The sequence below is a fragment of the Aptenodytes patagonicus genome, chromosome 2 (assembly GCF_965638725.1).
Source record: "Aptenodytes patagonicus chromosome 2, bAptPat1.pri.cur, whole genome shotgun sequence".
Taxonomy (NCBI): domain Eukaryota; kingdom Metazoa; phylum Chordata; class Aves; order Sphenisciformes; family Spheniscidae; genus Aptenodytes; species Aptenodytes patagonicus.
Window position 1 is genome coordinate 149,251,808 of NC_134950.1, and position 143,808 is coordinate 149,395,615.

At 39.8% G+C, this 143,808-nt stretch overlaps 2 protein-coding genes across 4 annotated transcripts; both read left to right on the forward strand.

The window, feature by feature from the left end:
- Positions 1-20,670: 20,670 nt before the first annotated feature.
- On the forward strand, positions 20,671-87,405 carry LOC143157115 (macrophage mannose receptor 1-like). 3 transcript variants are annotated; one of them, XM_076331640.1, is made up of 30 exons: positions 20,671-20,791; positions 24,718-25,119; positions 26,601-26,774; positions 30,291-30,455; positions 33,592-33,705; positions 36,087-36,233; positions 43,087-43,269; positions 47,140-47,297; positions 53,696-53,809; positions 55,149-55,264; positions 56,618-56,766; positions 58,334-58,533; positions 59,034-59,158; positions 60,339-60,426; positions 61,351-61,495; positions 63,080-63,121; positions 63,243-63,406; positions 64,551-64,618; positions 66,587-66,687; positions 67,228-67,370; positions 68,117-68,231; positions 70,136-70,305; positions 72,069-72,171; positions 73,052-73,281; positions 74,369-74,534; positions 75,459-75,611; positions 79,871-79,987; positions 81,935-82,102; positions 85,565-85,618; positions 86,001-87,405. In XM_076331640.1, the coding sequence occupies exons 1-30, from the start codon at positions 20,731-20,733 to the stop codon at positions 86,249-86,251; spliced, it is 4,386 nt and encodes a 1,461-aa protein (XP_076187755.1). In that variant the 5' UTR covers positions 20,671-20,730; the 3' UTR covers positions 86,252-87,405. The 3 variants fall into 3 exon arrangements, with proteins under 3 accessions (XP_076187755.1, XP_076187756.1, XP_076187757.1); XM_076331642.1 differs by lacking the exon at positions 20,671-20,791 and having other exon boundaries at positions 24,776-24,832; positions 24,936-25,119; XM_076331641.1 differs by lacking the exon at positions 85,565-85,618.
- A 4,718-nt stretch (positions 87,406-92,123) lies between these two features.
- Positions 92,124-125,301, forward strand: LOC143157116 (macrophage mannose receptor 1-like). Its single transcript, XM_076331643.1, has 30 exons — positions 92,124-92,245; positions 93,965-94,363; positions 95,601-95,774; positions 96,757-96,921; positions 97,232-97,348; positions 98,273-98,416; positions 99,785-99,967; positions 100,151-100,305; positions 101,175-101,288; positions 102,010-102,125; positions 102,917-103,065; positions 103,490-103,686; positions 104,074-104,195; positions 104,950-105,037; positions 105,740-105,884; positions 106,357-106,392; positions 106,481-106,650; positions 107,501-107,568; positions 109,270-109,370; positions 110,644-110,786; positions 112,320-112,434; positions 113,644-113,792; positions 115,378-115,480; positions 116,318-116,550; positions 118,722-118,887; positions 119,910-120,062; positions 120,316-120,432; positions 121,751-121,918; positions 123,842-123,883; positions 124,314-125,301. Exons 1-30 carry the CDS (start codon positions 92,185-92,187, stop codon positions 124,556-124,558), a joined length of 4,338 nt encoding a protein of 1,445 aa, XP_076187758.1. The 5' UTR covers positions 92,124-92,184; the 3' UTR covers positions 124,559-125,301.
- The last annotated feature ends 18,507 nt before the right edge of the window (positions 125,302-143,808 follow it).

The window sequence follows — 143,808 nt, forward strand, 5'->3', positions numbered from 1 at the left end:
CAGATGTAGACTGAGAGCATCTTTCGAGTACAATCTCTTGAGTTGATATAAAATATAAGGAATGTAGTGATTGCAGCACTTACATTTTGCTTTGACTTTGCTTAACGCTGTTAAGCATGAGTTTTGAGTCCTTAGGCACGCGCCTTTGATTTCCAAAATCAGTGCAGGTTGGTGTTTATGCCCCATGTTCCCGAGATTGGTGACATCCACTACCTTAGCAGTTGTACTTCGGACCCTTCTCACAGAGGTGCTGAATCCAGCAGGAACGTGTTGTGTGGTTGGTAAAGCCTCTCACCAGTGCGACGCTGTTCACTGTAGAAACTCATTTGACTGGTCAGTGTCTCTATTTACCACTTTTTGGCTATAGGAAGCACACGTATCAAGAAATGGAACCCTTTAGTGTATCCGTGCCTCGGCCACTTAATTTTATACAGTATATTCTATAGCAGTTTTCTAAGCTTGATTTACTAAGCAAAACAGTCTGCCCTGACTGCTGCTGAAATCACACTGGAATCTATTTCTAGCCAGTTGTGATGGCTCGCCCCTGTTGACTCGCGCATCCTCAGGTATTTGTGGATTATGCAAACGTGTTTACTTTCGCAAACTATGTGTCAGACTGTCCCAATTTACTGTGCTTCACAAAGGAGTGAGAACACTTAGATCCCTTGGTTTTAATGTCTTTTAGAGTTGTGAAAATTTCCCCAAATTAGTTTTTTTTCTTTGTTCCCCTGGTGACATACTCTTGCAGCTGATGCTGAAGAATTGTGCCAGAGTTCATTCAACCCTGCAGCAAAAAACATGTGGCCTGAGGAATATAGGTAATATGATGATTTACCTAAAAAAGTTTTTTACATGAGAAAAAACATGTCTTTTATGTAAGAACAAATGGAAGTCTCAGCTTGGCCAAGGACAGAGAAGTCATGGTTCTCTGGAACTGTGTAAGAACACAGGGTCAGTATGAACTACCTCACTGAAATGTGCTATTGAAACATTCAAGTAGGTGTTTTTCAGAGAAACTGTAGGTGTTGTCTAAAAGACTTTTGTTAGGGGTGTGTTTGTTCAGAGGGCTCCCTTTTCTCCTGGTGCGGTGAGGAAAAACAAATAGCGAAGAATTTTTTGCTTTGACAGAGTCCACAGTCTCACTTTGTAACAAATTTCTTGCAGCTTCCGTGGAATCGTGATTTATATTACCTGACACTCGAGTAGGATTCAGCATTAGTAATTTTTAAAACTCCTCCTGCTCACTTAACTGAAAAGTAGATAACTGTAAAGTAGATAATTTTAATTTAGTAATTTATCTTAGTAAGCGCTTTCTCTCTCAAAACAGACATGCTTTCTACTCTTGAGCACTTCTTATCTTCCGGATAATCAAGGCTTCCTGTAAATGTTGGCTGTTCCTTCCAAGGTTTCAGAGTCCCACTGATCACTTCAGGGGGCAGCTATTTGCCTTGGTTGCTCTAATTTTGTCCCTAATTTTGCCTCCTCCAAGAACTCAACACCCTTGAATTTGTCTATCCATGAGGCTCAAATTGACACCAGATTTGTTGCTCAGGTTTCTTTATTCAGGACAGACAGTAGGTAGTAAGCAATTAATTGCGTATCTGTAAACAGCACTGAGCTGAGCAGCATCCAGCGGGATCCTGTAATTCAGCAGCAGCAATGCAAAGAATCCAAATCCCAGCTCTCCTCTGTGTGTGTGTGTGTGTGTGTATATATTCAATCAGTTCTATATACTATATGTGTGTCCTAATGGTTTCCTATCTCTTTCTTTCATATGCTTTCTCATACTTGATCCTTATAGTAAGCATGCCCACAAATACTAATGGTTAGTAAATCATACATTTAATTAATTTTGTATATACATATACGTATTTCTATATTTGGATGTTTCCAACTCTGCAGATTGTCCTTCCACAATAATACAGGTGTCTTGTGGAGCCTTTAAGTTGTTTTCTGAAATGCAGACAATCTCTGAAGTACTATCCCTTTCTCTCATCACTGGTTCACTCACACAACTGCTATAATTGGGCTTTGTATTTTTCAAGTCTCTGTAATGTCGCTTTGGCCTACAGCGTGTTCTTCACATAGCACCTTGCCATTAACTTTGGATCCTCATATCCTGATTCCCTTTATTTTTTGTTCATCAGCGGTACAGTTTCACAAGGGGAACTGGCCAGATTTCAACCCAGGAAAAGAGCACCTCTGTCCTTGGGGACTGAAGTTTAGTTCCAAATGGTTTAACGATACAAGCTGATAGTTGCACCCTATTTGCTATTTTTATCCGTTACAGGGTTCAGAAAGGCAATTACTTTAGTATGTGTGGCAAGTCCATCATAAACTTTTATGAGTGCTTTGCCATACATTGTGTGTTGCTTTTGAGAATCTGATTGTGCTTATACAATCCGAGAGATGATGTCAGCTTTCATTCCAACTAGACCATGCACCTAACAGCTTTTGCAGTCTTGTTTGTCTCTGCTGGAGACTTTGTACATTCTTTGAACTCTAGTTTGTCACTTAGGACTTCATGTGATGGATGGATGGGGGGGAATGTAGGAGAAAGTTGATTGTTAATAGTGTCAGAGCAGTCTATTCCAACCCTGCATTTATCAAAGTTTGTGTCTAGATTTTTCAGGTGTTAATTTATGTCTTACAAAGTGAAAGCATGTCCTTCAAGAGCACAGGTTGTTTCTGCAACTTCCTGAAAAAAAAAAAGTTTCTAAATCTGTGACAAATAGGGGTGTACTTCCAGAACACCATGGATTGCTTTGAAAATAAAGTATTTTCTTTATTCTACAGTGAATTAATGTGAGCACACAAATTCCAAGTAGTTAGAAATGATAACTTTTTAAGCATTACTGAATGGCTGCAATTTTTACCACACAGGTAGATGAAGACTCTAAGCTTTTCCAAGAATTAGTCAGTCGGTCAGCGCTGCTGGGACTGTTCTCTTTGACATATCCTGGCCTCATCTTTGAAAATAAACTGCTAGAAAAATATTCTGTTACGGAACAGTTCTAAAGATAACAACGAAAATCTCATAATCAGCTCTTCATTTCTTTCTCATACTTTACTCAGGAGGAGGCTATTCTAATTATTTTAATTGTACCATTTAGGTAGAGCAAATAGAATAGATTTAAGTGTTTAAAAGTAAATGCTTTCCTTTGGAAGTCGTTGTTTTTAAAGTGTCGTACTGTGCTGAACACAATATTCTGACGGAAGTGTCTGTCTGCCTAATTAGCCGACCCTATTAAGAAACGGAATTTGTAATAGATCTTGTAAGAGTTTCCACTTAAGCATAATCCAGTATGTTTCTGTATTTTTATCATGGTGTTTGTGTTATCAATCTGTTCCCTCCTCATATTTTTCTATTATTACTTTGGGTAATTTTAATGATTTTTTTTTTTTTTAATAGGTTTACATAAAGGCAACTCCCAGCTAAAAGAGAATCACGTTCATAAAATATGGAGTCAGCAATGGGTCCAAGTGCAGCACATTTGTAATCATGTTGGGAGTGCCCATCCTGGTCTTCAAAATACTCTATTTAACAAGCCGCTTTCACCAATCCTTTTTTGTTTTCTTTATTTATTTTAGTATTAGGTGGAAAAAGCGAGTCTTTTCCCTCTCCCATTTGTATTGGCTCTTTTTCAAATAAATCAGTAACTCTATTGCACACAAAACCACGGTGATCTTGACATTTTTCTCCTATTTTGTGTCTTACCTCCTATTCCTCCCTATGTTTGCATTTTCCTTTCAGTTTTATCCTAACAAACCTCAACTTTACTGGTCTCAATTCCCAGCAAGTCTTTCAGGCTGCAGCCAGCTGTGTGATGCACAGCTCTCCTCGGTATTTGGAAATAACGGTTCACTATCAAAGATTTGCTGCAAAATCCGCCTGTGGTCTGCCAGGAATCTTGTTGCCATTGTTGCAGTTTATGGTCACTTGATATGTTTCTGGCTGTTTTCTTTACTAAGTTCGATTGTTAAAATGCTTCGGAACACTAATGGGTACTTTGCAGTTCCCCCACCTCCAAGTTCAAAGAGAATTATCTTGCTTAAACAGTTTGAGCATGTGCTGAATCAGAGCGCGTCTTGACAGTGATAACGTCTCCATTATCTATTGGAATTTTGTATAATGTCGGTTTAGCCTCTTACAGCCTCTTGTCCTACCTATATAACGCCGGAGCTGACTATATTCAGTTTATGATCTTGGAACTCCTCCCTCCTTTTTTTTTTTCCTGGAAGACATTTGAGTCAGAGATTTAACCAAATAAGTAGCAGCTCTGATCAGAACTACTTTCAGTTCATATTTTTGACAAAAAGCAGGATAAGCACCACACATTTCCTGGATGTTTTCCAAGAAACCCAGATCCAAATACCCATGCTCACGGGGACCTCCATATCCTGGGGTACTGGTATGCAAAGGGAAGACACCAGAGGCGTGACTCCACATCAGTATTTTGAAAGAGTGCTCCACACTAAATGCGACACTTGCTTGTCCTAAACAAGGGACTGGCAGGTCTTAGGTGCTGGATGGTGGATGCCTGTGGAGTTAATTTTCTGTATCCTTACTAATAGCAAAGGTGTTATTATTGCAGTTGCAATACAGTTTCACGTATAGGCAGCAGTCAGAAAAAATAGTGTTGACCTCTTACATACGCAATTTTATTTTTTGAAGGTTCCACTGCCCTATTAAGGAATATGACCTCCTGGTTCATTACTGCCAGACTGGTTTTTATCAGCAGCCCTACTGCATGTTCCACACCAGTAAATCCTGTTTAAGGTTTAATAATCTTTCTTATCAACATAGTCTGCAAAAAAATCTCTCTTACATGAGTCCCTCCTAAGCCTTGGGATCCTACAGGACAGCTGTAGCACTGTCTACATATTCACGGGATATTTAAGCCCACCTTGTGCACTGAGTTTACTGGAATATCAAGATCACCTGTTTTTTCTATTTCCATTGAGGGCACAAAGTTTTAAATTGTCCCTTGGGAAAAAAAAAAAAAAAGACTTGGCCACTGAGGTACAATAGTCTTGTGTTAATTTATTTTAAGAATAAAAATCAATCCTGCATAAGATCAGTATCAGCACTGCAAACCTAAAGAGTTTGTGTTTCATTTGATAAGGTTGGTAAGGGAGGATCTTTAGCTTTTTTTGATAGGAGGATGCTGTATTCAGGTATTGATAAAGATGTCATTTCTAGCATATGCTTTGCATGGATAGTAATCTTTGCTTCACTGATTCTTAGATCTTTCATTGATTGTGACTCCCAGTGCAAAACTGTAAAGGATGTTGTGCCGTAAAATGGAACTTGACTGCAGATCTAGTGTGTCATAATTACCCAGAAATACTTATTTTGTCTAAATTCCTCAGCTAAATCAGATTTGTTATCCATAGCCCACTGCAGGTATTTGGGCTATTTTATTTTTTATTTTTAATACTTGTTTGTCTCGCAGACCAGAAGGGGCAGATGTTGAAGGTATCTGTGGTAAAACATGGAGTATAGTAGTCAAGCTTTTTGGGTAATGTTGTACTTTGGAATAGCAATGACAAGCAAGAGACTGTGATGAAATGGATTTAATCTCTTAGTACTTCACTGCCAAATTTGTCAAGCCTTGGCTTCACTCAAATTGGGTATGACATGTGGGGTAGGGTCTCAAGGACTTAAGAGTGGTGGAGAGAATGAAGGAAAAAAAGCAAATTAGCACTTGAGGTGGATGATGCAATCAGGAGAGACAAAGAAGGAAGAAGACTCTGTGCAAATAAATGAGTCTTTATTATTAAAGCTTTGTTCCTAGAAGGACGCACATGCTTCATATAGAGAGTGTTCATTCATAGAAACCCTCAAATGTCTGTAAACCAAGCAGTATTTTAAGTCTGTCTAAAAAGTAACCTCTTTGTGTTATAAAAGATGTGAAGTAAGCCAGGGCTGTGAGTGAAATCAGAATTACAGCATGTTCTGTAATGTCAAGAGACTTCCAGAATTTTCCTGCTTTGGGTGCAGTAGTTAAGTACCTCACATAGGAGAATTATTAAAATGAACACAAATTAAGGATATATAGGCAAGTCTTTTTGGACAGTATTCCGACTCCTATGACACACAATATCCTGAGCACTTCAGTGTTCATCTTCAATTACTTACATTTGCACTGACTAGTTTGTAGGGAAAATCTGGTTTTATGTTTTATGAAGCACTTCAGCTTTCTTCCCCCCTGTACCTACGTTTGCTGTTCGCCACTTGGCTCTCAGCTTTAAGAGCATAAAGGAAGCACGGGATGTATATATGGAGCGTGGTTTACTATATCCTGCTTCGCTGCCTGTGTGACATTTGCTGATTTGGTTTCCTTTAAAAACTGACACATCAGCTCACTTCTGGTCAGATAACAGGCAGGAAGAGCTGCCAGGACTCCCAAGAAGAGTAGTCCGTATAAACCCTCCATGCAGCAGAGAGCTGAAGTGAGTATTTTTATTTCAGGAAGAAAAAGCAAACGACATGTTTTGATACCGCAGAAGGAAGCTGTTCTCAGAAAATACAGATATTTTAAGTTGTTCATGATATCGGACCCATTGCTCTACAGAATGCCTGGGCAAGATGAAAATGTCAGTATGAAATTAAATAAGAGAGAAACGAAGTTGTCATGTTGGTGCTGTCTTGATTGCTTGGCAGGCTGCCATAATGGGTCTGCCTGAGCAGTTTACACACTGTACTGGTTGAAATGGAAGACAACTTCCTGACACAGCTGGTAAGTGAGCCTACCAGGGGAGGTGCCTCGCTCGACCTGCTGTTTACAAACAGAGAAGGACTGGTGGGAGATGTGGTGGTCGGAGGCCGTCTTGGGCTTAGCGACCATGAAATGATAGAATTCTCGCTTCTTGGTGAAGTAAGGAGGGGGGGCAGCAAAACCGCAACCATGGACTTCCAGAGGGCGGACTTTGGCCTGTTCAGGACGCTGGTTGAGAGAGTCCCCTGGGAGACGGTCCTGAAGGGCAAAGGGGTCCAGGAAGGCTGGACGATCTTCAAGAAGGAAGTCTTAAAGGCGCAGGAGCAGGCTGTCCCCGTACGCCGTTAAGAAGAACGGGCGGGGAAGACGACCGGCCTGGCTGAACGGAGAACTCTTGCTGGGACTCAGGAAAAAAAGGAGAGTTTACTGCTTGTGGAAGAAGGGGCAGGAGACTCAAGAAGAGTACAGGGATCTCGTTAGGTCGTGCAGAGCAGAAATGAGAAAGGCAAAAGCCCAGCTAGAACACAATCTGGCCGCTGTCGTTAAAGACAACAAAAAAAGTTTTTACAAATATATTAATGACAAGAAGAGAGCCAAGGAGAATCTCCATCCTTTATTGGATGCGGGGGGGAACATTGTCACCGAGGATGAGGAAAAGGCTGAGGTACTCAATGCCTTCTTTGCCTCAGTCTTTAACAGGCAGACCAGTTATCCTCAGGGTACTCAGCCCCCCGAGCTGGAAGACAGGGACGGCGAGCAGGATGAACCCCCCGTAATCCAAGAGGAAGCAGTCAATGACCTGCTATGCTACCTGGATGCTCACAAGTCTATGGGGCCGGATGGGATCCACCCGAGAGTGCTGAGGGAGCTGGCGGAGGTGCTCGCCAAGCCGCTTTCCATCATTTATCAGCGGTTCTGGTTAATGGGGGAGGTCCCGGAAGACTGGAGGCTTGCCAATGTGACACCCATCCACAAGAAGGGCCAGAAGGAGGATCCGGGGAACTACAGGCCTGTCAGCCTGACCTCGGTGCCGGGGAAGATTATGGAGCGGTTCATCTTGAGGGTGCTCACAAGGCATGAGCAGGACAACCAGGGGATCCGGCCTAGCCAGCACGGATTCATGAGAGGCAGATCCTGCCTGACCAACCTAATCTCCTTCTGTGACCAGGTGACCCACCTAGTGGATGAGGGAAAGGCTGTGGATGTGGTCTACCTGGACTTCAGCAAGGCCTTTGACACCGTCTCCCACAGCATTCTCCTAGAGAAGCTGGCGGCTCACGGCTTAGACAGGGGTACTCTGCGCTGGGTCAAAAACTGGCTGGACGGCCGGGCCCAGAGAGTTGTGGTGAATGGAGTCAAATCCAGTTGGCGGCCGGTCACGAGCGGTGCTCCCCAGGGCTCAGTACTGGGGCCGGTCTTGTTTAATATCTTTATCGATGATCTGGATGAGGGGATCGAGTGCACCCTCAGTAAGTTTGCAGACGACACCAAGTTGGGCGGGAGCGTTGATCTGCTCGAGGGTAGGAAGGCTCTGCAGAGGGACCTGGACAGGCTGGATCGATGGGCCCAGGCCAATTGTATGAGATTCAACAAGGCCAAGTGCTGGGTCCTGCACTTCGGCCACAACAACCCCATGCAGGGCTACAGGCTTGGGGAAGAGTGGCTGGAAAGCTGCCTGGCGGAAAAGGACCTGGGGGTGTTGGTCGACAGCCTGCTGAACATGAGCCGGCAGTGTGCCCAGGTGGCCAAGAAGGCCAATGGCATCCTGGCCTGTATCAGCAATAGTGTGGCCAGCAGGAGTAGGGAAGTGATCGTGCCCCTGTACTCGGCCCTGGTGAGGCCGCACCTCGAATACCATGTTCAGTTTTGGGCCCCTCACGACAAGAAGGATGTTGAGGTGCTGGAGCGTGTTCAGAGAAGGGCAACGAGGCTGGTGAGGGCTCTGGAGAACAAGTCTTAGGAGGAGCGGCTGAGGGAACTGGGTTGTTTAGCCTGGAGAAAAGGAGGCTGAGGGGAGACCTCATCGCTCTCTACAACTCCCTGAAAGGAGGTTGTAGCGAGGTGGGTGTCGGTCTCTTCTCCCAAGTAACAAGCGATAGGACGAGAGGAAATGGCCTCAAGTTGCGCCAGGGGAGGTTTAGATGGGATGTGAGGAAAAATTTCTTTACTGAAAGAGTGGTTAAACATTGGGACAGGCTGCCCAGGGAAGTGGTTGAGTCCCCATCCCTGGAAGTATTTAAAAGACGAGTAGATGAGGCACTTAGGGACATGGTTTAGTGGACATGGTGGTGTTGGGTTGACGGTTGGACTCGATGATCTTAGAGGTCTTTTCCAACCTCAATGATTCTATGATTCTATGAAATAACAAGTGGCACTGTTGCTGTTGTACCTTCAGAAACAGACGGCAAGGATCTCTTGTACTGAACGGAATGCTGCAGATATCTAATTTCTGGGATTGCTAGTGGAGGTAATCTAATTTGGGTTTAAATGCAGATAGCACAGCCAACTATAACTCAATGAAAAATCTATGATATATCTACAGACTCTCACAGTACTTGAAATGACAAAAGCACTTTGAAATATTAAGAAGTTTCTTTCTGAAACCTCTGGGCTTGAACATCTTCCGTGAAATGGAGGAGATGGCAAATTATAGAAAAGACATTGGTCTTGACAAAGAGTGTCCAAAAAAAAAAAAACGGAAAAACCTAACCTATCACGAAACTATTCTTAACCGATCAGAGCAATTGTTTCCATTTGAATTTTTCTGATTTAACTGCCATTTAATCAGTTTTGAGACTTCACATTTAGGATTAAACTAAAACACATTTTCAAAGTCATTTTGATGCCTAACTCCCACTGAAATGAGGCATCAAAATAATCCAGCCACAACTGTGGCTGATCTCTGGCTTCTAGCCAAGGCACCAGGAAAGGAAAGTAACTAATCCCAAACCTTGCCTGGTTTGGGATTATTATGCCTTTCCTCTAGGCACTTTTTACCTTTTACTGGATGTTCTTTCCCATGTGTGGTTTGGGGTTTTTGTTTTGTTTTGTTTTTTACTTTGACTTACATAAGAAATGTCTTGTCCATCTATGGAAATACCTACAAAAGTTGGAGTCCAGGTCACCCATAAACAACCTGTACCTGTATGAAAATGCTGTTTGGCCAGGGAGGAGGTAAAGGACTATTTTGTAGGAGAGAAAGGGAGAGTGTATGAGGCTCCTCAGCCCTACAGCGCTGTTGATGTCCACATCTGTGAGGGCAGACCCCCACTGCTGGTGCAAAAAAGGAGATAGTAGTCACAGAAAATAGTACGGTACTCTGAGGTGTTTTGCGGAGCAGGACATTTTTTGGTTAGGGCCCAGACTGGGTGCTGTTGCCTAGTGTTTTGGCCTTTTACGTGGTTTTCAGAAGCACGTTTGAATTTGGCTCTCTGCTGTTCTGAGGAAAGCTTTCATGATTGTACTTTACTGCTCACTCTGCAAACAAGTTTTATCATGAGGAACATTACAATCTCACCTACGAGTGGTCATCATCTTACAAGTACTGATTGACCTACGCAGTCCACTACATCAGCATGCCTTAAACTGGAGAAATGTGGCGTGGGGTGACTGCGCCGTGTGCCATGAACATGCAGAAAACCGGTAGCTGAGGTTAAATTCCAGGAGCTCTGGATTCTAGTCCTGTTTGCACATCATGAGAGTGCTGTTTCCCTGGATTCAAAATCTCTTGGCATAGCTCCCAGGAATCTGGACTACTTCCCTTTCAGATTTTACAAAGTTAATATTCATAAATATTCTTAAGGAAATGCCTGTTGAGTCTGTTACACAGTGGTACATGACATTTCACTTAAATCTCAACATTTTAAAATATTTCTTGTAATGGGAAACCAGTTGAACAAGTAACAGTGAAATTGGCTGTTTTACTTACGTATACAACAGGTACAGCTTGGCTTTGAGGCAGTGTGAGATTTTTCTGACTCCTCATAACGCTTCCCGGTAGGAGAGAGAAAGGTGATTCAGTCCCTCTGCTTTTTCATGCCAGGGCATTTCTGCTGAAAATGCTACCCAGTGAAGAGCTGAAGTGATGGCTTACGCTAGGATGCTTCTGGCCCGAGTCAATCATTTCACTACTGGTTCACTGAGCCGTTTTCAGATGGCAGGTTCTTTGGGGCAGTGTAGTGCTGTTCATGTATTTAACATGTTGCTACATTTCTTAGTAACTTTGGAGCTCTTGCCAAACTTCTCAAAATTCAAGGCAAGGCTGTTGAATTTCCCATAAATGATGATTTACAGACTTAGACTCACCCCTCATATGTCATCAAAACTTTCTAAGAGGAGGGGAGCGGTTTAAAATTCTGTCTTCTCTTTATCTTTCTCTGACGAAGACCTAGCACAGGAGACACTGTGGTAAGGTGTTTATCTCCTGGAGTGGAGAAAAAAGTGAGAAGGCTTGTTACTGCAACTCCAGCAGCCTCCTGAGATCCAGGTAAGGATTAAGCCCCAAGGTGTCTTTTATACCAGTCCCAGCCTCCTGTTTCAGTATGTGCCTTCTCACAGCAGCACTCGGCACCATCCCAGCCCCTCCTCATCCCCTGGCAGGTCTGCTCCCTCCATCAGAGCTACTCCTACACACCAGGTAGTACCAGCCTCCCTCCCTCTACCCCTGTCTCGCAGGTCATCCTCCTTCACGCATACCTCCTCAGACCACAATCTACAAAATTGTTACACGGCTTTTATTTCATTTGAAATAGACTGGAGGGTAGAATAGCTTTGAGACTGTCTCAGCCACTTTTTGGCTCATAAATTTCACTGTATTCAATACTCAATATACACATCACTATATTTGCTCCTCTAATAAGTTGAGGAAGATAGTAACTATCTCATTTGAAGAGTAAGGAAGTGAGGGCAGGAATAAAGTGAAACACAGGATCACTAAGTTAGGTACTTAGGACTGGCTCTATGGAGAACTGTGTGTTTGTCAGGACTGGCAATGTTCCTGGGTGACACTGCAGCGACAGGACACGTGCTGTGCAGATGTGAAATCCGCTGCGGGAGACATCCGTTGCCGTACACGTGCCCAGATCTAATGCACCCTGCTGTGGTCTAATGAGTCATCCCGTCTTGGGAATCCAGCATGACAATCACTTCTCAAACAAACTTGGTGAACTGCGTCTGAATGCATAAACAGTTTTGGACTAATCAAAATGACATTATTTGGTGACTAAACAATGTCAAATAAAAACGTCGTTATCAATCTCGGTCATTCTCAGGAGAGACAAACCTAGCACAGTTATGAGCAAAACACAGGGTGAGCTGTGGTGGGGCAGAGGGCCATCTCGCGGTTCTGGTGCTGGCCTAAAGGGAAGTCGCTGGGAGGGACGCTTGGTCTATTCTATCACAGACAGAAATGAGGCGTGGAAATTTTATTCTGTTCTGCAGGAAATATTACCAAAAGAAAAATCCTGTTGTTGAAATTAGAATGAAATGTAACAATGTTCTGCGAAATAAAATTTCATTTTTCCCCCTACTATATTGAAAATGCAATAATATGTACTCAGTGACTGTTTAGTTTACATAATACTTCATAATATTTCAGTTTTACCGAGTTCATTTTCTGATGAAAAAAGATTTTTAAATCCTGCAAAAATGGTGAAAAAAATTCCAAACGGCACAGGCTTAAGGAGTTCATTGAATAAGACAGGAGGTTTGAACATTAAATCATAAATGTAACTGCAATTTTCAGTGTCTTTAGTGAAATTAGGTACATTTCCTCCCAAAAATCTAATATTCTGCCCATGGATAAACCCTATACTATGGGTAACACTTCATAAACTTGAGGTTAGCATATGTTTAAACTTCTGCAACAATAATCTGACTAATATTAGGAATAGTATCAATTTTTTAAAATATATGTGCCTTTTTTTTACTCATTATTGTTTAATTTCATAGTTCTTTGGGAAATTGCACTGAAACATGTTTCCTTTTTTCAAGTAAAACTCCTCTGTCACATGTGTGCAGTACTTTGCTACTGTAACCATCATGAAATAATATTCATGATGGCGTAGACTTACTGGCGTACTGATCATGGATGTAGACTTTTATTTATAATAAAGAATATTGAAATGTTGCTCAACTACTACCCAACAAAATAGTTGCCAAAAGAATGATTTAAAGATCACTCAGGTATCCTCTTAATACTTATAGGAATGCCATAGTATTTCTATTCCAGTGAGACAGGATCAAATCTGTGGTTAAGGAGTGTGGCCTATGATTTAATCCAAAATTAGATTATTTGAAGTAAAGTTAAAACAAACAAAGAAACCCCAAAATAACCCTCTTGTCTGCAAACAAAGGCAACCCAGACTCTCCACCTGATAGTTACCTATCGATCCCATAACCTGCTCAGAAGAAGTTTCTTCTTAAATACTCTCCTACTGATTTATTTCTGTCCTAAAGGATGATAGTTCTTGAAGGACGTCTGACAGCTCATGTCTATGAGTTGATAGTGACAATGGATATGAAGCCTGTTGTTTTTGAATTAAACTGGATTTTTTTGTGCTTGTACCATGATATGGCAAATAGAAAGGACTGACAAACCAGCTCTGTACCGCTTATCCTTTTAGCTTTCTCTCTCGTGTCCCAACTTTTGCCTTTCATTTCTAAAAAACCCTATTTCCTGGTAAGAAAATCTCTTCATCCTTTATTAAACACTGTTTCATCTGTGAACTGCCACATTTCTGCCCTGTCTCTTTTTAACCACGATAAGTAACTAGAACTGGGTGTACAGCTCAAAGGTAGTAACTGTTATCAGCACGTTATGGCGTTACATTAATTTCAAGGTGTGCTCTGCTCGACTCCCACTGAGTTCCAAATTTTGCTGACCTTTGACTCTGCAATAATATCCACACAGTTGGATATTATTATGCATGAATAAAACTTAGAGACCACTGGTGTACTTGTAAAGTTATGAGGGAGATTAAAGATGTGTATTCATTTTGTTAATTGAGAAGTAGTCTTATCAAAAGACTTACGGCACCTAGATAAATGAGAAATGGCAGTCTGGAGCTTTATAATTGTCTCCTGTGCAGATAACAGCGCCGTGGGTCCCACTACTCTGGTTGTGTACAGCTCTTTGCCATGCAGAGCACTGTAATTAAAACAAAATTCCCAGTTATATCACTAAGGAGTGCTTTATTATTACAGAATGGGAGAGAAAACGGAATAGACTGTGAAGAGCAACCAATGCTTACTACAGCGGCATTCCCTTTCTGCCTCCTGGCTGGGAGGGGATTTGTAGTATGGATTTCATGTTTGAGAGCAATTCTGTTCTGGGAGTGAACTAAGGTACTTTACCTCCCAAAACAGTGGTGAGCTATTTTCTTCCTGTACAACAGATACCTGCCATAGCTTGTCGGCAGATGATAGAGAAAGGAAGTTAATCCCATTTGCTTTATGCTGGACAACCGCAAGGTAAAAAAGGTAATTAAAAGAAGGTTTTTTTTAAAAAAAGAAAAGCATGTAGGGCTTCACAATAAAGGCCTGAGGTGTTGCCTTGAGAAAACCAAAATGGTTATTCTGATTTAATATTTATTCTATTGCTCTACTTAGCACACCGATGTATGTATCCTGTTCAGGAATGCAGGCCCAGGCTCAAGTTAGGTAAGGCGGGACATCTGAGGTGTTCACGGAAGGGTACGAGATCCAAACTGCTCCTCTCTTTCTCTCCACTGACAGCAAAGGGAGGTTAGGATGATTGTACTGCTGTCTTAGGAGTTGTGTAGGTGGGCTGAACACATTTGGGTATTTAGAGGAGATTTTTTTGTGGGATTTAAAGTAATTACAGAACAATGAGTCTACTTTCTTGGTAGTGCTTTACTTTTTTTTTTTCCTCACCAGTGGTCAAAATTTCTTGTTGAGAGAACAGTATTGTAAAACCAGTGCTGAGCTGGATCCTACTTACACACTGTTTTGTTCACTGTTCCTATTAGCGGTCTCATTTCTACGTGCTTGCAGAACTCTACAGGATGAGCTAAAGCCTTGCAAAGCAAGAGATGAGATGAAAAAGTGCTGAAAGCTTTCATAACCCTTCTTTCTAGTAGCTCCTGTATGGAGGAAAGGTGCCTGATTCAGCCTTAGCTACGTTTGAAATCAGCTCTGGTGACTTGATCAGCATCCAGAAGTTTGTGTCTTGGCTCTTTTAGTTCATATGCAACAGTGCTATAATTTTTTCTCAATTTGATAGTTATATTTAGTTTGTCTGTCATTGAAAATTCTTAGAGAAAATTCAAGATTTCTGTCCATTTTCTGTGATTTTCCTCTTAGCTTTTAACTCCTTTTGACCCCTGAAAGATTCTGGTTTAAATAAAGCTAAATTCTCTGACTCCTATATACTAACTAGAATGTATAGAATAGTAAACTTCTTGAAATGATCTTCATAAATAATGTTTTAGTCTGTGTCTGTTGTGGTTTAACCCCAGCTGGCAGCTAAGCCCCATGCAGCCGCTCGCTCGTTCCCCTGCAGCGGGATGGGGGAGAGAATCAGAAGGGTAAAAGTGAGAAAACTTATGGGCTGAGATAAAGACAGTTTAATAGGTAAAGCAAAAAGCTGCATGCGCAAGCAAAGCTAAATAAGGAATTCATTCACCACTTCCCATCGGCAGGCAGGTGTTCAGCTACTTCCCAAGGAAAGCAGGGCCTTGGGAAGACAGATGCCGTTAACTCCGAATGTCCCCCTTCCTCCTCCTCCCTTCCCCAGCTTTTATTGCTGAGCATGACATCATACACTGTGGAATATCCCTTTGGTCAGTTGGGGTCAGCTGTCCTGGCTGTGTCCCCTCCCAACTTCTTGCCCACTCCCAGCCTACTCAGTGACGGAGCAGTGTGAGAAGCAGAAAAGGTCTTGAGGCTGCGTAAGCACTGCTCAGCAATAACTAAAACATCCCTGTGTTATCAACACTGTTTTGGTCATAAATCCAAAACATAGCCCCATACTAGCCACTATGAAGAAAATTAACTCCATCCCAGCCAAAACCAGTACAGTGTCTAACTTTAATTAGCTCTTTACAACAATACAATCTTCTAGAAAGCTAACTCTCCAAAATCATTCAGTAGTGTGAGAATGTTGTTTAAATACTCTAGGACAACTAATGAAACGCTGAAATGTTTATAGGCTTCCATTACGGGTAACCCATTGTAGCATCAAAAAAACCTTGCTTGGTTGCATATAAACTACCTCACTGTTCACAGAATAAGAGCATAATGTCTGTATCAAGAAAGAAACCATTTACAACTTGATATCTCACAAGAAATTTGTGACATCAAGCATTTAAGAAAAAAACACTGAGAAGAATTAAGCTAGGGAGAAGTCATCAGCATCTTCCACTGCAGAACTTCCAAACATCAGTGTCTTAATGCTGGAAGGCTTCATGATGCCCATGGAAGAAATCTTTCAATACAAAAATCTTTGGTATCTTTGGATTCTGTTTAAACTAGGTGGTTTTTCTTGGTGGGTGGATAGAAGTGGCCCAGTTTATGGCTACATTCCTCCCCGTCAGAGGAACGTTCCTATACATTCCTAAGCAGAATCTCTTTACTTTCCAGGTTATTCTCTGAAATGTATATAGCTTACAAAGTTTCTGGTTTTGAGATAAAAAATCATGTATATGCTAAACTGGTGGCTTGTCTAAGGACAATTCCTTTCATTAAAAGAAAGTAAATCTCAGCTGCATTCACCAAGTAGCCCCTAACATAATATGCTAATTTTAAGATGTGAACACCTTGTAACCAAAGACCTCTTATCTGTATTTCATACAAAACAGTCCCCACCCCACAATCCAATATCTAGCTCTATTTCTGAAACATGACATAGTAGAATATAATGGAAAAATCAAATTAGAACTGATAAAAGGCACATGACAGGATCTATGTAGGCACACTGGGTGTTCTACAGCCATGGATCTTCTCTCCTTTGCCACTCGAGACTCCTCTATGACGACAGAAAGCAGAAACCTCCTAGAATTTCTTTACTTGGCCTAAGCATCTGAAAACTTTGGGCTGTATTTACTATGGCTTTTAACTATGCAGGTGACACTCATTTGTAGCTGTAAGCAACTAGAAATGCAAGGGCGTGGACATTTCTCTTTATTTTCATAGTATGGGTCAAGCATAAACTGAACTTGAAATGTTAGAAATCATGAGAGTATATGTACATTCCCAATAGCCATGTATATTTATGAAGCAATTAAAGTATATGCAAGGAACAAGGACATTCTTGCTTTGCAGTGAAGGCAGAATGTTGGAATTTTTAATGTTTTTTAAATTTAAAGCACAGATAGAAGATTGCATTAGTTGAATTTAAAGTGAATATTGTACATGCTATTAATAGTATCCTCAAGGAACTTTTACTAGGTAAAGGTTCTCTGGTGGCAGATATTAAAGCCTTGATTGTTCTCCTTCCTAAAACATTTTATTATATTTTATTTTTAGAAATCAGAAACCTCAAAATCAATTTTTGATTAACATTTCAGAGGAATCTGATTTGCATAAAAAGGAAATATTAACTTTGCCAATTCCTATTTTTTTCCCTGCTCAATATCTTATCTATATAGCTTCTTAATATACTATAGGTATTGTGATAATAGTGAGGATACAAACAATGCGCATTTTGTTCTTGAGTATGTGTTTGTTATATATGACAATGCAAACATTAGAAATGTATAGAAAACTACTGAATGCCATCTGAGAGATACAGGTTCCCACATGAAACATCAAAAAACGTCTTGGACGCAAATGTGAAAGAATGCAAATAATCCAGTTGTTTTGCTTCAACACAAACAAAATAGGCATATTATGCTTCAGGTCTGGATATGATTTCTTTTAGACTGAACTTTCCATCTTCCTATTGACTATCAAAGTCAAGGGCCACTGTGACTTCAGGATTTCAGGGTATTTTGCCAGGAGGAGTCACCAGTTGCAAGTACTGGATGTGCCAGAAGCAGAAAGGGTCCGACCTGTTTTAGAGGAATTTAGGCCTTTCTGTTCCAAATGTAAATGGCAGCTGGCTTGCTACCCACGGAGGGAGATGAAAACATATGTCTATCTAGGGCATGTATCCTGTCATTAGTTATTTAGCAGATTGGACTTCTGGTAACTATTTGCCTACAAATCACTATAGCCTGAGACTTTGATGAATCCTTTTGTCTCAAAAGAGAGAAAATCTTTCCCTTGGACTCTATCAGATCAGAATATACGATACGATTCATGTATTTGCATGATGATTCCCAAAGAGCAAGCCAGATCCAGATGTAATTGTTGAGGAGTATGCTGCAGATGAGACATGGCTACATGAATAAGCTCATTGAGACCTCTGCTGCTCTAGACAGGGTATCTCTCTCTCTCTCTCTCCCCCTCTCTCCCCCACACACACTCAAAATGGCTTTGAAGTGGCAGTATCTCCAGTGTGTACAAGGGACAATGAGAAAAAGGCAGTTTTCAGATCAGGAAGGGAGCTAATTTGGTGAAGCACAGATCCCAAGAAATGCTGGAATACTTGTCTTGGAAGTAGCTATTCTGATGTCTCATTTTGGTTGGAAGGGACCTCTGGAAGTCATCTAGCATGACCCCCTCCCCAAAGCAGGGCTAACTTGAAATTTAGATCAGGTTGCTCAGCTCCTTGTCCAGTTCAGTTTTGAGAATCTCCAAGAATGGCCCAATACAGTTCCTTCTGTCACTTCAGAGTATAGCTCATTCCTGGTACAGCCACTGACTGCTGAATAGGTATAACTACTCATCTACTTACTTCCATTTTTCTGCCTATTTGTGTGACACACATATGCACTTAAGTAATGTGCAGTCCCCTTTGTTACTTGAATCATCTGGGTTTAACCTAAAGACTTTTGTGGCAGTTGTACTCACTTACATTGAGACTGAACTTCACACAATCTCCCTTCTCTGTTTATCTTGGGCCAAAAGAATACCACGAATTCCAAAACTTTCAATGACGGTCTTACAAATAACAGTATTCTGTTGGGGCAGCAGCATTATTCTCCATCTTCTGACCTGTTCCTTCTAGCACTAGATGCTTTCCTGGGCTTCCAGGTGTTGCTAACTGCTAGTAAAATAAATATGTAAACAAATATTAAGGTGACTTAGGAAAATATTTTTTCTTCTACCTCTAAAAACACTTTTCATGCATGCTTTGAATGCCTGAATCTTTTGAAGGTGGTAGTGCTAGAATATGGAGGAATTATTAATTTCTGAATTGTACTATGATTATTTGAGTTAGCTATAATCTCCTCAGTGCAAGCACTCGGATCTTTTAGTTGCTCAGCATAAAGGCCATTGCAAATAGTTAGCAAATAATAAATATCTGCCATATACTGCAGCAAGAGAAGTTGTTTCCCAGATGAGAATTCATCAACATAACAATACAGAACATTGCCGATTATGGCTGAAATACTTCCCACCTCCTGTCCCTGAGCCAGGCTGTTCCTGACCTTTACGTGGGTCCACTGATGTCAAGAGAAATTATGAAGCACTTCCTCTTCACTCCCTGCACGTAGTTCCCAGGAGGGCCCAGCACAGCTGAAGCGCCTGGCTGGAATCCCTTCCAATGTTAACAGGAGTTTCATCATTGACTTCAAATGAGCTTGGACTTCATCTCCCTTGTTTCTTCTCCTCCAATAATATTGTCGAAGTACCTTCTCACTCTGCCCTGTCTCCTTCCATACTAATGTCACATTGGCGTTTCCCTGGACGTGCTCTACTTTTCCATCCAGAACTTCCAGCAAGGAGGTTTTCAAAGATTTTCAATACTTACTGGAGATTTCCAAGTGCATGACAGTACAGGGAGAGCTGCTGTACAACGTGCTTCACACACGGTAGGTTTGATGCTTTTCAAATTTGTGTATGCAGTATCACAAAGCTCAGTAAGTCTGATATGTTACAAAAGTCTCTGTCTGTAAAACAGCAGTAAGACTGTTGTATTCCATCCATTTGGGACCCTTCAGACCATGTATTGATAATGGTCTCTAAGGAGTAACATGCTACTCCCCACAAAAAAGCACACAGGGAGGTCTCCTACCCAGCACAGCAAGAAGCCATAAAAACCTCAAGGCAGATTGTATTCTAAAGGCACCTTTTCAGAAAGTTTATTTAATTCCACGTAGGTGCTTCAGCTTGTGAAAACTCAGCTAGCAAGCAAGGTTTTGTTCCTCTCACACTCTGATTCACGAGCAAGATTTGAATCCTGTTAACAGCAGATACAGCCACCACAGTCAGAGGAATAAATAAATAAACAAATAGGTTGAATTTCATTTATTGGCGCTCAGAAAATGCCTCGTTAGAGTTTTTAAGCCCGTGCGACCCCGCCGGCTCTTCCTTTCCACCCCCGAGCACAGGCCGCGCCTCCCGCCGCTCCCCGGCCCCGGCCCCGGCCGCCTCCCGGCGTTCCGCTCCCCGGCGCCCGCTGGAGCAACCTGCTCGCACGTGGGCGAGGAGTGACGGGGGACGGGGGGGCAACCCAAATCCCGGTTTCCCAAAAGTAGGTCTGTGCTACTTCTGCAGTCCTCGCTCTCAGGAGCAGGGGGTTTTGTTCGAGACTTGGGTCCACCTCAGAAAGAGAGGAGGGGGATGTCCCGGTCCCTCGGCGCGGGTTTGGGTAATTTTCTTGGAAAACAAACCGCTGACCCACATGCAACACTGACAGGGTCGCAAGAGGATATAAAAAAACCTCCAACCCTCCTCTCAGCTATCACCACTTTATCACCTGCATGTGCCTGGAAGGAGGCTCTTCCCTCCACTGAGGGGAAAAAAAAAATCAGCTTAGGAAAGCAAAGTTTGAACAGCGAATTCCTGTTATTTCAAAACGCCCCATGTGACAGGATATTTCCTTATCATTTCGAGCCCAGAGCTTTCCCCTGATCCACCAGCCCTTCACAAGTGCGGAGGACCTGCCCGGCGGGAAGCCCTCTCCTCACAGCGTCGGGGCGCCACGGGCGAAGCCGCGGAGATGGCTCGCTCCCTGCTCCTGCTTCTCCTCGCACTTCTCCCCCGGGTTTTTCCGCTGCTGGGTAAGTGCCCGCAGGGGCTGTGCAGGATGAGACGTGCCGGGAAAAGAGCGGAGTCGCGGCGGGCACCGGGATGAGACGTGCCAGGAAAAGAGCGCGGTCGCAGCGGGCACCGAGCCCAGCCTGACCTGGGGCTTTGGGGGGGGGGAAACGGCCGCGCAGGTGGAGAAGCCCGCGGCCATTTTAACCCCCTCGGTGCTGCCTGAAGGGAGCCTCGATGCGGCGGGGCGGGCGGCTGAGGGAGGGCAGCCTACCCTCGGGCCCTCCCTCAGCCGCCCACACCAACTGTCTCCCCCTCGTCGCCTGCACCCTGAGGTGCCCGGCGACCAAAGCTGCCCGACGAGGCAGCCCTTTGGGTGCCTGTGGTGTTGTGGGCTCCAAACAGGGCTGTCACCAGCAGCGCCTCAGTTTTCCCCACTGCCTAAGGGGCTCAGCCCCTGATTGATTTAATGCCGTCACCCAGCTTTCCCTCAGCCACCTCCTCGCCACTGAGGTCTGCTGAAGGGCCTGGTGTTGGCACTCAGCCTTTCCTCCAGTCCTCTGGTCTTCGATGGTCCTGGGGACCTGCTTTTGGCAGACGGCTTTCGTGGGGGGATGTTAAGGTAGCTGAGGTATTGGCACAGAATAGAGCTGTGAAAACAGATGAAAGCTGTGTTTCTTGGTGAAAGCTAGAGCTTGCACCCTCTCGCTCTGAGAATTACTGTGATTTCCAGCACACTGCTATTTTTTGCTGAAAGTTTTGCATCTGCCCTTCCTGAAAGCCTCTCAGCATCCTTGGCTCTCCAGTTTGAGGTCTACTGAAGCACAACTTTATAACACTGCCTTGTAACCTTTCTTGCTTTGTGTAATTAGCAGCAATCATTGTACGCTATCTGGTAAGTGAGAGTCTGCATGAAGAAGGTAGTCATGCTACCTGCTTGCTGCCTTATTGCTCCCCCATCTCTCACTTCTGGCTTTTGGTCTGCTCTTCTGGTGCTCTCCATTACGGTTTAACACTGGTAGCGCTTCACCGGCTTCAGGAGTTACTTCTTGATTTACACTTGCATAATCTGTGATAGTTTGCAAATGTTGCAGAGTGTAAAGCTATGTTGGCATACTGGAAATCTCTACTGTGGAAAAGATACTCGGCCAGTGAGATTTTACAGTACCTGGTACAATTCTTTGGATATAAGCTGGGGCCAGAGATAGGCAAATAGTCACAGTGTGGTGGGTGAAGAAAAACGAAAGCCTGTGAGAAAAATTCTATTGGGATCTACTTGGGACAGTTGAGGGAAAAGATGCTAGATCTCCCTGGATGGGTTATAACGGTGAGGTAGTGAGTTCCTATGCCTGACACGTTCCTATGCATTTTAAAGAACCTCCTTCCAGGAGTAATTTTCAAAATATGGATTAGTCTGTTAGAAATTGGTGTAATTCGAAGTACCAAGACTGTGGTACTCGTGATCACGCTGTGGTGGACCTTTAAGTGTACCACCTACAGCACCCTGTTATGGGAGCTCTGTAACAAATGTTGCTACAGAACACTGAAACACAGTTAATGGTTATATGAGTAATTCTGCTCAGCCCATTTTACAGATACAACTCATCATGTTGACAGGAGCGGTAGCAACAGGGAAGAGTTGGCGGGGCATAGAAAGTGTTGCACAAATACCTGGCTTGTTTCATATTCTTCTGGACTATCTAATAACTCACATGGAAAGTGTTGTATGGGAATCCTTTTTGGTGTCCAAGCAGGCAGAACAAACACAGAAATAAAGCTGTAAACTAGAGCAACACAGGACCATGCTACACGTCTGCTGTATGGTCATGGATGAGACAGGAGCAACTCTTAGGGGAAGGAAATCCTGCAACTACGGTCTCAGCCACAGTTGCTCCTGCATCCTGCTACCTCCTGTTCTGTCCTCCTGTTTTGATGCCAACTTACTTTCAGTGCCTGCTTGGCTGTGTTGGCCCTTTAGCTGCTTACCTATGTATTATTCCCTGTCAGAGCGCTGTGTGTGTTGGGGCCCTTGTATAAGCAGCTGTGTTGCATTTACATACTGCTAACACTTTGTAAAGGTGCAGTCAGAAAAGCAGAGGACCAAAGATTTGTCTTTTTTTTTTTTTTCCCCCTCCACTGGCCAGACCTCTTTGTTCAGCTTTCTAACCTTGTTTCTGAAGCCAAAACTCTGCACCCTTTCAGGCTTGGGTTCAGCAATCCAGGTTTTTGACTCTGGGATGCCTTTTTCACATGCATAGCATCCTGGCTTTAATACCATAAGCTGCATAAAATAAGCAATGTTATTTTAGGCCACAAATACGACTTTAACAGTTTGAAAGATCAGGCAGTGTTTTCCACACATGTGAAAATGTCTGACATCTCTTTTACCCAGAAACTTTAAATAAGATTTCAGGGAAAGGAGAGTTGCAAGCATTGCATATATCAGTTTACAATAACATTGTGCTAAATGCTAGTAGAAAAGCAGAATAAAAAAAGTCATCACCAGCAGTGATAATTATACATTTCCTTGTATTGTCTGTGAGTAAAACAGATTGGCAAAAGGCAACGATTTCTGTCTCCAGTGCTCATCAGTTTTACACTACTTCCCAGTGAGTTGGAAGCCAAAGGACAGGAGAAGGAAATTGAACCATGGATGAGATAAGTCTAGGTCAGCTTTTTCTCTGAGAGAGCGGTTATTTGTTCCCAGGTTGTTCTTCTGCAGAAAAGTATGATCATTTCCATACTGGAGCCTCAGCAGAGAAAGGAAAATTTTCTGTCGTTAACCTGTTTTCCCCTTAAATATTTCTCCATTATAGAATTTGTTTAATTTGGTAATCATACACTAAAATAAATAATGTTTTAATTAGCTTCAATCCCCAGAGTCACATAAATTAGTATTTCTCTTTCCTAGCTTGTAGCCCAGTTAAAATACAGTTTTAAGACATTGTGCATCCTGTTACATTATGCAATCCAATATCAGAGAGAACTATTAAGTTACCATGCTAAAACATATCTCAAGGGGATCAGAGAGGAGAAATTCTCAGTCTTTGGGCAAGACCAGCTCAGAAATGTTGCACTCCATAGTACACCCAAGTGTAAGAGATGCTAAAAACTTTTCTAGTGGTTACAATTTTGAAATAAACCTTGAACACAGGAAGAATGCATGCTGTGAAGCACTATTTACTTAGAGGGGGAAATAACTTTGGGAGCTATGAAGAGCCTTGTAGATTTGCATAAGTCATTAAGAGGCATACCTGATGATGGCAAATCCCACTGTTGTCAGTATTTCATTCATAATGGAGAAATGTGAGAAAGGAGAAAGAAATCACTGGTTACTGCAGTTGAGTGAAAAATGAATATGCTGTTCTAGCCCTACAAGTAGGTTGTGTATAAAGCTTAAAAAAATATCCTTCCCCTCAGTTAAGACTTTAAGGATTTTAGCAGACCTTAAGGGAACAGAACTCCCTACTGTGGGGAAACGGAGCCTGAACAACTTAATGGTTGTTGTCATGATCTCACGCCTGGGAGCCAGGATCAAGGAGCCAGTGCTGCTGCAGTGCTCAGTGTCAGGATCTGCAGCATACGGTGTGCGTGCTCCCTTGTTTCAGTAACTTCCATGAGTGCAGCTTGGAATAATACCATGAACTTGTTTTTTCTTTTCAGTTTAACCCATGCTTTAAAGCTACAGGAGACACTAGATCTGCATCTCTGCTGCCTTGCACTTTTAAGTGTAGATGCTTTCACTGATGCAAAGTAGTTGAAATGTCCTCACATCTGAACTAGTTGCATTCTACAGTCACTTCAGCAGGTGTAGGCCACCGGAGTACTGCACTTTCTTTTGCTGAACAGATGATGAGATTTTAACCCCAAGAGTGGTGTCCAGATTCGTATTTCGTTTAAATAGTAAGATACTTCAAACCAAATGATTCCAGTGTTTTTTGTCTTACAGATACTAGCATCTTCTTAATATATAATGAAGATCACAAGCGCTGTGTACTGGCTCAAAGTTCTAATTCAGTGACTACTGCTCCTTGTGTTCAAGAAAATGAGTCACAAAAATTCAGGTGGGTCTCAGATCACCAGCTTATGAGCATAGCATTCAAATTGTGCTTGGGAGTGCCTTCGAAGAAAGACTGGGTTCCGATCACTCTGTATCCTTGTGACAAGGCTAGTGAACTTCAGCGATGGGAATGCAGAAATGAGACTCTCTTTGCAATCCAAGGGGAAGATTTGTTTTTCAACTATGGAAACAGACAGGAAAGGAATATTATGCTGTACAAGGGATCTGGTTTATGGAGTAGGTGGAAAGTCTACGGAACCACAGACGATCTGTGTTCTCGAGGCTATGAAGGTAAAGTTCTGTAAATTAATTTCTGTATTTCAAACTCATTTCTATGTGTATCATTAAAATATTTAGAAGTGTAGGAGAATTTGCTTCATCTCACTAATGATCAGTGAGTGTGACTTCTGGTGAAATCAGCAATACCTGAGTGTGTGTTTTATGTTTTTTGAAGGGTTCGTTTTGCTTTTTTATCACTGTTGTCAATGTTCTGATAGATAATTAACCATGCATGGTAGTGATTCATTTGGAGAGGGGAAAAAAAGTCTCTGGTTATTCAGAACGCGTGTATAACTACTACACAACAGTTAATGATAGCTTTTACTATTTACAAGTGTACAGAAAGATGTAGTGTGAGTGTATAGTCTGTTGGTTATGTTTGTTTGTGGGTTGTTTTTTTTTTTGCCTTGGGGTGCAAATATGAATTATGCTGTAAAAATTTAATTAACTTTTGATATCTTCAGCTCCAGCATATTGAAGATGCCTTCCTAGGTGTTTGAAGTGAGTCTCAGAGATGCTGCAGTGTTAGACAAAGAAATAAGATAATTTAAACAGTTAAATTTGAAAAAGTTATGTATGATACATACATACCTATATACATATATTTATGATAAGTGTCTGGGAATACATTTGGCTTCCCATTTAGTATTCTTTGATAAACAGAAATGGGCACAGAGGGAGGTAAGGACGCATTTTCTAGGGTTTACACAAAGGCTGATTACAGTACTAGTCCTTGGTCTAGAGCCAGAATAAAAGAACTGTAGCAAAGCAAATTATGTGAAAGGAGGCAGGGGGGAAGATGGAGTGATGGCCCACCATTCCTTCGTCCTTTGTTTTCTAGCAGCTCTGTGAGACAGTGACCTTGGTATGTCATCTCTTTAGCAGTCCCTGTCAAGTAGTGTTCCTCTGTATGTCCTCCCATCAATGCATGTACATTGTATGTGCACACACAGAAAACTGCTTTAGTTACTTTGATAACTTTCATTGACTCAGGTTTCTGATGAAACAAAAATTATCTTTAGATGCCAATGGAAATTTGATTTGGGCATAGTATATTGGAGACACTCTGTGGCATATATATCTTTCAATTTTCTATGTACGTGCTCTTCCCTGTATAAAATGGTCAGCAATTGAGTGGATTATTGACAGAAGAATCAGCAGCTGTTTGTGCTTAAAAAGAAAATTGCTTAACTATGTGGATTTTATAGTTTTGATTGTTATGCATGTAAAATTTAGCATGGGAATGTACTTGTCTTGGCTCAGTTCCAGTCAGTGGTCTCCTTAAGCAATAAAAATTTGTCTCATTGTGGACGTGGGTAACAGCTTAGACCTAGAGAGTAAGATTATCAATGTCCCGTTTCTCGTACAGTTTGTATATTAGGCTAGCAAGCTCTGCTTGCTATAATATGCTATAATATGATCATAAAACTGAACTGGTATATATCCCATGCTTATTACTGCTTATACATTTTTAAATTGTTGTGTCTCCTTAGATACCTACACAGTGAAAGGAAATGCCAATGGAGCACCTTGTGTATTCCCTTTTAAGTTTGGTGATAAATGGTATGCTGACTGCACAGATGCTGGCAGATCAGATGGCTGGTTCTGGTGTGGAACCACGTCAAACTTTGATGTTGACAAGATGTATGGATTTTGCCCATTGAAATGTAAGTTTTGTATGTTCAAGATTCTGCTGTGCTGTTATTCAGCTGCCTGGAAATACTGGTGTCCGTGTCATGTGCTTTACTGTAGAAAATACAGTTTGAAACGGTGCATTTTTCTGTCTCCATGCAGCCTGCTATCCTTTTAGGAACTACTTAAATATGCGAATATAGGACTCAGCATAAAAAAAAAATTGACCAACTACATCCAGGTGAAAGTGTGTTAATCACATGCTGGAATCTGTAATTACACCATTTACTTAAATAGAAAGTTAATTAGATGTAAAGGTGTTACATTAATATATGCAAAAGGCCATGTAGAAGTTTATGCAGCAGAATTGGAAGCTAGAATACAGCTTAACTGAAAATTAAGACTACTTTGTAGAATGAGTTCCCTTTTAAACATGAAGAAACTTACATGAACTTTTTACTAAATCCCAGTATTTCCCAAATCTGTGTGCTACATTGTGGTTCTGTGTTTAAAATCGATGAGAAGTATTTATATTCTAAATTCCCTGGTTTGAGTATAGAGTTTCAACTGTAGTGTTATGAATATGCAGAACTTTATTTAGAAATGTTGATATTACTTTAAGTAAATTGGAGTAATATGCCCATATGTATTTGAATTTGAATAAAGTTTCTCTGAACAACTGTAAAATATGTACTAAGCATTTTGTCTGCAAGCTGCTGCTTCTTCTGTCATGCTGAAAGAGGTAGCACTTCTCCCTCCCTTCTTCTTTATTATTGTGTTTTGCCGTAAAGCTCCAACTGACCACAGTCAGAGCTAAGGAGAAAAACATGTCTTTCCTTTGATGTGAAGAAAGCAGTGTGGGTTGATCTTAACTGTTTTGATGACAAAGTATTAGTGTCCTTGCCTGATTTCCATGAATGTTGCATTCATTATTTCAGACAAATAAAAATGGCATGGTTTTTTTTTTCTATGCCAGTGTTATTTTCAAGATATTAAAAACACGTTGGGAATACCAATCCCATTAATACAGCACATGCAAGATCAACTTAAGAATGCTACCTGTCTAGTGTTCTTTGAGTATAGCAAATAGGAGGCATCATTAACATTTTGTTTAATTCTTTGGCATAATTCAAGGAAATCCATTCAGATGGCTGTGATTGTTTTTGGAAAAAGCTGCTTTATGCTGATTGCCTGCATGTTTCCTTCCTGATTCTTCAGCACTGGCTATAAAATATTCACGTTTGGGTCATATATTTTAATGAGAGGCAGGCTGTAGTAGCAGAAGTTTTAGTCAGCCCTATGAAAGAGGAATGCACTACATGAGAGAGTGATAAGTTAATAAGCTCCAACAGCACCTTTAAACATAGAATGTTTAAGTCTTTGTATGTTAAAGTTTATTTAATAAGATTAAAGTGTTTGTTGTTTCTTAAACAGTCTGGGGGAGCAAAAGTGTCGATATGAAAATATGTGATGCAAACTATTACAGCTATTCATACTGGGGCCTGGACATACACTGACATTATCATCATTAAACCAGTCACTTTTTTTCATTGTGAGCAAAACCAGCTCAAATGTTCTCCAAAATGAAGAGAGCATAAGACTGTACTTATAACAGTTATTATACTCAATAGAGGTGTAGAAATTTGACCAGTGGAGGTAACATAATTGTGAGTATGACCCTTTATGTGGTGCTTTAAAAAGAGATGCTGCTACAGTGGCAGTAGAAACTTAAATCCCGCAGGAAGAAACTGAGAAGTGTTGCTGCATCAGACAATTTTTAGTAGGCTAGGAAATACTGGTTCTTTACAGGTTACACTGTGTCTTTTTGAGCTCTACATTGCACTGCAAGGTAAAAGTAGGTGTTGTGGAAGAAAACTGGTTGCACAGTGTAAGACCATCAGGAGAGTAAGTCATGAGGTGTGCCTATAGCTATATTCAAGTAGGCAAAAGTCCATTGAGGCCCCTTTCTTGACAGATGAAAGAGCTAGAATTTCTGTGAAGAATTTAGAAAGCCTTATAGATGATGCATAAAACTTGCAGCTGACTAGGAAGGAAACAAAAAGTGCAGAGAATGAGGAAATATTTAAATAGTCTTGTTTACCTCTTCCTCTGTAATAACTGTACAAGACTTATAAAACCCTTTCTATCAAGTCAGAACCAGTTTTCTTTATTGAAATATAGATTTTAATATTTTTGCAATATCTTTTATCCCAGGCTTGTGCTTATGCACAGGAATTTACGGTCTTGTAGAACATAGTATAGCGAATAAATTTTGCCTTCTGATACTCATAAAATATTTTGGACAGAAGTTGGTTTGTGGATAATGATAATCAGATGAAAGTTCCCATTTTTAGTCAAATGTCCATCTTATAGTAGGTTATGTCTGATTTTTGTTTTCTAAGGCTAATATGAAAAGAAGCATTTCATATTATCTATAGACTATCAGGTATAATACAGGAAAAAGTGGAACTGGTTACTGACCTGCTGACATTTAACATGTATCGCCCTTTGTCCTGAGTTTTGTTTATTGTACTGTTTTCCTCTTATTTGCACACTTAGGTTTTCTGAGCTCTCTGAATTCGGAAAAGGAAAAGACCTCTTTCTCTCAAATTTTTTCACAGCTTGCAACTTGAGAAACTCTGATACAGGCTGCAGGAATTTCAGTCATTTTCCCATTGTCAGCAGACATACAGTGACCTCTGCTATATTCTGCTTTTGTCATGCAACTTTAATCTCTTTATGGAGTGATATTTAGCTCAGTGTTAGGGCCTCCTTTTTTGGCAGAGCAAGATCACACTGTTTGTTGCTTGTTGTGGGGATTCAACTGAGACAAGCCAGGAGAGGCTGCAGCAATGTAAGAGTGTGGTACCTTCTGGGGCCGCTTCTAATGTTGGGTCCTGCTGGATGATGTTTTCACTGGTTTGGCATTGCCTAAAATTAGTGCCAAGTTCAGGTATTGGAGGAGATCACAATAAGGTCATGTGGCAGAGAAGAAAGCATGGTGGTATGTCAGATACATGCACAACGCAAATCAGGAATAGCAGGAAAGGGTGAGATGGATGCTGATAAATGTAAGTTTTGTGTTCAGTGCTTGGGTCTGATTACCTCTATCACAGTAAGAAAATCCATAGACACTTTACATAGTACCCAAAATTTGTAAAAAAAATTGGGGTTTCTTATCTCAGAAAAGTGATCAGCTTGATGTACGCCTTAGCTAGCATGAGTCTGGAAGTTTTTAGTCTTTTTCTCCACAGTGAGAAATCAACTCTTTTAGCATGACTTTAGCCACTCATCTTCTATCTTAAACAGCAGCTTTGTTATACCAGAGAAAATGGTGACATTGTTTCATTACCTGTGTCCTGCCCAACACGGCTGTCATGGTTTAGCTCTGCCCTGGATTTACTAACACATTAGAGAGCCTCAAGACTCCTTTCAAACCAGTTCTCTAATGCAATGGTTAAGTTTGTGTATTTTTGCTAAGCGATTTATTCTATATTTTTTTCTGGTTCTGTCTTCATGATCAGTTACAGCATTTCTTTTTCTCCCTATAGTTAATAGTATTGATTTGTTGTGGCATACTGATCCTTTAACAAATGTCCGGTACCAGATAAACTCTGAGGCAGCTCTGAAGTGGCACCAGGCAAGAAAAAGCTGTCAACAACAGAAGGCAGAGTTATTAAGCATCACAGAGTTGCATGAACAAACATACCTGACAGGTAGGGTAATATTATCCATCAGTTTTTTTAAAAAGTGCATTATTGTAGCAGTGACACTTGCATAGCATGTTCCATCTTGAAAATGGATATTTGTTCAGTTCTGGTAATTAGTAGATTTAAACTGTTAGCTTGAATGATTCAGCTGGAAGAATCGGGTAGATAATGATTATTTTATCCTGATTTAATATTGCCAGAAATTTACAGTAACATAAAAAATACAGCAACTAAGTAATGCAAGCAATAAGGAATGAATGTTGGAATGCAGGAAAATGCAAAATAGTTTGTAAACCAAAGATGCAGATACCAAGACTGCATCCTTTTTGTGCTCTACTTGTTGTGTGTACTAGTCAGTCTTTTTGGCCTATCTCTTTAAAGCTGTCGTATCATCAGTATGTGCTAAAATATGAAAAGGAAGAAAAAGAACTAATAAACAAAAGGGCTTACAAATAGCTTGTTTTATTTTCAATCTCCTTTAATGTTTTTTTGAAGTAATTTCCAAACTTCTCTGAAAAAATTCAGTCCTGAATTTGTGCTTGAATACATTTATATTCCACAATGAGACTGTCTCCTTTTTATTACCTTCTTAGCCTGTGTACGCACATGAAGTAGTCCACTAATTCATCTATTAGATTAGAAGATATTTTGAATATGTTACATCTGTTGGAAGATAAACTTTTCTATGCCATATGTTGTACTATGTAAGTTCATAGAATCAGAGAATGGTTTGGGTTGGAATGGACATTTAAAGATAATCCAGTCCACTCCCCCTCTTATGGGCAGAGACATCTTGCACTAGATCAGGTTGCTCAAAGCCCCATCTAACCTGACCTTGAACACTTCTAATGATGGGGATCCACAACTTCTCTGGGCAACCTGTGCCAGTGTCTCACCACCTTCATCGTAAAGAATTTCTTCAATATGTCTGATCTAAATCTACCCCCTTTCATTTTAAAACCATTGCCCCTTGTCCTGTCACTACAGGGCCTGGTAAAAAGTCTCTCTCCATCTTTCTTATAAGCCCCTTTTATATACTGAAAGGCTGTGACAAGGTCTTCCTGGAGCCTTCTCTTCTCCAGGCTGAACAACCCCAACTCTCTCAGCCATTTTTCACAGGAGGGTTGTTCCAGCCCTCTGATAATTTTCATGGCCCTCTTCTGGACCCGCTCCAAGAGGTCCGTGTCTTTCTTGTACTGGGGACCTGAGAACTGGATGCAGTACTCCAGGTGGGGTCTCACGAGAGTGGACTGGAGGGGGAGAATCGCCTCCCTCGACCTGCTGGCCACACTTCTTTTTATGCAGCCCAGGATATGGTTGGCTTTCTGGGCTGCAAGAGCACATTGCCGGCTCATACCCAATTTTTCATTCACCAGTATCCCCAAGTCCTTCTCCAGATGGCTGCTCTCAATTCATTCATCCCCCAGCCTGTGTTGATATTGGGGGTTGTCCCGACCCAGGCGCAGGACCCTGCACTTGTTCTTGTTGGACTTCATGAGGTTCACACGGGCCCACTCCTCAAGCCTGTCAAGGACCCACTGGATGCCATCCCTTCTCAGGATCATCCCCACTCAGCTTCGTGTCATCTGCAAACTTGCTGAGGGTGTACTCTATCCCACTGTCTATTTCATCGATGAAGTAATTTAATAATATCAGTCCCAATACAGACGCTAGAGGAACACCACTTGTTACTGGTTTCTATTTGGACATTGAGCCATTGACTGTAACTCTTTGGATGCAGCCATCCAGCCAATTCCTTATCCATCTAATAGTCCATCCATCAAATCCTTATTTCTCCAATTTAGAGGAATGATAAATGTATTTTTAATGCTACGAACAGTCTGTTCTGTCTAAACGTTTGTTTTCAATTTAAGGATTTGGTCAAAACCTGGGTCTTTTTTTTACTGAGTGTGATGAAACTATTGTTGAAATTAATGCTCAAGGGAGCGATCTGGCACTGACATATAGAAGTGAGTTATTAGTAGGTATGTTTTAATTGCAAACTAGTAGATATTGCTGCCAAATGTATGTGAAAATCAGTTTTTCATTCTGCAGCTCTCCTGGCAGAACCAGGATTTCCTGTCATGCTCAGTTCTTGATTGTCTTAATAACAACTTGTTTGTATAGAAGTAGTACTGGAACACATTAATATGTTGGTGCCAAATCAGGCTCTGGTATGACATTCCAGTCCTTTCCAGTGCTTAACTACCCCTCTTTTTAACCTTGCCATGCTTCAAGTGCTACCCATAATCATGGTATCAAAGACAGTTAAAATATATAGAGCAAAATTACATACTGGCATGATGCCATCAGTACAAGCAGCAATAAATAATATCTGTTGTGCAATGATTTTCTGTGAGCTATGCAGAAATACATTTAATTAAAAAAAAATCAGCAGTCATCCAACTGGGCTTCCATGTCTGATACGAAAGGCAGAGATAGACAACTGATTAATAATGACTATAAATAATGCTAGAGAATTCAGGCAGGACCATATTAAGCATGATATTTTTAGGTGCTTTTCAGAACTGGAGGATTAATTTAGAACTGGTTTTAGAAGCCTGACTTATCATTGGCTACAGTGAAATCAGATGAGTCTGAAAAATGTAGATGTGCTGTTAAAAAGATGATGTTTGGAATGATCGTATTTTAATGTAGTTTGATAAAATGCAAACAGTTTTTTTACTTTACAGCATTTTGTAAATTTGAAACTCACATTTGTTAATTTTATTGGAAGAGAAAACACACGATAGGAAACTATTCACATTTCACTTTGGAAAAATGATTTTTGGTTTTGTGACCTTTTGTGCAACTTAATATTTTATAATTCTGGAAAAATTTTTTTTCATATTTATGATTATCAGTTTACAAAGAGCATGCAGAAGTGTTGTTTTGTTTTCTACTGTAATAAAATTCTCCACACCTAAAAATGTGAAAACTCTAAAACTAAAGTGACCCATGTAAGATGACATGTTTTGCAGGTTTAGCATAGCCACCTTAACTAAAAGGTTAAAAGTTGTTAAAACTTGTACTGGGAAAAAGGAGAAGCAGACGGTTTAGCTAGAATTCAGCTCTCAAGTTTTGAGAAAGTGTTTGCTCTTGCTGTGCACTTCCAGTATCTCTCTTTGTCTCTGTTACCTAGGTTTGACTGGCAGACTGAGTTCTGCTCTCTGGTTTGGTCTTAACAGTTTGAATTTCAACAGCGGATGGCAATGGGTTGGTGGTGCTCCTTTCCGATACTTAAATTGGGTTCCAGGTAAGGTTAAATATGTTGCTACTCAGTTTAAAAGGCAAAAATTTGATCATCGTGTAACATACTTCCTTTCTAGTACTCTATTCTCTTGCAATTATTGAGCTTGTTTTGATGTTGAAAGATTCTGACTGTGGCTATAAACACTGTGAGTAACAGCCCTTATGCTAGGGATACACACTGAGCTTAATTTATTATTTGCAATGGAGATGGTAGCTTCAAAATCCAGAGGAAAGTTTTAAAAGTCATCTATTTACACTTCATTTGTATATCTTCTTAATTTACTTTATTTCTATATGAATACAGAATAAATCTGATGCTATAGGTGTCTTCATTTGTGAGATTAGACAGGTCAGTGTATGGGTTTTGGTGGTGGTTTTTTTTTTTTTTTTTAATTTCCTTTCCTTTCCAATTTGTTTCAGTTACTTGCTTAAAGATTGGATTTTCATTTTCGTTTGGGATTAACCTACCCATGGCAGTAGCACGTATCAAACTGAACATGTCAGGCTAGTCTAAAGCAAACCCAGCTACTTCACGCCTGTAGTTGCGATGTTGAGCTCTAGTGCCATTATTAAAAAGCTAGTCTCCTATGCCATCTGTGTACGCACTGAAGAAGAGGTACTTTTCCGGTTTACTATTCAGAGTGCCTATGTTAAGGTGTCTTTTTGCAGGACCCTTGTTTCCTTGCACTGGCTATTCAGGAAGCCTTTGGACACTAATTTAAAGTAGATGTCTGAAGTTATGCAGTATAAATACTCTTCTTTATCTTCACTGAGCATGTCACATGTATTTAATCTGCAATAACTATAAATGCCCACTCCATCGTGTCATCCAGTGGCTTCCTTGTGTAGACAAGGCCAAAAGCACATTTTATGTGGACAAACTTCTTGAGTAGGTAAGCTTTGAAGAGTGAATTGAACTACTTTATAAATAGCTCTCCAATGGAGTGAGCACACAAGGCAAACAGATGGGCTGAACTGTAAGTTGCTGTGAAGGTATTTATAGGTCTGTCATCCAAGTGTACTGATGAGGATGTGCATGTAATGAAGAGTGGGGGAAAACTGATTGTGAGGTGGAACCAAAGTGGCAAGGGCAGCTGCTCGTCGTTGTTAAAACTGCAGACAACTCTCAGTTGTCCTGGAAAGAATTAGATGGGTTTTGGTGTAACCAAAATGGGCTTCATTTATCTTTAACTCCTTATGTTTCTTAATTTCATTCAAAGGTAATACTCTTAAGCCCATATAACCTATTCTATATTTGTGCTATCTCCTTCATGACGTTGCTTTGGTCAGCCTACCTCTATTTCATCCCCATTACCCTGGATGTTCAAGAGCTGGCTGTTCTTCCACTAGTATACTTTAAAAGAACTTGTGGAAGCTTCATATTGTTTCATTTCACTAGCCCTAAATAAATAACAGAAAAAAATGGGAACTAAGTTATCAACGTTTAAACTAAGATTATGCTGGTTAGGCATTTAGGAGAGCTAACTGCCAACAGCCGAACTTTTTTTGTACATTCAAACAATTTAAATTTGTATTTTTTGAAGTAAGCATATCTTTTTCTCCTATGGAAAGAAGATATAACATGACTGCAAATATAAGACTAACTGAAATCTAAGGTAATGAAATCATAATGATGTAAGAAAATTTTCAGTGAACAATCCTGCACACTAAAAAATATTGTTTTGCTGTGTTTATTGCTGAGCAGTACTGACACTTGCTTGTTATGTAGTGTAGTGGCATGGGTTCAGAAGTGAAAGAAAATCCACGTTAAGTTTAATCACATTAGACCAGATCTTGAAAAGTTCATCTGGTTTATTGCAGAAATTTGTTCTGTTCTACAGGTTCTACTTTTCTTCTAGATGTTCCTGTTAGTGCTAATCAACTGAAAATATCCAAATATCCTACTATTGTCGTATTGTTTAGACAAGTGGACAAGAAGTTCACATTAGCGAAATAATTACCTATTATTTTTCTGTCTTTACTGTTTTACTAAGTACAGAATTTGACTAGCTTACTGAACAGTTTTTTCACCTAAAGATTGTGCTCTGGACTTTAGACATTCTTTGTTTAGAAAGGGAAATAACCCAAACGAAACAGGTACACTGTAATACCTTCCATCAAGACTTTGAACCTGTGAGGAGGCTGTTAAATTGTGAACTGGATAAATATCTCAACTTGTGGTTGCTGTGAAAACATCTCTCTTAAGGGAATGAACTGCCCTGTTCAGTCTAAAGGACTGTGGAGAATCACAATTGTCTATATGTTAATGTATCTTATAATTAAAGCATGGAACAGATTAGAATGTGAGAGTAATTGGGAGGGTAACCATGATGTGCTTATACTTTGTTGTTGTTTTTGAGGTTTTGTTTTGTTTCTTTTTTAAAGGACATCCTTCTCCAGAACCTGGAAAAATCTGTGCAGCATTAAATCCTGCCAAAGGTGCTAAGTGGGAGAATTGGGAATGCGATCAGAAACTTGGCTATATTTGTAAACGAGGAAATGCTACTTTAGAATCTTTCATTATTCCTACAGGTAGGCTTGGTAATAAACCCTCAACAAATTATTGATGACCCGTGTTTTTTATCTGTAATTATAACAGGTATTTGTTATTGCACATGGTAAAACCAAGCAAAGATCTCTGCAGACTGTGGCTTGACCAAGATTCCCTGTAAAAGTGAACAGCGTGTGCTTTCTTTTTGTTCTGGCCTCCCTACTTCCCATATAGTAATCTTTCTTCAGTAGCTTTGATTTCTAAATGGCAGAAATGGTGGAGTTCTTTTTCCAAAAACAAGCAGAACTGTCAGATTTTGTTAATAAAATAAAAAGAGAGATAATTTAATGTTTAAAAACAATGATGTAATTATCTAAAGCCCCATGTACTCAATGAAACTAATCTGTTTCTTCTTGCTGTCATTTTTACTACTTACGAAATAGAGTAAGTTTGCCAGTGCAAGTTGGTAGTGGACTAGAGGAATTTTAAAAAATTCTTTTGAGAGTTAAATACTTTTTATATATCTACATATTTTATAACTAGATATATATTTATATATAGATATATAAAATTATTTGTGTATATATATAAAACTATTTATAAAATTATTTAAATTATGTATATATAGACACTTTTTCAGAAGAAATGGAAATCTGGCACTTGCCAATGTACATAAGAAAGACAACACAGGGATAAGTTTTCATAGCTTTATTTAGACCTGTTTCCTTATTATCTCTCTGTGTACTATAAAAACCTTGTAACTTATTCTCTTATTCCATCACTCCTCTTTCTGTTCTTTCCAAATTTCTTTCTCTTTCCAGGACATAGCGGTATCTCCTAAATCCACTGACATTATTTTGTATAGGTTTTAGAAGTGAAAAGTTAAACCATTACTGGATTTCCAGTCCATTTATTAATATGCGTTATTGGCAAACCAGATGTTTTGGAAACTCAGTGTTTGACATTTGGCTTAAAAACCATGTGTTTTAATGTTTTTATTGCTTTTGCCAATATATAACCAGGCCAGTCAAAACCACTTAGGACAGAGACTTCTGCCTAATTTGTTTTGCTTTATTACTAAGAGAAAAAAAACACAAGAACGAGCTAGTGTCTCATTAATTAAATATTGAAATCAATATTTAATACTTAATTAAATTAATACTTCAGTATTGAAATCAAGCATATTTGTTGCCTTAGCTGAGAAGGACTTTAGTGCACATTTTAATTCTTTTCTAAATTAAGATGTAAAGTTTTGTTAGTATTTGTATACAGCTGATAACCAGATAGTTTAATTTACATAGGTTGTCTTACATTGTTCAGTTGGCTACTGCTCAGCTTTTCAGGTTTCATACATCAGTTCTTAAGCACTGATGCCTATAAATATACTATCAATGCAATACTGGCTGCTATCTTATTTAGATTTAATTTCAGTTTAGGGGGGTCTAATGGCTATTTCTTTCTTATGCGTTAGGCTTTTGATTCTCCCCCTGCCCCAGTTTACCAGTAATTTGGAGGAAGAACAGAAATGAGACAAAAAGTTTTCAATTGTACAGAAATTGCTGAGTAAACATGGTGACAGATTAACCAGAGTTTGGCAGTGATTCATTTCATAAAATATTTTCCAAAATGTCCTGTGGGGGGAAGCCATAAAAGGAATAAGCATGTGATCATGCAAGGTGTTAACTGCCCTCAGCTTTTAATGATGTAAAGGAAAACTCGTGGCAGATAATGTTTTCCTGACTAGGGCTCCTGAGTCAAGAAATAAATTAATCGCAAATTCACACAGGCACTTAGTTGTGCGCTTAACATTAAACACAGGGGCAATCCTTTGAAATTTTAACCCTAGAAGTTACAATTGGGTCTAACAAGGCACTATGCGAGGACTGTGGGACAGAAGAACACTTTACAACAGAATATAATCATGCTTGTATCCAAAACAAAGTAGAGAAAAATCTTTACAGAATATTTATTTTTGTTGCAGATGAAGATTTTCATGAAGCCAACAGCTGTAGGTTTTTTTGTAGCAAAATTGCTTTTTCCAGCAGGGGTCCATATCATTGTATACATCTAAGTGATGTAGAATCTTAGGGTTTCAAAGCATTTGCCCTTTAATACAGGAAAGTGGATTTATAGGAACCTGTTATTTTCCCCTGCAAAACTTGCTTATTTTTTGACTTAATTTTCTAAGGAAAGGCTGGCTGGCTGTCTACCTCCACCAAGTGACTGCCAAAATAGATTTCATCCCAATCCAACAAGGTGTAGTGATCTTAAAGTATTAAGTTTCCAAATGTTTCATAAAACATTCGATTAGAGGAAATAAATGCTCTTAGTGTCACTGTTGTGAGTGCTGTGTGAGTTCTCTCTTATCAGACCACAGAGAATGGGTGTGAGAGAGAGAAATTTGAATGCCTGAATAACGAGACAAACTTCAGCTAGCGCTTTCAGCCTTTTAGACACCCAAGTCAATCACTGTGAGATCATCAAACTTCAGGAAGCCAAGATTATCGTTTACAAAAGTATTTGCTCTCTGTTTGAGGAATAACCATTCTATGCTTACAAACTTCACTTCTGTATCTTGATCTATTCCACAGTAAATTCATCAGCTTGATATTTGGGATAACATTTTTTACACGTTAATGTGATCTTCTTTGTTACATCTTACTTGTTTTAATTTGCATGGCTCTTTTGCTTAAGTCAAATGAAGTTCAGGGAATAGTACTTGTTTCCATTAGGATGAAAAGTAGATTGTATGGCTTTGTGTTGTCATGTATTTTCTTTAAAAGGAGGATAGGGAAGCACAGAGTTCATTTTTGCTGAGTACTGGAAATGAAGAACTGAAGACTTTCTCTTACTGAGAAATCCCCATTCAATAAGACTTGCACCGAAGAAACTAGACTGTCAACTTCTTTTCTTGTTTTGCGGCCTGCAACAAATTCCCTGGTGTTACTGGATTTACAAGCAAAAGAGCCTCCCACCCTGCCATAGCTGCTTTAGTGTTTACAGTAATAGTCTCACAGTTTCCTTTGGTCTGAAAAAAGAGACTCTCACACTCACTGGGGAATAAATACCTTTGTGACTGTCTTTGTAGCCATGTCTGAACTGCTGATGTCTGTTCTATTCAGTGTTTACAGTTTGCACTAAGTATGTTGGAGGTGCATATAAGCCTAGATTTTTTTTTCATATAATAGAATCATAGAATCATTTAGGTTGGAAAAGACCTCTAAGATCATCGAGTCCAACCATAAACCTAACACTGCCAAGTCCACCACTAAACCATGTCCCTAAGCACCACATCTACACGTCTTTTAAATACTTCCAGGGATGGTGACTCAGCCACTTCCCTGGGCAGCCTGTTCCAATGCTTGACAACCCTTTCGGTGAAGAAATTTTTCCTAATATCCAATCTAAACCTCCCCTGGCGCAGCTTGAGGCCATTTCCTCTTGTCCTATCGCTAGTTACTTGGGAGAAGAGACCGACACCCACCTCGCTACAACCTCCTTTCAGGTAGCTGTAGAGAGCGATAAGGTCTCCCCTGAGCCTCCTTTTCTCCAGGCTAAACAACCCAGTTCCCTCAGCCGCTCCTCATCAGACTTGTTCTCCAGACCCCTCACCAGCCTCGTTGCCCTTCTCTGGACACGCTCCAGCACCTCGACATCCTTCTTGTAGTGAGGGGCCCAAAACTGAACACAGTACTCGAGGTGTGGCCTCAGCAGTGCCGAGTACAGGGGCACGATCACTTCCCTACTCCTGCTGGCCACACTATTTCTGATACAAGCCAGGATGCTGTTGGCTGCCTTGGCCACCTGGGCACCCTGCTGGCTCATGTTCAGCCGGCTGTCGACCAGCACCCCCATGTCCTTTTCCGACAGGCAGCTTTCCAGCCACTCTTCCCCAAGCCTGTAGCGTTGCATGGGGTTGTTGTGACCCAAGTGCAGGACCCAGCACTTAGCCTTGTTGAACCTCATACAATTGGCCTGGGCCCATCGATCCAGCCTGTCCAGATCCCTCTCTACGTAGAGCCTTCCTACCCTCGAGTAGATCAACACTCCCTCTCAGCTTGGAGTCATCTGCAAACTGGGGCACTGCAAACTCATCTCAGGGGGCACTCAATCCCCTTTTCCAGATCGTTGATAAAGATATTAAACAGAACTGGCCCCAATACTGAGCCCTGGGGAACACCACTTGTGACCAGCCGCCAACTGGATTTAACTCCATTCACCACAACTCTTTGGGCCCGCGATCCAGCCAGTTTTTTACCCAACGAAGAGTACGCCCATCAAAGCCATGGGCAGCCAGTTTTTCCAGGAGAATGCTGTGGGAAATGGTGTCAAAGGCTTTACTAAAGTCCAGGTAAACAACATTCACAGCCTTTTCCCTCATCCACTAAGCAGGTCACCTTGTCATAGAAGATCAGGTTAGTCAAGCAGGATGTGCCCTTCATAAACCCATGCTGACTGGGCCTGATCACCTGGTTGTCCTGTACGTGCTGTGTGACGGTGCTCAAGATGCTCCTTAACCTTCCCTGGCACTGAGGTCAGACTGACAGGCCTGTAGTTCCCCAGATCCTCCTTCTTGTAGATGGGCGTCACGTCTGCTAACCTCCAGTCAACTGGGACCTCCCCAGTTAGCCAGGACTGCTGATAAATGATGGAAAGTAGCTTGGTGAGCACTTCTGCCAGCTCCCTCAGTACCCCTGGGTGGATCCCATCCGGCCCCATAGACTTGTGTGTGTCTAAGTGGTGGAGCAGGTTGCTAACCGTTTCCCCTTGGGTTATGGGAGCTTCATTCTGCTCCCCATCCCTGTCTTCCAGCTTAAGGGGCTGGGTACCCAGATGACAACTGGTCTTACTGTTAAAGACTGAAACAAAGAAGGCATTAAGTACCTCAGCCTTTTCCTCATTCTTTGTCACTATGTTTCCCCCCACATCCAATAAAGGATGGAGATTATCCTTAACCCTCCTTTTGTTGCTAATGTATTTACAGAAACATTTTTTATTGTCTTTTACGGCAGTAGCCACATTAAGTTCTAGTTGGGTTTTGGCCCTTCTAATTTTCTCCCTGCATAACCTCATGACATCCTTGTAGTCCTCTTGAGTTGCCTGCCCCTTCTTCCAAAGGTCATAAACTCTCCTTTTTCTCCTGAGTTCCAGCCAAAACTCTCTGTTCAGCCAGGCCGGTCTTCCCTCCGGCTTGTCTTTCGGCACATGGGGACGGCCTGCTCCTGCACCTTTAAGATTTCCTTCTTGAAGAATGTCCAGCCTTCCTGGACTCCTTTGCCCTTCAGGACTGACTCCCAAGGGACTCTGTCAACCAGTCTCCTGAACAGGCCAAAGTCTGCCCTCCGGAAGTCCAAGGTGGCAGTTCTGCCAACCCCCCTCCTTACTTCAAGAATTGAAAACTCTATCATTTCATGATTGCTATGCCCAAGATGGCCTCCAACCATCACATCACCCGCAAGTCCTTCTCTGTTCACAAACAAGTTCGCAAACAATTTCAAAGCAATTCTCTGCCTGTTACAGCAAAGCACTGTAAAATGCATATGTTCAGAGCTGAGACCAGACATAGGACAAATTAGGTAGCTGTCTGAAGCATCAGACTAACCTCTACAACAGCATTTGCCACCTCTGTCCTCTCTCATTTCTCCCAACACGACCACGTACATTCAGTTTGTTTTTCTGGGGTTTCCTCACTCTCTATTCCAGTTCTTCCTCTCCTGTGGCAGGATCAACAGGGCTCTGACCAAGCACTGAGCCCCTTGTCCTGGGGTGACAAAATTCATTTTTACTTAAACTTTGTGAGAACATGCTAGTACTTTTTTGAGGCAGGTCTGCAAACAGCAGACTATGTTTATAGCTGTGCTAGAAATCTGTGTTGTGACACTAAGTACCTACTAATCATCAGCGTATTCCAGTTGAAACAGGATATGTGCTTGCAACCTGGGCCTCACTGATCATGACCTTGGATGCCTACTTAAATATTTCCACAGAATATACCCCACAGTCATACACAAACACGTTGCTTCTCCCTCCCTGACATACACAAGGTTTTTTTGCCAACAGAATTTCTGCAAACCTGCTGTCTCTATATACTCTATATATTGGTGTTTGCTAAGCCCATCTGCTGATTATAAATAAAGTGCTGCAAGAATTGTAATTTGTTTCTACAACAGCAATATTCTGTTTATTATATATTCGGGTGGCACTGCTCCCAAGGCTGAATTGTTTGCTGAACAGCAATGTGGTTGTTGGCAGTACTCTGATACTGTTCTGTTGAACTTTTAAAAGCAAGTTTTAAGCATAGATCATTTACTTTGACAGCATAATTTTCTCAATGAAGCTTTTAAAAAGGATTCCTAAAAGCAGTATTCTTATTGGGGTTCTCTCGTGATCCTGTAGAACCAGTTATTTTTTCTTTGCTAGTCTAGCAAATGGGGCTAATCCATAAAATACCTAAGGTTTGGGGAAAAAAAATTACTCTCATAAATATGTTTTGTAAGCCCAGGTTCTTAACATATAGCTATACATGATGGAGGAGGAAGAGAAATGCTGACATGAGTGTAGAAAAATGATAAAGCACAGCTCTGCAGACCTTACCTTTTAGTATGTATGTATGCATATAAAAGTCAAAACTGTGTTTTATGGTAGTTTTTAATTCTGTCTTTTCACAAGATGCAAGCACTTGTTTGCAACTGTAGTGTTCTTTAAAAAAAATCTGGAAGTTTCAACTTTTAATCATGCATGCAGATTATTATCCTTGTACATATTTTTCAGCTCTGCTGTTCTTCATGAAGAAAATACATAATTAATTTGTTTGTTAAATCTTTCCTTATGTGATTTTCAGTCTTTAGTTAAGAATAGAATTCTGAAACTCTTCATGGTAATTTTTCTTTTCAGAGACTAATGTGCCTATTAGATGTCCTGATCAATGGATATCATATGCTGGTCACTGTTACATAATTCACAGGGACCCCAAAATATGGAAAGATGCCTTAACATCTTGCAGGAAAGAGGATGGGGATCTGGCGAGCATCCATAATGTTGAAGAGTACAGCTTTGTTATTTCTCAGCTTGGGTACCGTGAGTATTTTTTTATAATAACTTATATATATTTATAGTAAGAAAATAAAGAGTTTTGTATATGTCTTACCTGTTAATAAAAGGAGAGACTGTTTAAAAAAAAAAATTGTCCTGATCACAGGGTGCAGAAGGAGTTAAATTTTAAATTTAAAAAAACTTTGGAAGAAGAAAAACACAGTAAGAGCACGAAAACCAAACGAACTGTACTGTCACAGAAAAGCTGTGGTCAATGTGAATTGCATCAACCCCAAACTCTTATTTCTTTGTGTCTGCTTCTACCTCCTTTTATACAGATTAAAACAATTTTCAACCTTTTCAGAAGCTGGAAGGATTTTTACTATTGGTCTGCAAAGATAGATGAGGGGAAGCAAAGTCCGTTGGTCAAAGACAGTTTGGGAAGATCTGGGTCCTATTACCAGCACTGCCATGTCCTTACTTTTCAAGTCATGCTGCTTGTGTTTCTGCTGAAAAACGAAGCTGTCTGTCCCAGTATGTGATTCAGATGTGCCCCAAATCAAATATGGTACTTAGGTGCTCGGTTTCTGAGCACACACTTGAGTTGTTGCAAGGCAAGTTAGGCTACAGATGCTGTGTGTTCATTAGGGGAGACGCAACGATGCTGACGCTGAGGCAATTTTGTGGTTGCTATTGCTTTACGTGAACCTGATTTTGCATGTAAGATCTGTTAACTGCTTTTTGATGGGAGGAGCAAGTTCACACCTATGTATGCTTCTTCACAGTAACCAATCCTATGTGTGCTTTTAGTGCCAGGTAAGTGTGAGTTAGCTTATCCTTCACTGAAAGTGCAGTAAGCTGCCTTGAGCTGCAGTGTAACAGCAATCTTGGAGTGGCAATCATAAAATAGCTGATATGCTTTAGTTTGTATCCTAGCCAACTCCATGGCAAGTTGTGCTTGTCCTCACAGTCCTGAAAGAGTGATTTGTTGTTCTTTCATGAACAACGTGAAACTTTTACTCTTTCCAAGGAGATTATTAGGAAAGGTGGAACCTCTTGATGAGACACTAAGACATTTGAAAGAAGTTAGGCTCTAAAGGAAATTAGTTGTATTTTCACCTTACTCCTTGGAAGTAGATTATTTCATAGTTTAGTGCCTTCTCCAAAGACCTTTCCTGAACTGACTGTGCTGCACTGTTTTTGTAAAAGTGAATGTTTCTGAAAGGCAAATAGTCCTGAAGGAAACCAGGCTTCTCACATGTGGCACACTCACTGTAACAGACTATTTTGAAAGCATTCTCTTCAGAGGAGTAAAATTGGAACAACTAAAGAAGCCTTTTAAGGCAGTTTATGACAGTATCCGATTACCCTTGTTCACCACTAAGATGAGAACACCATGTATTGCAGTGCCTAGAGAATCTTGTCTGCTTCAGAACTCTGTTGCAATAAGTGCTGTACAGAAAGAACAAAAGTTTATCTTTGTGCCAAACAATTCACAGTCCCATGATAAAACGAAGGAAGGGGTACAATGAGATGAATATTGTCATAGTAACTGAGCTTTTGTTGGCATCACCCACAAAGGAGAACTTCAGAGAGGAACATGAAGAAGAATAAAGAAGTGCATTCTGCATGTTTACACAGGAGTCCAGCATGTGATATGGCACAAACATGTCCCAGTGCATGTCTGAGAGAGTGGGAAACAGCTTATTTACAAGTGGCTGGGAAAAAAAAATCTTGGTACTTAGTCACCCAGATTTAGAGATGATTGCAAAACCCTATGACAGTATTTCTTCTTCAGAGGAGAAAATGTTATGTAGGAATGGCTCTTGGCCATTTCTGATTTGCATGGCTTATTTAGATGACTTTGCTGTAATCGTTTTGTTGAAGAATGCTGTTTATTGTTCGTATTACCATGGTGTGAGCCCACCATAGTTGGAGCTCTGGCCATGGATGAGGCCTCTGCTGTGCTAGGTGCTCAATAAACACAGACAGAAAGATTTTACCAGATAACTAAACAAGAAAGAAATTAGATAGCATGGATGGCAGTAGCTAAGGAGGGAATGAGAGCACGATGGGCAGCGGAATTGGAACAGGTTTCAATTTTGGTAGCATTGGAGAGTTTAAAGGAGGGTACTGAGATGTGATGTTGGGGGACTTCTGAACATGAAGAGCAGTCTGGAAGAAGAGGTAAAGGTGCCTCTCAAACTCAAAGGTTTGAAAATGGAGCCTGATGTCCTGTGAATCTGAGCCCTTCTTATTGGGGGAGAGATTGTAAGGACAGTATGGATGAGCTATGAGGGCTGACCATACTTAAGTATAATAAAGATGGGAGAGACAAGGGAGGGAAAGAGAAAGGAGAGAGAGTTGATTCCATTGAAGTGACAGGGTGGGAGGGTGATTTTTGCAGCAGCTTGGTTGGTCAAAATGGGAAGCCTCCATCTTCCTTTAACTAGCAGATGGGAGAAATGTCACAGGAGAGTTTTAAGTTGTAGGGGTATCTAGGAAAACCTCCATCTGGAGTGTGTTAATCAGAAAGGATTGCTTTGGGGGCAATGACTTTTAACTGTTTTACAGGCACTTCTGTTGCTAGTGACAGCAGCAACGGAAAAGAAACAGTTCCAGTTCCATTGAGAGACCCACTCCCGCAGCTGATGTCTTTCTGGGTGGGCTCACAATCCCATTTTTAATTTCCATGGGTGATTTCATTGTCAGGTTGACTGTGGTCAGTCTGGATGGAGGATGGTAAAGGAAGACTTATGGAAGAAGGCAAGAACTATGATAACAAACTGAACAGGAAAAACCTCTGAGTGCTATAGATAGGCTGTAGAAATGCAAGGTCATAAGTGGTGGCAAAAAGTGTTAAAAAGTAGTCTCCCTGTCATTCGTGAAAAATACTCATAATGAGTAAGTTCTAGCAACCAAGTAGTTCATACTCTGCTTGGAAAGACTGCTATCTAAGGAAAGGACTGTGCATGTAGTTGGTCAGTGTGATCTGAGTCATAGTGCTGTGGACAAAAGGATACACCTGCTGCCTTTAGCATCCGCTGGATGACAGACTATAAATAAATAAATAAATAAATACTAATTACAAAAATTCCCATTGCACTGAACAGAGTCATAAAATCAGTTCTAGAGAGGAATACCCTTTGGTGATGATGGAGTTCAGACTGATTATAAATGCCCAAAATTTTATTCCTCCTTATTCAAATAGTTTATTCAGAACAAAACTAGGTAGGAACTTTATAGTAGCAATGTGTTAGAGTGGAGTATTTTAAGCACAGATGAATAAACCTCTAAGAAACTGCTGTAAAGTAACATCCTTGATCAGCCCTGCACTTTCCTTCCAGCCAAAAACTAGCAGTTAACTCCATTAACTGTAAACTGAAAGAAGTCCAACAACTACACGAATTTCATTTTGCTCTGAAATAAAACAAAATATAGGAACACATGTAATGGGAAAACTTGCAAGTACTCTGGTTGTCAGCTCTAAAAGACAACACTGGGTGTCTGAGCATTAGAAAAGAGGCACTTCTGTCTTCACTATACTAAAGGTAGAAGGAAAAGGGGAGGTAGCATTTTACTTAGGTGTTTATTCATATCTTGTTACAAGAGTTTTGAGCTGGAAAAAAAGAATGAACCTGGTTGTGTTGCAACATAATTCAACAAAGAGAGTGTTTTGGCTGTTTTATACAAAGTTAAACACTCTTATTGTATTGCCGCTAGAGTGAGTGGCCTTTCCTGATGACTGGAGTGGATATATGAGGAACAGTCTGCCCTCTTTATGAAACAGGGAGCCTTAATTTCCTGTGACTGCCTTTTAAACTTCCTGACAATAAATTATTTTGTGTTCCACAAAGATAAAACTTCACATCATATAAAAGGACTGTTATCAACCTTGTTAATCGTATGTTTTAGAGCCAGCTGATGAGCTGTGGATTGGGTTGAATGACCTCAAGGTTCAGATGTATTTTGAATGGAGTGATGGGACACCTGTCACCTACACCAAGTGGCTTCGTGGAGAACCTACTCATGCAAACAACAGGCAAGAGGACTGTGTTGTTATGAAAGGAAAGGTAAAGTCATGTAGCTATTAACATAATTATCTTATCATTTCATTTATCATTTGGGCTTTTTTCTATGCAAGAGCACAAAAGTAAGGGGTATTACTGTTTGAAGCAGCCTATTTTAGAGTCTTATAGGTGTTACTTTTTTGAGGAAGGATTCCTGTTCAAGGTTGCCAGAAAGTTGTTTTTGTTATCTTCCCTGAGAAGCAGGCAAGTGGTGGCTTTCCTTGAAGGCAACTGACCCCCAAGATCCATATTTCTGGATTTCAGTTTGTGCATGTGGGCTTTTTTGAAGAAACTTTTAATTACACTATGGAGCACATGAACATGTAAATGCTTTTCTTCAGGAAGCTACGAAGACATTTTCAATATGTTTGGATTTTTTCTGCTTTGACTGAATATGGGATATACAGCTACCTTAAAAAATTGCACTAGCAATTTTTAATGATGTTAGAAATACTATCTTTAAAAGAAAATAAAAGCCTTCATTTTCTTTTTCTAGGCAAAGTTATAAATCTCGAGTCTAGGTGGATTAGATATTATGCTTGTATCTGCACTGCACATGAAGAGCTGTGAGAAAAGTGGTTAGCAATGGCATTAGTGGAAGCCTTTACTGAGTGACTGTATATCTACAATTAAAAGGCCGCTTTGAAAAGGTTGCCTTTTGGAATGTGGCAATGATTGATGACCTAGGTGTACTACAGGAACTGAGATAATACCTGGTATAAAAGTCAGTCTGCATGTGATGTTGCAAAATAGTATTTTTCCTCTTTGTGATAATTAAAAATATTAAACTTATCACCTCCTTTAGGGTTTACCTGTTTTATCAGGAGGGAAAAAAGTATTTACCCATACCAAAGGCATTTTCTTATTTTGCAGAATTCAAACTTGAGGGTTGTACTTTTGGTGAGCACACTTATAAATTGAAGAGGAGAACTAAAATTTTTTTCCCAATTGGCCTGAACACTATACAGAGCTTGCCTCATAGGGCAAGCCCGCACTCAAGCCCCAATAGGCCTAGTTTTCTAACTTGCTTCACTTAGGTGCGATCATCAACAGCAACAGTGGCATGTATGCACACAGCTGGTTCATGTGTTGCCATCATTCTGGTGCACAAACACTTAAGTTCAGAAATTGAGACTGAGTGCAGCAGGAGAGGGCTGAGCCAGCTCTGCAGCAGGAGGAAGATGTAGGGGACATAGAGGAGTTAGCAGGTGCGGCACTAGAAGAAGGTGAAAAAGGGACCACATCATAATTTCTAGGAAGGAATGAGGAAGAGAACTAAAACAGCATCCTTGGGAGAGCAAAACCACAGTAGTATCCATGGAAAAGGAAAGCCTGTGTAGGGTTTAGCATATTAACCTCCCAAAACTGAGCAGAGCTATGTGCATTTGTGGAGGTGTTCTCTGGCTGGGCCATAGTTCAGTTCTACAGTTTCATTGCTGTGTGAATTCAGCAGGGAGAAGGAACTTCATGGGCAGTCAGATGTGTCCGGAAGGTTAGAATTTGATGTGTGTTTTAGTGAAGAATTTTGCACTGGTCAGAAGCATGGGTAAGATTATAATTTTTAAAAAATTCTTCTCCATTGTATTAGTGGACATGCTCTGGTGAGAAGAGTGTAAATGTGTATTTCTTCCATAGCAACCAGGCCATGGTGCATATGGTAATTGAACAAATGGATTTTTAAGGGCCTGAGGATTTTTGTGCTCCATTGTCTGTGCAGCGGTTATGCCAATGCTGGTTGAGGATGTAGTAGACATTTTGTCTAACTTACAGAATTATAGGGTCAGACAGTGGAAGGAAGCTGAATGCTTAAATGTGAGGGTCAGTCAATTGAGGTTGTAAATGACAGTTGCTTCAAGAACTTTTATACTGGTCAAGGCTGGAGAACTTGCTCAGGAACAGGAGGTTTAACTACCCTCATCTGTTGGTGGGAACTTTGGGGTTTTAAGGTATTGTACATGGAAGTATTGGTGCAGAAAGTATTAGAGGAGGTTAGGGGCTGACAAGCATCTCATAATTTGACTAGTACTTTAAAAAAAGTACTAAGATTGCTCTTGATATTCATAGTTCCTTGATGCAATCTTTTTTTTTATTTATCTTTTTTTTTACAGTTTTTTTGAACATATAGGGCAGCTTAAATGCATTGGTAAAGCCATGATTTTTATAAGAATGACTTGACTGCCTTCAAACCAAGAGTTTCAAGAAAAACTTGAAAGGGGCAGAATTTGTTTTGTGTGTCTCTGAGGATCTGGATGGCATTTTCTGGCCAAGTGTTACAGAATTTTGGGGAACTTGAATTCAGGTTAAAAATCCCTATTTGTGTACAGAAGCTGAGATCCACTAGATTCTAATTTTCTGCAAGCCTAAGCAAATCACTTTTTGTGATAGTTTGAATTCTAGCACCTCTTGCATTTCTCTAGGAAAGAGACAGCTTCCTCAGTTTCTGTTGCAAGATTAGAGGAAAGACACATCTGGTTAATTCCATAAGACTTTAGGAGAAAGGCGAGGCAGGGAGAGATTACAACTAGACCTAGCAGTATCCTCTGGTGTAGGGCAGGAACAGCAAGGTCTGGAGTAAATTCATGCCACTCCGCAATGCCAAGCCCTGAACGAACCACTGCCAGTCTACCTAATGCTTTTCCCCCCTCCGTGTGGCCATTCATTGAAGCGTACTGGATAAGGAAATGGATGGAAAAATAGGAGTCATTCCTATTTATGCCCTCACCCTCACTTTGTATGGTCAGTAAAGTCCTGAAGTATATGCCCAGACTGAACCACTGGAACACACAAGCAGTTCAATTACAAGGAGGCAAGAATAGTTACAGATATATGCAGTGGCATGTGATTGCTTGTACGTGTCTAGGCAGCTCTGTTGATAGAAGATGACCTAAGATTATAAAAGGGATCTAACATTTGGTTGGGTATTAAAATAAAATTAATTCAATGGCCAGGGTCTTAAAGCATTAAGATTTGGACTCACTGGTCATGTCATGTGTGCCATGCTAAAAGTGGCAGCATTCAGTGCAGCCAGATAACCCATGATCATTGTTCAGAAGTAGAGTTTCTGATGGTAGGCTGGCACGCTTAATACTATGGTCAAGAACCAGCTGAAAATACCGTTTCAGGCTGCTGGGCCTTGACTTTGGGAAGGGAGGAAGCAGAAGACTCCGTCCTCTGGTAGACCAAGTCTTCTCTTTCTTCACCTAACACAGTGTCTGACAGTACAGAAGGATCTTGGGGCCCTCCGGCACTGAATATGTATTAAATGAGACTTGTATCTAAGCCCCAGAGGCCCTTTTAATTCCAACAGTAATAGATAGATATGTTTATGGCTGTAGTTATAAATAAAAGTAGTAGCCTGCTGTTCCATTCTGCTGCTTTAGAAGAGCTGTCATCCTGTCACTTGTATCAGTGCTCAAAAGCAATATGGAAAGCATGATGTAGGTTTTGGCTGAAGAAATAAAGGGCGTTTTGATTTGTAAAAGAGAAATCTGAAAAAAAGCAAAAGTCTTCAAGTGTACACAGCTTGTTACAGAGGTTGCAATCAATTCTTCCAATTATTTATTTAGTAAAAAAGCAGAATGGGCTACTTATGGTGGGTTTTTTTGTGTGTTTAAGAGCAGGTTTGCTGTAAACCAGCAGGGATATTTGAAATAAATTACTTCCTCTCTCACTTTGAGGGATTGAAATAGAGGATGTTTTGAGGTCTTCCAACTAAATATTTCTTTGGTTCTCAGAGAGTGTGAACTGTTATAAAAGTGTTCCATACCCATTGCTTTATGTGGCTGGTCTCTCTGCTGCTCATATATGTAGCAGCAGATAATTAGCCTTCAAGGATAATGAAAAAAAAGGAAGCACCAGGGATCAACAAGGATCACCTCCTTCCTAACAGGTGGGGAGCCACAAGCCAAGCGTAATAGCCCAGCTTGCAGGGACAGAGCCCATCCAGCCAGAGCCTGTCCCACTGTCCCCAGCAAGGGAGCAGGGCAGGTGGGGTAGGCAGCTGATGGCAGACCAGAGCCCATGTCCGGGATGATGAGGTGGATCCAAAGTCAAGCCAAGTAGCTGAGTCAGGATCAGGTCTGGAGAGAGTAACCAGGGTCAGAGACAATCCAGTGGTTGCAGGGCAAGTCCATAGTGACAAAGCAAGTCCAAGATCAAGCCAGAAAGACAGTCCAAAGGTCAGGGTCTGCATCAACAAGGCCCATAGCCAGGTACAGATGTTGCTGGAGGTGGAGACAAGCACTTCTGTTACGGCACAAGACAGGAATTGAAGGCCCAGGTCTGAGCTTAAGTGGACCCGCAGGGCCCATGGGCAGGCAGGTGGGTGGAGGCCCCAAGTGAAGATGGTCGGGGCCATTTAGGTCTATTGGTGCCCTCAGGCCACTAATGGAAAGTTAGAAACAAATTACGACAGTAAGGCATGCAACAATGCCATCAAAAAGGACTTCTGTTTATAACATGCTGGTTCATTGTGTTATGATTTTTGCCTATTTTTCATTGAATTTGGTGGTCATAGATGCAGTTTTATTTGAGCTCCTCCTTCATTACATTGTTTTTACTTTTAATTTTAATTTGACTCTGTACCTTTTGGACAGTGATGCAAATTAATGTGATACAAATTTGCTACAATTCAAAGAAGCTACCATTTGTCCAGTTTAACATTTTGAAAGGGTAGCTGTTGACATATGCTATGCTTTAGTTTTTCTACCATTCTTTTTGATGGGAATACTCTTTTGCTTTCTATACCAAGTAGTAAGGCAGACTAGTAATTATTTCTTTCAAGGCTAAATTTTAAGTGCTTGATGCTTGCCATCAGACCAGGTTTTCCCTTGGGTTCAAAAGTCAGTAATTTCTATTGTGAGAGTTATAGATTAAAAAAAACAGAACACATTTTAGCTATATACAGGCTTTTCATATATGTGGCTTTTGTGTAGAAAGCTAATTTTATTGTGGGTTCTGCTAAACTCTTTCAAAATACTTATCTATTAAATAGTTGATCATAGTAGGAGAAGTAACTTCAGATTCCATGGAAGTTGCACTAGCCAGTATCTCTTGGGATCAGCCATCAACTGACCAAAGCATAATTATAATTTGACTTTCCCTGGTTTTTGTTGAGGTTTGTCTACCTATGTAGACAGATATGGTTCCATGTATGGGCAGATTATTTTGGGTTGTTCACTCCTTGGCTGAAGTCATCTGAATCCATCATTTATTTTTATGGAATAAAATCTGCCCTTGTCTATGATACCTTGGTTTTAGTTAATGAGGAAGTAGGAGAACAGAGATATATTTGCAAAAGGCAGCTCATAAGACATGGTAAGAAGTCCCTAGAAATTACTGCATGAATTTCCCAGTGAAGACACAGTTGTGGGAAGACAGCAAAGGATCTTCCTGCAACTGGAGAGCCAAAGCTTCAGAGTAAGTTTTCCTGTGTTGAAGAAGTCTAAAGGTTATGCAAATGGTGCTGATTTCTTCCAAGCTGAGAAGGTCAGAGTTGTCGGTGGTTATCTGAAGTGCCTACCAGCCTAGTGAGACTGAGAAAGTAATGGTAGGAGATGATGAGACAGCCACCAATGGACTTGCCTTGCAGTCAGCATAGGCCAGAGAAGAAGACACAAGCACCAGCTGAACATCCTATGGTTCTTCATTGTTGTAGGCAGTAGTGTTGAGCTTTGGGTTTGTTGAGGCTCTTGGTGACTTTGCATACTGTGGCACAAGGGACTGTGTATTACCATGATGGTTATTTTACATTTCGGGGAGGGGGGGGGAGGGGAGGGGAAAAAAAAAGGAAAAAAAAAAAAAGAAGAAAGAAATTGCCACTAACTGCTATGATTTTCCTTTTACAAAAGTGGAGTCTTTAAGCCACAGGTGAGGGAATGCTTTGCACAGGGGTTTCTCTTCCGCAATTTCTTACTTTCAGTACAGCTCCCACTGAATGTCATTGTTTCTTCTGACAATGTGTAGTATGAGGAGTAACAATGTTAATGCTAACTTTGACAAGGAACTTTTTGCATCTTCAAAGTTTTATATAAGTATTAACTAAGGAATGTAGTCTTCTGGTTTTTTTTTTCTATTGCAACTGGATTTCTGAGGGGAGAGATGACATCTCCCTTTCCTCCTGCATGCTTATTAAATCAGTAGTCTTTGTAAAGATGGTGTATTGCTATCACCTCCAAGGGTTTGCTTTTCAGAGTGGTAAATAATCAAAGAAGGTGTAAGTCAATGGTGAATCAGCCCCAGTAGAAGTGAGGTTGGAATGAGGTTGGAATGAAGTACTGAAGTTAGGTGTAGGTTTTGCTTCTTTTAAAGCTAGAAAAAAATAATTAAATACTTAAAAGCATAAAGCACCTTTTTTGAAGACTAAATCCCACTTGACTGTTATGTTCTGTTCTTATGTTCAGGATGGATTTTGGGCAGACCATTCTTGTGAAAAGAAAATTGGCTACATCTGTAAAAGGAAACCCATGTCAGAAGCTCCTACAGAAGAGGAAACTATTGACATGGGCTGCCAGAGAGTAAGTGAAGAAAAAGGTGTCTGATCTGAATAGGCTGCTAGGAATGATTAAGAGGAGAAAATCCCACCTAGGTGACAGATGAAACAGGAAAAATGGGTTCTGTGTTATCATCAGAACAGTTGGCCTTCTCATTGCTATGGCAGATGGGATAGGTGATATGAATAAATCTAGGTTCTGACTGTCATTTGGCTTTTGATGCTCCCTTTCTTTTTCCAGAACTTAAACCAAAACTCAAACCTGTAGTCCCTGCAGCAGGCCATTTTTCCTTAATTGGCATTCAAGCCTTCCTAAGGCTGCCTGTAGCAGCAGTTGCTCTTCAGCTCTGCCTACAATTTTCTTCAAAATTATTCATAGCAGGAAGGGTGTGCTTGTCTACATACTATTCTCAAGGCTTTGCTGTGGTCTCTGGCAGTGCTCTCTACTTTGAAGAATTTGTTAGGAGTGCCTGAGCAAAATGAATCCATTGTGCTCCTTCTGAACTGCCAGCGGATCTATTGTTTATTTGGTAATGCTCGCCTTCTGGTAACATAACACTCAGTAATGCCAAAAAACCTACTGTAATTTGTTATGTCATAGGGAATTTTACTGGGTTTTTGTCTTCCATGAAGAAATCGCCTTTTCTCCCAAGTCTGCTTTACACAGCTGCAGAGGAAGTCTTTGATGTTTTTTCCCAGTATTTGTAAAAGAGTACCTGGGAACCTTACAAATATTCAACTGTTGGAGAAGATAAAGGGATCCTAATGCTTATGGGTGTTATCCTTGCCTAGAGAACTAAGTGCATGCTCGTAGAAAAAAGTCTCTCATAGGTGAGAAATTGAAAACCATCAGAAGAAAAGTGGTGTGAATTGTGGCTGGTCACAGCAAACTCTTCCTCTGTAAGCATATTCCTGAGTTAATGACATTTGAATGAGAAAACATTAGAAGAGAGTGTTAATGTTAGTTAATAATAAACAAACTTGTTTGAGATGTCATTCCCTTTCTGAAAAGCCAAGCTGAAATTTGCTTCTCAAGACCATTCTCATGATTGCACAATGCATATGTGCTAGTTATAATCCTACACCGAGCGCTAAAGGTGCACAGCAAAGCCTCTCATGCCTTCATAAGTGGAATGCACTGATTAAAAATGCATTGTATGTGAAAAATTGTTTTATGAAAGAAAATTTTAAAAAGCTTTGATCCTGCCTGTTTCCAGTCTGGCTTTTTCAGTTCAGTTGTTCCTTTGTCTAATGGTTAGCTGACAGTGGTATAAATCAGTTTTGTTTTGTTTGTTTTTTTTTTTTTTTTAAAAATGTTTAGAAAAGCTGCAACATATGCGATCACTTAATGTTTATTTTAACAGGGTTGGAAAAGACATGGTTTTTATTGTTACTTCATTGGAAATACATTTGTATCATTTTCTCAAGCAAATCAAACCTGTGGAAGGCATCAGGCCTTTTTAGCAACTATTGAAGACAGGTATGTAAAACTCTATTTGCATGAGGGGATCACATGAGGATTTAACATCTAGCATCATCTGAATATCAAAATAAAGATTCTGATCTGGACAAAAATCTTGCTTGAGAGGACAGCTATCTGTAGATACAGAACTTCTCACAGTTTTTGCATGCGTATTCAAATCCAGGAATTCAGCTTATAGTAAAAATAGGTGATGGCTATGAAATCACTATTGATATAGATGGTTATGTCAAGGAAAAAAATAGAATTATATTTTCTATTTCCTTAATTGCAGTGGCTTGAGTGAGGGATGCAGAATCCAATTTTGATTATTAAATAAAGAGGTATGGCTCTGAATTCCTTTCAAAAGGTAGTTCAGATGAGCAAGAGGATATAATTTTCACCTCTCTGGTCTTCTCGGAATTGAGCTACTTTTAAAAGATTTAAATAAGAAACCAAATTATGATAGAAGTGTTTGGTACCTGAAAATCCATCACAATTCAGCCAGGGTTCAGTGTGTGCTAAATTTCTGAACAACTGGTGCACATTATTGATTGTGGAATATTGGGAAAATGAAAGTTAGGGTTAAGAAACAAAGCTTATTTCACTTGCAGTTGACTCGATGCTTTATACTTTCTCTTATTTGTTTCTATATAATCTAAATAGATATGTTCTAGTGTGAAAGCTCTAGCTGTCACGGACAGTAGCTCTCTAAATGTAGGTAGCACTGCAGCTGTCATAAAAATGGTTTAACATTAATGTGGTCTTCAGACTATACCTTGTTAAGGGGAGACTTCTTTTATTTGCTTTGATTTCTTAAGAGCTGTTTGTTTAAATACCATAATGAACTATGACAGGCTTTACCGCTACATAGGTTTGTTTCCCAAACATAGCTTTTCCTTCATGATCATTGGATCTAATTTGCAGTGTTCCTTAGTTTGATAATTTAGTATCATACTACTCTAGCCTCTACTTCTGTATATTTCTCCAATAATGCTGAGATTCCTTTTCCAGTTTTGGATTTGCCTGAAACAAAAAGTCATTAAAATACAAAGGTACTAGAAACTCTCAAAAAATACAGTGGTATAACACATAAGTCATGTCAGGTTTCTTCTTTCCCACCAATTTCATGTCAGTCCGTGACTATGTCTCTTTCTTTACTGGACATCCAAAGAGAAGGCAGAATACTCTGGTATTCAAGCTTGCAAAATAGTCTATTATGTAATGTTTTGTTATGTGCTTTGTTCAAGTAAATCCATCCAAGCTACACTTTCAGGAAGGTACAGCAGTAATTTTGAGAAAATAACAAGCCTTTTACAGCTTTTTAAAATAAATTTAACAGTATTAATTTAACTGTTGTGTTCTTTTGAACAGGTACGAACAAGCCTATCTGACTAGCCTGATTGGGCTGAGAACAGAAAGATACTTTTGGATTGGACTTTCAGATGTAGAAGAAAAGGGAACGTTCAAGTGGGCTAATGGCGAATCTGTCTTATTTACGCACTGGAATTCTGAAATGCCTGGTAGGTATGGCTCTATACTGCTTAATGAGTCCAGTGCCCAAAATACATTGCTCACTACTTGAATTTTTTTACTTCATTCCTTAGCCCTTGCTTGATGGTATAATGACTAGTTGCTCTCAAATATATCTGGCTGCTTTCTCAAGCATGCAGTGCTGTTGCTAACTTCCTGCTTAGTGCTGAAATGAGTTTTTAACATGAGTTTGGGAAGAAACTTTAAATTGAGATCCAGTTTTTGATTTGTGTCTGTTCTGGGAAAGTCTGTGTCTGTACTACTCTGGAAGAGCAATCTCTGCAGGCATACTGCGCCCTGCTTGCAAGTCCTTGTTCAGTCATATCTCATAGTACACTTGCTCACTGCATGTTCTGAGGTGTGTGAGATCACAGCATGCATGAAGCATCTCTGGTCTTAGAGAAAATGGGATTGTAGGAAAAGACAAGAGGGCCAAGGGAAGATTTGTGTTTAATCTTTTTTTACTTAATATCTTTGCTAGATTAATTGTGATTTCCTTATTTACTAAGTTTTGTTGATGAAAACATTGCTATTTTTTTCTGTTCTAATAAAATTGTGGGAGTGGGAGGTCATTTAGTCTCTGACGTGATCATATTAGAAAGGGGATGGTCGTCAGCCTTCAAGGTTCTGGTGTGTTGCATTTGCCTTTCAGGAGATCCTCTGATTCTCTTTAACTTCAGTGTCTAAATGCTGATTTGAATGTGTCGGGTGGAGTGGTAAGGCTATGCAGACCATGAAGCCAATACTGGGCCTATATATAGCAAGTTCATTTTTGAAAATCTTAGTCAAATTCGACAAATCTGAGAAACTGGCTCTAACCACATCTTCAGTTTTAGGGGAGAATTTGTTGGATCGCAGGTTACGATGTTGCTAGAGTCAGCCACTGGAGGTGATTTGATGTGAGGCCCAAATCAGTATCTCAGATATGGATGAACCACAGATTTTCTTGCCTTTTTTTTCTTCATGAATTAGAATCATGGAATCACAGAATGGTTTGGGTCAGAAGGGACATTTAAAGACCATCTAGTGTCCCCCCTGCCATGGGCAGGGACATCTTGCACTAGATCAGGTGGCTCAAAGCCCCGTTCAACCTGACCTTGAACATTTCCAATGATGAGGCATCCACAACTTCTCTGGGCAACCTGTTGCAGTGTTTCACCACCCTCATCGTAAAAAAATTTTCTTCTTTATGTCCAGTCTAAACCTACGCTCTTTCATTTTAAAATCATTGCCCCTTGTCCTGTCACTACAGGACCTGGTAAAAAGTCTCTCCATCTTTCTTATAAGCCTCCTTTATATATTGAAAGGCTGTGATAAGGTCTTCCTGGAGCCTTCTCTTCTCCAGGCTGAACAACTGCAACTGTCTCAGCCCTTCTTCGTAGGAGAGGTGTTCCAGCCCTCTGATGATTTTTGTGGCCCTCCTCTGGACCTGATCTAACATTAGAAACATTTTTGACTCTGTACAAAGACTTACTTTCCGTCAGGATAGAATATGAAGATTTCTAAATTCTCATGACCCCCTAACTGTTGCCTTTGTGCATTCCTGTTTACAACTAGGAAGAAAGCCAGGCTGTGTTGCCATGAGGACTGGAATTGCAGGTGGATTATGGGATGTAATAAAATGTGAAGAAAAGGCAAAGTTCCTATGCAAAGTGTGGGCAGAGGGAGTGACACCTCCACCTGTTCCTACAACAACTCCTATTCCCCGGTGTCCAGAAGGTTGGGACTCAAACAATCGTATTAGTTTCTGTTTCAAAGTAAGTATGTTGCTTATTTCTGCATTAAGGTAGTTTCTATTTGCTGCACATATATGCAATAAAAATTGGTATACATATGTCTTACTGTTTCATAAGCTTATTTACAGATTATATGTAGAGGTCTTGTTCCCTTCTATTGAAATGCTCATGGTTTTGTTTATTCCGATAAAGTCTGATCTTCATGTCTGATCTTCTGATCATAATTTCCTGTTCTTTTAAGACTGAATTTCCCATTCTTTTAAGATTAAAAGTGCCTTTCTCCTAGTTGTTGTCTTGCAGCAGATGCTCCTGTCAGCAATGCAGTTTGCTAGCTTGGCTTAAAGACACTCATACTAAGCCTGTGTTTCACAGCGGTGAACACTCATAAAACTTATATTCAAAGTTCCTGTAATCCCCACAAAACAAGTTAATTGTAAGTGAATTGCTTTTGGGTAGATGATGTTTCTTGATCTTGTGATCTATATGGTCTATTTCATCTGATTGCAAAATGTTCTCTTTAGCCTTTTTCAAGAGGAGAGCAAAAGAAAACATGGCTTGAATCTCAAGAGTTTTGTCGAGCTATAGGAGGAGATCTGGCCTCCATTAATGGTAAAGAAGAACAGTATGTGATATGGCGTTCTATCGCGTGAGTATCTGTGGTGTGGTCATCCATTCACTTTAATTAACCTTTTGATCTTTCTGAAATACTTCATTTTAGGTGTATGTTTTTACTTCAGTATAAGCCAGTCTGGATTCATTATCTGCATCTGTATCAAACACATAGCAAAAAAGCACAGCTGATGACATAGCAGGAGTTGTATGACTAGTGGCAATCACCCCAGAAGCTAATGCTAGAATGAGATTGGCAAGATATTTAGTTGAGGCAACATTTATCATCTGATGTAAAAATATTTACTGTGGATTTGGGGATATTATAAAATTACCACAGATACCAGTTGTTTTCATATAAGCAAGTGTACAAATAGGGTAGCATTTGTGATATAAATCTGGTCAAGGTGTTGATTGTTTGTCATTTTTATGAACTAATCAGAAAGCAGAAGCAACTTCAGGTTCATTTTTTCCTACACAGGGAATGTGAAAAAGGTTAGTAGGTCCCTGAATTGTAAAAAAGCAGGTGTGAGATTTCTGAATGAGATCAAATACTCTTAAAAAGGTAACACTTGCAATATGACCTGAATAGACTGGGCTCAATGAACTTGTACGTACCTGTCTAACTAGGAAGCAAGACTGAAACATGACAGCCTTGCAAAATGCTAAAACCGTACTAGAATCTGAGCTATGTACTTACAGTAAGGAAGAAGTCTCAGATGCTGCATTACAACAAATTGACTCAATCAATTCAGATATAAATAGTAAAGTGTGTCTACTTGCAGACAATAATTAGCTTAAGGTGCTATTTTTTAAATGCGATTCAACTGCAAGTTGTAACTTTGTATTTGGAAACTGTTAAGTGCCTTTACAGAGAAAATGGAGAGTTGATAAATGGAGCACTGGTAGCTATTGGACCATTACACAAAAGTATTAAGCCACCTTATTTTCGGGAGTTGGATTGGATCTGGACATTTTCTTGATCAGTATTTCAATCTGTCTGAGTTAATGAATAGTGATAACAGCTAGAAGTGGTTGCATTTTAATTAATTTCCACCCTGGTGGAAATCAGCTTTAAGGATTATTTTTAGAGAAGCTTATTAATTGTTGTGCATGATAGATTATTAAAAATATTGTAATGTCCTTATTAGTTTTGGTTTTATGTTTAAACTTCTTATAAACGGGACATTTATTGTTTTGTTTTGTTTTGTTTTTAGGAACAATGGCTATTACCACCAGCATTTCTGGATGGGCTTATATTACTTGAATCCTGATGATGGCTTTGTTTGGAGTGATGGATCTCCAGTGAGTGATTTAATTTTCCACAGCTGTTATTTTGCATTCCCTGTGCTTCTCAAGTGTGTGTGGTGTATGTGTTTCTGTGTAATTTTATGCTTAATCATAACCCTCTACTGTGTCATGATCTCTTTAGGAAAGCTTATGAATAGCAATTTCATGGCTTGATTTTTTTGGCTAAAACATACTGATTTTTGATAAGAAAATGTGCCTTGAATCAACAAGAAAATTAAATTCATGTAGACTAAAAGGATGTTCTTATAAATGCAAGGATTTTTTTGAGTAAAAGAGTCTATCTTTAGTATTTCTCTTCTTTACTAATCGTATCTTTATCTGAATTGGCCTACATTCCATGGAGCTGAAGGAAGTTGTTTTATGCTGGTGACTGTACTTTAGGCTAAGATATAAAACTGTAGAAACAAAAGTGGTTTTGGAGATGTCAGTGTCTTTCATGCAAGGTTGGTCAAAATATATTGATGGAAGTTTACCGTACAGAAAACTGAAACGAATTTATACAGGAAAATTAGACTAGCAGTAATATTTTTCTGAGAAAAATGCCAATATTTTCGTTATGTCTCAATAATGTCCTACTATTTTACTCATACAGGATATTGACTTAATTTAATATCAACAAGTAGCATGCCCCATCATTGTTATTAGATGAATTTTACAGAATTTAGGTCCTATAAAAATGTCAATATTCTTCCAAATGTGATTGGAAACAACTGTTATCTAAGCTGCAGTCCACTTGCAATCTGAAAAAAAGTTTGAAATGTCAGCATTTGCAGGGGGAGTTTCTGGTTTCCTCTTATCTAAGTTTTTAAACTGACAGTAGGAACAAATTGTAGGCCTGTGATTTGATGCTGTCTCCTCCCTCTCTCCATTATTTTCTTTCTATATAACAGAATCTTCACAAAACTTTTTCTGTCATAGGTGAGGTATGAAAACTGGGGCTTTGGAGAACCCAATAATTATCAAGGAATTGAACTTTGTGCAGAGATCAGTGGTGATTCCAGCATGCTTTGGAATGACAGGCACTGTGATTATCTATATGGATGGATTTGCCAGATAAGAAAAGGTATCGCTTACTCCTGTGTATTAGTATAATAAGAAAAGATTCTTAGTTTATTTTTTCCTTAACTTTAAGAAATAAAAAATTTCAAAAACCTGTTTATCAGAATGGTTCCCTGTGAAATATGAAATATCAAAGTGGTATAAGGATTTCCATGTCTTCAATGCATTTAAAGATACAGAGCCTTTGGTGCCCTGCTGGGATTTCTCACTGTTCTTTCTCTCTGATTTCAGAAGGGGAAATGTGATACTTGAAAAATAGGAAATGTTACTTTGAATATTCACATTCACTTTTGACTTTTCATTTAGAGAACTTCATGCCTTCTCCAACAAATCCTATTTTGGAATTTTTTTTCTGAGTTGAGTTTCAAGTTATTAGAAAATAGTTTGCAAATCAGTTCACATACTTGAATTTTTATGTGTGAAAACTCCCTCCTTTACTTGGCTCAGGTACAATTGTCACCTAACTGAATCTGTAATTGCAAGATGGAGCCTGGTTTCGAGATGATACTTTATTTTGCTTTGACTGGGTTTTATATTCATATGTTGGTTTCCTGCTAAATTCTCTTGAGATCTGAGTTAGGATGCTTTTTATTTTCTGAAGACATCAAGACAAAATTTATAATTTAGGGAACTCTTGAGTTCCAGAAGCAGTGCATCTACCTAAGTTTGAGTATTTTAGAACGCGCTCATTTAAACATTTTACCACATTCTTATACTGGGAGGGAGGGGAGCCAAATAAAAATGCTGCATTAGATTATTGTCAATAAAGTACCCAGCTCTGCTTTATATTAGTAAAAGAATTTTTTAGGCAGAGGATTTTTTATTAAATGCCAGTATCTGTGAAATTAAATATATTTTAGCACAAAATAAATTGGTAAACCTATAAAGACAGAGATCTCCTGTATTAGAAATTGTTTTCTTGAGGTGCTAATGATGCCATCCAGGATGCCATCTCCATGATGCCATAGCGAAAACAAACATGGGAGTTCTTTAGCCTGAAGTCTTCTTTTCAGAAAGGAGCAGTTAATTTCTTGGGATCTTTTCCAATGAGATTTTATCTAGGGAAATTTTTAAGATCCAGATAGAAGTTCTTCTGAACCAGAGACAGACGGAAAAAAACTCACTCTGTAGTAGCTAGGGCACCATGGAAGAAGATAACCCAGCCTGCATTCCTGCTGCCTCTGGTTTAAGCCAGAATTCATGTATATGTGACCTGGGGAAAGGAGGGAGAGGGACATACAGAACTGTCTTAATAGAGTTAATGCTTTGGGACATAAGGTTTTCTGCATCCAGTGAATACCAAAAATAATTACTTAATTCAGGTAAATTTCAAGGTATTTTATAATACCTTGCACATTAGGAATAGCTCATATTTAGAGCCTCAGGGAACAAGAATATGTATTTAAAATTGAATAGTGTACCAAAAATAAGAGATTTAAGCTATTTAGTTCCTTCTAGTTTTTGGTGTTAGATCCATTACTAACCGTAAAATTTAATGTCAATAGAAAAACATGCCTATCAATCATAGTAAATATTTTCTCTTACAGCAGAAAGTGTACAATCATAATAAATATTTTTTTTCTTACAGGTGCAAGTATAAAACCTGAACCAACAGAATCTCCTGCACCCAGTAAGTGTTATTGCTATTACTATTTGTGTGTGTGTAAGTCTAAAAGCATTTTTAAAATTTTACTAATAAGAATGTCTTGTATCTCAGGAACAATATAGTTAGCTTACCATTTATCTTACAGAATACAAGACTACTGAGGATGGATGGATTATACATGAAGACAAACAATATTATTTCAGCACGGAGAGTGTTCCTATGGAAAAAGGTCGAGAGTTCTGCAAAAGGAACTTTGGAGACCTTGCCGTCATTCAGAGTGAAAGTGAAAGAAAGTTCCTCTGGCGATATGTAAGAAAAATCATTAATAGTATGGAATAAATCATCCAAAACAAGTGAGCATGGGCACAAATCCTTTTCACCCTGGTGTTCTCCCTACAAGTTTTATGATAGTGAAATTACAGTAGCATTAAGCCAGATTAATATGGAGAAAAAACTCAAGTCTTTTTGTAGATTGTTTCATAGCTGAGACAAGGACAATTTTGGTTTGGTATTTTGTATAGAAATAAGCACAGTAAGCATTAAACAGATCATTACCTGTGTTTTCTATTCCGTGTGGCAGTTACACCACATTATATCTATCTGCAACTGGTAATGTGCTAAGGTAAATCTTAATGCTTACTTTTAATTGATCTGTGGCTTCATTTTAGCAAGAAGTATTATACTTGTGAGCTACGATTCTGTAAGGCAGGTGAGTTAACTGATAGTAATGTTTATCAAAAGATAAACTCAAGGTATCTTAAGTGGTGGATCAAAACAGATATTGGCTTACATGCAACACTCAGAACATTGGCTTTTGATCTTGTCAGTGTATCTGGGATGTAGTCTACCTAGCAGCCTCTTTTTGGTCCTCAGGTTTGCCCCTTTGCCTCCTTCTCCTTGTGGGGAAAATATAATTATGTAGGAAGAACAACTTGAGGCATGGATTATGCCATGAGAAAAAGCTTTTAAATGATATTTCCTAGGTGGCTGGGGTTGGTTGCCTGTTTATACTGTCTTGAGGCCAACTTCTTTTAATCAAGAATGTGCTGAAAAGTCAGATTTGAACTACATAAAGCTTTTCCTGAGCTGGCTGAAGAGTGGCAGTGAGATGACACAAGGGCCTATATCAATTTATATCCAAATTGTAAGAAGGCTTGTCCCTTGCAAGAAATTTGTCAGATGATGTCCACTGCAGAAACTGTGCAAGAGGTGCTGATTTCAGTGACTTTCAAGTAAGACTGTGAGAATTGTTGATACAGTGACCACACTTTTGGCCAATGGTGAAGTTTGACTGTGGACTGTCACTTGTGAGCTGCTTTAACTTAAGTGTTGTAGCTAGAGAATATAGTAATTCATATCCTCTGTCAGTCAGATGTATATTACTAATTATTAACATAATAGATTTTGATGATAAAAAGAGGATATTTATACAATTTTAATCTTTACATTCTAGATCTTGAAAAATGGCAAAGAGGATTCATATTTCATTGGGTTACAACTGAGTGTTGACCAACGGACAAGGTAGGCCAACTAAAACCATCAAGCTTGCATTGTGCTTTAAAATAAAGAAATCTACTGAGCAGAGCAAAAATAATGAAGTGCTTGAATGAAATTGTGGCCTGTCAAAGCAAATGAGAATGTTTATCTTCTGAATTCTGTGGGATTTTCATACTTAGTGTTTTTTGATTATGAAGGTTGTAAAAATGTATTGTGTAGTAAATATACTACAATGTGCCATTATATTTAATCCACTTTTTTAAAAATCCCATTTCTGTTGTTAGGCATTCTCACTATACTAATACTACTGTTATTCTATATTTGATTATAGCAGGAAAAAAGCTTGATCTGAATTTTGCCCTCAGCTGTTGTCTGCCTTGTCCATACTCCAATAAAATATAGCTAATATAAGGAATTTTAAAAAAGTATTTCCTGTTGATACTGGTGAAATTTTTTCTTCGTAGAAGAACAATTCCTTTTCAAGTAAATGGAATTTCTCTTTGACACCACTGGAAGCTAGAGTAGATCCATAAATCCTAAAATTTGACTTATTCTTTAACAATATAAAAGCATTAACTTTGTTTTTACAAGTTTACATCAGGTCTATTAGATTTGGAAAGTTCTGCTTTACTGTTTGTTTTAAGATTTTGTAGTCTGTAGGACCAAACAAATTAACTCAATAGGGCATGGATTTTCAAAGGACATAGCTAGTTTTGAGTCTTAATTTAAACATGGTTGTATTCTCAAGTGGTTTAATTCCTTATTAGTTTAGCTCCAGATTATCCAGGAGAAATACTGCATGTTTCCTAAATAGAATTCACCCAAAGCTAGCAGAAAAATTGCACTGCAGATAATGTATTTTGAATTTTTATTCAGGAATTCTAGTTTCCTTTATTCCATGATTTATATTGAAAATATAAATAGATGCCCCAACTCAAAATATATAAGATTTTTGGTAAGTAAAAACATTCTTTTTCCCCTCCTTAACTGTTGGGAACAGACTGTAATAAAGGGAAAAATGCAACCTATTTTCTTTTTGTAGAACAAAGATAGCTGTTGCCATTATATAACTTCAGATTTTCTGCAAGCTTTTCTGAATGTCAGCATGCAGCACCATATTGATTTTTACATGTGATGCTAATTTAGGCCTGGATTCAGTTCAGTCTGGGTCTTGAAGTGCCTAGAGAGATGCCTGGTAGTTCTTCGTTCTCCTTATAGTCCACAGTGACAATGAAGACCCTCCAGAGGATAATTAGGATGTTAGGTGGGCCAGGTCACCTTCTGAAAATGAGGTGTGTCTGCCATTCCATTGTGTTTGCAGGGACCCTAAGATGAATATACTCTTAAGTGAAGTACCTTGTGTATGTGCCTGAAGGGTGAACCTGGGCACCTCTGTCACTTGCAGTCCAATAGGAATATGTCTCCTAATAAGTGTTTGGTTGCCTGGTTATGATTTTGTTCTTTACTGTTTAATCTACATGGATGTACAACTTTTTCGATGTTTGTATTTTACCTTATGGTAAGGCACATTGTCACAGGAATTTCTTTGTAAGTGGTTTGTCATACCCTTTTCCTCTGCATGGGGGAAAGATCAAGCATTTTACCAGTGTTAAATAAAATCTTTTATCTCTGTGATAGGCACAGGGAATGTATGTCTTGGGGGAAATGGTGAGCATCTGTGCGCTCTCATGCTGAAATGATGTCTGGCTTTCATGTTGGCTTGAATGATTATTTTGAGTATTGTCCTATCAGTTGCAAAAGTGTCAGCATATTGCTTAAATGCAGAGTAAACACAACTTCGACACATACCCTATGTCTTTGCGCAGAGAGTAAGTTTAGTGCAATTAGCAAAGAGGCAAACTGGTCAAAAAACCTTGTACACCTTAAACCATGAACGGCTATATTAAACATATTGCAAAATTACTTTTTGTAACATGGAAGCAATTCTATTTGTATGTTAAAGAAGTGTTTTGTTGGATTGTTTTTCTTAAGCTGGATGGATGGCACTCCAGTGAATTATTTGGCATGGGCACCACATGAACCTAACTTTGCAAATAATGATGAAAACTGTGTAGTTATGTATAAGAATTTAGGTGAGTTTTGTATGTTTGTTCCTGAATTTCATTATTTGTGTGTTTGTGTCACAATATTTTTTTTCTTCTGAGGCACCCCTTCCCCTCTTTTATTTGTTCTTTTGCACAATTTTGTTGTGCAAAAAAGTTGCTTCCTTTTAGAAGGAGACCGTAGTATTATATTCAGGACTTAATAGTTTTGTGCTCTTGTGTTTACCTTAACCTTCCCCCTAGCATGGGAAAGCTCTGATCAGGTCTGTGGTTGTGTTTGCTATACAACTGCTTTATATTTTTTATTAAAATTGGCCTAATGTGCCACTATAAATTTGGTATTTCTAGTACCTGGTTCTACACTGCTTTTAACATTCTGTAATTACAGTGTGTATAAAGTGACATATTTATCCTAGATGCTGATATAGAATGATAATAAACTGACAGACTCTGAGGATTTGATCTTATCGTTCAACTAAAAGCACTTTCTGTAAGAAAGAGTGAAATTGATTTCCATGTAAGCAGCTCTGGATGTGGTGTCATGCAGTTCCCCATTTATCTTACATTCAGGATTTTGGAATGATATAAACTGTGGTTATCCAAATCCCTACATATGTGAAAGGCACAACAGTTCCATTAATTCAACTGTTCCTCCAACAACATTTTCAACTCCAAGAGGATGTCATCCAACTTGGCTTTCCTTTCATAATAAGGTACCATAACAAATACAGTGCATGTTGGATGTTTGGCAAAGCATTAAATAGAAAACAAGGGAATTATTTAGTAACATTGTTTCTTATTAAAGTAAAATATTATTTTTTTTTGCAGAGAGCTGGTTGATGCCTGCATGCTTTTCTTTGTTTGCCCATCCACTGTTTTGCAGTAAAGGTGCTTTTTTGATGCTTCTAATGAAGTGGCAGATGAGCATATTCAGTTGCAGTTGGCAAAAGTCATTCTGTAGTCATCTCTTCAAACCTTTTGATATGCATTTCCTAAAGAGTTTAGACAGAGTTCCTGAAGTATTGATGCTTTGATCTTGATGTTTTTTAACAAAACCATAATGCTTTTTCAGTACTGAATACATTTTGTCTTCCTTAACTTTACTAATGTGGTATGCTTTGTAGAGTCAAATAAACAAACAGGCAGACTAATATCAGTCATGTATAACTTACCACTGTTAGCTGACTGTCTAGAAAAAGTCAGGTTTTGCTTATTTTCTAGGGATTTTGGATCAAATCTAGTATGTGTCTTGTTGAACAAAACACTTTCTTGAGACCTTCAATTTCATATAGAACAAGGACTAGCACAAAAACCTCATTTTAAGCTGAATGTGGTTGTTTCAGATAAATGCATTATTTTACTGCCTTTTCTCCATCCTGCTTTGCTTAAAGCAGTGGTTTTCAATCTGTGAGGGATATTGGAGTAAAGATAATATATAGAGAATTTGTTCATGTTTTAGTGTTACAAAATATTTGGATCTACAGAAGATGAACGTGTCACTTGGCATGCTGCACGAACAGCTTGCATGAATTTAGGAGGAAACCTGGCCACTATCGCTAATGAACAAGTGCAAGGTACTGTGTATAGTTTTGTAGCAACTAGATGAGATGACATTTAGTCTTTACAGGATGGCTGTTGTATTTGTGTGAATATGGACAGGATTTGAATAATGACTGCACATCTGATTTTTGTTCCAAAACATACAATTTTTTGAAATTTACAATGAAGTCTTCACCTGAATCTACCAAATTTTAATGTTGGCTTAGATATATATATACATATATATTGTCCTGGCAGCCAAAGTAGTGCTTTTTCTGCTTACACATGATGCCAGCTGGACCCAGCAAGTTCAATTCCAAATGATGTCGTTTCACTAGGTGGCATTAACTCACTGCATGGCTTTCCTATTAACTCAAGCAGAACACCTTTAGGATCAGAACTTGCTGTCTCTGGGCAGCTTGGGGCAGAGGTTTGACTGCTTATATACCTACCCACAACTCACCACATAGGTGTACCATTCTTTTCACTAGAGGAGCTTATTTTAATGAACCTAAGAGCTGCATCCCTGACTGGGGAGATGAGCAGAGGGAAATTACCTCATGCTTGAATAAACATGGCACACATTCAAATTAAAAATTGGGGAAAATTTTGATAGATGTTAGTAACACCGTCTTTTTAGAAATATTGTTTTATACCACAGTGATGAGAAACAGATGTTGCACAACACATACTGTTTGTGAACTCAAAAGAGCATACTGAAAAATCAACCATTCTAAAACAAGTCTGTGTTGTAGTCTGAGCAATTAAACAGTTTAAATTTAGACTGCTGACATGAACTTAGTACTACTTATGTTTTCCACATGTGAAGAGATGGAGACTCAAAGTTTCACTTTTCAAACATAGTTAAATTCTTATCCAACATAATTTCTGCAGTACAGATTTCAGGTGGTTCATGCACAGGGCTTGAATTCTAGGTAAAAGAGAAATGAGCAATAAGGCTATTAGTACAAAACTGTTGTTATTGCTGGCAGTGTAGGCATAAAGGCTTGAGTTCCTGTTACAGTTTCTGGCAGAACAGCAATGCTAACATTTGGCAAAGAAATCTACAGGTTTCATTTCTGGAAGTGTAAGTTGCGTTCATTTTAAAAGACTAAAGAAAGGTGAACGGTTGATAGACCAGACAGAAATTTATCTATTGTTTGCAGAGAAAAGTAAGCTCATAACAATGACTGTAGCAGTTGGCAAAAGCCATGATATGTTCATTTTATCACAGCATTTGATGTATTGTGGATTAGCGGGTTGATGAATGCCAGCTGACCTAGCCTGCTCTATTTGTGAGCTAGCCACGCTAGCTAAGACACACAGGTACCTTCCTGGACTGCACAAAGCTGTGGTAATTGATTTGCTTGTGATGAATAGTTCTGTTGAGACTCATTTTAAGCACGTCGCTTGTGCATTCTGCTCCCTGCTAAGACAGTGCAGGCTATAGCCCAGGTGTTCCAGGGAGAGAAGAAACACTCTCACAGTTCTTTAACAGCACTACTTGTGCAGATGCACATCGTAGGTGCTCAATGGTGCTGTCTGTATGATGCCATTGGGGGGTAACCACTCTGGTGGGATTATCAAAAATGTATATGATCTACATGGCTGTATATTTCTAAGTCAATTGTGAGACTAGGATTCAAAAATGTCTTGAGACGTTATAAAAAGCATTTCTGTCATGCTTTTGGGATTCACTCCAGTACCAGGTTAGATACTTAGCTGAAGTATTTTGCCCAAAGCCACAGTTATTTATCTGGTTCCCGGTTCATTAAACTCAAAAGTCACCTTCTTTTCATCTTACCTGCTTGTGTTGTCAGAATGAAGTGTTCTGTATTTCAGAAAAAATATTTAATATCACCAATCTCAGTGAGGCCAGACATTTCAATTGTCCTTCATTAAAAGTATTTCTCTTTTTCTTTGCCTTTTTTTACTCTAGCTTTCCTCACCTTCCATATGAAAGATTTTGTTACTGATACATGGATTGGATTAAATGATATAAATCATGAACTGAGGTTCCTGTGGACAGATGGATCAGGAGTTTACTTTACAAACTGGGCCAAAGGCTTCCCGTCAGGACATATGGATTTATACTCATATGATGGTCAGGTAAGTAGCAATCACAAATTGTTCACTGAAATTTGATTTTAGATTGCATTCACGCATTGTTGGGATTTGAGACATGTTACTGCTTGACTTACTACTTTCATACTTTTATACATGTCAGATATAAATCCAAATAAAGTAGAATGGTTTTGAGCCCTTGGGAAGTTGCTGTATTAGCTGGTGACAGGATCTGTGGAGTGCTCATACAAAGGCTGGTTTCAGATTTCAGTTCTCTGTGTCCGTGAAGGCTATGTTGCTTCTGTGTTCACCTCGTGTTCTCTCATAGGCTCTGGTAAAGAGGACACTGGGATTCCTGCCTCATGGCATTTGCCCGAAAAGCACACTGAATGAGCACATCCTCCTAGTCCTCTGACCGCAGTTGTGCCTGAACTTAGCAGGTTTCTCAGTTGGCATGTAGCTTGCAAGGGGCACTTAGAAACATTCCCCTCAAACAGGGGAATGCTGTTTGAGCATTCTTCTTACATAGAAGCAAATTCTGTCACATTTGTGGAAAGGACATGCTTCTATAAAAAGACAGCCATTCAGTTTTTAAAAAAAAAAAAAAAGAAAATCACTTCCCCTATTTCTCTGTCATACAAACTGATCTGATAGGTCATAGAGTTCCTCTCTCTGATCTTATGTGTTTAGATTGTTCTGTGCTATGGAACTACAGCACATTATAGTACTAGCTCTGTTTCTCTTGAATGCCATTTTTAATGTAGAAATCTTATTTTTATGTATAAAGTCCTTTTTCCTGTTTTTGAAAGTAGCACCTCTGAGCTTCTTATCTCTAATGGAGGGAGAAAATTTGGGAGAATTTGGAGTTCAAAAGAGAAAGCATCTTTAAAATGTTACTTCTGGGAGGAAGAATATATATTTTTCTCCTTTTATGAAAAGTAGTAGGATTTCTATGAAGCCTTCTGTGAAAACTTACAAAATCCCTATTTTGTAAATTTCAGATTTATTTTTAAGTTTACTTGACCTTAGCAAAAAATAAGTTATCATAGTTAATACAAAATACTATGCAACTGTTCAGTTTGAAAGGTTTAAATCTTAATGCATTTCACTCACAAATGAAGTGTTTCTCTGTGCATCTCCTCCTGGACAGCAAAACCAAAGAAGTAAATAGAATAAAATAAATACGGATGCTTCATTGCACAAAACCATTTGTACACATGCAGTCTTTTGCATTCATCACTGTTTGTTTGATATGTGCTAACATAGGTTCTAGCTATTGTGTCCATGTCAGAGAAGTTGAAATGTCACTGTAAGGGTGGTACTGACAGATCAATGGTTGCCTTTGGGCAGGAGCAGTTCTAATTTTGCTGTGTGTACTATTACAGCTTGCAACAATAAATTTGAAGAGATTGATATGTCAGAAATGTTGCATTGCCCATTGAGGGTCCATGTTTTTTTCTGGGGCAAAGTTAACCAGTCTTTTCTACAACAGTTGATTTCACTTCTCTTTAAATTGTCTGTGGCTTTCCTTCTCTCCACGCTGTATGCCTGGAGATATAAGAATACCAGAATTTCTCTGGTCTGCTTATCCACTCCAGTGTTGCACAAGAGAGAGCAACATTAAGAAATTTGTGAAGTTCAACAGGAACAGAACCTCCACATCATAAAACTTATGCTGTTAAATGTTACAAGAATACGAGAGTAAAACTACAGCGTTACTTGTGTCTGAAGATGTAAAAGAGGGACGAAAGTTTCGTATTTGCTTTTTCTAGCTATTTGTAACCGATTTTATATCTTTTTTCCTCGAGGCTGATTGTGTTGTCATGAGAAACAATCCTGTTAAGGAAGCAGGGAAGTGGGCTGATGAGAGTTGTGATAACAACAGAGGATATATATGCCAAATTAATGCAGGTACTTGTCTTTTCAGTTAAAACACAAATCAAACCTTATGGTTTTTCAGGGAATTGCTTGGGTGTGTGGATTTCAACATCATTTCACTTCCAATAAAGATACATCCACAAATTGTTTTTCAGGCAGGAACACAAGGGTCATATGTGTCAGAGGTCCAGTTAGAGTCACTACTCTCAGCTGACCCTTCCCAGTAACTGCCATGTTGCTACCTTCCTGACCTGGAATTTGTATCTGCATCTTTGTGTTTAGTATGACCCTTGACGTGATATTTGTTCCATGATTTTGTCTGTCATTTTCTGAACACATTGGCTTTCAAAACATGTTCTGGAATATACTGGCTTGTACATGTAGCATGAACTGTCTGGACTGTGACTGTAACTCACCCACACCGAAACTGAGCTAATTCACCTCTAAAAAGGAAATCAAAAAGCATTGAAAACCTGGATTTAAATATCTGATTGATTTTTAAGGACGGGTCTGTTCTGGAGTTTTCCTTTTCTCTGGCAAAAAAAGTCCCTGGAAAACAACACAGTCTCTGCAAAGCATTTCTTCTGATGAAAAAAAAAATTGTTAAAGAAATTGTGACCTAATCTAATCCTAATTCATTTGAGTAATACTATTCTGAAGGATTATACAGAATGCTCCTTTACTCCTTGTCAGAGATTCCCTTAAGCAGCTCTTTTCCTTTCTATAGCTTTTTAATTTATTTTACTACTGATGCTGGCTTAAAGAATAGCGCATCTACCCCATGCTGATCAAAAGTCAGAGAATATGAAATCAAGAAAAAAGGCTTTTTGTTTAATTCTATTTGCAACCACAGTGAAATCATAATCCCCTTTTGAACAAGTATATGAGTCTTTTTTCATGCTTTATTTTACAGATGCTGAGTTTCTGCCTTCTACAAGTTCATCCCCATCCAGCATTATCCGTTATGGTAACAGCAGTTATTTGTTCATCCATACCAAAATGAAATGGGAGGATGCACGAAAAAACTGCAAACGTGATCAATTTGACCTTTCCAGCATCTTAGACCCCTACAGTCATTCGTTCTTGTGGCTAAAGATATTAAAGTATGGGGTGCCTATGTGGATTGGTCTTAACAGCAATGTGGTAAGAACATTAAAGGAATTGAACATGATGCTGCTTCTCTTGTGGACAAATCAGGAACTGAAAAGTCTTATTATCTTTCTTTACTTTAGCTTATTAGTTTATATCTTGGTCCTAAATACTTTTATGTGCTGTCAGATTTACAGGTAGGAATCCATCCTCTTCCATTACTCTGATTAAATTGTATCTTACACATGTTTTTCACACTTTTTCTGTGATATTACGCTCTGTGCACTTCCAAACAAGACATTTTAGTCTAGCATTTTGAAATATCTCTTTGTATATATGGTGTATTTGAGATAAAATCCACATATCTTAAGATGTACAGTAGAAAGCATTTATCCTAAATAACGATATCTAATTTTCAGAAATAGAATAAGGCGCTGTTGCTATGACTCTTTCAACATTTTTGAGGATAGTTAGCTAAATAATTAATTGGTTTACCTAATTTAATTTTATTTGTCTCCCCTCTCCCAGTTCTTTGATATTTTGATACTTTCTGGATGTTAAAATACACCACCCTTTCTTCTTGGCACAGACACTTGTCCCACATTCACTCCATTTGGCTGAGCGCATGAAAGAAATACAAATGAGTGAACATAACACACCACTTCCTAAAAAACAAAAGATTCTCCTAACCTAATCAACAGGATGATTCACTGAGTTCACCTGCTTTGGAGGGAAATGATTACATTTTTAAATATATTTTAGGTTAAAATAATCTACATTTCTTGAAATTTGGGGGGAAACAGATAGTGCAAAAATTAATCATCAGACTTTCACTCCTACAAATTATTTTAAATGAAATTTTTATAAGTCCCAAATTAACAGTTTTCTTAAATTCAAAATTAATTCAATGTCACTTACTCTGCATTTCCTTTTGCTGAAAAGCATTTGTTGCACTGCTGTATTTCTCAATGAATAGCTGCTTGTCACAACATAAATTTAAAAGTTTGAGCCATTTGTATTTGTTACTGATTTCTAAAAAAAAACTTTTAGCACAAGGTGCTGCTTAGACAGACATTTGACTGATGAAGGAATGGTTAATGCTTAGAATTTAATCATTCCTGTTGATTTGCTTTGTTCTTAGACTGATGGGCGTTATGAATGGATTGATAACTGGAGAATGAAGTATACTAAATGGGCTGAAGGGGAGCCAAAGCAGAAAATAGGCTGTGTCTATCTAGACATTGCTGGAGCCTGGAAGACAGGATCCTGCAATGAAAGTTATTTCTCTGTTTGCAAAAAAACTGATGGTAAGAACTTGAATCTAACCATTGTAATTACAATGATTATCTCTTTAGAGTTCATTGTGCTGGGTGGTCTGCTGATATATACTTAGATGGTTTTTTTTATTTCAAGAGCTAAATAGATGAAATGGTTAATATTTACTTGGGTTGATGGGGCTGCTTTAAAATGGGGGCCAACACATATTAAAAAAGAGCTAGTGTGACTGTGAATAGCCATCACTTTACATTAATAATGTTAGATATATTTTGCAAAGCTGAGACTCACGTTACTCTGCTATTTATTCTGATACTGAGTAAGCATGCAAGACCAAAAACCTCAAAAATCGAAAGGTAATGTTAGGTAGTAGTCACATGGGTACAGTGTTGAAGGGGAAAGAGCTGAATGACCAAGCCATAAGGTGTCACAAGGAATGTTTACTTATAACAGCTTTGCAGGTTTTCCTTTTATAACTGAATAACAAACTACAGGTGGTATAGAAATGTTTAAGGATACTTCTTCAGGCTGCCTTCTCCTATGTTTTTGTCCTGAAACTCTTGTTACTATCATCTGATAATGCCTTCTGCATTCCATGGTATTAGGTCACAACCCGTATGACCAAGTTCATATGGGCCCTAATTCAGCAAAGCAGTCAGGTGTGAAAATACATTTGTGAGTAAAGAGTTGAGCTGAACTTAAGAATGTGTTAAAAGATAAAAGTATGCTTGGATTCTTTGCTAAATTAGATTTCTTGAGACTACAGTTGCAGTACTTTTTGTTCATAGATTTAGGACTTTTTCCCATTATTGTGTTGTAGTAAGCAGTATAGGCTACCAAGATGTGAGTGAGTTTTCTAACATTCAATTAGAATAATCTATTCATGATAAAAGAATGTATAAGAAGCTGTTTCTTTAAATTTTGTGCTTTCTTTTTTTAAAATTTTTTTTAAATAGTTCAAGCTCCCACTGAGCCCCCTCAGCTTCCAGGAAAGTGCCCTGAATCAGAAGGACACAAGTCTTGGATCCCTTTCCGAGGTCATTGCTACTACATTGAATCTTCATCTACAAGAAACTGGGCCCAGGCATCTTTAGAATGTCTTCGACTAGGTAAGTATCTTCCTTAATCAAAAGGCACATCTTTCTGACTTGTTTTTCCTCTCTGTGGAAAGCTGAACATGTGCTATGTATTTTTGTGATTTCAAGAATAGTCCAAGTGTTGGACAAGACAGTTGTATCCAATTATTGCCTTAATTTGGAAGGAGGTGGAAGATAGCTGCCTACCAGTGGCACACACTGTTTTTCATGTGTGTGGGACCAGGCATTAGAGGAGCTGTGTGGCCTGGAGTGGAGATCATAAAAGTGGAAACTTTGTCCTTTGACCCTGCTAGGAGGTAGTCAGCCTCACCCACAGCAGTCACTAAATCTTATTTTAATGGCATTTTATATCTTTTGTATTCGTGATCTAATTTGCCCCTTGATTATTGCAGTTTTATGCCACTGGAATGAAAGTTACAGTTCTCCAGGCTGGATAATATATTAGTAAACTAGGGTTGCTGTGTTGTTTCATTCTTACAACTTCCTTCTCTGGGAAAGTGATGTAAGATTCATTATGCCAGCCTTCATATGTCTATAGCATTGGTGTGTATAGCATTGGTGGCAATGTGGCTTAGGTGTCTAACCTCCCATTAGAGTATGCAAAATCTTGTTCATGCTGTCAGTGGAACTGAATATAGATTTATCTTGACTGGAAGTATATATTGACATTTGGTCAGGTGAATTGTGCCCTAAACTTCACTGACTGGGTTGATTAGGTCTCCACTGATAATAAACCTACCAGTGAAACCCATGTCAAATATAGCACCTAGAGCTGGGTAAGAAGAATCTCACTCTTTCTGCTGGTACTCACGTTCATTCTTGGGTTCTCGTGAACTAGTATCTTGCCAGCTCTAGTTTGAGAAACTAGTATTTTTGAGGGAAGTTTCAAATTTTGGTGTATGTTTTTTAAATCTTACTATATTCTCCACATCAACATTTGCATAACATTTGGGTTAAGATACTTGATAATATACTTTTAAATATAGAAAAGTCTCCATAATCCAACACTCTTGCTGTAGCTCAGTCTTTAAGACTATGACAATTGTTACAGTGTGACCCATTTCCATAGTCTTCTGAGTTCTTTTGTTGACATGACAGATGCTCAGTCTTTGAAAGCTGCAATGTATGTTCTTAGTTATGCATAGTCAAAAGGACCTTGACAGCTGTTCACATAACAGCTGTTATCTGTTATCTGCAGTTCTCTGCTTTAAGTGGAATGATTATAATTTTGAATAAGCTTGTGTGAGAAGTTAAATAATATTTTTTTTCTTTGGAGGACTGAGTTTCTGAAACAGACATTCAGTAAGAAGAGTAGGGCAAATAAATGAAAGAGTTTTAAGGTGAAGTTTCAGCGGAATTGAATGATGATATTGCATGTGATAGCAGGTGCCTCCGCTCACTGACACAGGTTGTCCACAGCTGTCCCACATCTTTGTTGTTGGAATCTGCAGTTACATCAGAATTGCCTTTTTCTGTTGAACTAAGATTCCTTAGAAAAAGGCACTGACCATTTGTTTCAGCGTGTGTGGCAAAAGACTGGAATTATGTGGAATTTAAAATTTGAATGCTAGTATACTTAAGACTTCACATCACTGACATCCCCTTCCCTTCAATGCTACCCTTAATCTTTCATGGTAATTGTTAGGGCAGGCTGAATCCAGCAGCCCAGCAGAGGCAATGGCTCTATGCTCCCAAGTCCAACCAATGACAAGGCTGAGAATGTGTTCCCTGTAGGCACACACACACATATACAACACATCTATACATATATTCATGGCTGGCCACACAGATCAGCACAGACAGACACACAGAGCACTCACATGAACATAACCTACACCGACATCCTTATTGTATTCCCCTCTCCAGTTGATCAGGATGAAGGTCTGTTAGTGGGAATATATACAGAAATACAATGTGGATCCCTTCAGCAGCTGGGCTCAGACACTCAGTTTGCCCAGTAGCTGGCCCATGGATCTCAGTGTCCTCAGTTGCTGGGACCTGGAAATATGAGCCCCCACAGCCACCAGCCTGGTTCCTGTTGCTGGTACAGACCCTGTCCCCGCCACACACACACACCGGTCCCTCTAGTAGTCAATCTCCCATGGTCTCGCCTGTAGAGACACACAGGGGCACACACACACATACAGAGCTAGCTGGAACTCCCCTGGTCCCCCAGTAGCCATTCCCTCCTTGATCTCATCCTTAGAGATGCGCGCACGATCCCTTATGGTCCCTCCATCAGCTGTCTGGGACTCCCCTGCTCCCTCCGATAGCCAGCTCAGCTTGTGGTCTCACCCTTGGTGATGCACACGCACACCTGGCTCACCTACTTGCTGGCTAGGCTGACTTGATATTCCCTAGTGATCACACACTCACTTGTGTACCTGCACTTGCTCCTGTTGCCGGCACCACGGACACAAGGGTCTCTGACTCATGGTCCCACTACAGTTGCTGGTACTTAGACCCCCATGCACACACATGCATAGAGTGAAGCAGCTTTCACCCATGAAACTAGTTAGAAATAGAGTAATAAGAAGATAGGACTGTCTGCCCAGATCAGGCACAAGGCATGGCCAGACACCATACTGACCAGCAAACTGTTTACACATAACCAGTCTTTTTATCCCCTTATCCCTCTATTTTCCCATGCTTGTTCCTCCCAAAGCATCTAGGTCCATCCCTTTCCCTGCCTTTGGTTCCTCCCCTGAACATCTCATAAGTCGTCTTGTGCAATCTTGAAATGCTCTTCTGGATCCCATCATGTCTCCCATACCCCTAGGTAACTCCCCTCAGTCTGAAAGGTACTCTGTCATTGTCTTGATGGGTTTAACAACTGGACACTAGCACTGAGGCTGTCCTGTGACAGCCCTAGGAGGGGCCTGAGCAGGATGTCCCATCCCGAGTCTGTAATTTGGGTTCTTCCCCTGCCATTGTGCCTCTTTGCTCCTCTGGGCTTGTGGAGATTGGCTTTTGATGGGTTGATGGCTCCTGTGATGAGCCTGGGAGTAGCCAGGGAAGGGGTCCCCCATATGCCATTGTCTCTCTGTGCTCCCTTGTGGATGTGCAGTGAAGCTTTTTATCATACAACCTAACAGTAACCAAACATCTGATACCATTCAGCAAAAGAGGAACAATTAGAAAAACATAAAGACTCTGTTTTCACTACAGTGAAAAAAGAGGAACGTCCCATGATCTCTTATATTCTGCTGTCCCTGCTTGCACTCTGGGTTTTGTTTGCAATTGGACATTTTCCAATTATATCTTACTCATAGTAGAATTCTGAACCATAGCAGAATTTATCAGTAGCTCAGCAGTGATTCAAATGACACTTACGTTTTCATTCTCTGCAACTATGCCTTCCTTACCTGAGAAAAAAATACCTTAAAAAATTCAACAGCCAAATCAAAACAATCAAGTGCCAAACACAGCTATTGCTCCATACCTATCGACTGGATTCCAGCCCCACACTAAAGAGAACTGAAGATGCACTTTCTCCAGTGTTTAATGCCACTCCATACAAAGTCGTGTAGCTCATTCTGTCTGCTGGCTCCATGCTGTGACTTCTTGACTTCGCTAGGGCATCATGCAGACTGAATCATTATGGCAGAATGAATCATTATGGCAGAATGCCTAGTGTTGTATGAGGATGACTAACAGGGTACTACACTAACTGGGCAACAGATGACCAAGATGATCTTTCTTTCTCTGAAGGCTACAAGGAGAATGTAGGAAAATAAACAAGACCTGGTTAAAGAGTTACACTAAGGACTGCGCTTCAGAAAGTCAGCAAAGTCTGTGCTATACATGAGCTATACAAAGGCTCAGAAAACATTTAATCATTAATATGCAAAGTTATATGGTGTACAGGCTGAAGTTATACATACTTTTTACTAAAAGCTTTTAACTTTGTTTAGAGTGTTTTTGGGTTTTTTTAAATAGTAATACATCAATAGAAATTTATGCTCGATACCATATTGGCCTGTTGTATTTTGCCTAGAGTTGTTATTCAGTTATGTTGCTATTTCCCAGCAGATGAGGAAACAAACAGTTTGCAATGTCATGGAAATGATAAGAAATACATCAGCAACAATGCCAGAGTCCTTCGTAAGATATTATGCAAAGTTAGTTTCTGTTTTGAACTTCAAACTCTGGAATTTAGCACAGATAATCAGTGGCAAAAATAAGACTGGCATTTGACAGGACAATGAGAATGCTTTCCACTGTGAAACTTATGTCTCTAAGAGATTTTTTTTTTTCTCTGTGTCTTCCAGGTGCCTCTTTGGTATCGGTTGAAGACTCAGCTGAAGCCAACTTTCTGGCATATACCATTGAACCACTTGAAGGGAAAACATCAACTTTTTGGACAGGAATGTACAGAAATGTGGATGGTAATTTCTTTACTTTTGACGTCTTTTTGTTTGGTGAATAACTGTCACAAGCTGTTTGACATGGGTGTTGAAAATTTCACATTATACTTCTGTAATACATAAAAAGTGAAATTAGAAAAGGTAATATATTACCATCATAGGGGAAGCTGGTCAGTTGTAATCAAGCAATAACCAGTAATATATAATAGAAAGAGTAGGCACAGAAATTTCATCTTAAAGCAAGAAAAGTAATTCACAACAAAGTAAGGCACAAAGGTGCATATAGCAGAGTACAGACAGGACTGTACTGGGAGCTGAGCCAAAGTCAAATTGGTCTTCTCAAATGTGGAGAGGCCCTGGGTTGATATGCTTGTCATTGAGATACTCCAATTTTTGAGCTAGAGAATAATGTGGCTAACATCACCTCTAGTCTTTGGAATCACAATCCTGGAATGACCTGTCACCCATCTTTAGTTACAGCTGGCCCTCAGAACAGCTTCACTTTGAAGCTGGAATTGTTTGTGTCTTTGGAATTGTGTATCACAAGTTTTTCTATTTTCTGCCTCACTGTAAGGGAGGTAAGGTAAGAGACAACAGGCAACAGGCTGCTTTAATTAAATCTTAAATTTGCTGATCATCATTGCTTTTTCATTAATACAGTTAGTATTCAATTAAATAGATATTTCTGTCTTTATGATAGACCTAAAAGTTACTTCAGTCTTGTGCTGTTCAGATGAAAAGTTCCAGTGTAACAATGTCAGAGGCAGGACTGCAGAATGGTTCAGGTGACTTGGGGTGGGGTTTTCTTGAATTTTGGAGGGTTTTTTAGTGACTGCTTGCTCAAACACTTCAATGACAAACCAGTTGGGGAGAAGACAAGTACTCAATTACATTACTTGAATCTTAACCAGGAAAAGGGAAAGTTTTCAGTAGAGGAGGAAAGAATTTGAAGAGAGTAATGATTTATAAGCATAACACATAAAGAAAATCTGAGGTTTACTCATGTGGTTAATTGACACATGAAGTGTTTTTTAAAGCGGTTCTAGAGCAGGTGCAGAACAATACAGTTCTTACAGTGATCATAAGCACAAGAGCTGCTTCAGCAAGTACATGTCATTGTATTACCAGATAGCAAGTACAGTGATTTCAGCATAACTGCATAACTAAATTTCATGTCTTTGGAAAAGCGATTGTATCCAGATGCCATGCCCTGACACAAAGGGTGGCAGGTATTTAAAAAAAGAAAAAAAAAAGCAAAATATGAAGAATCTTACAAGAAAACAAAACATAGCTTTCATGCTGAGCCTAAGAATTTGCTTGTTTGAGTCAACTTAAGAGTCACAAGGGGCACATTTATTCTAAATAAATAACACTATTAAAAGAAAGAAAGAAAAAAAAGAACAGGAAGGAAGAGACAGAAAGTCCCAGCATAGCTGAACAACAGTGATCACAAGATTTTTGAAGCAGATCTTTAAAAAGGAAAATCGTGTGTGTAAAGCCAGTGGGAAGGAGCAGAAACTGAAAAAGAAACGGAAGAAAATTGGACTTAGAAAGACTTCAGTGGGGGCTTTGAAAAGAGTAATACAAAACCTCCCTACAAATTACTGAAATAAAGGGCATTCAGTTGAAGATAAATTATCTTTTGACATCAGTAATTTCTATAAACTGAATAAATAATTGACACTGCACCATTGCAATAAATTGTGGGAGATAATTCTTTAAACTTTCTTGCCTTTGTAACATCATAAGCCAGATTGGCCTGCCATTTTCCAGAAAGTGATGTTGTATCATTTGCGTAAGAACTTAAGGGCAACATGACATGTCAGGCCAAAAATCTAAATAGTCTAGTGGCCTGTCTCCAAGAGTGGCCACAAGTAGATTTCTCAGGAAGGCAATAAATGTGGAGCAGGTGTCAAGATGGAAATGAATACTGTTTTGTTTTTCCATATTCAATGTTTTTCCAATTAGGAGAATGGCTGTGGCTAGACAACACTGCAGTGAATTTTGTTAACTGGAATGTAGGAGAACCTTCCCCTCAACAAAATGAGCACTGCGTTGAAATGTACGCAAACTCTGGGCACTGGAATAATATCTATTGCTCTTCCTACAAAGGCTATGTTTGTAAAAAGCCAAAAAGTAAGTGCTACATTTATGAATTTGTTTTATTTATGGAGTATGCTTCTTGTGTGCTAGTGTTAGTAGATGGCCATTACACAGAGTGCATTTTAGCTGGGTGTTTTGAGGTTTTATAAATGCCAAGGGATGCACATTTGCATGCCAAAAAAAAGAAAGAATAACTCTTGTCAGAAAGTAGAAGTGCTGACCGTACTCAAGTCACTTCTGAATTGTTTTGAAAAGATTGTGTTCCTATCTTAACTGTACCTAGTGTATACACTTAACAAGTTTGCCTCTTCTGTATTGATAATTGTTGAGTAATCACAAAGTTAGTACTGTGATTTGCACACACAAATTTATCTCATCTATTTGAAAATACATACCTTAGGGTATCCCCTCTGCTCAGCCTGAGGAATACCCTTTGCTTATTTCCCTCTGGAAGTCCCATGTGCATGCATTTTTTGAGTACGAAGTAGTGTTTCTGTGAATTGAGTATTTATGAATTGTGAATTAATGAACAATTTTGGACCTTTTGTCTCTGTGTTCTCCTGTTTTGAGAAGATGAATGAATGAAAAACAAAGCAAATGGCATAGTCTGAATGTGCTAAACTGGAAGTGTCCTGAAATAATTGAATGTGCAAATTTGACAGTAAGGACATCTAGTGCATATGTGTTCCTGAAAGTCATCCCAGTCATTTCTTCCAGCACATATTGCAATCTTCCAGCATGTATTGCAATATCAAAATCTCTTACTAATGTTTACTGAGGAGTGTGAAATTCATGTAGCAGCTGAAATATGCCCACTTCCTCTACAAGACTGGAAATGAGAGAAATTCTGCTATCCTTTCTATGAATTTGCTCTCATGGAAAATTATTCTTACTTACTCAGATGCTTGTAATGATGACTCTATCTTCTCCAGGAAATACTGCAGAACTGTCAGATACAGCCATCCATTCAGAGCCTACTTACCTGTCTTTTTACATTGTGATTGACAAACAAAAAGGCACTTTATTCTCATTCTCTATCCAGAATAGTCATAGATGTACGTAACAAGTGTTAAAATCAATGGCCACCCTTCCTTTTCGACCATTCAACTTATCTGTTTGTGCTGGTACTGGCATGGTACTGTTTTGACACTGAGCCATTTCAAGGAGCTGAAGCAGATGAAAGCTAGTTGGGTTTTTTTTAGGATTAGCTTCAGCCAGTCTAGCCTCCTGAGCTGGAATGCCATGGAGTCAGCCAAATGCCAGTGTCAATGCCAGGACGATATAGTTGCTCACTTAGGAACAGGACACAATTGAATCCTACACTGTCGTAGAAATGCAGCTTGGCTCGGCACAGTTTTGCAGAGCTGTGATAATGCTCCATTTGCAGAATTGAAAAGATGTATTAAATAGCTATAGGCTAATAAATGGGGTGTTAGAAGCATGATTTTACTTAGTTGCACTCGCTATGGCTTGTTATGTTTGCTGTTTTCTGAAGAGGCTGCAAATGCAAACCTGTGACTGAAGTCTTCCCGTAGAATAGATCCTATTTTCTGTTCCATTTTTTTTGGCAATTTTTACCTTAGTAATTTGAAATTCTGTAGTGGGTCTATTCCATAAATAATTTAACTTTATTTCTTACGTAAGGAGGTACTCTGAAGAGCTGTTCAGCAGTTCAACAGGTGCTAGTTGATTGTGCTGCAAATAGTGACTAGGTATATTATGTTCCTGGCATCTCACTCTCACTTTTCAGGAATAGCAGATTCATATCACTAAATATACTGCTTGTTTAACTGCTTGTAGGAAGGTTTAGCATGCAGTCATCCCATACCAAAAACCAACAGTGACATGCATAATATGCATGATCAGTGCTATACTGAACTTGGTCAGTCAACATTTTTTGGTGAGGAACAAGGAAAAAGTGTCTAGGTTATTATATTCCAAAAATTTTCCAGTCAAATGAAGCAATGCAGCCAGAAGACTATTTTCCAAATTTGCATAATGTAAATTATTTCCTCCTATTCCTTGTTACATTTCTGAGACTGTTTTTTACACTGTGGTTTTGGACATAAGGTAGCATTATCTTCACAGAATCACAGAATGGTTGAGGTTGGAAGTGACCTCTGGGGATCATCTGGTCCAACCCCCTGCTCAAGCAGGGCCACCTAGAGCCAGTTGCCCAGGACCATGTCCAGATGGCTTTTGAGTATCTCCAAGGGTGGAGACTCCACAACCTCCCTGGGCAACCTGTGCCAGTGCTCAGTCACTCTCACAGTTAGAAAGTGTTTCCTGATGTTCAGAGGGAACCTCCTGTGTTTCAGCTGGTGCCCATTGCCTCTGGTCCTGGGCACCACTGAGAAGAGCCTGGCTCCGTCGTCTTTACACCCTCCTTTCAGATATTTGTATACTTTGATAAGTCCCCCCTGAACTTTCTCTTCTAGGCTAAACAGTTCCAGCTCTCTCAGCCTTTCATCATGTAAGAGATGTTCCAGTCCCTTCATCGTCTTAGTGGCCCTTCACTGGACTTCCTCCAGTAGCTCACTCTCTCTTTTGTACTGGGGAGCCCAGAACTGGACATGACATATAGAAACTCTTGGAAATATCGAAATAATCATGTCTGGTTTTACTCTGAAGAGCTAGATATAGAGTAATATTTGTCTCTAGATGTAAAACTAGCTGGGCTAACAGACACTCCAGCAGAGTTCTGGAAACTCTTTGGAAGTCAGGATTGTTGGATTATTAATGAAATCAGGCAGTGTTAGTGGGGAGATTGATAAAACAACTTAACTTCCCGGGCTCACCTTTTTCAGAATGAAACATGATGCATGATGAACATTGATTCAAGATTTAGTTACAGACTGATTTTATGTCCACATGGCAAAATATGGATCTTCATCTTAAATGATGGCCCAGTTTTCCCAGCAAGCCAGATTTCATGGTCCAGATACTAAATTTTGAATGAGCTACAAACATTTTAGTTTGGATGTGGTATGTGCTAAGACACTTTGGAGTTCATGAGCGATTTCAATTGTTTGTGTAGGTAGGCCATTAAAGTCTTTTGGCAAACCAAATTTATTACACTTGCTATGTTCATATAAGATAACAAATACTGCAAGAATTTGTAATTATATTGAGGATTATGTTTGATCATCTCTGTCCTGAAGGTGCTGTGTAGATTTTCTTGTGGTTTTACACTGATGTCAGGATCTGTCTCCATGGAGCTCTTTGATGTTTCTTCTCTTCTGCTAGTTTATGTAAATACCTACATGTGAGACCAGAATACGATTGATCATTGTGCTATGCCTTTTGATAGGTGTATATAGCTTTGTGTGGACTAAACCCAAGTGTTTTCAGTATTTAGTGGTATGTATTACCATATATTTCTCTGAATATGATTTTCAGTAGGTTCCAAATATAGAAATAAACAATAAATAATATAGAAATAAATAACAGAATACTATAATAACATAATTCTTTCTCAATGTTTTGAAATGCCAGCAATTGAAATGCCACCAACAGCTGAAATGCCACCAGCTGAAATGCCTACAAAGGGTAAGAATATTGTCTTTCAAGTAGACAAAAACTAGTCCCATATAAGATCATAAACAGAACAAATCATATTCTGTATTACGTCTCGTACATTTTCTGATATACCTGAGTACCATATCTGTTTCCTAGGAGCATATTATTTCCTAGTAGAACACAATATACTCCGTTCAGTGTCCAAATGCAGATTTAGAAAAAAAATAATTTGTGATATAGCATGCAATGTTAGCATTTTAAAATAAATTAATTTTATGTTGCTACTTTTGTCTCTCATTATTTTGAAACAAATGGAACACTTTTACTTAAAACATCACGCTTCATAAATTGTTTCCAGTAATCAGATAAAGAGTATGTAGCGTCCTCTTGATTTCTTTGTACTTGTTTTCAGCAATGACAAAGGACGAGAAGGCTCCTACTCTGGACCATGGTAAAACAGGAGCTGTAGTTATTGTTGTCATCCTCATCCTGGTTGGAAGTGGCCTTGCAGGCTACCTCTTCTACAAAAGAAGAAAGAATCGCTTGTCAACAAATGACAGCTTTGAGAACAATTTGTATTTTAATAGTGATGCAGTTCCTGGAACTAGTGACACAAAGGATCTTGTGACCAACATAGAGCGGAATGAACATGCGACACTGTAATGTAATAAAATGAAATGTAATGTAATATGTAATGTAAAATGTAATGTAATAAAATGTGCCTTGTTTTAATAAAATTATGCAATTAGAATTAAGCCAAAGCTACTTTCTCATGTGCAAATACTGTAGTAGCCAGTTTCAGTGTGTGCATAATGTTATATACAGCATTTACTTTATTTTGTAACCATTGTATCATGTGTGAGATTTCAGATCTCACGATTTGATGACCCAGACTGGTGAGCGTGGGTCTTAAGAGTTAATACTGACTAATTATTAAATGGAACACTAGAAATGGATGCAATAAAGGAAGTAAAATGTAGATAGATCCACTTGAGAGGGCTCCCAAGATTTGAAGTTTCTGCACCAGATTTATTTCAAGCCATGCTAATGCACAGATTCTCCAAGCTATTCAGCAAACATCTCTCTAATTCTACTAGCTTTCAAGTATTCCTAGGGACTTAGCTACAGGGGTAGTTGCTAGATGACAATTTTGTATTTAGGCATATCCTCTTTGAACCACGTGGGGAAAAAATCCTTTTATGATATAATTTTAGTTCCCACAATTTCACACAACACAGAGAACCAAGAATGTGGTTCTTGTAGTTTATGTACTGTAGGATTTAATCAGGTAAAATCTGGGGGCAGGCCTCTGGAATGGAAAAGTGTGGTTGGCATTAACTGCCAGCGTTCTGGCTGGCCACAAGTGGGTTTGTCTGGGAGAGGTGATGAAGGTCATGGCAAAACTTCCTCCTTATCAGGACAACAGTTACTGAGGGGAAGGAGGAACAATACCTATACGTGTTCTGAAGGTTTACAGGAGCACTGGATAGCTGTTGTGGTGATCACGTGTTGGTACTGCTCTCCTACAGCCTCTCAATAGGTAGGATAGGTTTGTGGGGTGTCTGCTGGAAGTCAAGAACAATTTAGCTTTACCAATGTATTAGTTACTACTGATTTTATTTCCTTTCTAAAATGGCTAAATCAGTTACCACTTATGGAAATCTTAGATTCCCCAGTGTGGAGTTTATATTCCTAATTTTTGTAAATCTTGTAAAATGTAAATCATGCATGATTCCTCACTCGCATACAAAGGTTTGCAAGGTTTGGTTTTGTGGTTTCAGATTTTATTCTGTGAAATAAACAGTAACTAGCTTTGATTTTTTTAAATAGTTTTTCATTTTATAGTCTTGTCTATATAAGACTCTGTAACAGGATAAAGTTAAAAAGGAGATGATGATACAATCGTGGAGACATTCTATCCAAAGTTGTGATCAAGTAATATATTGACCGTATTTTCCTGAATATGTCCAGGGATTATCTGCTTAAAAGCAAGACAAAAATGTCAGCTGAGTGGTTTAGTAAAAATCTTGAATTACATACGCGTGTAGGTAAGATGGAGAAATTTGTCCTGGAACTCCTTTTCTCCTCTGGCTCTGCTCCCTTTCTCCCAGCTATTTCCTTGCCTCTGTTCTTACTGCTGTTCCCATTTTTAATGCACAGTTGTTTGAGCATGGCTTTTCAAGGAGTAGTACTTCTAATGGTTCTTCATGCCATCTGATGTGGCTTATGTACCAGAAACCTCCTGACTGACTGACTTAAGAATGACGCCGTTTCAATTATATGGAGAAGTGGTGCCAGCTAGGAAGGTATGTGAAAGGGACAGTGAAAGGTAGGAGACCCTGACTGGAATCACAGCCTCGTTGCACTGGCTGTTGTGCAAACAACAAGTAAGTGCAGTCTCTACCCAAAAGTAGTTCAGCCCTGTTCTGGGGCCTTGCACAATCTTAAGGCAGTATCTGCACACTGAGTGATTCTTCCAGATAACATTTAATCACATGTAGATATGCAAATGTATGACTGGAAAGAAAATAAAGATCGAGGGGATGTCTCATTTCTGGTGCTTTGCCATACTTACCAGGTACATCTCTACAGCTAAAGAGTGTCAGGGAGAGAGCCCAGCTACTGGAGCCTGGATAGTCCTGAACTCATTTACCCATTTATACTGCCTGAAATCCAGCATCATCTCCAACTTGAAGAGAATGAAAAATGCCATGCTAGTTAATAGCTGGCAGTAGGTGTAGCTGCTTCTGTGAAATGCTGTCTCTGTTCGCTTTCCTGTCCAAATGGGTACAGAAAACATAGAGGAGGTTCCAATTCAGAAGCTCTACTCTGAAGATGGATCTACTTGGCCTGCTCATTTTAGAAAGAGCGTGAGTCAAAAAGACTTGAAAGATTTTCAGAAGAGGAGGAAATTTAAGCTGCATGGTTTCCTGTCCCTTCTATTGCAATACAATGGGATTGAAGCAAGTTTCCCATTAAAAAGAGCAAACATGGAAGGAGTGGCATTTATAGCACAGGAAATCATTACAGTTCCATGTAGTAAGCTGAAGATGAGCACTGATACTTGATAGACAAACTCTAATAGGAATTTTTGAATGGAATGTAGAGAAATGAACAACCTTGAACACTTTAAACAATATCTAATTAATACAAGATTAAATGGAAGGCTTTTACCTAGGGACTTGTAATTATAAACCCCAGGATTTCTTGTTTTTTTGTTTTGGTGGGGTTTTTTTGTTTGTTTGGGTTTGGTTGTTTGGTTTTTGGGTGGTTTTTTTCTTTTTTTGGGGGGGGTGTTTCTTCTTTTTTTTCCCCAGCTAGTACCTTTCAGTGATGGCAACTCATTTATTAGACTGTCTGAATACAGAATCCAGTCCCAGGTTTTTAACATCATCATTCCTTTGGGCATACTTGTGATAAAACTGATCATACAATTTCAAGAAGAATTGAGAGAGTAGTTTCCAAACAGGTGTTCTCTTTCCACACCCTCATGTTATTTCCATCTTCCCTGGACTGAGTTGCTGTGTAATGGTTTTACCAAACATCATTTGGTGATCTGGCATTATGTCCTCTTTTCCTGCTGCTAAGCTGCAGTGTTCCTGAGGAGCGACTGACTACATAAAAATTGTTTCGAAGATTGGGCTGGGGAAATTATCCATGTTGCTCTATTTGACTGAAAAAAAGCAGTCTTCTTGGAAATGTTTCATAATCATATGGATGCAATATAATTTGTTACTTAATGTATTCTGATCCATCACCAATTCTCTCAGCCGTTCTCTAGTACCGGCTGCTAGGCCTGTTGGGATCGGTCAGCTGTCTTAGAACTGCCCCATTGCTCTTGTGATCTCTTATTTTGCCTCCTGAGTAGATGCTACTACTTAGGGGAGGTTTCAGGCTGTATGTTGCATAAATATACATTCATGGAGGAATTGGGATCTTGCTTTTCTGCAATATTCTTACTGTAAAAACAAGGAAAATAATTTCTCAATAAACAAGATGAAACATAAGTGATGGGTAGAAAAGCAAAGGAAATTTTTAACTGATCACTAATAATTCATATCCATAATCCTCTGATTCTGCCAAGATTTCTTATGTTTGATCTTGGCGGTTTAGATAAATGAAAGGAAAAAAAGTTGACTATGTAGCATGAAAATATAGCGTGAAAGTGCCTATGTTTCTCTTTCAGTATGTTTTGAGCCTGTCTAGAGAAATGGAAAGGTTGTTCACTCTGGGGTTTTTTCAGGCTAGAAAGTTTCTATCGAGCTTTAGAACATGCCTTTTTAAAAAAAAAAAGTTTTCAGTTGGAAACTGCAGTTGTGCTATATGTGGGGATTGTGGGTTGAAATCTTATATCAAGTTATAGCAGGCTAAATGATCACAAAATTCCTTTCAGATTTTAATACCAATGTTTTTTGAAAATGAATTATTTAACTTCTGTAGGGAAGCATCTGGCTGAACCTGGATGGGCTCACCCATGCATTTCTGTGGGCAGCTGAGAAATGACTTGACGGCAACATTCAATAGCATGTAAAGGTTTGTCTCTTTGCACATTGCTACGTTTCTTGATACCCTTGTGCTTAATTTTCATTTCCCCTTTTCTCCAGAAGAGTTCAGACTTCAGAGAAAAGGTGGTGCATCTGCACGCTGTGCGTGTAACTTCCTGCCTGGGAGCAGAGATTGCCGAAGGAACAATGCTGACTCAACACAAAACCCAGCAGCCTTTCTTCCTCGCCACTTCTAAAATTTCACGCTGTGCCTTGCCAAGTGGAAGATGCTGGAGTGTATCTTTGCAATCTTCTGATTTTCTTTCCCACTTTGCGGGCTGTGATGGGGTCTGCTCAGACAAACACAAACACTGAGGTGAAGCTGACCTTACTATGCTTTACTCTTTTTCAGCCTCTCTCCGCAGATCATCGATAACAGTCCTTCAGCAAACACCGATCTTTCTTCAGAACACAGCTAGTTTCTTTTTCCCTGTTGTAATTGTATTTGTTGCCTCCCAGTAGCTTTGGAGATGCTGAGATGTTGTATACAGCAGAACCACAAGGCATTACATTTCTCCTGCCTAAATAATGAATAAGAATATTTTTTCCATCTGCACACCTGGAGCTCCTGAACAAGGAAGCAAGGAAAGTTGTAAAGTTGAGGTTGCAGAGTCGGGCATTCCCGTGTTGGGGAGTACCAGGATGCTCTACTCCAGACTCAGTGCAGCCATCTTTGCATATGCATCATAATTCACTGAGTAACTGACCATCTGCTGCTTTGTTGAGGCAGCCCTCTCTTTTCCCCCACTTTCCTCAGGTCTTACTGTCCTTCTCAGGCTCCCATTCTTTCCATGTTTTTGGTCTAGCTATACCTACTGGCCTTTAGGTCCCACTATTTTCTCTCATTGTTGTAATTCTTTTTCTGCTCTAATTCCTTGTGTACCTTTTTAGATGCAGTGAGTCATCCATCTGCATCTGAGTCAGAACAAGAGAAGCAGGATCCCATATCTTCATCTAGGTGTCTAGGGTTTTCATTGCCTACAACAGCAGCAATTTTCAGGGAAAGACTTGCTGCAAATACAATACTGGGGAAGTTACCCAAACCAACCTCTCCTGAAGATACGGAAACTGGGATTTTTCAAAGGCCATATGCAAACAGCAATGTAAACCTTCCCTGGGAGTGTGTTTTCCCTACCCTCTACATGTTTCTAATTCTTTTACCTGTCATAAAGAGGAGAGGTTTTTCAAAGGGAAAATCAGAATTTTATTAGAATGCCTGAAGGGTGTGCACTTTAGGGGGTGCAAACTTTCATAGACTAGTGGGATGAAAAATGTGGCAGTATTCCTTATCAGTTTAGTTTTCATCTCTAGCAATAACTGAAAGTCCACCATTTTCCAGTTACAGGTTATCTTCTTCCTAGATTTGTGTGGTTTCTTTTCAGAATTTCTTCAATTGTTGCTGTCAGTTTGGGTACGTTGCTCCTCCATATAGTCAGAAATGGAGCAAAAAAAGGGACAGGTGCCTCCTGGAGAACACAGGTCCTATTTTCTACAGCTTTTCTCTTTTCTGTGGAACTGCAGACATAGGGAAATTCTAGTTCTGTCTTATTCCAGGGTCATAGTTACTCGATTTGCCTGGTGTCCCAGTCCATTTTTCACAGTACTGCATTGCACTCCAGTGTTTTTCATCATTTATTGATACAGACAAATCTTCCTCTTCTTTTTTACCTTTTTCCTTTATTTCTGGTAAAGAGACATTTGTGTCACCTTCTTCATAAAAATGATCCTGAATCATAAGGTACTTCTTCAAAAATCCTCACTAAAATGTTACCTCTTAGATCTCATATTTCCACGGAAGAGAAAACTTTTATACAGTAGAGAAACTAGCTTAGAAAGCAAAGTTTATTCATTAATGTATTATTTCAAAATTACTCATGTGACATGATACAGTTCCTTATTTGCAGCTCAGAACTTCCCTGTATCTGTTGGGTCTTAAAAACCGAAAAGGATTTGTTAATCCGGTTCAGTGCAGAAGGGTTTTCTTGCAAGGCACAGATTTGGTCTTCAGCATCAATTTGAGGTGAAAGGGAGAAGGGAGTGAAACATTTGGCCATGGCTGTCTACCTGCTCCTGATTTTTCTCTTTCCCTTTAGTACATCTCTTCAAATGTCTGGTAAGTTTTTGTCCTCTGCTGAGTATGGAGGTTTGCAAGTTCTTTCTCATGTTTTCCTGATGTCCTCCTTGGTGGACAGTGAGTTTACATCTAGTCACAGCATGTAATTTGGAACAGTTTTATTCAGCTCTTAAATTTGGTGGTATCTGTGTAGGCATTCTGTTTCCTTAACCCGGTTTTCAAGGTGGTGTATGTGTGAAAGAAACACGCCAACAGATGTGGGCATAACCTAGGCAGTGCTGATGCTTGAAAATCAGTCAGCTGAATGCAGACAAAAGCCGATCTGAAATTAGTCCATTGGAGGTTAGAACAGCTCAGATGTACAGGGCAGTGTCCTCTCAGCGTGCACAGAACCACTGGCCGATGTGTGCTTTGAGTTTCTTAGACAGCTGGTATTGACTATGGCATACTGATTGTTGCATATTGGAATCCTGTTTCCAAGCTGATGGTTTTGGGAAAGACCTTAAAAGCTTCCGTCTGTTAGATTTCAGACACTCCTACTGCTCAGAGGGAAACAAATGACGCTGTGTCTGCAGCTCTTTCCTGCAGGAGGCTCCCAGCTAGAGAACTGCGGGAGTCCAGTGCTATCGCTCGAGTGGCAGCAGGGACTGGCCAATGCTGATCTAATCCACTACAGAAGAATTTCTTCTGTGCATGTTTTTGGGTGAGACCAAGCTGGCTCTAACCCGTCCACTGCTAACCTTCTCAAGAACCACTGCAGCAGGAGATCGGTGCCAGGGGAAATGCCATCTGTCTTGTTCAGGTCTGCAGCCTTTCAGAGAAATGTCACCGAGGCTGTTTGACCACTCCCTGGCAGCTCTGGGATGTGGGGGGTTATGAAGTCCCATTTAACTATTCCACCCCTGGCAAGAAACTTTGGGTGGCAGTAAACCTCGATGGCACAGCAGAGTGAGTTGGGTGATGTTGCTGTTGCTTGGAGGGGAGCTAAGGGATGCAAAGTGAGCTGCAAAAATAGTCAAGGTTTGGAGCAGGCTGAAGTTGTGCCCCTTTTTAAAAGCTGGTCTTAAGAAACAAAACCCTGTCGTGCAGTGTCTCACATTTCTATTCACAAGTGTAGCTATTAATGGCACTTAAGATACTTACTTAGCTTAACTGCGCTCAGAACTGAAGTGATGATACTGCAAGTTGTGGCTTCCCTCCTGAGAAACTCACAAGCTGAACTCTCTGAAGAAAAGACTTTTTGCACAGTTGCCAAAAATTTCCAAGATAATTAACCAAAAATGAAAAATATCCCACTTGCCTGATGAGCTGAAAACTGCAATGTCATTCTGGGACAAATATAAAAATGGTCGAATTTTGAGTATGTAAACCATTTTTAATAGCTCTAAAGCAAAAAGTCCTTTTACTTGCGAAATTAAAGCCTGTTTAATATGCTGTGTGGTGGTGGAACTTTGAAGAACTCATGAAATTTAATAAAGGTCATTTTTGAATGGCATTTTGAGAACAGTGTGTTTTAAGGACGGATGTGAAGAAGAGCAATTTCTCTTGAAAGAGCTATATTTTCAGCTTCTGTGTTGCTTGCATCTTAAGAACGTTTTGATGAATATCCTTCATACTGACAATTAACCTCCCTTGATTTCTTTCTCTATGGACTCTGTAAGTTCAATGTTTTGTTGTAGCAGACTGTCACATAGCAAGTAACTGACATCTCCTATGAAATCTCTCCTCAGATGTTTGCATTCTCATTTTATTTTATAGACAGTGGAATATTTTCAATCTATAATGAAGATAGCAAGCTCTGCGCCCAAGCTCAAAACTCTAGCTCGGTCATAACTATCGCTTGTGATGAGCACAATGAGTTTCAAAAGTTCAGGTGGGTCTCTGCCACGCAGCTGCTGAGCATGGCGCTCAAGCTGTGCCTGGGAGTGCTCGCCAAGGACGACGAGGCTGCCATCACGTTGGAATCCTGTAACAGGACGAATGAGCTCCAGTGGTGGGAATGTAGAAATGAGATGCTTGCAACCCACGGCAAGGATTTATTTTTCAACTATGGCAGAGGGAAGGGGAAGAAAATCAGGTTGTCCAAGGGATCGGGCAAAGGGAGCAGGTGGAAAATCCATGGAACCGCAGACAGCGTGTGCTCCCAGCGCTATGAGGGTGAGTACTGAAAATTAATCTCTATTTCTAGGTAACTTGGCTGCCCCTATTTACAAAGCATTCCACCACCTGCTTGTCGTGCAGCAACCCTTTTCTTACAGCGACATTAGTAGCAGAGCTGACTACAAGTAGGGAGTAGAAATGCAAAGCAAATATGACTGTATACATTTCTGCATAACTTGGAAAGTGCAATTCTGTCAAATGATAGAATAAAATGACAAAGGCCTATGATGAAATCATAAGGGAGAATGGGAATTCTGTTTGCACAGCAACAGCGGGAGGAAATCTATGACTGTTTCAAAATATGTCTGATCAATTTGTAGAAGTGGTGATTGTGCCATATTTAAATATTTATTGTTGCTATTACTTGGTTTGACCATGTACTATCTCTAAGAAGTAAATTTCTAGTTAACATAGATGTGATCCACTTTTAACAGTGTTTACCTGGTGTTTCCCAGGCCCAACAAGAAAAAAAGTAGGAAAAAGCAAAAAGAAAAACAGTGCTTTAATGGTTTAGGATGCAATAAGGCCTAACACCCTGACAAAGGAACACTGGAGAGTCAGATCTCCTTTTCCTGCATTATTATCCCTCTTGGGCTATATAGAGTGGGCATCCAGGCTCAAGTGTTCAACCTCCTTTCTACCATGACACTGGCAGGGTAGGAATTTAAATAACAAGGGATGAAATTTTTGCTGTGCCCTACAACAGTTCCAGCTGGAATGAAGTTTGTCATACTTTTGTTCAGATAGCAGCAAATTAGACTGCATAGAGTTGGGAGGGTCACTTCCCAGCAGAGTCACTTGCAAATTTAAGATAAAACTTCCTCTTATGAAGACTAATAAAATATTCTACTATCTCCTTTCCAAGCCTCTTCAACTGTACAGGGAAAAAAAAAGATCCTAAATATCATCTGAGGACAGAACTATGTGTGCAATGGGAGAAGCTGAGTCATGAGCACTTCTGACACAGTGGTCCAGATAGCAATGAAAAGAAAATATTAGACAGAAATTAGTCTAAGGGCCAAATAAGGGTTGTTTGAGAGTCTTAATTCTGAATATCTTGCCATAGTCATATCTAATTGGCACAACAGCCTTGGAAAGCTTTGTAGTAATGAAGTACTTATGCGCTGAGCTCTTGCACAACTCAACTGTGTCCATGGAGAGCTGCCTATGAGCAGACACTGTGGTGACCATCTGATACCACCTGACTACTATTGCTCTATGTTTCTTTCCATAGATATCTATACACTGGGAGGAAATGCCTTTGGTGCACCTTGCGTGTTCCCTTTTAAGCTCAATGGTAAATGGTATGCCGAGTGCATCCCTCGGAGTCATGACGCAGGCTCTCTCTGGTGTGCAACTTCTTCAGATTTTGATAAAGACCAATTTTTTGGAAATTGTCCACTAAAAGGTAATTTTTTTTATAAAGATTTCAGGAAAGGCATTATGCAAAAGTTTCATCCACTCTTATGGTCAAAATCTCCTTGGGATGTGGAAGTAACATTGGACAGCGAGCTGGATTCTGGCTAGCCTAGTTCACTGGTGAGCTATGCAATGATAAAATGAGGTGTCTGCTCTTCACTCTCACTGTTTCTCCAGCAGAGATGAGTAGTCCTACAGTGCTCCTGAGAGTGGTGGATACAGGGAGTACTGTGAGGCTGGTGAATGGGACTGATGGAAAAAGGAAGAGAAAACCCCTAGGACTAGGTGAGAAGAAAGTCAGGGCAAATGAAAGGCAGAAAGAAGTGCAATGGATGAGGAAGGTGAGATATAGGGAAGCAGGAGACAGTGGTGTATCATAGGATGGAGCAGAGAACAGGAGGGCTGGAGCAAATGGAAGGGTGCAGGACACGGGCAGTGACCTTCACCTGCCTTCAGTGCTCCAGTGCTCCTTATACCCACAAATCACCCAACACAGCTTTCCAGTAACCCCAGCACAAATACCCTACCCCTTCACCCCTGCTTCACATCTGATTGGAAACGTTCGTCTCTGTCATGTTGGGAGGTCTGGGAGAGTGTAAGAGGGGTCCCAAGGTAGGAAATGGATGTGGAGACCAAGATTTTCTGTATAGGCAATAGGGAAATGTGTGTGTACAGGTAGAATATATCAGTGAGTGGGTTAATGTGGACTGAATTGTGAGAGAAGTAGATGAGTTATATAAATAAAAAAGAACAGGGTGAATGTAGAAAAATTAGGTTTGTAAGGAGAAATAATTCCTTACGTTATTAATGTACTACTAATATTGAATGGACAAAGTATATATGTGGGGCAAACTATGTGTAAAAACTTAGCAAATCATACAGTTACATAGTTTTAGTCTGCAAACAAGATTTTATTTTCTGCATTAGCAAGTATGATTATCTTGTCAAGTTGCTGTTATCATGTTTTATAGACACCATCCACAATGACCTTTGGAAAACAAATCCTGTGACAGAAACCCACTATCAGATAAACTCAGAGTCGCTTTTGACATGGCACCAAGCAAAAAAAAGCTGCCAGCAGCAGAATGCAGAATTATTAAGTGTCACAGACCTTCATGAAGAAATGTATTTATTAGGTAAAGTAAATAAACGACAAACAAATTAATGCCTATGGTTAAAGTGTAGGTCAGCTCCAAGAGCTTTAACATGGATACTTATATTTACCTTGTGAAAATATGTCTTAGTGACATTCTTAAAAAAGCTTGCCACTTTCTCACAAAAAAATGTACCAGAACAGTGGAAAAAATCTAACCTATATTAAAAAAAAATCTACTATGACATTTTTTCTTTTTCCACGCTTTAAAATTTTATTTCAAGTTTTATTGAATAACTTACAAAATCAGAGGCATTTAATAACTTGACTGTTCATTTCTTTTGGCCATTTAGGGCTCACTAGTGACCTGGGTGTCAATGTGAAGCTCTGGACTGGTCTTTTCAGTGCACTTGACAGTGGCTGGCAGTGGATTGGGGGCAGTCCTTTCAGATACCTAAACTGGGCTCCAGGTAAGTGCATTTTTCTGAAAGAATGATCAGTGTCTTGGCCAAAATTCTCTTCTCTTCCCCAAATTCCTGTTATCCAATTCCTTTGGTTTCATAGAATTTTCACAGATTACAGGTGATTATGGGAAAGGCAGGATATTACAGTAATAGGGATCACACCAGAGATGGATTGCCATTAATTCTGAATTTCCCTGAAAAAGCAGATAGCTCATCTAAGAAAACAGTTAAAAACAAATATCTACAGCTCATTCTATATTTTTTTCCATCCACAATTTTCTCATCAGGCATATTATTCAAACCAAACAAAAAACTTACGAAAAATTATATAAAAAGAATGTAAAGAAAAGAGAAAAAAACTGAAGCGAAACATTGCATAAAAAAAATTTTAATTGTTCTTCTCAGTTACTGCTTATGACATTTATCCGATGTACATTATCTTAGTAAGTTTCCACTCTTTTCTTATGATCTAAGTCACCAACTTGCATGTTGCCATATTGCATATTTCCGTAATAGTTGTTGTGACTACAGGGAAATCCAAAGGGCGAGCACTCCCATGGAATTAAATATGCATTTCATGTCCAGTGTTCAACAGTAAAGGATGTTGAGTTGTTTGCAATACTACCACCCCATAAGGATTTTATATAAAAGCTTTATTTGTATAAAGTTTTTTTTCCTGTATGCTGCAGTACTTCAAACACACTGAATTTCTTCTTAAGCAGTGCATGAGAGATGAGCAAGTCTCATGTGTGAAACGTCGGCCCTCTCGGCCATCCCAGTGCTGCTTCCTCATCTCCCCCCTTGGGAATTATCACTCTAAAGAATAATATGCCAGTGGCTTTGCAGCTGCAAAAGACCTGTGCGTTCCACCGGTGAAAATCTTCTGTGTTCACAGAGGAATTCTCTGTATGTTGTGCCTCTTTCCTAAAGGAAATCCCTCTGTGGAATCTGGAAAAATATGTGGGACCTTCCAAGGTAGGAATGGCAAATGGGAAAACCAGGTGTGTGATCGGAAACTGGGATATATCTGCCAAAAGGGAAACTCCTCCTCAGATTCCTCCACTATTGCCTCAGGTAAGTTGGTCAAAAAATAAGGCTATTTTTGCAGTGAGTGAGAAATACTGGGAGGATGCCATATATGAAATGACAGTATATTGTCAAAACAAAAGGGTTACACTTGTTGACCTGGGTCAGACACTGAGAAGACTGTAATTTTCTGGCTCATTTTAAAGATGATGTCTAGATGTTGTTCATCATTTTGAAAAGATGTCAGGGTACTAAAGAAGACAGGATTATGTGTTTAGTCATGTTATCCAGACCACAAAATACTGATGAATATCCTGCGCTCTGAAAAATACACTATTCTGCAAAAAGATGTGAGCCAGGGTTCATGTTCCCCCTGCTCTCTCTGACCCTTTTTGCTCTATTCTGAAAGGAAAAATTCAGAATATGGTGCTGGCACCTTTTCCCAATTGAGTTCCCTTTCCACCTGTGGCAAACTAGGTCTTATCTATGTGAAGAAAATGGTATGCAGTTACTTCACTTGGGAATTCCCAGCGTGCTACTAACTCTACAGTAACTCCCTCAACTACATATATACTAGTATATAAGATTATTCTCTGGCTCAGGGGGTGAATGGCACATCATAGGTGGCATCCTGTACATTCTGGCTGCATCCAGACAGCTTACTGTGAATGGTTTCTGACCCATGCTAACCTCCAAACCATGCCTGGATGTTGCCTAGGGGAATGCAAGTTTGCACAGGTCAAAACCATGTCCAGGGAGCATCGAACAATGTGCTTGATCACAGGCCAATGTTGGGCGCACATCTTGCCCTCTTCAGTTTACTTGACAGGTGCAGACCATGTGAACCTTCAAAGCGGTGGAAGGTGGTTGGCCGTACTAAATTCACATCAAGAATTAGCCACCGAACAAAGTGTGCGGCATTTCTGTGCAGCTGGGATTTCTGACATGTCTGGTATAACATAGATGTGTCTGGGCTCTCTGATACGTGATTTAGGCTGTGCAGGAGCTCCAGCTGGCTCCCAAGCACCTGGTGTTTCCAGAGAAAAAATATACAAAATCTCCAAAATTCACCAAGATAAAGTCCCTGCATAGGAAAAGAGGCCCTATTCTGTAAAACATGGCTGTACACAGAGCCTCACTGAGGCGGATTAACACGGAGTTGTGCCCTGCAAGTTTGCATGCCAAATTACTTAGTATTTATTTAATCTTGTAAAAGAGTTTTCCGGTAGCTCCCAGCAAAATTGGGATGGAAAAGTCTGTTTTGTATTCTTTGTGATCCTCAGACTTTTGCTTCTCTCCTCTGCCAGTATGTGCTCCAATATTTCAAATTCATGTCGGTACAGGTAATTTTCTTTTTGATTAAAACAAAGCACTGAACAGGACTGCTCATTAATTGCTTGAAATATTTTTTTTTAGGTGACTTAAAGCCTTTTAAGTGCCCCAGGGAATGGGTGGCCTATGCAGGTCATTGCTATAGAATTTACAGAACACCCAAAATATGGAAAGAAGCCCAGTCTTCCTGTAGAAAAGAAGATGGAGAGCTGGCGAGTATTCATAATATTGAGGAGTACAGTTTTACAGTGTCTCAGCTTGGGTACAGTGAGTATTCCTGCAGGTCACCTTTTTATCTGGAATTATACTGTTGCTATTATTAATTTAATCATTGTAACCATGATCTTAAATGTTTTTTTAAAAAGTCCTTCTTCAGTCAAAAGTGGGTGTGAGATGTGATTGTTCCATTTTAAGACATACCCGTACCTACACTTATCTTTGTGTTCCCAGAGCCAGATGATGAGCTGTGGATTGGTCTAAATGACTTCAGGGTTCAAATGTATTTTGAATGGAGTGATGGGACACCTGTGACTTATACCAAGTGGCATCAGAGAGAGCCAACCCACACACAGAATAAGGCAGACTGCATCGTTATGAAGGGAGAGGTAAAAATCACTCTCTCACTTTCATACTTTCTTATGTCCTTTGTGCCCCCAAAAAGGAAAATATGTGACAAAAAATGAAAAAAAGAGAAAAGGGACAGGGGTTTTAAAAGTTTTTATGAACTTGGTTTTAATTCAGAATATCTTAGTGTGGAGGGAGACTGGAGACCAGATCTAGGAAGGTGTATGGTAGAGCACCAGAAGCAGTGCACTGCGCTGAGACTTGGTCTGCTCTGTAACAGTTACAACAGATCTCCTGCCTGAAACTGGTTGAAGTAACACATCATCCACATTCAACATGACTGATCATAGCTGCACAGTGCGATTCTTAGAGCAAGGACTTTCTTACGTTTCCCCTAAAATGCCTAAAATATGCATTTATTACAGCTACTTTGGAGGCTCATATTACTGGAGGCACAAAAAATTAGGTACAAAAAATTCTATCTTGTTTTATACTCAGCATAAAATGACATATCATAACACTATAGAAAAAGACTTACATTTTTCATATTTTATGTTTAGTTTATCCAGCATTTCCTTGCTATTGTCATCTGGTTATATGAACATAATAAATACTGCTCTGGTAAGAATAGAGTAGAACAGCATGTTTCCTTCTTGCTCTCGTCAGCCACTGAACCTTTAATACATGCAACCCTCATTCTCACACCTCTGAGGAAATGTGGTCCTCACTGTCTTTATTGTGTTTTCTGTTTGGGAGTTTTGGAGAAAGCATCAGGGCAAGGAAGAGAGCTGAAACAGCCTCAGCCGTACGAAGGGAGAAGGGTTCTCTCTGAGGATGGTGAATATTCCTGCTGGATCTGGATTTTCTCTAGATTTCACTTTTCTCTGTCGTTTCTTCTTGCCACACTCAGGATGGATCCTGGGCTGACAGTGCTTGTGAAAAGAAACTCGGTTACGTCTGTAAAAGGAAACCTTTGGCAGAAGAACCAGGGGAAGCTGAGGTTACTTACCCAGGCTGCCAGAAAGTAAGTGTAAAACAAAAGCAGCGAAAGGTCGTTGCGTCTTACTTTCACTCCCATGATGGTATCACAGAAGCCAATTATTTCGACTGTTCTTGGTGGAGCCCTGGAAAACTGTTAATTCATATGTATGGATACTTCTCAGACTAACAGGGACTTTTTTATTTATTTAACCAAAATGTAGATCGACTTTTTTTTCCCCTCCCTTACATGTGCACTTCACTCAGCTCTCTCCTAGTGCAGAACTAGACACTTCACCCATAAAAGCCGTTCTCGGCAGAGGACGTCAGTATTTTTTCATACTGTAACTCCCTGGTCTTGGGTTGCATGCAGCCTTCTCAGTCCAATCAATCCGCCACAGGAGACAGGAATATTTAAGCTGACTGTTTTGCAGATTGTTTGTAGCCTCTTGCAACAGCTACACTTACACAATGAGAAGGCAGAGCAGGCTTTACACAAGGAGCTGCAAAGTGGCTGCGAGCATGCTTGCCAGCTCCAAGTCATAAGCACGGCTCACTGCTCGCAAAGGCCCTTGCGTGTCCTTTATCAAGGGGCAAGACACAGAGTTGTGGTTACAAAAGCTATGTTTGATTATCCTCTTTGTTTCTTCTCATGGCTTCTGAAATTAATTTTGACTTGGGGTGTGGTATTAATGTGTCTTTTGGAAGTGTACTGTGCTGCACAATCTGACAGCCCCTCCGTGCATCTCTGCTGTTGACACTGACAGGGCTGGATGAAGCACGGCTTTTACTGCTATTCTGTGGGGCAGTTACCAGCAACATTTGCAGAAGCAAGACAAATCTGTGAGGAAAACAAAGGTTACCTGGCTACTGTGACAGACAGGTATGGAAACATAATTCTTGTCCTTTTGTATGTGCAACCAGGATGGAAGGGCCAAACAGAAATCTCTTCCTACTTTGCAGCTTTTCATAGTGTCTCATGTGACACGACTCCTTTGCTGGAGAATTTATGGAGGAACTGAAGAAGTATTACAAAATACATCAGGGGCTTGTATGTCATCAATACAAACATTTAAGCCATTGCTACTACACACCTACACTATTGTTGGCCCCAGTAATTATCAAAAAATTGAGTCAGCCCTCCAACAGCTCTGAATTGCCAGATTGTTTTAAAACTTATTGAACTAAAAATAAACAGATAAACATGGAACTATTTATTTCTTCTGGATTTCAGTTTTCAGCCTTTTCTTTGCAACAGGCAGATCTGGAAACTTACCCTTTTTAGAATAAAAGTAGATTTTTTTCCCCAGAGTAACAAGATTTAAGGATCTAGACCTTATCATAAAGCTCAGTAAAACACTGTAGCACTTATTTATACAGAATGAATAGCATATATGTATTAACACAAATATTGTTTGGCTTGTGTTGTTCTTTGTGCAGTACAAAAGGAGAATAGAATCACTCTAAATTCTAAACGTGATTTACGTTACCAAAATATAAAATAAAAATTTATATGACAATTAGAACTCTAAAAGTAAGATCATTACCCTTTCTTCAATCCATACTTATCTTTTCCTACATCCCCTTTACCAGATTTGCTACAATGAACTTTTTGAAGAAATGAACAAATTACGATAAAATATGATACATCAGTTTGGTACTTATTCTTCACAGATATGAACAAGCTTTTTTGACTTCTGTAATTGGATTCAATCCAGCAAAGTATTTCTGGATTGGTCTCTCAGATGCAGAGGAGCAGGGGACATTCAGGTGGGCCAGCGGGGACCCGGTCACCTTCACTCACTGGAATGCGGGAGTGCCTGGTATGTGCCACAGGGGCCACCGAGTTTCTGCTCTGGGGGCCTGAGAAGTGAGGGTTTGGAAGCTAAATAGTGGTTTTGAAACTCTGCTGGCAGGAAATGGCAAAAACGACATTGCAACTTTCCGTTTGTGCTAAAAGGATTAAATCAGAGATCATGGTAGCTCCTTCCAGTAGGCCACCTGGGACTGCATGTGTCTGTTGGTATCATTCACTATTTGTTTGATGGTTTTGATAGGTGATTCATAGTGTAGTGTAAAAAGAATTTGATAAAATTTATTTATGACTTAATTGAAATGCATGTGAGCTCCTGTGAGCTATTGGCGTCCAAACACAGTGGGGACAGGTTACATTTAATTAAGTAGCATATGCTTTGAGAAGATGCAGCTATGTATCTATAAGGTTTAAAAATCTTATGTTTCATGAAGGAAGAGAGTCAGGCTGCGTGGCCATGGTAACAGGAACTTCAGCTGGATTATGGGATATTTTGAACTGTGAAGAAACAAACATGTTTCTCTGCAAGCAGCTGGTGGAGGGAGTGACCCCGCCTCCTCCTCCGACGACCCCTCTCCCGTCGTGCCCAGAGGGATGGCAATCCATTCCTCAGAGCAGCTCCTGTTTCAAAGTAGGTGTTTGACTTCTGAATGCAAATGCTTGTCATTTCAAATGGGAGTACGTTTTGCGTGCGCATGGAAGGTGGGTTTCACCCTGCCTACTTGATAGGTAGTCTGTAGTAACACGTCTCCAGCCATCCCCAGCTGGTGTGTCGGGGAAGTGCTGGAAAGTGCAGTATGTAGGTTGAACTGAAGTTTGGAGTCACAGGGACTCTGACATGATAGGAAGAGCAAAGTTGCAATAATAAAATTTGATAGATGACCACAGACTTATGGTTGCACAATTAGATAGCGATAAAACTAGACACCAGGAGACCAGAGGAAAGATAGAAGCCCAGAATGCTGTTTCTAAATTTCAGAAATACCCAGCACAGTATTTAATTGTCCACTTTTTATAGATTTTTCAGGGAGGAAGGGAGAAAATGCAAACGTGGTTTGGTGCAAGAGATTTTTGCAGAGCCATCGGAGGAGACCTGGCATGTATCCACAGTGAAGAAGAACAAAACCTAATAGCTGGCTTGTAAGTATCCGCACAGTCCATCGTTTGTAAAAAAAAACCCATTTAAAAAATGACCTTTCTGAAAGACATAAAGGATTTCTGGTGATCAATTTCTACTTTGCAAAGATGGTGTATATCCTTGCAAGGTGGCAGAAGGAAATGGGTAGAAAGAGGTGAGCAAAAGGGTTTCTCGGCAGGCCTCTGGGAAGGTGGTGCTATGCATTGAAGTAGCCTGAACACAAACAAAAATGAAAGAAGGATCATCAAAATTGGTTTCAACTGTGTTTAGTTCAAAGGGATAAACCCGATCTTTTTAGCTCTTTTTAGCTGATCAGTAGATGAAGTACTCTTGATTAAAGGAATTGTTTGTGCTGCTTTCTTTCCTTAGTTAAGGGGAAAAAATGGGAGCCTGAGGAAAGCCTGACCTATTTATGTGCCTATATAAATGTTTAAATCAAGCCTATGAGCACAGAAAGGTCTGAATTTGGATGCCTCAGCTACTTGGTCAAACCAAGACCTTAAAATATATTTTCATTTAACTCAGTATTTGTGGACTCATGACATCTGTGATCCTTCCCATGAAGCTCTGTGTTTCACTGCTTCCTGCCACATGCAGTGCCAGGGTGTTTTTCCCCACATGGCAATTGAATGATTACTGTATATGACTGTCTCAAATGATACTTCAAGCATCAAAACACTAAGAACAACGTAATTATATATATTCTCCTTCTCTATTTCACACCGTGTCTGATTGTCTATATTTGTAATCATTCAGAAATAGAGATTATCTTCAGTTATCTTACTGGATGGGTTTAAGTGCCTTGGACTCCAACAGCGGATTTATATGGAGTGATGGCTCACCAGTGAGTAAATAATATATTGTTCTAGCTTTTTGTCTAATTTTCCATGTATATCTTGGCAGACAGCTCTCAATACTCGTCCTATACAAGCCACAAGTGACCTTAAGTCTTTACTACCCGATTCCACTCTAGGAATTAGTTTTTATCTTTTGATAGTTCATAGTTATAGATAACAGTATGACATTTAGAGTAAAGAAAGAACATGAAAGGTGATGGAATATCTCTCTTGATCTAAGCAAATCTGGTTGTACTAATCTCTATATTCCCATTTGTCATTTACTGTTAGAAATAACTTTGTATGTCTACACAAGCTAGGCTTTGTTGCCCTCGCCGCTTTAAGTAGATCAAGGCCTAAGTCCATATGGCACCACTGATGGATTGTCTCAGGTTGAAACATCAGAGCAGGATAACCGTCCCAGGGGTCAGAGGAAGGTACTTAGATACTTCTTTCTACAGCTTGACAGGAGAACTTAATCTCTCCTGATAAGAAGGGCAACAACTTCTTGGCTTCCTAACATGGCTTACAAATACACAGACGAATCATTATGCTATGCAAGGGTCATGTCCTTCTCCTTACAAGGTCTGGCACCAAAGCACAAGATGGACCATGAGATCAAATGAAGTACATTCTTCTGTAACAGGATGCTATAAGACAATTGTTTCACTTTAAAAGGAAATAGTAACAAAGCTGTGTGTCTGCTATAGGTAAATTTTGAAAAATGGGCAAATGGAGAACCAAACAATTATGATGGAAATGAAAAATGTGGCGTGTTTAATGGCTACAGTGATATGAGCTGGAATGATTTATTTTGTGAACATATGCAGGACTATGTCTGCCAAATAAAAAAAGGTAGGATGACTTTCTTCCTTGAGCAACTTTTAGAGACAGATAAGAATATCCTTTCCAGGTCAGATCACACTATCTGCATGTATTAGAGCCAGCTGTGCCATCAAGCACAGTGAAACACTTAATACATTTTAATTTAAATAAAAGCAGTTGAAAACTATGAATTTATCCATGAGACACACATGTAAGTTTGGGGTGTATATGCAGCATGTTGTCTAAGTGAAATCCAGCAGCCTAAAGTTGCACATAGTTTCTGTAAGCTTAACTTGTGATCAGCTTTAACATGGTATTTTGCTGAGTGTAACACCTTTTTTTTCAGATATTCTGATAAATTCTGTGACAAAAATGAGCATACTGAGTAACCCTTAAGATTCATTTTATTCCTTGGAATTAAAATGCTAACAACTGTATAAATATATTTAATTGAGAGATGTCTGAGAAACGTAATATACTCAGATATTGATTTACATTGCAGGAACACCACTGAAACCAGAGCCTACTTCCACATTCAGTAAGTCTTGCACTTCCAATAACAGGAATAAATAAACATATAATGATGTTAATTTCTATTACAGACTGCTTAATGTTTTACCTTGCAGATTATGAATATGTTGTTAGTGAAGATGACTGGATAATATATAATCACAAGGAATACTACTTCAGCAAGGAACCAATGCCTATGGAAAAAGCCAGGGACTTTTGCAAGAAGAATGGTGGTGATCTTGCTGTCATTGAGAGTGAAAGTGAAAAAAATTTTCTTTGGAAATATGTAAGAAACATGTTTTACTTCAAAAATGCACCATTCTGTCCTGCACTGAGGCACCTTTTTCAGCTGGCTTGTGAAATATTAGAAAGTGGTCTCCACCATAAAAAAAAAATCAGTGCCACCTTTCATGGGCTTATCTACCTAGGAGCTTTACCATAATAATTATTTTGATAAATTGCTACATGTAGACAAATCCTCAGCTTCTTTTCAAGAACACTCTCGGGGTGCAACTTTCAAAAACCTTGCTCTGTTTAGCTGAAAGCTACAGTTACTGAGTATGTTTTGTTTTCCAACTCATTCTTTTCACAGAATTCAAGAAAAGATTTTGCCCTTTTTTTGTCAAAACAGATTTCAGATTTTCAGTAAAAGGTTTAAGCCAGAATATTTTCTGATAGGAAGAGAATAACCCGATGATGATATACTCTTTTGGGAATAGTTTCATACTATTAAAAACAAATATGATTCCATCCTTTCCTGCGCATGACTAAGTACTAAACCCCACCATTTACTTGTAGCCTTTTGGCAAATTCTCACTGTGCTTTCCTAAAACTCTTAAAAATATTGCTTTATTTTATAGCCTGCTTAAGAGGCCATTCTTATCTTCTTAACATAGCTTTTTGCTCCATTTCCTTTTTCATCCCAGTCTGCTTTTTTTTTTTTTTAAATTTAAATACTGGAAATCAGAGGAAAATTTTGAATTTTGCAGTTCAGGCACATAATCCCAGCAACTCCCTGCACGTTGCATACTATGCAATTGTACAACTGAAACTAAAGCGGTTTTTGAGAGCTTGCTTATTTTATTTGAAATCTGTTTTTTTACAGCTCATTAAAATTCTTATTTTTTGTGTTTTAGACTTTCTATAAAGACTGGGGAATTAACTTTTATATTGGCTTAAGCGTGAGCCTTGACAAGACATTCCGGTAAGTAAAAACGAATTAAGTTTGTCAGACTCATAATATGAATATTTGGCACGGCTGTCTGTAAAAGACTGTTGAAGTTCAATGACTGATAAAACCTGTCTACAGCCATGTCTTGACGTAAAGTTTTAAAATACGATTCTGCTCCTCAGGGGAGCACTTCTTCCATAATATTTGCACTATCCATTTCCCCTTCTTTTGGTTCTATACTCTGCTTTTGTATTGTAAGGCTGAGATGTTCACTCACAGTCAGTGCAGTGTCATCCCCTTTTCCTTGTTCGATGAAAGATAAAATTGGTTGGAGGTCTCTAGGATGTTCCAGATAGTACTTGCAGACTTTATGAATATTCAAATGATCAAAGAAGAAGAACCCACAAAACCTGCAGTGAGAGGCATCATGGTGGTTTTTAGAGGTGAAATATCAATACTGGAGACCCCTTGTCTGGAAGATAATTTCCAGATGGTTGTACTGTCAGAGCCCAGGGCAGGACAGCTTCATGGAGTCATTACTCTTCTAGAAATGTCTTCAGAAACAAAGTGCCCAGGGAATGTCCTAAAACCTTTTCTGGAGCCTTAGATGAGTTACAGATATATTTCCCAAGTGGCACTCTTCTCCCCTCCCCTCCTCAGCCCCAGCCCCACGCCCCCGCCTCTTTTTCTAGTGCCTTCAACTGGGATTTGAAGCTTGGTCAGATGAGTCTCAGCCTCTTAATTTCAGTCTTTCTTCTGTTGCCTCAGGATATCTTTCTTGACCACAAGCCACAGAGGCTAGATAGTCTCATCTCCAGGAGCTCCTGCTTTCTACATCACATCCACTGCTCAGAAAACACTGTTGTTTGTCCAGTTCTCCCTTGCTCCTTCACTAATTTCATCCTCCTCCCTGTTGGATGATGGTGCCACTATTTGTCTTTATTCTTTATTCTTTATTGTTCCCGGTTTATTATGTACTGGTTTTTTCCTATTTGGCTCAGGAAGATTTGCAAGTGGGAGCAGCTAGGCATCCTTGTTGAATTCCTTATTTGTAGTTTACTTGCAGAAACACACATACAGTTGCTTAGTCTCCAAAACACTAAATTGCCCTGGAGTTGATGTTGCCTGAAGGCTCTCAGTCTTGGCAGATTCCCCACTTGACTCTTGTCCTTCCAGCACACTAAGGCTTTTCCACGTTTTTCTTGGCTACTTTTTGAGAATAAATTTGTGAATCACCAAACTAGGAAATGATTGTTGCACAACTGAAAGTAATAGCTGTATAATATTAAAGATTTCCTTTGTTTAACAAAATGGTTCCCAGTGGTCCCCAGTAGGTGGTTCACGTCTCTCCCTTACCTTATGAGATCTTATATTATTGCTTTTGGACCCAGGGAACTACTAAACTAGGCTAAGATTTCTGTTTCTGTGCTCCAGGGAAAGCCAGGTCCAGTGCTACACTGGTGTGTTTACTGTAGGCTATCAATGCTCAGAGACCAAGAAAGGCTGGGATCACCAGTTGACATGATTAGTTCAGACCTGGTCCAGGTCAACAGAGTAGGCAGTTGACATAAAGACATTTATTTACTAATTCCAAGTGGAAGGTCTTGCTTTTCTTTTACCAGAGAACAGCATGTGTTTGTAAGCTAGGATATAGGAAACTCTAATACATCCTTTACAAAGAAATATTAACTAATTCAACTGCAAATTATTATTCCCCCAAATGACTTCTTTCAGATGGATGGATGGAACTCCAGTGAACTATGTTGCCTGGGCTCCAAATGAACCCAATTTTGCAAATAATGATGAAAACTGTGTGGTCATGTATACCCAAACAGGTGGGTGCTGTAACAACATTCAGTCTGCACGGTGTGGCATAGGCTTGGGAGGGCTGCGTGTGCAAGGGTGGGTAAGTTATAATACTGAGCAGGCTGATGTTTGATAGAGTGTTTAAAAAGCATAGGAAAATAAATCATGTTGTCTTCTTCCATTTATGCACTTTTAAAAAGTTCAACTCTATGTAGTTAACACATTGGATTACATCTGCAATTTGATTCCTAGCTTTGTCAGAAAATTTCAACGTGAACAAATCAGCTAAGTATCAGACCATCTGCAGATGGAGTCAGTATTGTTTTTCCTCTAATCTCTGTCCATTTTCTGGCTACCTCTTGAGGATATCAGCTGTCTGTTATCGCTTGTGCAGTTCCTAAAAATCTAGGGCTTGGGCATGGCTTTGATTATTACTAAACAATGTTATACAGTATTTTAAATAAAATAAATACAAATGTCCTTCAATACAGAGAGTTGGAAATAACTTCAATACAGAGAGTTGGAAATAACCATGCTTACACTAGCCAAGCACTTAGTCTCCTTTGGAGCAGTTTAAAGTCTTCTACTTTAAACATTTTTAGTCTCAAAATCTATAGCTGAGGTAATCTTCCTAGGCTCTGTTAGAGGTCAATGGAAGGAAGTGAACACTTTTGGGGAGTAAATACTATGTCCTGTTTTGGAGATCTTCTTTAAGATAAGATGAATTACATTCTTAACTTCACTGAATTATAATGACAATAACTCCATTAATAGTAAGGTGTGATTCTCTCTGCTGTAGATAGTTACCTTGTAACTGTCTGCAGCTAATGAAATGAATGCCATTTTCTTATTCATTCCTGATCTGTAAAATAGGGATGGTGATGTTAATGTTATATTCTTACATCACACTCCTATAGGGAGAAAAGATACCCAGAAGACTGTAAGACTGAGGCAGTAAGGTAACAAGGACCAAGTACCTTATATAGACAGAGTGATCCTAGAGATCTTACAGATCTTAGAGAGGTGAATTAAGCATTTGAACTAAAACTCCCCTTTGTCAATGCTGTGGGTTTTCAATATTGAAATATTTCTGTTCTCAGACAAAATATTCGTATTCTGAATTTTGCTGGAAACCTGAATATTTCTAAGGAACATACATAAAAAATACTCATTATTTCTGGGGGGATAAATACAAATACGGTTATCAGTTCTACTTCCTGCGATAAATTTGTTTAGGAAAGGACACTTTTTATCCCAGTGTCAGTTGCATTTAGTTTTTCTTTTATTCTAATTTGCTTTCAGGTACATGGAATGATCTCAACTGTGGCAACGTTGAGTTATTCATATGTGAAAGACTTAACAATACTGTTCGTCCACCTGTTGCTCCCACTTCACCACCACCAAAGGGCGGCTGTCCACAAGACTGGCTCCTCTTTGATAACAAGGTGCAGTATGAAATGTCAGTATATTGTATTTTAAGAAGAGCAGAATAACAACCATCTTTGGTTCAATTTTTCAGTTGTAGCAGGGTTTTTGGTTGTCACAAAATATGTTCTGATTGTATATATTTAAAGACTCTAAAAATACGATTCCTGAAATAGAAATTATACCCTCTATTGCGATGACAGCAGTTATGACAGAGGTCATGAGACATACAAGAAGAAAGCTGCGTCTTATATTTTTGCTAGTGTTAAGTGTTGCCAAGGATGGCTGAGCAACTTTCCTTGTGTGGAGCTGTTGTATGTTCTTATTTACCGTGTTGAGCTTATCTGGCTGTCACAGGTTGCCTGGACACTTAATTCGTCCCTTCCCTACTATGCACCAGCTCTTAAGCCACTAAGGCACCTTCCCTTGAGCAAATTTATCAGTTTTTTTGTATAACCAAATACTTGTTAAGGTTTTTAAGTAATTAAATTATAAGCTTCACCACACTTTATTATGTAGGTTCACTCAGCCTTCTCAAAAGACAAAATTTCAGGGTAAGAGAGTGTACGTGTTTAAAATCCATAGATTGTCATCAATGAAGCTATAAAAGCTATAAACCAACAGTGTACACTGTTGAGAATACACTGAGCAATGAAGATAATCCTTGATTACATTGCCTTGTCAAGCTCCATCTCTCTTTCTTTTGGCTAAGCCAAAATATGATTTCAGTTTGGCAGAGCTCCTTTGTTTAAGGCACACTGGCTGCTGTCTCCTCTTTCCTTCCCTCTCTCAGCCCTGGGGAAAAGAATCACAAACTCAGTTTGTTCAATTTCATAGTGCTCTTTCAAGCTAAAATGTCTCTCTCTTCCTCACCTCCTGGAAAGGGAGTTTCCAGAGGTTCCATCCTTGACTCCTCTCCAAGTGTTTAGACACCACTTCTGACTGTCATGGAGCTACCTTCTTTTTGCCCAACTTTTTCCCCAAATTGCCTGATTAACTTTTCAGCTGCATGCTTTAATGAGCACATTTAGGTTGCTTGACTCTGGCAAAGCTGTCTAATGACGTCTTGGTTAAATCTCATAGATCATATTACAAGAAATGGTAAATTCATGGTTTTCTTTGTAATGTCAGAATCATTCTCTTTCTGTGATTATCCTGTGAGAACCTGGTATGAGAAACAGGGCAACAGAAGCTGAGACGTTTAGCTTCAAAAACATGTCTTATCCTTGTTTGTTTTCTGAGGTCTTCTTAGGCATTCCTCCCACAAAGTCACACCTCAGAAGTGTGCTCAGAAGCTTTAACATAATTTCTACTGAAATAATTAGACTGACATATTCCTTCTTCTAAGTGTATGCTAAAATATTCGGGTTTATCCTAGTTTTCTAGTATAGATCTTCTCTTTCATAAAGACAAGCTAGAAAGCACTGTTAAATCAGCTAATCTCCCTTTTTGCTTAAAATATCCAGCTTATCTTGTTTTTTACAAACAGAGATGCTTTCACTGGAAATAAAAACACCGTCCAGTTACTGATTTGGCACACTTCTCTTTTTCAGTGTTTCAAAGTATTTGGCCTTGATGAAAATGATACATTGACATGGCATGCTGCGCGGAACAATTGTATTAGTTTTGGAGGAAACCTGGCTACTATATCAAAAAAGGAAATGCAAGGTATAAAGTACTAATGTTTTGACACTGGATGAGACATCAAGTAATTCCTGATAAGCAGATTAAAACAGATGTTATAGCTTCTGCAATATATGCTATTATTTATACCATATTAATATCAAGTTATGTTGAATGAGAAATTGCACCTTTTGAGAAATGCTTGCATAGGTTTAGTGTCTTGATTAACTTTTAAAATCATAGCTCTGGGGCTAATATAGGACATGCAAAGGAATTCATACTGTTCAAATATTAAGATTTTGTATTAGGGGCTTGTCATATAATAAAAAGTCCATATTTTGAGTTTTTTAAGTGTACATGTAAAGAAAGCACACAAAGAGAGTAACATCCAAAACAAATCACCGTGCACCTAGCTGCTGAGCCAAATGCTGTGGGTGTCAGTGGAGGATGCATCTTCAGGCAGCAGAAGGCTCCAATGCTGGAGTCCCAACTTCCCCCTGTTCCCCTTGCCCTGCTGGACCTCAGCCTGCTGGTCTTGCTGCTCAGCATGTTGCAGGTTTTTTAGTGAGGCCTTATGTTTGCTCAGGAAATGTAATGGTCCTGAGGGTTGCACACGGGCCATCTCCTAGCTCACTCCATCAGTGCTTGTGGTTTATGCTTTTTTCTATAGCAGAGCGAGGACAGTCGAAGGACAGTCTTTTAGTGGAAAGTCAAGTCTAGGCAGGAGCTAAGGGAAACAGCATCTGGCCTTCCAAAAAGCTGAGGTCTCAGTATATATATATATATACTTGGTTAATAAGTAGTTTTATTTGTGTTATGCCTATTTAGAAACAAGTTCTTAAGTGTGGTTAACAAAGAAGTTACCAAAGAAGAAAATGGAGTGCACAGTCTGCAGACTCATTTTCTATGTGCCAAGGTCTAGAGTACTCATGTTAATTTCTGTAATACCATTAACGCATTTTCCCTGCTTCCTCAGATGATCAACAAGACAGAAGAGTGTACACATAAATTCCTTAAAAAATGTTGAAAACAATTTTATGTATCAAAATTTGCCCATCTTTGAGTTTGTAAATACTTTTTCAGACTTTAACATCACATGACTATCTGTTCTTTTTATTTTTATCATAAGATTACCACCTTATTAAAAAAGAGAAAAACAAACCCCATCATCTTGATTCCAGGCACTCTAGAGTCTGCACTGTTGGGGAAAGCTGCATTCAGTTTCCCTCCTTGTACAATTTTTCTTTTTTTCAGCTTTCCTCATGTCCCTCTTAAAAAACGCTGCAACTGATGCTTGGATTGGACTGAATGACATAAATCAGGAGCACACATACTTATGGACAGATGGAAGCCCAGTTTACTACACAAATTGGGCGAAAGGTTCCCGAAGTTATCATAGTAAGGTAAACATTAATTTCTGGTTATCACTCAAACTTTATAACTTTGGTAGATGAATGTATGTAGCTACAACTGTATTTTCTGTAGAGTTTCCTTTATGAAGATTTTTAGTGATCTTGTTGCTTTTGAAAACAAAATAATCATGTGGGAGATCTACCTTCACACATTTTTTTCAACACCTGCGTTTTGTCATGATTATTTTGTTATGAACCCAGACAGACGTTTGGAAACATTATGCAAAACTCAGACAAGTGAGCATTTCCCTCACTTTACCATGACTGACCAGGAGACTCAAATAAACCGTAGCATAGCAGTAACTGTATAATTTTGGGATACAGTGAATGTTATTTAGACTTGATGAAAATACTCAGATAACTGTGTATATTTACATTTCTTGGCACTGAGCTTATTGAGATAAATGTGTTGAACAAAATCCTCAAAAGAAGGAGACTCTGGATCTTCCTTTCTCATTTTTATCTTCTCCCTCTATATCTTCTATCAAATCTTCCTTCTGAAAGATCTCTTCTGCATGCTTTGAAACTTTCAGCACTGCTATACCATTTTGTGTTTATTTGCAAGCCAAAACTGAGTGTTATTCAATAATTGTAAAATGGCTAATGTAGAATACTGTACTTGATAGTACTACTTCTGTACTCCTGTGCTAGCTTTACCAAGTTTCTCTCTTTTTCATAACAGAATTGCTTTGAGTCCAGCTAAAAAGGGAAAAAGTTATGTGAGGTCTGACCTCTGCTGCCATCCAGGCTAGAGCTGGGTTTTGGGATCTCCAGGACTTCCCCATCTCACACATGCGTATGCTTTCTGCAGAAGGTTATGCCCATTTCTCTATACAAGTTGCTCCACATACACCTTCCTTCACTTGTGGCCAAGACCTGGGCTGCTGCCCCTGAGGGGGTTCGGAGGTAGCATGAGGTTAGGCTGATATGAGGTGGGGAGAGCTGCTGCCTCCTGCTGCAGAAAGCCAAGCAGCAGCTTCTCATGCTGTGGGAGGAAAAGGAGGAAGGTAAAGAGCCCAAATTGCAGTGGAAAGAGTTTGGGATGTGTCCCCCACAAAAAGTTGTTTCTGATCGCTACCTCTACGTTACTGCACTGTGGTGACAGCTTTGGATCCTAGTGCTGGATCGGAGCAGGAAGAGGATTTCGGCTCTCCAGGCAAGCTTCAGTGCTGAGGAGAGTTTCCCCATAACCTCCAGAAAAACAGCAACAGAGCTGAAATGTCCCATGGGCCAGACCTAGCACACGCATGTCCGCCTGCAGACACACACACCACTCACACATGTGCATGCACAGAGATTATATTCATACAGATAGTCCCAGACGCTTCTTCCTGCCTCTGTGCTGTGCTTTGCAACTCTCTCCATCATCCAAGTACAAACTTTCCTAGGGCTGAGTTGTAAATGCTTATTGTCATGTTACTGCTCCTGACCATTGCTTATGAGTTCATATATATGACCTTCATATTATTCATCTGTGTGTGCCTGTGTGTGATAGGTGAGTCTGTATACCCGGCAGGAGTAGGAATGTTTCCCGTCAATACGCATGTTTTTCTTGTTAATCTCATTTCCCCTGTAGGATCAATGTGTCTTTATGATGAAGAACCCTATTGAACAGTCAGGGAAATGGAAAGATGAAGAATGTAAAACAAGCAAAAGCTACATATGCCAGAAAAATTCTGGTGAGTTTTCTTTCACCGCTTTCTAGTACAGCTGATTTATTGTGGTTATGTCAAACTAGTGTTAAAAGTGACTTTCCCGTATTCAACCCGATTTTAACTGAAGTTAATCTGACGGTATCACATGCACTACAGACCATTTTAACAAAATGAGCACACATTTTATTTTTTGGAGAAAAACTCTTAACCTTTCCTATTTTAAGGACTAGACCAGTAAATAAAAAGGAATAAAAAAATCTATGGATCATCATGTATTTTACTATTTTTGGCGATCAGGTGGGAGAGAAAGAGAACAGTACTTTGTCTTTATATGGGTACACTCTTCAAAACTGAAATTCTACTGTTGTACTTAAAAGCACTGCAACTTCTTTATTTTGAAAAACTGCCCTGCTTCATTTTCTTTACAGTCTTACTCAGGCAATTTCATCAGCAGCAGTTATATCCCTCTGCTTGCTCATGGTGTGCTTACCGTACTCTCTTCCTTGTCAGAAATACAACAGATGTTGATATATCATGGAAAAAGGGGAGGACTTGTTCCCTTTAATGCGCTACATTGTTACAGTATGCTTTGGGAAGGTCTAGGGCTTACAAGGCATGTTCCTGGAGGTGATACAGATATTTATGCTAAAAGGTCATTCTGACAAGAATTAGAAAATTTTGTCACAGAACATGAAAACATGGCTTTCATCACTGCAGTGATAGTTGGGACACATCTTAATTTGTTATTCCAGCCTCTCTTAATTACTTAACTACTCCAGCACACTAGATCTTCTCTCAGTGTTATATGTCTAGCCAATATAAAGCATTTGACTTTTTTTTTTGTTTGTTTGCTCGTTACAGACCCCAAACTGCAAAAATTCCAACCCGTAGTTCCAATGTTTGGCTTTAACAATTATGGTGATGACCGCTATGCAGTCATCAACTACAAAATGAGCTGGGAAGAAGCACAGAAGAACTGCAGAGACCAGTCTGCAGATCTCGCCAGCATTTTGGATCCTTATGCTGAATCTCACCTGTGGTTACAAATATTAAAGCATGGGGAGCCTGTATGGATTGGTCTTAACAGCAACACCGTGAGTCCATCAAATGCTTGTGACAATCATACCGCTACCCTAGATCAGCATAGATCAGCCATATTTCTTGCTCAGAGGTTGACAGGATCCACTGCTGTGGGTGCTGTTTGCCCCCATGTGAGTGCTATCGGTCAGATCCATGAATGTGTGGCAGGCATCAAAACCTTGTTGAGGTACCTGACTTTCCTCCACTTCAGGGGTTTTACACATCTGAATGTTTGGCCATAATGTGAGAACTGCCACGCCTGCATTTCAAAGGCCACCAAGGATGTAGCTGCAGTAGACAGTGGCTTCAGAGGTAAAAGTGGCTATGGAGTTTCCACTTCCTATGCTGTGGTCTACCACACGCTTATGTGGGGGAACATTGCCATTTCTGAAGACACATTGTGGAGCATACCATGGAAACATTTTGGGTTAAAAACAGTTCTTTCTTTGTAAGGTTTTTTTAAGTTTTGTTTTAATTCACAGCCTAGCACTACAAGAGCTTGTGCTGGGCAACAGGGGAAATGGCAAGGTGCAGTTAGAGGCAGGAGCAGGCCTCTGGCAATGGGGACACCTTAGGCTGGTTTTTGGAGCTGAAGCCAGTGCCTTGTGAAAAACTGCCAACACGCTAGGTCAGCAAAGAGTGGAAAGGTCTGAAAGGGGAAGCATCTACTAGAGGCATGTAAAAAGAACATGAAAAAAGATGTAGTTGGATATTTGTGGACGAGGAGTTGTGAGGAAATCAAGAGGAGAGAGTTAGAGCTGGAGCTTGGTGGGACACAGGACTGAGAAGGGCACAGGTGCTGAGGTGAGAGAAACCAGAGTCGCACTTCAGTGAGAGCAGGCACTGGAAAACCAGGATTAGACAGGAATCTGGGATGAAACATGGCCAAGGACTTCAAAGGAAAAAGGACAGGAAAGGAACTAGCACAAAGAACTGGATGGGAGCCTGCCTCCAAAGATGGCAGGAAGAAGGGGCTAGGCTGCGCAGGATGGGGTGACAAGAGCCATGCATGTGACTAATGTTGGTCATCCTCTGCAAATAGTGGTGAAATCCACGTACTTAGCTTGTCTGTAGTAGCTGGTCCTTGCAAGAACTAGAAACCTATCTGTCCTAGTTTCGGCAGGGATAGAGTTAATTTCCTTCCTAGTAGCTGGTACAGTGCTGTGTTTTGGATTTAGGGTGAGAACAATGTTGATAACACACCGATGTTTTAGTTGTTGCTAGGTAATGCTTACACTAGCCAAGGACTTTTCAGTTTCCCATGCTCTACCGACTGAGAAGGCTGGAGGTGCACAAGAAGCTGGGAGGGGGCACAGCCAAACTGGCCAAAGAAACATTCCATACCATGTGACATCATGCTCAGTACATAAACTGGGGAAAGCTGGCCGGGGGGGCCGCTGCTCGGGGACTGGCTGGGCATCAGTCAGCGGGTGGTGAGCAATTGCACTGTGCATCACTTGCTTTGTGTATTATTATTATTATTATTATTATTATCATATTATTATTATTATTATCATTTTATTTCAATTATTAAACTGTTTTTATCTCAACCCACAAGTTTTTCTCACTTGTGCTCTTCCAATTCTCTCCCCCATCCCACCGGGTGGGGGACACTGAGCGAGCGGCTGTGTGGTGCTCAGTTGCTGACTGAGGTTAAACCACGACACTATCACAAGCCCTGTTAGCATGGGTGGCAGAGGTCTGTGGTGTGTGACCCACGAAAAAGGTCATCAGTATTCCTCTCTCCAGTGGAACTTCTGCTTTTTCTATTTGCTTTCTAAATATACAGAGAAGCCTGTGTTAGAGGAATGCTGACAATAGTTTCTCTGCAATCTTTATTTGATCTGTATGTGTATGTGGACTCCTTTGATAAAATCTTCAACTGTATATTCACATTTGTTAGAGCAAGGCCCTTTGCCCATTTAGTGCATGAGTCAGATGGTGTGAATTGAATAACATAGGTTGTGTGCTAAATAAACATCTGTAGGACCACTGCCCTAACTGCTGTGGAGAGTAGAAGTCTGGACCAGACTGTTATGTGTTCATGACAGAGGACAAATTAATTTTGTGTGAGAAACCGTGATTCTGACTTTTACTGATTTTTACATACCTTCAAGTGCAATCTTAATGTTCTTTCAATCTAATTCTTGTATGTGACATAATCTTTATTGTCATTTGTTTTTAGGCTCGTGGCCATTACACATGGTCAGATAGAAGGAGGAGCAGATATCATAATTGGGCCAGTGGAGAACCAAATAAGAACACAGCCTGTGTCTATTTAGATTTGGATGGTTTTTGGAAGACAGCATCTTGCAACGAAACATTTTTATCTCTCTGTAAACAATCCGATGGTAAGTTGTGAATGGGAGAAATGTGATTTGAGAGGCTGGAACTTAAATTAATGGCTTTATTTGAATTTAGCTTTTCCACACATGCAAAGATTGTGATAGGTGGTGTATGCCTTGTGATAAACTATTGCTTTTGTTAAGGAAGAACTCCCAGACCAGTGTGTCTTGAGTGATTTCCAGACATTTCATTTCACAGGCCACTCAACACATGGACATCATAAAGACAACTGCAATATTTCATGCCACATGCAAGAGTTCTTTTCTGCATCCTTGTTTGTCAAGAACTGCAGAATTGATCAACTTTAGTCTAACTATAAATATATTAATGATATATTTTTACATTTAAAAGTATCTTTTGTAATGTTGGGAGATAAGAAACTTCTGTCAGCGTAGCAGCCGAATGGATTAATTTATATTTGTTAGAAGTGTAAGATCCTGGGAAGCTTCTGCTGAGATACTTTAGAGCTCAAATGTTGCACCTAATTTTCAAACACATTTTAAATTATATATGAAATTTATGATCTCTGCACCATACTTCACAGCAAATTTTATATTCATTTAAGATCTGCCTTGGCTTTAATCAGGCGATGCAATAGGCTACTCAGTCTACTTTTACATAGTTTAGGATGTCTGTACAAGGGCAGGTACAGACAGCTTCTCTGACCAACCTTGCTACAAACTGGCTGGACGCAAGCCACTGGCTTGTGGTGGTGGTGTCAAGATCCTTTATGTATACTGACTCATTCCTTACTCTGTTTCACAAGTTTTAAGTAAAAATTGCCTTGCTGAAGACAATTGCAGTTAGACTGTGTAAGCCTTCTTTAGCAGATTGGAGAACCAGCTCCAACCAGTATACTTTACTACTAGTTACCATGTTTAGTTCAATCTTTTATCATTAGTTAAGTCTATGGGATATTCCTTTTCCTTGAATCACTGTCAAATTGGTAGGGCTGATGTGTGATGGAGGAGTACATGTTTCCCTTGGCTTTTAAGACCCCACTGAAACCTGCATGTCTTCTTAATAGAGTTAATCCCTAGTGAACCACCACAGCTTCCTGGAAAGTGTCCTGAACTGAAGCGTGGTAGATATTGGATTCCCTTCCGTGGTCATTGCTACTATGTTCACACCACTTCCGAGGAAAGCTGGCCTGATGCTTCCATGATGTGTATTCAAATGGGTAAGTGCCTTTTTTTATTAGGATATTTTACAGGTTGTTTGTGTGTTTGGTTTTTTAATCCAGAACCAAGAGATAATACATAGATGTGTGTGTATGTATATAAATTATAAGCTACAACTAATTTAAATTTATTATCAAGCTTTTCTACTATATGAAAAAGCTGATCATGAAACATGTCATGATTGTTTACTGAGATAATTTCTAATGGAAAATCTTGCTGAAATTATATGTAATATTTAATTGATATTTTTAGGTGCTTCTCTGGTTTCCATAGAAGATTCAGCTGAAATGAACTTTCTTTTACTTTATTTGTCTCCACTTGCAAGTGACTTCAGAAAGTTTTGGATAGGATTGTTCAAAAATATTGATGGTAATTATTTCACAATGCATACTGAGATGAAAATAAATACTAAATAAACAGAGAGAATACTAAATAACACTAACATACTAAATACTAATACTAATATACTAAATATTAAATAAATATTCAGAGAGAAATCAACTGTTAAATGTTTAATAGCTTTTCTACTAAAATACTTAAAACATAAACCACCAAGAGGTCTACACTTTTTGTATCTTTACTGTAATTAGAGTATATTTCAGTCTGTAAAAGGTTCTACCTTAGCACTGCAGTAGTTGATTAAAATGTTTCCTGTCACTTTTTTTTACTCAAATTGCTTGACATTTAACCAGTGTTAGTCTTTTAAGAAAAATGTTGTCTTGTAATTAAAAGCTGAGGCAGCCTTAAATTGAAATTTATTTCTAAACAACACAGGGGATAGCAGCTCATATAAGCTGCCTAGCAACATTTCTTAATCTAAATTTCAGGGTTTTTTCATAAACTTTTTGGTGGAACTTTTTATTTTCATCTAAAAATATTTCAGCTTTTTTTTTTTTTTAAACTGCAAATTTGATCCTGTTTTCTATATCCTTGTAATTCTGAAGCCTGTTTTTCATGGCAGACTTCGAGGGTACATCTCCAGAGTGAGTCTAGACTGGGCTGCAGTGAGTAGCCTTGGCCACAGCTGCCCAAGTCCCTGTCTCTCACCACCAGCAATGGCAGGCACCTTGTGGCATAGTGGGCCAGGTTCAGCTGTTCTAACTGAAAACTAACAGTACCAATATCCTGATAAGCTGCCATGAAAGCACACCCTGAGGGAGCAGAGATGGCAATTATTCCTGCCTGATGGGCCTCAGCAGGAGATGAGCAGGGAGTTGTTATTATTAAAGAGAGCTGATTCAATCTGCAAAGATAATTGATTAATCCAGCTCTAATAAAGCAGCTATTCACTGATCTTGGATACACACATAAAGAAAATCTCCTGAGCAATCTGGATCCTTGAACTGCAGAGCATGGCTTGCACAGGTGCTCTGCGTTTCTTAAGGCTCCCAGGCACAGATGAGTCCTGGGCACAGGCTGCAGCTAAAAGTCCTCGGGTAGCCTGGGCATGTCTTCCTTACATCACTGACAGCCACAGCTCTGAAAGCTAATGGAGTTAACTTTGTCTGTGAGCATTTACATTTGGTACACTCCCATCTGAATATCTCTGGCTGTTAAAAGAGTGAGAAATGAGCCCTCTGTGATGCTAATTTAATCAACTAATAAATTCCACATCCAGTGTTGTGCCCGGTAGACTGGAAATGATTCCCCACTTCATTCACTCACTAGGTAATACTTTTAATTTTAGGGGAATGGATATGGACAGACAGAAATGCGGTAGAATTTGTCAACTGGGAAAAAGAAGAGCCTACAGCAATTTTTGATGAACACTGTGTTGAGATGGATGTCTCAAGTGGAACCTGGAGCAACTATTACTGCTCTGTTGAGCAGAATTTTATTTGCAAAATCCCAAAAAGTAAGTACTGAATTTCTGTGCACTGGGTTATTTTAGAAGTAGTGGTTAATATACATCAAGCAAAACTGCTTATGCACTGGGTACGCTTTATGCATTGATGCTGACGCATGTGCATCTGCATCAAAGCCAAGAGTAACTTCTGTTAAGGACAATGAGAAATAATGTTGGAGAAGAACCTGAGTCACTGTTTCCTCCTCTCAGTTTAAAAGCATTGATTTCTTGGCATTTGCTGTACCCTGGGGTAGGGCAGAACATATCACCTGTTGAGAGTTTGGAGAAAATTCATAGTAATTATGGTTAGAGTGCTGCAAGGGGCAGTAGAAGATGAACGGATGACTAAACTAGTGCTGAGAGGAAAAGCAGACACTCTCCTGATAGCTAAGCTGAGGGGCAGAAGTGCAGAGTCACTGAGCGCCTGCAGAAAGAAGGTGGGTGCTTCACTGGTACTGCTGGTAGCAGTGAAGTGTGCTGGGATCTGCTGGACGAACAAGCAGAAAGTGTCAAGTAAGGGTGGGCGGTGGAGCCCAATTCATTTCTCTGCTGACAAAGGCATAGGGAGACATGCCAAGACAACCAAACAGCATAGTACATTTCATTTTTAATGGTTACCTGTGGCCCTGTAGTTTTTTGGATGTCAGCCAATGCAAAACCTGAGTGTGTCACAGGCTGGGGTGAGTCCCACTTGTGTGCACAGCAGTGTTGCATAAAGCGTGAAGGATGTAAATCTGCACACATGCAGCTAGCGTGAGTCGCTGTATACACATGGATTCAGCTGTGTTTGCACACATCAACTGGGAGACAGTATGAAATAGGCCAGATTTGCCATTGGCAAACAGATCCACTGCACAAATAGTGGAATGCAATCGATTGCATAGATGCAATGTGGAACCAATTGAGTCTCCTGCTTGTGGATCTCTACATGTCGGCAGGTTGGCAATGGAGTCATCCATGAGCTTTGTAGGGCCCAGACAGCCAGTCCTGCAAGCAGTTAACTGAATCATACTCCCCAAGCAATGGAGGGAGGAAAAGGAAATTGCCTAAAAATACAGCTTAAATGCTGTTAAGTACAAATGTGCTTTTCACTTTTGCAAGTGTAAAAAATTGAGTTCTTCAGTGTGAAGCCTTACACTGTGGAAGTGTAAAAACTTTGAACATCTCTCTTCCCTACCAAAAAAAGTGTTCAAAACAATTAATAGTGAGACAATAGTTTGGTGTTTGGTTTTTTTTTTTACAAATATTTTTAACAAGAATATTTGATGGATTCAGCCTGAATTGTCAGGAAAAATGTTTTCATATATTTTTCATGTCCATGTACTGTGTTCAGCTCTGGGGGCCCCAGCACAGGAAGGACATGGACCTACACAAGTGGGCCCAGGGGAGGGCCACGAAAATGATCAGGGGGCTGGAGCACCTCCCCTGTGAGGACAGGCTGAGAGAATTGGGGTTGTTTAGCCTACCGAAGAGAAGGCTCTGGGGAGCAGAGCAGCCTTCCAGTACTTAAAGGGGGAAAAGTACTACAGGAAAGATGGGGAGGGGCTCTTTATCAGTGAGTGTAGTGATAGGACGAGGGGTAATGGTTTTAAACTGAAAGAGGGTAGATTTAGATTAGATATTAGGAAGAAATTCTTTACTGTGAGGGTGGTGAGGCACTGGAACAGGTTGCCCAGAGAAGTTGTGGATGCCCCCTCCCTGGAAGTGTTCAAGGCCAGGTTCGATAAGGCTTTGAGCAACCTGATCTAGTGGAAGGTGTCCCTGCCCATGGCAGGTGGGTTGGAACTAAACGATCTTTAAGGTCCCTGCCAACCCAAACCATTCTATGATTATTTAAAATTTGATAGGAACGCAAACTAAAAATAAGTATTTATTTCGTCTTTGAATGGTTGCTTGCAAACTGTGTATAATAGATATTTTTTAATTTTAAAGTTATTGAAGTTGAGCCAACTCATGATTCACCTGTCAATAAAGGTAAGCTGGATTCTTATAAGCCCATTAAACAGAAATTTCAACAAGTTTATAGGCATTTATTATTTACAAGTGAAATTGCCTCCAGAAAAGCTTCATTTAAATACCCATTGAACTGTCATAGATGATTTTATTTTAAATCTGTTTGAAAGGAGAGCTCTTCTGTGAAACTGGATGTCTTACTGAATTTTTTTTTTTTTTGCTTTACAAATGGTATACTGTAGTACAATATAATGCTCCTTTTAAAAGGAATATAGAAGAGATTGAGCCCAATTTTGCATTGTCTATCTGGAACATGCATCTATTTTAACTGCTATTATGGCTGTTCAGTACTTTTACAGTTCACTCAGGTGGTTTACTTAGGGAGATGTTTGTTGTATGCAATAGCAGTCTCTGGCCATTTGTAGTAATAGTTCTGTTTTGTCTTTCACAGCATCAAAAAATGAAGCTGCTGCTTCATCTGCAAATAGTTTAGGTGGAATGATTGTTATACTGATCTTCCTTCTGCTATCAGGAACTGGCCTTACATGCTATTTCTTCTATAAAAAAAGACGTGATCGACAAACAATTACAGCCAGTTTTGACAATGCCATATACTGTGGTGATGCTGACTCTGGAACTCATGAATCAAATTGTCTTGTGACCAATATTGAACAAAATGAGCAGGCAACAGTTTAATAAGCAGGGTAATCTTGGGCCTGATTTTGAAAGGAATTAAAGTGCTGGAATACAAGAATTCTTAAGGCAAAGCAATTTTCTCCCATGGAAATTCTAGTTCATTTTGCACGGGATGCTTCTTGCTTTCTTTACTAGCAGGAACAAGCAATCTTGCAAGGCAGATCCAGAGATCTGCTCACAAACTGTAGTACCTGGGAGGACTGTTGAACATACATGTGGAGCTACACCGTGTAAGTGAACACTCAGGAGGTTCCAGTCTCTGCATGGGTCCAGCATCACCTTTAGGCACAAGAAGAACCATGCTCACTGCAGGCAACTGTGAGAACGTGCTCCTTAGCATGCTCCAAAAAGTATATTCAGATCTGCAGGTATCCTGAAAATGCCACCCTGATCTCCAGCACAGACTGGCAGAATTGCACAGGTTGGACGGGACCTCCAAGCTCATCTGGTGAAGGTCCCTGCTCAAAGCAGGACCAGCTCCCTGCCTCAGCCAGGCAGCCTGGTTCTAAGTAAAAGTTCTTCTTAAACAGAACAATTTATCATAAAAGCAAAAATAACAGGAAGGAGGGATGGGATTATTAAATTTCTATACATGAATGAGCATCCACTTTTTCTAGTCTAGCATGTTCTTAAATGGCAGTAACGATTTGTCTTTACCATCTTGTGAAACAGTGTGTCTCATTGCTTCTTTATCCCTGACATTTGAAAGTTTACCCTAATAAACATCTAATGAAAGTGTTGTAATTTAAGACTACTTATGTGCTGTGCTGTACTGCTCTAGCAGTTTCTGAGACAGATTCTTATATATTTGATAGCTCTTGTCACGTCTCCTCTCCATATTTTCTGATAGCAACATTAGTTCTTCCCTTTTTACTTCACTGGCTACATCTTCTAGGTCTCTAATCCTTTTTGCTGTTCCCTTCTAGACCCTGCTCTGTGGTATGTAGGTCCTTCTTGACAGTACATTGCATCAGTGGATAAGATATTTCAGGTGAGATCCTAACAACACTGAGCAGACCAAAAAGATCAATCCACCATTGTAACACTTGCCATAAAGGACCCTTCTGTCTGAATTGGTTCTACAGGATCTATAGGTTTGGATAGAGAAATGGTTACCAGAAAACAATAGGCCAAAGACAGGAAAGGTGCCTAATGAGAAGTTAGTTTGTGAAAGTTTCCAAGGACTGATAAGCTTTACAGACTAGTAGTCCTGTTGCGTCTGTGAGAACTGAACCAAAAGTTTGCTGGGACTGTACAAGGCTACCAGTGCACGTAAGTGTCAGCAGAGGATTGTATAACTTGGACCACATCCAAGACAGCAGCGGCTGCTATCTGATAATGAAGGGTATGACCCTCTGCGGGACTTTCCAAACATCTCCCGAGAATCCCCTGGAGTGCCAGTATGGCTCTCTGCAACGGAGTATACAGCTGGGATTCGTTTCCAAATATTGCTTCAACCAGGTAGCTGTGAGTGACTGCCTGTGAGTGAACTCTGCGAGTGAAGAAGTGAATGTGTTGTGTGAATAGTTATTTGCTATTTATTATAATAGCTTGATTCTATTAGTAATAACAGCTTAGTGAAAAAAAACTTGTTCTAAGAAATACTGGTTATGATCTGCATTTCCCCCCATCCTTATCCCCTGTCAGTGAAAAGGAATTTACAAGAAACTTTGGTTTGTACATCCCAGTATGATGCTTTTTCTTCTCAAAGTTTGTTTCCTCTCAGGTTTTGGATTCCAAATTCCTCTCCTGCAGCTAGATTTCTGAAGGAAAGCTGTGGCTGCCACTGTATTTCATACCAAATCCTAGCTAATAGACCTGCTCCAAGAATGCTCCTCAGATGAGTCAGATCTAGTACCTAGTTTAAAGACACTGATTATATGGAGGTATGAAATAGGTGCTCATCGAGGTGCTTGGACACATACCCAGAAACAGATATGGGGGAAATTTAGTGCCAAAATCAAGCTTTTTGCCAGGCCTAGGAACCTTCAAGGTTAAGCTGCTGTAAACAGAGATTTGGGGGACCACAATTTGCCAATTTGTCCAGCTTCCACATGGATTCTGGATTTGGGCTTACGTGCAACATAATAGCATTTATAAAATGCCTCTCCACATAGGCAAGACGTGGAGACCTACTTTCTCAGTTGCTTGCCCTTTCTTTCTTTATATTAGGGTGGTATTTTAGAGAGAATGTCCTGCCTTTTCTCACCATTTTCATTATATCCCTAAATTGTAACTATAACATGGCTGAAAAAGTAATTGATTCTCAATTTGAACTTATTAGAATGTAAGAAGTTACTGCCTTTAGGGAAGGAAAAGCTGTGGAAGAATTCACCATTGTAACTTTCTGTAATGTCAGACGGTGACACAGCCATGGCAGACAGATGTACAAAGAAGAATGGAACATCCTCCTCCTCCTAAAGAATACCAGTTTACAGAGAAACTATTTGCTAATATCGGTACCAGTAACTTGGAACAGAAAAGAAAATATTAGCTGCAGTTCCTTGGCTAAAGCAGGAATCTAAAAAGAAGTTTATGAACTGGAAGTGTTCAATTTTGTCATTTAAGTTTCTGAAACTAGGAGACTGAAAAAGGAAGTGAAGAGTAATCTGGAACAAAATGTAAGAAAGATCTATAAATACAAACAGAATAGATAGATAGTTGTGAAATGAACTTCAGGCCAGATTCCAATGGGCAAGAGCCAGATTTTCTGGGGCCAATAGGAAAGGTTTGAACTGCTCCATAAGCGTAAAGTTGTCCCGATGTCACCGTATCCGGACACAGGAACAGTTAGGGTTCATTTTGTCTCTTTTCATCCGTGTCCTTATCTGACATACCCAGCTTTCTCCCTTCTATGACATTCTGCAAGGCACAACTTTTAATTCACTATCTGTTAAATAATGATATCTAAAAGCATTTTAAGGATATGGTTAGTGGTTCTGGTTCCTCTGAGGAAATATTTGCTCTCATTTCAGGAGAATGCACACAGTGCAACCATTATACTGCCTTTTTATCCAGACTCTTGATCTAGACAGCTAGATGAAATTAATCTCACCTACTTTTAGAACTAGTTGACATAATTCTCCTTTATAGTCAAGAGTTAGGAATATACATGTAGGACTTGCAGTTGTTCCGTGGTCCACCAGAAGAGGTTAATGACGGGACAGAGGTTCTGGAGGTAGGAAGAAATAATATTCAGTAATGGGAAGAATAGGGGTTCATGCAGTGAGAAACAAAGACTGAGGTTGGTAAGAGGATGGTACAAAAATACAGTGTGAGGTGTCCAAACAAAAGGAGATCAAAGCGAAAGGCCAAGAATTGGTCCAGAAGTGCTGACCATCCCTGGGAGAGCCAGGCAAGGCTGGGCCGGTCAGCAATCGGTCGGCGAAGCAGAGGTCTGGGAAATGCGGATGCTGCTGGGAGAAGTGCAGGGGCTTCAGGGGATGGTTGGTTCCTGCAGAAGGATAGGACTCCTGGTTATGGGGAAGCAATGGGGGGTAAGCATGCTTTGCATAGGAGAGAGCCAAGAGAAAAAGCCAGCTGAAGTGAACTGTTGCCCCAGGAGCCCAGCTGCGCTGTTCAGACCAGGGAAGAGGGCCCGTGTGTGGATGGGGAGGGAGCGGAGGGTATAAAATATTTGTATGTTTGTTCCTATTTGCACGGGTACTCTGTGTTCTTTGGAAAGGCCACAGCTGGGGATCAGGGAAGAAGACAGGCAGCCTTTCCTCCTTGCCCTGGCTCCTGATGTCTGTCATAGGGCAGAACCATCTAGAAAGATGAGGAGATGGTTTCTTCCTTGAGAGTGGTGAGTGTGCACAGGGTGGGGGGATGCTTTGGAGCATCGTGCTGGAGCGCAGAGGATGGGAAGGAAATCAGGGTTTTCCTAAGAGGAACAGAAAGTGGACTTGTGGGGAAGCCTCTGGGGTGATGGAAGGGAAGGGGTTTCTCCCAGAGAACTACAGAGGAACTGTATGGGCTGTTTTGCAACCCAAGAAGCCACTGAGAGAAAGCTTACAGGCAAGCACTTTCTCTGCAAAGATACTGTGGAAAGTGGAGACATTTGTTTTTAAAAAAACCTGTTAGAGAACAAAGAACACCCCTCTGGTGCCCTGGGACATGTTCAGTTTGAAGAAAAGGTGCCTGTAATTACACCTGCTGGATCTGGCCAGCTTGGGGTCTACTCTTGGGGGGGGTGGAGGGAAGCAAAAAAAACAGGAAGAAAAAAAGGTATATTGGGTGTACGATGCCTGTGATCAGTGCGGGGAGTGAGTGGGATGAATCAGCTGTCAAGAGGCAGGTGGAATAGTAGCGAGGCTTGATTACACATCTCCCATCTGCCCACAGATTTCTCCTGCACCCCATGTTGCAAGAAGATTGTTTTTTATTACCGGGCAGTGGGAACAGCAGCCTTTTCTCCTGGTGATAGTGCTTTTAATTTCAGAGCTACCACATGGGATGGTGATTGTTGTTCAGCTGCTATGTGAAAGTAAGCTTCTCTTAAAGGCACAGTTTGCTGTGTACTCTGACTTAATGATACATTTAAGACCAAACAAAATTTAGGATCTGTTCAGAGTTAAATCTGTTTACAACAAATTTTTAACAGGAAATGGGAAAGGAGAAATGTGCAATCTCCACACATTGCAAAGATAACAAATGTCTGGGAAAGAAGAGAACATTTCACTTCCTGACTGATTATTTGTCAAAGCAGCTACATTTAGAGCACATAACAGGGAAGCTGTTCATTCTTAGTTGGATTAAAAATGAAAGGGAATTGATTATGCCACTAAAAACTGGTTTCATTATAATTACTTTACTGAAGATGTGAAATTTAATCATATAAAAACTTAGCATAGTGACACAAAAGAGGGAAGGGATTTTAAATAAATGAGGAAGCTAGAAATAAGATAAAAAGGAAGGAAATCCTTAAATTTTGCATGAAAGCTATTTGCATTCAGCTAAAGAATCACAAGAGACAAGCACGTTCTATGAATTTTGTTCCTTTAACTATTTTCCATTGCTTCTTGTGCGCTTTTATAATTTGACTGAAATTGTACTGAATACTAGAATAATTTCAGTTTCAGAAGTTTAATATTTTATCGTAACTCACTGCAAATATTCATAAGGTGTTTTTTTGCTCAATTATTCATATGGTGTTTGATAGCTCAAACAATTAAAGTGTCATTCAGAGTGAATTTTGTAAACAATTTCTGCCTGTTCTCACACTTAGTGTGTCAACATAGATAAATTTTTCTATGGAAATGTCATCCATGATTGTAGAAATACTCAAAACTCAACTGGAAAAGGTCCTGAGCAACCTTTGAAACAGTATATAGCTTTGAGGCCCTGCTTTGAGCAAGGGGTTCAATCAAATGACCTCCAGAGGTCTCTTCCAGTGTAAACTATTCTATAATTCTGTGGCCAGTAGTGGTATACAGGATTATGCTTTTAGGATGGTATACAGAATTATGCACTTTTGATGAGCTAAAGCCTGTGCTGTTGGAAAAAGTAAAGAAAGCGAGCAGAAAACGTGGCAGAGGCAGGGAGGAGGCATGGCCAACACTGTAGGAAGCAGCACCGCTCTCCTGGCTGCCTGGTGGCCATATGGGCAGTGCTAGCACCCACGTCAGGCTTAAGCTTTCCACTAGCAGGAGATCAAAGCACAGATGCCACAAGCACCCTCCATCAATGTCATTTTTGTGGTGTCTAATCAGGTGCTACTAGCTTGAGAACTGTGGTTTATCCTCTCCCTGTCCTCATCCCCGTCCAGAAGTGGACCGATGTCACTCACCGTTCCTGCCAGCCTTGCAGAGTGCACTGGCAGGGACTGTACCAAAGGGAGCAAGAAGAAGACATGCTCCAGGACTACTCAGTCACAGCCATCATGTCCCTGTAGCAGCCCCCCATGCCATGCCGAACTAGAAAAGAGAAAGGGATAGGCTCTCCCTCCTAGCTGTAGGTGACCACAAAATAAGCTCTTAGATCCAAGAAAACCAGTGAGGCTGTTTGGTCCTCCTTCTCAGTAGGCATATGTGCCATATATGGCACAAGACCTGGGCCAGAGGAACTCCTACCGGGGTAGAGATGCCAGCAAACCAGCTGCTTGGGAGAGAGGTCAATAGCCTACTGCAAATAACATTAGAGAAGGGATGATAATGTGTCCCTGGCTGCTCAAGTCATTGTTGGGAATGGCAAGTCCCAGCAATAAGTTCAGTCCTGTACCCTGCCCTTTGAGGATGATGGCTTCTGCCTTGGGTTTGTAAGCCTAGCTTAGCTGATGAGGTGGTTTTGGCTAATCAAAAACCTTAAAGTTTACCTTAGGGGCTAATTACAATGCCCAAAGCAAAGGGAAGTGGTCAGTTATGACCAAAACTTCATATTTCTAATTCCTGCCTGAATACTATTTCTAAGTATTTCTTGGTACCTGTCAATATCCTCTAAAGCCCATATTAAGTCAGTAATTGGAGGAGTTGGGGGACAATTGCTGTTTGGAAAACAATATACACTGAAATTAATTTTAATGCAGCATATTTTTATACAGCTGAAACTCAGGTATAGAGTCCTATTTATTGTCAAAACCCAGCAGTTCCATCCATTATTTTTTTAAACACACTTGGAAAAATTCCATTATCCTGAATAGATTTCTAAACTTTATCCAAGTCTGCTTGAAATGGTCTACAGACTGGCATCTGAAGTGTCCTGAAGTGACAAAGAACAGCAGAAAGGGCTGACTGAAAGTGTTTATATGACCTACCTTCTGTGAGACATTTTCTCCAGCCGTGGCAACGTGGATCCCTGTAGAGCCCTATCAGGCCTACGCAACAGAATTGACAGGGATGTCTACTTGAATTAAGCTAGTAACTTTGGCTTTTATCACAATTCAAGAAGAGCTCTACTGGGTCATATCAAAGGTTTGTTTAGCCTAGCATCCTGTCCCTGATGGTGTCCAAAAACAGGTGCTTAATGAAGAGCACAAGACTTGGCAAACATCAAGTGGTAGCTCCTTATTTGCCTCTCGTGGCCTCAATATCTGCAGCTCAGGGATTTCCTGAGCCAGAAGTGGTGTTTTTGCATTCATCTGTATATAGAAATTAGCATGCAATTAACCTTGGGTTTGAATTTTACCCTACTCTAGCAACTCCACAGTAAGTCCTCAAATAGATAAATTTTAATGTGCAATAAATGTGATGTGATTTACTCTGATTTGCGTGGAATAGGAAAAAAAAATCTACATAGAGACTTATCAACAGGTTAGCTAATACACTTAGTCTGTACTGCTACAAAATTTTCCTATATAAATAAGCCCCCAGAAAGCCAGCAGAGAAATAGAAGATAATTATAATATAATATAATATATATAACATATATAATATAATATAACATAATATAATATTGCAATATTTCTTGGAAAGAATAAAATATTTAGTATTTCTTCAGCATGCTTACTTCTTTTTTCTTCCTATTGAATCCCTTTGGATGTTCTGATACTTCACATGTATCAAGACAATTTCTGACAGCACTCCTCTTCACTGTGTTTTTCTTACCATTTCAAAATTTTAATTTCTTTTCTGACAAATTTATCCTATTAAATGCCACACAGAGTGAACAGCTTAGGGCAGTGTAGCATAACTTACAAAGTGTCAAAATATGAAAAGATTTTCTAGTGGTCTGTACATCAGAGGGCAGAGATCTGGTGTCCTTGAAGAGATATATTGTTTTTTTTCCTCAGAGTTAAAGACATTCTATAATCCTGCTTAATTCCTGTTCTCATGCCAACACAGCTTGACTCATAATTTTTCAATTGATGACTTCTAAAAGAAAGCGTCTTTGAAGAAAAATATACTTCTCTTTTTTTGTAAGTAACCTGATGGTAGACTATTCTGGTTTAGTTCAGAGAACTAAAATGTTGATTCACACCTTTCCATGAAGAACAGTGGTAGCTCTGTGTATGTATTATTCTTTACTATTGCTTTCATTAAAGGAAACTTTCTCTGGTCAGTCTTTCCTTGCATAGGAATCTTCAATTTTGCATTTCATTTCACAAGCCAGTTACTGCATCTTCTTTATAATGTTCATTCTGCATTTTAGTTTATGGATGTTTCCTGCCGTCCCTCTGTGCCCCAGTGTTTGGGCTTCGTCAGGAAATGTACGTGCCCAGAAAGTGCAGGACTGAACCTCTTCTAAATATTGGTGAAAATAGTCCTCATACATTTTTATATGTAAAAATACCTGAAATGAAACAGCCACATTCATGCCAGTGTGAGTAATAAATACAGTTACTGACAAAGAATAAGAATGGCAGAAATCTGGAATCATATCTAGAAGAGCCAGCCTGTTTTGTGAATTTGTCTGTAGATAACATGAGCTAAAGATCTCGTACCGCTGGTAATGCTTTAGGAAAAGTCCTGTGATTGCTGAAAAAGGGCCAGAGATAGTAGTGAAAGAAAGTAATTCCTTACCCTATGCTTTAAAGTATTCTTGTGATTTTTACTGTGTTTCAGGGAAAGCTAGCTGTCCGTTTAAGTCATGGTCTGCTCTTGATTAGTGGGTGAGTGACTTTGCTGTAGCTCTGAGTCTGCCAACGAGACCAGGCACAGACATTCACAGCCCCTTCAGACGCAGAGCAGGTGTGAGGCATGGCTCACATGGCTCTCTGGCACCTTTCTCACTGTTTAAAGCAGATCAGCCTGGGCACGAGGCTTCGGCTTGCAGACAGGAGTGAGGTGATGCCAGACCAGCTCAGATCGCTGGCTCTGGCACGTAGGCTACCAGCGGCTTCCCTCACGTGCTGCCGCCCTTAAGAGCTGCAGCCTTTTTTATTTACCACTGAGTGGAGTCCTTATCAAGACTGCAGATGTGCAAGGCTTGATTCTCCAATCTGCTGCATGACATTTTGCTCAGAGCAGCTTGGCAGTGAAGCTGTGCCTGGCATCGCAGCCAGACGGTCCAGGTCATGGGTGAGTGCAGGGCTCATCAATAGGGTACCACAAATACAGGATTACCTTTTTGGGCACTGTTGTCAAATCCATGGTTTCTACTAATGGTTTAATACAGGCATTTTTTTATTTAGCAACTAAGAGGCCTGTTTATAAAAGAATATTAGTTTCAAAATACATGTATCTTTACTCATTATAGTTCACTGGCACTTGCTTTGGACAATGTCCTGTATCAGATACTCACCCTGGATCTCTTCCTGTGGCCGTGATTACTACATTAACCCACTTGGAAAACTGGCTTGATGCTCCCATATACTTAACTCCTATGGTCAATTAGATGAGTGCTTCCAGTAGTAAAAGTTGCAGCTGGTATTCTAAATCAGGGTCCAAAGCAGATATGAGGCTCCAAGCAATTGGACTCCCATGTCCTCAGGAAATTAATTATAGCGTCAGCGTGAAAAAAAAAACCAACAACAAAACAAACCAAAGAAATCAATTGAGAAAAGAAAGTAAGGAGGCAGAAGTTGAAAGCAATGTTTTCCTCCTCTTCATGTTTCTGAGTGGCTGTGGGTACATGTTGTTTGTCATCCTGCGGTCACTTATCTTCTGTCTCCCAGTATCAGATTCCCTCCCAAGACTGCTATCTACCTCTCAGTCCTCTGCTTCTTGTTAGTATCTTAACCCCTGCACATTTCTTGCCAATTCCCTGTTTTCCTCAATCTCTTCATGGTGAGACTGATGTGCAGGGACCATTAGTTGCTGGTCTCTGCAACAGCAAATTGCAGTGGAGGAGCACACGTGGATCCAGTCTCTTCCTTCACATCATTCCTGTCTGTGCAAAGAGACAGAGGCAACAGAGGAGAGAAAAGGACAGAGGTGCTTCACCTGGTATGTGAAGAAAAGTAGGTGGTGATGCTGCACATGGGGTGAAGCAGTTATCCAGCCATTCTAGTTTGTACGCAGGAGCAGTATCATTCATAGATACTCAAAATGTAAAGTTCAGCAAGGCAATTGCAAAAATAACAATTATAATTCCTAACATACAGCATCCGTGCAAATCTGTTGTGGTGCTGGAAATGTCAAGTTCTTAGCTGATAGAACTGCATTTTACTTCAGAGTCTTATAAAAGCAATCAGTATGTAAAGCTTCAGTACACAGACACACTGTGTTCTCGTACTGGGATGAGTCACTTCCATGTCACACTAGCTGTATTGTGAAATGTGTCACTTCAGATTTATAAGCTTCAAAAATATCTAATTTTGAATTTAGGAGGGATTTCAATCATGCTTGAATAAACATATTCTCTTTTGTTCTGGATGCCACTGAAAGGAAAGTGCAAATAGAGTTTCTTCTAATACTAAAGTAAGCAATAGAAGGCATGACATAACTTAAAGGTTAAAGATCTTAGAATTTTATATATCCTGTGAATAGGAACCTTTTATCATATACATAATAGAAATAGGGAACTGAGAAGGTCCTGCCCAAAGGCAGTGTCAGCTAAAACTAAGCAGCTGCTGACAGATAGAACCTCTTACAAAGTTTCCAACAGTGATGACGATTTCACCCCTCCCTTGGGCAACCTACTCAAAGCTTCTGTACTAATAATGTCAGTGTGCTTTGCAATGTTGCCAGCTCCTCAGGACAGCTGGGCTAGAGCGGTCCACATCTGTGCTAGTAATAAGCTTTTGGTTGCTCCAGAACAGGCTGGTGGTGGCTGTGTTCAAACTGCTTCATGGGAATGGTCCCTCGAATGCTGGACATGCCAAACTGGACCTAGAAATCCCCTTGGGGCCTCACATCGCTGGCATGGGTGAAGCACACATGCCTGCATCCATTTACAGGATAGACAGCTCTGCAATAACGCCTCTTCCTGAGCACTGTTTAATTTAAATTCATTTGCCAAGTTTTAATAATTTATTAAGTACACCTTTTGCCATTATCTGAGCTGTTAACATACAGAATAGCACCAAATCTTTCCATAAACCCCTCGTCAGTACACCTCCAGTTCAACATAAACTGTTAATTACTGCTCTTTCCTTAGGGATTGACTATGATTCCTTACTATCTAGTTATCCTTTCATGATTAACAAATAGTACCATTTTTTCTACTACCTTTCCAGGAATTCAGTTTAGTCTGCCTGGCTTATAATTCCTTGGTTCCTCTTTTTTCTCATACTGTTTGTTGTTTTCTGATATGCTCAAACCCTGTCTAGCTTTCATCAGTCTTTACTGAGAATCGTAAATCTCTCCAAGTACTCCAGCCAGTCTCTAAGTGTTAAGACTAACCAAATTCATCTTCTTTTTTAAAAAAGCTATATATAGTAGATGAAAATAATGTATGGGGTTGTGCTGCAGCCCAAACATCACATTTGGTTTTGATCTTTAATCTGTACTGTTGTTTTATGCAAAGTTGGGCAGAACTTGTGCAGAACTAATCGATGCTCATGGTATAGGAAATGATCTTGCAAATATTTGCTCGTCTTCTGTTGTTTACATGCCTCCTAATGAAGCGTCTGACAAAATGTTACTGAAATGAAGAGCGTAATTTAAACAGTGCATGCATATGTTTTGGTATGAAGAATTAAGCTCACGAATGCAGTGACACTGCCTCATGTAAAATAACAAGGAAAATGTATTCTGCACTGAAGCTTTCCAGACCAGACTTATGTTTGATAGACTGTGATGCTGCCAAGAAAAAGAGCGAGATTACTAAAAATGTGGGCAGGAGCCCAAACTCATTTTAAATGCACATTGGCTTCATAAATATGGAAATTCAGCTAAGTTAAGAGCACTCTGTACATGCAATGATATGAACAGCATCCACAAAAGTGTACTTTGATGGATGATATGCCTACTTAGATGAATGTTTAGAGGTCAGTGTTAAATGAAGAAGGCACGACATTGGCTGCAGAGAATATGGCCTTGGAGAGTACTTCAGCTGGGAGCTGGCCTTGACTTGAATTTGAAGTTTTGACCAAGGCTTACCAGCTTTCTAGAGGTAGTTCAGATCATCCTAGCAGTTTTTAATGCTGTGTATCGTGACATGATGTCTTGTATCTGAGGAGCTGAAAACATTTTTCTACATGTCAGTTAGAATTCACACCACCATCATTTTGTGCAGATGTAAAAGTTAGAGGATGTATGGTTTGATTGGAAAGGAGGAGGGCCTGATAGGTTGCACAAGGGTAGAGCTGGGAACAGAATCACTAACCTTTAACTTTTTCTGTGTCCGGAAATGTTGAAAATCAGGGCAGGTTTGGGCAGTGCAAAATTTTCTTACTCACCATAGAGATTCTGGTTTTGTCCATGGAAATGACCAGCTCCTTTCACAGCTGTCTGTCAAATGGATGTTTCTACATGCAGCTTGTTCCTACCTTCTTAATTATTTTTCACATCCTATTCCACCCTCTTAACATTCATTAGTTGCAGAGATAGGAATGGCAAGATTTGGCTTTGTGGGTTTCTAAGTTTCCTCTTTCTCTGTCTATGCTTTAGTGAAGAAATTGCTAGGTTTTGGTTAATAATGCAAAGGAGCACCTGGTAAATTTTTTTTACATTAGATAATTCCCCAGGCTATTAATACCAGTGGGTGTAATCCAGTCTTCCTGTCTGAAATGTCCAGGTTGAGCACTTTTTTCTCAATTTTCTCACTTTTTCTCAGATTTCTTTTTAGCAGAGAGCTATGTAGTATATTGGGTACTTCTCCCTCTCTCTACATTTTGCTTGGGATATATAGCCCCAGAAAACAGCTTGGTACATTTATGGTAGGTGTTTACCTCTTCCCTGAGAAGGCAGGACTCAACAAGAAGCTTTAGATGCCTTCAGCATTTTGTGCTCTGGTCTGCTGAATTCTTTTTTAAGATGGGTACATGGTGCTAGCAGTGGCTGCAGATTACTGACTGTCTTGTTTGTAACAGTCAAGGTGTTTGTGGAAGACCAGCAGTGGGTAAAAGGAGTTGAATCTAAAACCTTCAAAGTTCCCTAAATGTGGTGCCTGGCTTACCTTAGGTGAGGACACTCTCCACCCCTCTTTTTGTGTCCACGCAGCCAGGAGTAGGTGAGTCAGAGAGAGAAGAGGCAAGAGGGAGGCTGGTCTAACTGCATGCCCATGGCTGGTGGCTGGGCTAAAGCAGACTTGGAGCCCTGGCCTCAGCTCCCTGCGGCACACGTGGTTTGCATTGTCAGCACAAACTAGACAAACAAACTTGTCCTGCAAACAGGATCTGAACCATAAATCCCAACCATGACCATCACCCCTGTAGCTCTTTTCAAGCTCATTAGTGGAGCTCAGATGACTGTCTGCCTAAATATGGATTACTTTAGGCAAACGATAGGTGCCTTTCTCTCCAAAACAGGCAATTCTGCACAAATGGTGCGACCAAAGTAGTGTGCCCAGGGCATGTTCAGGCTAAGTAAGGTGATAGCTTCAGGATTAGGCTGTCCTGAGAAGTAGGTAAACAACCGATGACTGAGCCTTAGCCAAACCACTTTCTGCTCCCATAGAGTTATAAATTCAAACCCCCAAAAGAAATAAAAGAAGAACAAATTGCATTGCAGTGATATTACAATGCTCAGACTATGCCTGGAAGAGCTGTGATAGATTTGGATGCCCTTCATAACAAAGAAATCTGGAAACTATTTCAGATTAAAGCCAGCCTTTAGAGCTGTTCACAGAGCTCCTTTTACTCTTTATTTGAACTACTGTGTGTAACTTCCCAGAACAAAAAAAAGAAACTGAGCCCTACAGATCTTTTTATAGTTTTGTTGTGAAGAGATTCCCTTGGTAACAGTCCATGTGAACGTCTGCTCTCTCTATCTCCTTCTGTGCTGTTAATTATGAAATTTCCTTCCTCTTTCAGAAAATAGGTTTGATACAATTGTATTTGGAAGGTGTGTGAGGAGGGGAAGAACTACAGTGTCTTCCTTGCCAGTCGATGTAAAGAGATTTCGGTTACTACATACCTCCCACCCCCGTAGAGACTGACAGGCAGGTTAGGCTGTGAATCGGTGTTGGGGAGCTGGCATTAGGACATTTTTCAGATGTGATATTTTTCACACACCCTTATTAGCCATATTTAAAATCATGTTCTGGACCTCACTAATCCACAGGTAGCGGGGGAAGAAAACAGTCTTAAATACATTTTCTGCCAACCTTTCTGCTTCAATATGCTTCTCTTAAATATTCAAGTCATACCATTTAGGTATGGTAGGGAATTAACATAAAGAAAGGGATTAAAAAGGTGTAGAAAATTATCATAGAATCATAGAATATCTCGAGTTGGAATGGACCCATAAGAATCATCAAGTCCAACTCCCTGCTCCTCACAGGACTACCTAACACTAAACCATATGACTAAGAGCATCGTCCAGATGCTCCTTGAAGTATTAGCCTGTGGAAAATATTTTGAAGCCTTTCTTTCTGGACAGTGGTATATGGGTTTTTTTATAAGGAAGGAAACAGTGATAAAGCAAAGGAAGAAAACAATGACTCATCATAGAGATAATATAAAGAACAGGCATTTTTCCAGTTATTTTTATAACTATATACTGTTATCCAGGAAGTATGGCTGGCCTACTTATTTTTTTCTTACACAAGCTGTTATTTAAACAATAGTCCAGAGTTGCATGTTGATTATTTCCAATGATTACTGAGGGTCAGTTAATGAGAAGCAGTTGAAGGGTAGTACAAAAGGTTGATGAGTGTATCTGTAAATCAGCAGTCATGGAGCATACATTGGTCTGCTGTACCTCAGCTAAAATATTGAGGTTGAAATGCTCTTGGGTCATCAGGCAGGGCTAGGCAACGTCTGCAGCTGTGACGTGCATCCTTGGGTGCAGTCTCCCAGATGGGGGCCTTCCTTCCCTCGAATGTGGCACCTGTGGCCCTGTCACTGGAAACAAGTGCTGAGACCTCCTGGTGCTCACTCAGACGTCTATCAGGATGGTGATGACTTCGGCTCTGCAGTTTACTCTCTCGTTTTAGCATGCTAGTCTCATTTTAACACCCCATTCTCTTATTGTGAAAAATAAGAGAAATTTTCAAGCAGTCAGCTGCTGCTTCTCTCCAAGGAAAGCTTGGCTAGGTCTCACCATCCCTTGCGAGTCCAAGACTGATGTTACATGGTGGACCTAGAGATTTGCCCTTCACACCAGAGCTTTTCAGCCCTGACCCCCACCTCCCACCCGCTCTGGGTCTAGTTTGACCTTGTTATGAGCTGCTTCAGTGCATTACAGGAAAAAGGACTACATCTCTGCTGTCTTAGTGTACTGAAACGGCTCTGTACAGAAGCAGGCAGACCCAGTGCCAGCTCCAGGGTGAGGGTGGCCCTGCCCAGCTGGGCCCAGGACACAGAGAGGCCCCTGAAGGCCCTGGGGGAACTGACTCAGGCTGTCAGTGAATCTCAGCCTGAAATCTCCTCTCCTTCACCCTTCACTTCTCTCTTGCTCATATTGCAAAGGGTGACTGAGTTTTATTTTTCACCAAATTTTCTGCTTTTTAAATTGAGCCTGTGTCCCTTTGGTTATATGATTGGGCTGAGGAACTACAGACCCTTTTTCCCCTCCTCTAAACTAGGGTAGCATTAGTGCCTCATGGGGCTGGTAAAGCAGCTGAGAGGCCACTGAAGTGGACAGGCCACCTGTGACAACTTCTCAGCGGCAGTCACTCATCCATTGTCATCCTCTTCCCCAGTGTCCCTCAAGTGCCCAAGACTTGCTTGTATTGAAGACTTGCATTAACACAGAAGTTAAGCGTTACATCGGTTTAAGGTTGCAAATCAATGCCACAATTATATTTCTTTTCATGAGCATATGTGAATGTTGAACTGAAACCTGGAAAATATTTCTTAATTTCTAGAGATAGAAAGGTAAATTGGAAAACCGTGAAGACTGCTCTTGGTGAAGGAGAGACAAGTGAGTGTTGTAGTTTCTGACAACTATCCTATTTAGTTTTTCAAAAGTCTCTCACTAAATAATCTGCCCAAGTACTTAATGATACTATTAAGAAGTTTTTTCCTGGTACCTAATTCTCCCTTGCTAAACTGATTCCATTGTTTCTTTTCCTGTATTTCTTGTCCTTTTCCGAGTAGATATGTAGGATAATTTATGACCTTCCTTCATGCAGCAACATTTCACATCTTTGCAGACTATTATCATGCCCTGCTCCAGTCTCCCCTCCTGTGGACTGAGTTCTTCCAGCATTTCCTCAGAGGTCATGTAATTCTTCTGCATCTTTCTGGGATTCTGGTATTCCTTTAAAGGAGAAAAATTAGCAGGTTTGACATTATTTGCACTTCAAAAGTCTTCTCCCTCTATTGAAAGTTTTTTTTGTTACAAAAAGAAAACAAATTCCTAAAAGGCACAGATAGGAAAGAGTCTTTTTAGTTTGTATAGCAGAAATAAGAGAGGAACCTTAAACACAGAAGACCACATATGATTTTATGGATGGAATAATAAATTGACAACATAATGAATTAAGCTGTTAATCTGGAGTATGCTTAGGCAGGGCCTAAAGATGTTTTAGCCTCAGCTGTTCCTACAAATTGTTTATGAAATGAGGCTGGGCTGATGCTGAACACTTCAAGAAGTGAGGATCTGATAATGATCCAGTGGATTCCTGTGTCAAATGTGTAAATGTACATCTTAGTCAACAGAATCTGTTACTCAAAGCATGTTTTGGGGTATATCACCTCACAGAGTTCAAAAGGTAATATATAAATTAGATGGTCCTATCAGATAAAGAGAATTTTTTGGTCTGAAACATGTTTCCTCCACTCCTGCTCAAGATGAGATCACTGATGATTGTTAATTGCACCTGCCAAACCTCAGAGTTAGATGAAAGATAAGAACATTGTCAGGATTTTTACTTTAGTAAAATGCTTTCTTGAACTGAGCAATCATGTTACATTTACATCTTATTCTTGCTGTGCAAGCATACAATGTATGCTTGATAATTGTTAAAAATTGCTAAAAATAAGATCATTAGCTAAGTAGGTATTAAAGGAACATCTTTTCATATCAGTCAAAATTCAATGCTATTTCTCATGATCTTTTTATTGAATTATGAGATCCACAGTTTTCCCTTCTTAAACCAAATTAAATTTATTGTTAAATCTGATTTAAGTATGTGTAACTCTCTTCTCCAATATTCTAAGACGTTATGCATCTTGCATAATTTCTAGGAGATTACCATTAATGATTTAGCTTTGCTACATGAAATTTTTCAGTCCTTCAGTCTGAATATAAGCACATAAGACAAAGCTGATTTCATTTCAGTTCACATCCTTTCCTTGCTGTATTTTCTGTTCTTTCTTAATGTAGTTAACACTTTTGACCATTCTACCACAATTAAGTTATTTTGTGAAGATTAAAATAACAAAAACTTGATGTATTTCTGTCTTCTTTATGTTGTCCCAGTACTTCATGGAACTATACTTTCTTTGCATTTTCTTTTCCTTTTTGTTCTAGTATTTTTATAAAGTACATGACTTTTTCTTAATATGTAATAAATTCTAGATGTGAAAACAATATGTCCATTTTTTATTACTAATTGCATTGTATTGCTGCTAGCATGATATAGGCCAGATCATATGGACCCAAGTATTCATCCCATCACAAATATTCACACCATTTTTTGTAGAAAATGTAAGTCAATTTTATGACAATATGACAATTGGCTTTTCATTACCCCCAAAAAACTTGCTGACATTTTAAAATTTTATTTTAGTTAATTTAATACTTCCTACTCTGGACAAAAATAAAGTGCAGACTTTTAATGCATTCCTTTGATAACTAGTGAAGATTAATTTCATAATTCCATATTAAGGAGATGTTTTTTCATTTAAAGTTTCGTTTTACATTTGTTTGTCACTAAGTGTGCTTTTAAAAAGTCTATTGTCTGTGTAGTTGTGGTGGGTTGACCCTGGCTGGACGCCAGGTGCCCACCAAAGCCACTCTATCACTCCCCCTCCTCAGCTGGACAGGGAAGAGAAAATATAATGAAAAGCTTGTGGGTCAAGGTAAGGACGGGGAGAGAGCACTCAGCCATTACCATCACGGGCAAAACAGACTCGACTCGGGGAAATTAGTTTAACTTACTACCAATCAAATCAGAGTAGGATAATAAGAAATAAAAACCTAAATCTTAAAACACCTTCCCCCCACCCCTCCCTTCTTCTCGGACTTAACTACACTCCTGATTTTCTCTACCTCCTCCCTGCCCAGCGGCACAGGGGGACAAGGAACGGGGGTTGTGGTCAGTTCATCACACATTGTCTCTGCCGCTCCTTCCTCCTCAGGGGGAGGACTCCTCACACTCTTCCCCTGCTCCAGCGTGGGGTCCCTCCCACAGGAGACAGTCCTCCACAAACTTCTCCAACGTGAGTCCTTCCTATGGCCTGCAGTTCTTCACGAACTGCTCCAGTGTGGGTCCCCCACAGGGTCATAATCCCTGCCAGCAAACCTGCTCCAGTGTGAGCTCCTCTCTCCATGGGTTCACAGGTTCTGCCAGGAGCCTGCTCCAGCGTGGCCTTCCCACGGGGTCACAGCCTCCTTCAGGCATCCACCTGATCTGGTGTGGGATCCTCCACAGGCTGCAGGTGGATATCTGCTCCATCATTAACCTCCATGGGCTGCAGGGGCACAGCCTGCCTCACCATGGTCTTCTCCAGGGGCTGCAGGGGAATCTCTGCTCTGGTGCCCGGAGCACCTCCTCCCCCTCCTTCTTCACTGCCCTTGGTGTCTGCAGAGTTGTTTCTCTCACATATTCTCACTCCTCTCTCCAGCTGCAATTGCTGTTGTGCAGGTTTGTTTTTTTTCCCCTTCTTAAATATGTTCTCACAGAGGTGCTACCACCGTTGCTGATTGGCTCAGCCTTGGCCAGCAGCAGGTCTGTCTTGGAGCCGGCTGGCATTGGCTCTGTCGGACATGGGGGAAGCTTCTAGCAGCTGCTCACAGAAGCCACCCCTGTACCCCCCCGCTACCAAAGCCTTGCCATGCAAATCCAACACAGTAGTACCCATACATGTAATCTCTGGCAGTGCATAATGGACTTAAGATGTGAGCACATCACAACTGTGCTCTTCTGAGACTCTTTTGTAACTACTTATTTATGCAATACCATTTAATCACAAGGAAACCATATAAATCCTCATTCTTTAGAAAATGTTAATAAAGAAACAACACCCTTCCTCAAACAATGTTCAAACTTGTTTTCCCCAGGGAAATCATTCCGTTCTCCCTTTCATGATGAAGTTGCCTTTCTGCTTAATTACTCCATGCTTTGTGGTTGCTTTCACTAGGTATGTACAAAAGTCAAGT

Bases quoted from the DNA above. Each gene is read 5' to 3' on its own strand.
- LOC143157115 (XM_076331640.1), top strand. From the start codon at position 20,731: ATGGCTCGCTCCCTGCTCCTGCTTCTCCTCGCACTTCTCCCCCGGGTT. The intron at 33,706-36,086 runs GTAAGGTTAAAT...TCTTTTTTAAAG, and splicing joins ATACTTAAATTGGGTTCCAG to GACATCCTTCTCCAGAACCT. The intron at 79,988-81,934 runs GTAATTTCTTTA...TTTTCCAATTAG, and splicing joins AATGTACAGAAATGTGGATG to GAGAATGGCTGTGGCTAGAC.
- LOC143157116 (XM_076331643.1), top strand. From the start codon at position 92,185: ATGGCTGTCTACCTGCTCCTGATTTTTCTCTTTCCCTTTAGTACATCT. The intron at 103,066-103,489 runs GTATGTGCCACA...TGTTTCATGAAG, and splicing joins CTGGAATGCGGGAGTGCCTG to GAAGAGAGTCAGGCTGCGTG. The intron at 104,196-104,949 runs GTAAGTATCCGC...GTAATCATTCAG, and splicing joins CAAAACCTAATAGCTGGCTT to AAATAGAGATTATCTTCAGT.